Source organism: Schistocerca piceifrons, unplaced genomic scaffold, assembly GCF_021461385.2.
Source record: "Schistocerca piceifrons isolate TAMUIC-IGC-003096 unplaced genomic scaffold, iqSchPice1.1 HiC_scaffold_846, whole genome shotgun sequence".
NCBI lineage: Eukaryota > Metazoa > Arthropoda > Insecta > Orthoptera > Acrididae > Schistocerca > Schistocerca piceifrons.
The window spans coordinates 577,512-721,690 of NW_025729109.1; the positions used below are offsets into that span (position 1 = coordinate 577,512).

At 40.9% G+C, this 144,179-nt stretch overlaps 3 protein-coding genes and 1 non-coding gene across 4 annotated transcripts; 3 read left to right on the plus strand and 1 right to left on the minus strand.

Moving 5' to 3' along the window:
- Positions 1–29,224: 29,224 nt before the first annotated feature.
- On the plus strand, positions 29,225–82,293 carry LOC124770944 (trichohyalin-like). The gene is made up of 7 exons (XM_047249243.1): positions 29,225–29,337; positions 33,219–33,288; positions 60,533–60,624; positions 60,853–62,722; positions 68,095–68,121; positions 68,790–69,033; positions 82,061–82,293. The coding sequence occupies exons 1-7, from the start codon at positions 29,225–29,227 to the stop codon at positions 82,291–82,293; spliced, it is 2,649 nt and encodes an 882-aa protein (XP_047105199.1).
- Trnas-cga lies at positions 37,392–37,466 on the minus strand. Its single transcript has one exon. It is a non-coding gene; the product is annotated as a tRNA-Ser (tRNA).
- Positions 82,294–82,336: 43 nt separating the features above from the next.
- LOC124770945 (E3 SUMO-protein ligase ZBED1-like) lies at positions 82,337–84,758 on the plus strand. Its single transcript, XM_047249244.1, has 4 exons — positions 82,337–83,062; positions 83,173–83,582; positions 83,630–83,811; positions 84,628–84,758. Exons 1-4 carry the CDS (start codon positions 82,337–82,339, stop codon positions 84,756–84,758), a joined length of 1,449 nt encoding a protein of 482 aa, XP_047105200.1.
- A 14,521-nt stretch (positions 84,759–99,279) lies between these two features.
- LOC124770946 lies at positions 99,280–101,013 on the plus strand. The gene is made up of 2 exons (XM_047249245.1): positions 99,280–99,317; positions 99,459–101,013. The coding sequence occupies exons 1-2, from the start codon at positions 99,280–99,282 to the stop codon at positions 101,011–101,013; spliced, it is 1,593 nt and encodes a 530-aa protein (XP_047105201.1).
- The last annotated feature ends 43,166 nt before the right edge of the window (positions 101,014–144,179 follow it).

Here is a 144,179-nt window from a genome sequence, read left to right on the forward strand (position 1 = left end):
ATATGCATTAATCTGAAAGGCTGGGAATCAGCTCCAATTTTTGGATATATAGCCACCCACCCTTTCTTCTTACTTGTTCTACTGCAGTATGACATTAGCTTGTGTCCATCAAGATGAATCTGTTAAATTTCAGTGATTTTCATGTGGTGATGTGCATTAAGCACACTACAGCTGCTGACATATCATCTGAACTTTTATTTTCCTGTACAGATATTAGTCCTTTGCTCTATTTATCTAGGAACAGTCACATAATGGTTGTTGCAGAGAACAACATTATTGACCATACTGCCTTGTAATGAAGTTGCTCATCAGTAATATTGAATAATTACAGTAGTGCATTTTATACCTTAAGTACTTTCACAAGTAATAAAAATTTATATTTCTCAAAATGTTCTGCAGTGAATTATGAAAACTTACCTTGTATTATCAGATGCATATCCTGTTGAGGTTTCCACCTGAAATATTTGAAGAAATGGCCTGTGATTTACAACTGATGAGACAGTAAATAAATATAATTCTATTAATGCCCACCAACATGTGATTGGTCCACAAAATGCTGCGAGTGAGGCTTGAAAATATCATTAAAGAGGACACGATAAACAGTTGCAGTTAATGAAACACAATGTTAGTAAGAATTCACTCTCCATTTTCTCACTTTGTCTTCAGTACTGTAAATATCTACACAAGCCAGTAATTCGGTTGTAGCCATACTTCCTACTAGACACTTCACAAAGAAAATTGACCACAAACATCTTTCATCTGACATGCACCTACTACTTGTGTAAAATTTTCGTTCACTTTTTTTAATTATGAAAAGTGACAGATGAATCTATCATCGCAAGTGACACAATTGGGCCTTTGTGTACTGGGCAGCCCAGACCAACTTGCAGAGATGAGGAGTGACTTCTAAACCCAACCATAAGTTCACACCCAGAACTACATGCACGCTTCGACCATTAAATATACAAACATTAATAAATATTGGCAGACTCAAAATACTTTCAGACATTGTAAATGGACAGCAAGTTAAAATTGGCATTACAAAATAGCATGTTCACAGATGAAAAAATACCACATTCAGAGAACTATAGATTTTTCACAAAGAACACAGGGAAGAAATTCATGAAACTACTCCAGAACTAGGCTCTGCATTCATAAATGGCAAATCTATTTTGCAGTCAGTACCAAATTTTTCATTACGTCCAGAAAGACTCTCTCCCTGCAATATTTCAACATTTAGATGAGAAGTACACAATAATTAATGGTCATGTACCAATAAATCAGGGTAACAAGAACAATGCAGAAAGCAAAACAGTCCTGAGAACAATGTTGAGAAGAATCTGATGAAGTGCTAGAGAAATACATAAAAATTTTATTAAATTTTTATCCTCAGACTGGCACAGGATGGAGATGAGAACATTTTCTGCCTCAAATGCTATTAGCTGTATTTATTCACAACTGGAATTTTGACTTATGCCATTCTCCAGTGACACCTTACTACGAGCTACATCGAAGTTATTAAATGTCATGCCTAGTGCTTGGGGAGTGGATATTCAGACGTGCAGTATGACATGACTGAAATAAATTAGTACATGAAGTACTACCATTGTCTGGACATACAGATTACGAAGACTCCTGTCTTGTAATGAATATGGAATTTGTGAACATGGTTAACACAAGGAAAGTAGTACCTCAAAAGGATTCAGACGTTACACTGGGCTACCACTTGAGAACTGTACAGCTGCCAAATTAATTTTGAATACATACATTCCATAATCGTCCAGGGAGAAAATGTTTCCATTTATGTCTGCCTGACTGGAGATGTAAGAAAAAAGGAAAAATGGTAAGAAAAAGACATTTAGCTAAATTGTTGGCAGATAACACCCCACCCATAAACCCACATACACCAGTATAAAGATATGAGGTCAACAATAATATGATTTGAGAATATCAGATAGCTTATGTTCCAACAACAAAGCACAATTCCAAAAAGGTGATGATTTCCAGAGTTGGACAAAGATACCTGTTGAAATTGACTATTATCACCGAATCACAAAAGTAATTTCCCTGGCCTGCAATAACAGATAGCCATGTTCACAGAAGATTAAAAGAAATTCCACGAAAAGTTTGAGGAGAAAACAACACTAACAATTCCAAAAATAGGAGATTTATCAGAGATAGCTTAGGACAGGATGGTCCTCTGAAGGGCAAATTGATAAAGGACTGAAGGAGCAAAATACTATTGGAATACATCTGTAAACCTTAGAAGGCTTGTGACTATGAAGCAAGACTGCTTTTATTCAAAATTCTTACAGAATCTGAAATACAGAAGACAACACGAGTCATCTTAAAGAACTACAGCCTCATTTGAGACAAGAACAGACTTTAGCCAAGGCAAAGGACTAACGCCATTCTTCTTTCAGACCATACTAGAAAAGTGAACATTCAACAGATGGAGCAGTTGTCAGAATCCAATACCAGAAGTTGAATACTACTTGGTTAGAAAATGGGTGTCAAAATTGTCTGTTCAACTTTTGTACATAATTAAGCAATACTCATGGTGTAGAGAAAGCACAAAACAGAGAGAGAGAGAGAGAGAGAGAGAGAGAGAGAGAGAAAAACAGTACGAGAAGCATGACTACTTGTCTCCTCTGGTAAGAAGCAGTAGTGGGTAACAACAGGACTGCAATATCCCAATCAAATAGTAAGTATGGGAGTATCAGGGGAAGACAAATTTAAGGATCTATGAGAAGGCATGTAGCCAAATGGTGGGGAAAATGCAGCCATAAAGGTAGACAATGAAAGATGATCTTTGCATTTCTGTTAACAGAAGATGTTTACAGTAAAAATTCTTTCTCCAAAATTACAGAACCTCAGACTTGCAAGGCAGTCATTTAGCCAGGATACACATCTGCATCACAAACACTAATTTTAGAATCAACAAACGATAGTGAAAATTATGAAAAAAGGAAAGATATTAGGAAAAAGGACACCAGTACAATCATTTAAATTCAGGAACAACAAAGAAGTATAATTAAATATGTAGGAAAATAACTGGAGACAAAATTTGGCAAAGAGGGCTAATGAATCTTATCATACTAAAAAGAAAAACTGTGCAACAGTACTAAAAACTTTAGAAAAGAACTCATTGGCTTACAGAACTGCACCAAGACCTACCAGAAACCAGTATAAATAAGCAAGAAATTTAAAACCAAATACAGAAACAGAATTGAGTTGATAAATTCTCCACAGCAAAATAGTTCCAAAAAGACAAGGTAGAAATTGGACGTCAGGTGAGTGGAAAGAAAAAAGTGTACAGATGAAGGAGTAGCATAAAGAAATGTAAAACCTTAGCTGGCCTGTAGCTGAGAAGGGAAAAAAAAATTGTTCCACATTTCTAGTACCATCTCAATAAAGCGCAGCAATTGTATATGTACTGCAAACACATTACAGCAAGGAGGTCAAAGAGTCTCTGCAAATATGCAGGGAACAGTATTTGGAGTGTTTCGTTATGCTACAGCAGTGCTCAGAAATGTTTTGCAGTTGTGTTATGCTGTCAGTACTGCTTGCATGCAGTCAAAAGAGAGCAACATGTATGTGTCACTCCATCAAGAGCCTCATGCTGCTGGGGTTACATATCTAGTGAAAGAGCAAGATCATACAACAATGTAAATATGTATTTCTTTAGCTCAAAAGTATGTAGCTTGCCTTGATGGTATGGTATTCATTAACTACTATGACTCATGTATTCATTCAGTGGTCGTTTACTTGTAGAGAACTAAAAGTATAGCAAAACGAAACACTTGCTTGATGTGAGACAAGCTGTTTTGCATGACTTCAAGATTGGGAGGTAGCAATCTAGTATGGCTAGAGACTATGGCATATCACAACCACTAAGAAGTGTGCACAGTCAGCGGCCAGAATATTATTAACTATTATTAACTGGTTGTAATTCAAACTTGGTATGTGCTACATAGTAGCCTAAAGCACCATGTAAATGAGCAGGAAATTACGATCTCACCTGATATGACACATTTGTCTGTATAGAAATATTTCCTTGTATTTACTTACTGTAACAGTCGCACATGATGGCAGTTAATCATGTTTTCACTGATATTTAATGTAATATTTATCTCAGAACATTTCATAAGGTTCTAAAGTGACCAGCATGTGGAGGTGCTTATCTCAAGCCAGGCTTCACAAAATCCTCACTAGAGTACCAAGTAATTCAGAAGGTATATTGAGGAAGGAGGAGGAGGAGGAGAATATACAAAGACAGCACATGAGACACTGGAACTGCTCCGCAAAACTTACTTTCCTCAATATGCTCTGGCCGATAATGTAGATCAGAACATGATCCCTGAAAGACAGTGGTTCTCAGGCACTCAAAGAGAGGATGGGGAACCGGCCAAGGAGTGTGTCAATTTCAGTAAAATCCAATGTGCGGCGGGAACATTCTAAGTGGTCAAGTTACCTGCCCCACATGGAATCTTTCCAGCTCTCTTGAAACAAGCAGGAGAGATTCTTATGAGTCCTCAGAAGGTTATTCAGGGTTAGCCTAGCAGTGGGAGTCATTCCCAATGCCTGGAGGGCAATGAAGGTTGTCTTTATTCCAAATTCAGGGAGAATTGATCATACCAAGGCCAAGGATATGAAACCAATCAGTCTGGTTAATGTACATGTTGGGGAAAGGAGGCTAAATAGGGCTACTCTACATACAAACCAACACACATATCAACCAGGTAAACCATGTGAGACCACTCTCCGTCAATTTTCTGGGAGGGTGGAGAAAGCACTTTGCTTTCAAGAAATAGCCCTCTGCATCTTTCAGGACATCGAGGGGGCTTTTAGTAATTCAACCTTCGATTCCATGGTAAGGGCAGCAGAGGTACATGATCTACTGACCACTATATCTGGGTGAACTAGGGCCACACTTAGTGGAAGGAGGGTAGAGGCCACAATGATGAATGAAATGATGGTAATGAACGCCACTAAAGCTTGTCCACCAGGAGGATTTTTGTCCACTATATTGTGGAATCTAGTCGTGAATGAACTCATTTAGGAACTAAATTCCAGTCAATGTTTTTACCAAGGATAATCAGATGACCTTGTCATTGTAATTCTTGGCACAAGGAGTGCTTGACATTGTGCAAGATTGGTGCATTAAACAGGACCTATGGGTTAATACTAAGAAGACTGTTGTATCAATCACAAAGAATCATATCCAATACTCAAGTCGGAATGTAAAGCTTTTCAATGAAACCCTACCTGTGAAGAGGAAGTGAAATATCTAAGGGTAAGTAACATGAATCCCTCACATTAAGATCATCTGCTCCAAGGCGAATTGTACACTAGTGAGTACCAACAGGGCTTATCGCAAAAACTGCGTCCTAAGACCCTGAGGTATGCACTGGATGTACATCGTGATGGTTTGACTTAGGATCTCCTACGGGGCCGTATTGTTGTGGAAGAAGGTAGAACATCTGGTTGCAGCTAACTATCTTGCAAAGGTGCAGAGACTGGCCTGGTTAGCCATAACAGGGAGAATTAGTAGCACACCAACAGCTGGGATGGAAGCCATGCTGAACATGCCTCCACTACACCTTTGGGTTTAGATGAAAGAAGCAGCTGGTGCATACAGACTCAAAACTGGTTAAAACTGGATCTCGTTAGGATATCCACACACACACACACACACACACACACACACACACACACACACACACACGCACACACACGCACACTGAAATAGTGAGTGAGGCAAATATGGGAATGGCTGGGGAAATGCCGGCCGACTGTAGAACAACTCCTTACTGCTTCAACAAGCCTTACAATATAGTAAATGGAAGTAGGGAGCAGTGGGAATCCAGTTCGACACCATATGGATAGAAATCAGACCAAGGTGCTGGGGTTGTGGTGTATGGGATTCAGCTAAGACTGGAGGGCATCATCTCTCTAGGAAAACTGGCCTTGGTATTCCAAGCTGAAATTGCTGAAATCAGGGTGTGTGTGGAGGAGAATATACATAGGAGCTACAAGGACTGTAGCCACTATATCTATTCAGCCAGGCAGCCTTGAAATCATTGGCAGCTCCTGCAACTAGATCTATGATTATTGTACTATGTCACAGAGCTCTGGTGGAGCTAGGGGAAGCAATAGGGTAAACCTAATGTGGGTCACTGGCCACTCAGGGATTGGTGGCAATGAACAAGCCGAAAGACTGGCCAGGATGGGGGCAAAGACTCCATTCATTGGACCCTAACCTGTCCTTACAGTCACGATGACTATGATCAAACTAGAACTACAGAACTGGCTTTCATGACAGTACATAGAATACTGGACCAAGGTCTATAAGCAAAGCATGGTAAGGTAATGTTGCCAAAGCCATGTTTTAAAAGAAGCTCTATAATCCTAGAGCTTGAATGGGAAAGAGATTAAACTTAAGATTGGGCCGATGACCAGCCATGAGAATTTCAAAAAACACCTACATACCATGGGTACAACAGAAGAAGACCCTAAATGTAGCATCTGTGATGGGAGTGCAGAAACTGCATCAGACCTAATCATCGAATGCATGTCACTGTGCAGCAAGAGAGAGAAATTTTGGGGCAACTAGAAGTGGAGAAATTGTCTCTAACAAAGAACTGGTAAAGGGACTCCTTGCACTATCTAAGGACACTGGTTGGCTTTACTAGATACACAGGGAACAATACCACACAAACTATTTTAGTGCAGGCAGAGTCAGGTTAGATCAAAGCTGATATAGTTTCCCTGCCAAAATCAAAACAAATCAATCATCCTTCGTGAATTTGTGTTTAGGTATTTTTTTTGACAAATTAACTATTATGCAGTGAGATAAAGATGGGCCCAGTTCAACTGGTCGTAATTCAAACTTGGTATGTGCTACATAGTAACCTAAAGCACCATGAACATGAGCATAAAATTATGATCTCATCTGATATGACAAACTTGTCTGTACAGAAATATTTACTTGGATTTGCTTATTTTTAACAGTTGCATATGATGGCAGTGTATCATGTTTTCACTGATATTTAATGCAAAATTAATCTTAGAATGTTTGGTAAGCCTCAAAGTGAACAGCATCGGAAGGTTCTTATTTCAAGTTGTTTAGCTTCAACAAGAACAATGTACTTTTAATCACTGTTATTTCAATTTACTTTTGTAATATGCTTTGAAGCTGACTAGCATTGTATGGTTTCTTGAGGTTTTAAATAAGCAGTGCTACTATGCCTCATGGTTTCTTTGGTAATATATTTGTGTTTCTCACAGTCTGGGCTGGTGAACAGTTTCTGTTAAGTCTGCGTAGGTTTTGACAGCAATTGAACTGAAGCCTCTGGGCAGCCAACCAGTTGTGTCACTTCAGTTCTCTAAAATTGTATGGACGATATGACTTTGAGCAAAACTTGAGGATTTTCACATTTTCTCATCGTTGTATCTTTTTGTGACTGAAGAACTTTCACTTTGCGCAACTGATAGTTCTGTTTTGTGCTGAACTTTGACCAAACAGTGACACAGCATGAAAGATGAACTTATATTGACCCAAAGTTGGAACTTAGATTTTAGTTCTGATTTCAAAGTAGCCTATGTAACTGGGGAATCTGTCAAATATTCTTAATTATTCACATAATGAAACTGCATTATATTCAGTCTGAAGAGTTCAACCTTGCTATGTGAACCTATATAATGCAATTTAATGATTTTAAGTATGGCTATTTCTACTTTTAACTTTGTCACTGTGTTTATATTTCCTTATTATTTAGTTTTCACTGCATTTAAATTCCATTTAAGCTACTTGTTTAAGTATACAACTATTGCAATATATGCCTAACTTCATACTTTTAGGTGTTGCTTGACTGACAAAATATAGTGTAGACAGCTGGTGGTTTTAACAGGGTAGTTACTCAGTGGTGGATGGCCTTGGCCCATGCATGGGACTGTAGAGGTACATTCCAACATCAGATTAGATCACTAGCCTGAAACTCAAGACATCATAGGACCAATTTCAAAACATTAACATTACATATCTTGAATAAAATTTCTCATTAAGGAGTAAGCTCTCAGTCTCAGTAGCTGGACTGAAATCATCAATGACCCTACTGGCACACAAACTGAAGGTAACAGATACAAGGCCAAAAAATTCAATTTGATCTTCCAATGTTATTTTACCATGGAATATTGTAATGGAGTTCCTCCTTTCAGTACCAGCATAAACATCAAAATGACAGATTTTGAGATGATCAACAACTGTTGATTTTCTACTAAGTAACCACTTAATAGAAAAAAGGCTCCTGGACCATATGAAATGGCTGTACAATACCGCTCATATTAAAATGAACTTGTTCCTTCTCTAACAGCAGCATATTGTAAGTCTCTGAGCCCATGAAAGTGTCCTCGTTATTGGAAGAAGGCACCAATCAATCGCATTCTCTATGTGTCACCTGACAGATGCACATAATCATAGCAAAATAAAGCATGTGCACGAATAATGCTCTAGGGCACATTTCGGAGTTTTTAGGAAATCGACAAAAACCATTAATAATAATGTAATAGCAGATATGTGTTGTTTGAAGATGCTGACTGTTGAAAATACCTGCTTGTGCTTTTTAAAATTGCACTAAGGGTAGGTTTTAGAAAATAAATAAATATTGTAACGGAAAAACAGTGTATAGCAACTGATATACAGCATTACTGCAGATCAAACTGATAGTTATTGTAAAATGATTACTTTGGTCTTAAAATAATAGAACACGAGTTTGTTATCAAGTTGAGATCCAAAGCTGGCACATTACCAGATGGTAGACAACGTTTTTATACAATGCCTGTATTTTGATTCCATGTATTTCGTCACGTCCAATAGATCACTTTTCTGCTCCTTACAAGTTTCAGTACCCATTGTAGAGCAACCAAAAAGCAAAACGCAACAGAATTTCTTTTACTTCATGTTCACACCCATGTTTCAAAATGAAATGTCTTCCACATGGATGAAGCATCCTTATGCCTCAAGGCATAACTTCAACCAGAGTACACCATTAATTTTCAAAGCATGTGATGTTTTGATAACCAGCTCCACAGATCCTATGCCCTTGAAGTCTTCCATCATCTCCTGAATGGTCAATTTTGAAGGTTCTACAGAGGCCTAAGCTATGACATGCTTCCATTCTAAAGGAACCATAACTTTTGATGCTTTCTTTTCTCAATCACTGCAAAGTTCCTGTCACAATGTATGAAACTAATCCTCTAACATAAAAACCTTTTGTTTTTCTACATAGTACTTGCAGTTGACCAGATAGAAATGAAGTGCTAAAATTCTCCAGTTATTATTCTGCCCAACATGGTGGTCAGGCCATATAATTAGTTTGCATTCCATATCTTCTTCAAGCATAACAAATTTAATCAGACCAGAAACTATTTTGCTGAACCAAATCTTGCATCAGATCCATTGCCTAAATTTACTGTGTTAGTTAAGTACCAAAGTCACAAACCATGAAATTATACGATGTCAGCTGTCTCTGGCACAATACCATGGAATGTGCCAATGTATGACACAGTAGAACCTGTTGTACGTCAACACATGTAACATACATATTGTTGTTCTTTTGTAGCCATTTCTGTGTTGTTTTTTTAGCAGTCTGTATGCTCAGTCTGCTTTTGCATGACAACTGACCTAAGTTCCATGTTGTGCATTTGTATCTCACCTGAAGCTGCGAGCGTAAACAAGCGACAAATTCTGGACAGATTTAGACTGGTACAGACATTCTTTTGAAGATTTATTCCTACTTTGAGAAACTCAAACTGAGTTCCTGAATCTGAGACGTGTCTTCATTTGTTATGGCATGTGGCCTACACAAATACTTTCCTTAACCACCTTCAGGAGCTGTAATTCCACTTTCCAGTTTATGTTGAAGAGAGAGCTTTCATTTCAGGTGATACAGAATATGCCAAGAAATGTTTTCTGACACACTGCTTTTGACTGGACTTTATATTTGAAAGTAGCTTGTTTCAATGAAGTACTGTCTGTCTTACCTTCCTTTCATCTGCTTGGCACACCTATTTACATGGAGTTTATCAAGTAAATTGACTCCATTGTGCATCAAGGCATGGTATTCTTTGTACAGCTTTAACTTAATTTTCATACTTAAATGTCCTAGAATCCTCCTTTTGTACACACTTCAGTATTGTGTACATGATCCTGAATCATGCTGTCAATATTACTACCCAATTTCAACTGACGTATCATACCCCACATTGTCTTTTAATAATACAGCAGTGTGTATTCAACTTTGTCATCAATGATAAAGACAGAACTGTAGTTAGTTTTATCCATGTTAGTTACTTTTACTATAATATTGTCAGAAGATGCACATAACATATGTTGTTAGAGCCATGTACTCTACAGGGCACATATGCTGTCATTCAGGACATATTCAATAAACATATGTCCTTTTACAAAACCAAAGAAACCAATCCAGCATTATTCCACACACTTGCATTGGTGGCTGTTTCACAGGAACTACCTTACCTTTTGTGATTTCTGTTCCAATCTGCCATCATGTAGTCTTTCTCTCTTAATATCCTGCCAATTACTCGAAGTTAATTTTCCTTTTCTGTGCATTATTTGCCCTTTTTGGACCACTTACTGTAAGCATTACCTTCCGAAACTATGTAATACTTGTAACACCTTGCAAGCAGACAAGATTGTGGTCATCTCACACTGTGGTCACATTGTGTCCTCCAGTATCTAGTCTCCACTGATTCCACATCTGCCTCACTGTTGATGCAGCTTGCCTCATGTGAGCCACAATGTGACAGAATGACCAATAATTCTGCCCCATTTAAACACACACACACACACACACACACACACACACACACACACACACACACACACACAAACACACACACCTATTTCACCTTGTGAAACTGAAAAGAAATAGTGGCACTTGATTACATGTTGCTATTTCATATGACATCTCTGCATCCAGTGCTGTGTAACACTGACCTGTCCTATCACACAAAAGAGGGCAATACTGGGCCTATGTGCACACAACCTCTCTGCCAATTAAATCACATATTATGTTTCAACTGTTCTACAGTCCTCTTATCGTGGCATGGTGCAGACCACTGCTTCTGAATGTGTTACTTTGTAGAAACAGTAGTGTATTACATGGAGTACATAAAGTCCGGGAAAATTTTCAATTATTAATTGCACAAGAACCAAACATTGTACAGATGTCATACATATGTCATTTTGAAGAGAAACCCCAAAATGTTTTTTGATGTATACCAGCACAGTGTAGTTTGATAATTTGCCAATGATAGCACTACTTGCAAACACTGCAAGTTCAGGTGTGGAGCGAGCTTTCTGTGTGTTGAAGTTTGACAAAAACAAGTATGCTACAGCTCTTCAACAGATGTTTAGAACCAAGTACAGTAAGAAGCCACCAACAAGGAAGGCTATTTACCACTGACACAACAAATTCGTTATGACAGGTTGCTTATGCCCAGCAAAGAAAAGTGTACATTCCAGTAAGAGTGGAGTGCATACGAGAGACATGCTGGAATGGATATGGCAAGAATTTGATTACCGCACTGATGTCTGCTGGGTCACTCATGGTTCGCATATTGAGTGTTTGTAAAAAAAAACTTTCAGAGTTTCTTTTCAAACTGCAATATGTATATCTGTACAATGCTTAGTTGCTGTGCAATAAATAACTGAAAGTGTTCTTTGACTTCATGTACACCCTGTATTTTAACAATATTAATGTATCCATATTCTGGAGCTACATATACACACCACAAGATGACAATAAGTAACCTAGCAAACTTCAGAATTATCATGAAATTAAGTTACCTATTTTTGATTTACATTTTGATCATGCCAATTATGTTAAGAACAGTGAACCTCCTACAAAATGTACTTCACTTTAATAACGCCAGCTGTAAATTTGAAAAAAAAACACAGAGTGAGACCTATACTACTACTATAACATGACCTTCATTCATTTACACTGCATTTGTGCATTGCAACATAAGAATATTTGAAGGAGGAGATCTCCATCTCCAGTCACAGGTTAGAAACCACACACTTACACAATGAACGAAACATAAAAGCAACACCAAAACAGTATTTCATAAACACTTTACCTACTCAACAGTGTAGTACTTGTTGCTCTGGCATTATGTGGCTCCAGTGGAGTGGTCAGTTGGTCATAACTGCAAAATGTTAGAATTATGGCCAAAATTTCAATGTCGCATCACCTACAGCACTGATGTCCTGCAAGTATAGAATCAAGTAATGGAAAACCTTGGATGGAATGTAACAATATTATGAAGAGCAAAGTTGATTGGTTGGTTGGGACCAAACTGCAGTCATCAGGCCCCTTCTCCTGACAAGAAAGGCTCAAGGTACAAAAACACCCAACACCACACCTAAAAATAAAACAAATGGAACAAAAAAAATGGGGAAAACATACACCACAAGGAAAAGCAGAAGAAGGTATTAAAACCACAGAGCATATGGTCTGGGTCAGCAGATCACAATAATAAAAGAGGATGAGCCAGCCACTCTGCAACACATTAAAATTTCCACCCCAAAAAGACAAGGCGAGATGAAAACATGTAGGGAAAAGACGACCACAAAGACAAATAAATGCATAGAAAGTGCGACAGAAATAAAAATGGAGGGAGGGTGGTGACCTCAGAGAGAAGGCTAGACACCCACCCTAGATGGTACGATAAAACACCCCTCACGAATAAAAAGAAGAACTAAATCTGCTGTTGAAACACTGTTGCCCAATACTGAAGGTAGGGTGCTGGGAATGTTAAAAGTCCACCGCAGTGCAGCTAGATGTGAGCAGTCCAGCAAGATGTGCATGACAAGTAATATGTGAGCCACAGTGACACCGACGTGGGTCATCGAGACAGAGGTGTTAGCCGCACGCAGTTTGTTGTGCGTACTGAGATTATGCCATTCCATCTCCCAGAATTGATAAACCTTGTGGCGTAATAATGATTGCAGGTCAGTTACAGGGATGCCAATCTCCAGAAGTGGTTTCCATGTAGCCTGTTTGGCCAGCCTGTTGGAAAGTTCATTACCTGGGATTCCAATGTGGCATGAGGTCCACACAAACAACAGGAATCGACTGGATTGTTCCAGGGCACAGATGGACTCCTGGATGGTCGCTACCAAAGGATGGTGAGGGTACGACTGGTCGATAGGTTGTAGGCTGCTCAAGAGAAGAAACAACTCACCAGGGCATGAGTGGATGTGCTCAAGAGCACAAGAAATGGCCGCCAGCTCTGCAGTCCAAACACTGCAGCTGTCTGGCAAGGAGTGCTGTTCAATATGTCCTCCATGAACATATGCGAAGCCAACTTGACCATCAACGATTGAGCTGTCAGTGCCAACCACTTCATGGTTCCGGTGTATGTCAAGAAGTGAGAGGAAGTGACAGCAGAGAGCTGCAGGGTTAACTGAGTCCTTAGGGTCCTGTGAAATGACCAGGCAAAGATTCAGCCTCAGTGTACACCATGGTGGTGTACGTGAATGGACCTACAGCATAGTTGGTAAAAGCAAGAACTCGAGACAGAAGAGATCGGATGTGAACCGCAGTCTTAAGCCCTGACATGGGCTCCCAATGCAGGAGAGAAATGCCGTGGATGGGAAAAGGAGATGGTAATTCGGATGCTCAGGAGAACTGAATGTGTGCAACGTAACTGGAGAGCAATTAGGCACACCTAATCTTCAATGGAGGAACTCTGGCCTGGTCACTGGACTCATCCTGAAACCTCCTGCTGCCAGTCGATCATCAAAGTAGTACACTGGGTCGAGTAAATGTAATGCTGAGGGTGCTGCGAAACAATAAACCAGACTCCCATAGTCAAGACAGGATTGAAAACGGGCTGTGTATAGCTGCAGCAGCATAGAGTGATCTGCACCCCAGTTGGTGTTGCTCAGGCAGCAGAGGGCATTGAGGTGCTGACAGCTCTTCAGCTTCAGCTGACAAAGATGAGGAAGCCACATCAATCGGGCATCGAAATCCAGTTGTAAGAATTGATGTCTCCATTATACTGAGTAGACCATGATTAAGCTGAAGTTCTGGTTCCGGATGAACAGTATGATGCAGACAAAAGTGCATGACACATGACTTTGCAGCAGCTGAAAACTGGAAGCCGGGGGCTAGAGCCCATGACTATGCCTTGTGAATGGTTCCCTGTAGGTGCTGCTCAGCAACACCAGTATTGGAAGATCAGTACGAAATACAGAAGTCGTCTGCATACACAGAAGCTGAGACTAATGGCCTGACAGCTGCTGCAAGACAGTTAATGGCCACTAAAAATACAGATACACACAATACAGAGCCCTGCAGGACACCATTCTCCTGGATATGAGGGAAACTGTGGGAGGCACCAACTTGAACATGGAAAGTATGGAGCGATAGGAAATTTTGGATAAAAATTGGGAGTGGGGCCTGGAGACCCCACTCATATAATGTGACAAGGTTATGATGTCATCAGGCCATGTCTTAACCTCTTCATAAATCAAAAAAGATGGCAACCACGTGTTAGCATCTGGAAAAGGCTGTTTGGATGGCAGACGCGGGAACCTAGATTATCAATGGTACAGTGACCCTGACAGAAACCACTCTCGCATGGAGCCAATAGGCCACATGACTCCAGGACGCAACACAACCGCTGACTTACCATATGTTCTAACAGCTTACAAATAATGTTAGTGGGGCTATTCACAGTATACAAAATGACCTGGTGGATGACATCGGAAGTTCACTGAGGCTTTTTGCAGATGATGCTGTGGTGTATCGAGATGTTGTAACAATCTAAAATTGTACTGAAACACAGGAGGATCTGCAGCAAATTGACGCATGGTACAGGGAATGGCAATTGAATCTCAATGTAGACAAGTGTAATGTGCTGCGAATACATAGAAAGATAGATCCCTTATCATTTAGCTACAAAATAGCAGGTCAGCAAGTGGAAGCAGTTAATTCCATAAATTACCTGGGAGTACACATTAGGAGTGATTTAAAATGGAATGATCATATAAAGTTGATCGTCGGTAAAGCAGATGCCAGACAGATTCATTGGAAGAATCCTAAGGAAATGCAATCCAAAAACAAAGGAAGTAGGTTACAGTAGGCTTGTTCACCCACTGCTTGAATACTGCTCAGTAGTGTGGGATCCGTACCAGACAGGGTTGATAGAAGAGATAGAGAAGATCCAACGGAGAGCAGAGCGCTTCGTTACAGGATCATTTAGTAATCGCAAGAGCGTTACGGAGATGATAGATAAACTCCAGTGGAAGACTCTGCAGGAGAGACGCTCAGTAGCCTGGTATGGGCTTTTGTTGAAGTTCTGAGAACGTACCTTGACCGAAGAGTCAAGCAGTATATTGCTCCCTCCTATGTATATCTCGCGAAGAGACCATGAGGACAAAATCAGAGAGATTAGAGCCCACACAGAAGCATACCGACAATCCTTCTTTCCACGAACAATACGAGACTGGAATAGAAGGGAGAACCGATAGAGGTACTCAGGGTACCCTTAGCCACATACCGTCAGGTGGCTTGCGGAGTATGGATGTAGATGTAGGTTTGTAGGGGCACAGGTTCACTACATACTGAGTTTGGGACAGACACGAACTCTACCTGACACTATTATAGTCACTACAGTTCTTGTAATATCCCCTACAGCCACAAAGCACAGGGGTCCGCATTACCGGGAACCAGGTTTCCTGGAGGGTAATGCAGAAAGCAGATGTAAAGCCAAATAGTTGCTGTAGCTCAGCCAGGTGGTGGAAAAAACCACAGCCGTTCCACTGGAGAGCGACATTATCGTAAGGCTGGGAAGGTATGAAGCATGCAAGAAGGCAGGTTACGCCTCAGGGTCACCTGCTGCCAATGATTGAGCATTTGTACCCATTCCTATTGTGGATGAGGCATCAGTGAGATCTAGGTCCTCAGGAGATGCTGAGATCTTCACCTCATCCACAGGTGTAGACTTGGTACGTAGTGTTGGTGTTGAGGCCACCGGAGGGTTCTTCTTCTTAGCAGTCTTCTTTGTTTGTTTGACCTATCACTCTTCTTTCGGTGTTTGCTGGGAGAACTTCTCGGAAGTAGCTTTAGGCACGGAGGAAGAATGTGAACCTCCTCATCCAGCAGCTTTTGGCTCCTTTAGCCACTGGCGAGTGCCCGCTGTGGCATTAGTGGAGACCTTGGGAGAGAGAGTCCCAAGGGACCTCTTCTGCAGGAGATGAGCGAGAGGAGGCTGTTGCTTCTCCCGCTTGGGGCAGGGGACCGATGTCCCCTGTGTTTGGGTGATCCTTGCTCCCAAAGTAGGTACTTATGATGGCAATGGTAATGTAGCTGCAGCCTATGTTGACATCAACTGAGTGGGGTGTAATCGTTCAAATTTACGTTTAGCCTCTTGATAAGTCAAATGGTTCAGGGTCTTGTACTCCCATGACTTTCCACTCCTTTTAGAGTACTGTGCAGTCTGGCGAGCTGGAGGAGTGCTGCTCACTGCAGTTGATACAAGTGGGAGGAGATGCAGAGAAAGTATTTGGATGCAGTGGACATACGCAGTCTCAACATGTGGCATTGGAAGTCCGACAGGAAGACATATGCCCAAATTTCCAGCACTTAGAGCACCGCATAGGAGGAGGGACGTATGGTTTAACATCACAGCAGTAAACCATCACCTTGACCTTCTAAGGCAATGAATCACCCTCCAAGGCCAAGATGAAGGCACCAGTAGCGACCCTTTTATCTTTGGGTCCCCTGTAAACCTGCCAGATAAAATGAACCACCATTCTAGAGTGGCGTGGAGCTTGTCGGACTGCAAAGAGGTGGTCATGATGGAAAATAATCCCCTGGATCATGTTGAGGCTTTTATGGGGAGTAACGGAAACAGGAATATCACCCAGCTGGTCACAAGCAAGTAATGTCTGGGATTGGGCTGAGGATGCTGTCTGAATCAAGACTGCACCACTTCTCGTCTTTGCCAGTGCTGTCACTTCCTCAAACTTCTCCTCAAGATGTTCAACAAAAAATTGAAGCTTCATAGGTAGAAAGGAGTCCCTGACCATTCTGCTACAGACTAAATACCGAGGTGAATATGGCTCACTTCTTTCTGTAGCACTACATTCATCCTATTGTGTAGCAAGGGAGGGAAATGATTTAGGATCATATCTGTCAGCATTGTACTGGATCTTGCCCTTCTTACAGACTGCTGGTGCCACAGTCACCAGCAAGAGATGACTTAGTCCGCTTCATTGTGGGTTAGCCACCCTGGTACCATCCATGCCAATCGGGCTCCCCCCATGGGCGGCACCCAGCCACAGCAAAAACTACCTAACATGATGGCCATTGCCGGGAGCCCTGATGCCCCAGGAAGACAGGCATCTACTCCTTGGCATATGTGGGCAGTTTACAGCTCAAGCATCAGCCCTGTGTTGTCAGGGGACTACCACTAAATGGGTACATGATGGCCCCACCCCAACGAACTGGCTACCATACCGGATATTGGGCTCACAGAAATCTAATACTGTCATGGGGGCAAAAGAGTACAGGAGACAAAGTAAGAAGATGACATACCCCCAAAAGTGTCCTCGCCCAAATAGTAGAATTGCAGGTGGAGATGCAAAGCCATGACAAGAGGCTCAGGACAGCAAATCAAGGGGCACTATGGATAACTCACGCATCACGTAAGGCGTCATTCCCCATATGACCCGTGCTTCTGTAGAATTTTGGAAGTGGTAGGTCGAACCATAAAACTTATAGGGCTGAAAAGTGAGAGACTTCTTTTAGCCACCTCTTATGACAGGCAGGGATACCTCAAGCATATTCTAATCCCTGGACTAGTAGGAGAAAGAAAAGTTGACACTTTTCATATTGCAGAGATGCCAAGTTGGAGATAGGCACAACAAAGAGAGTCTCACAAATAAAACTCTTCGTCCATAAGTCTTTCGTCCAAAAAAAATCACACACACACACACACACACACACACACACACACACACACACACACACACACGACGAACAACCACACAGTGAGCAGCAGCAGCACTACTGCATGATGGGAGTGGTGACGGGCCAGGGGTAACGAGGAGGCTGGGGTGGGGAGGGATAATAGTGTAGTGGTGATGCACAGTGCAGTGCTGCTGGGGAGGATGCAAGGATGAGGTGCAAAGAAGGTAGGGCAGCTTTCGGGGTTACATGCTGGGCAGGGGAGAGGTGGGGAGGGGGCTACTGGAAAAGAAGAGAAGTAAATATACTGGGTATGATGGTGGAATGAGGGCTGTATGGTGCTGGAATAAAACAGGAGGCTGAATAGGTGAGGACAATGGCTAATGAAGGATGAGGCCAGGAGGGTTACGTCAATGTAGGGAAAGTTCCCACCAGCACAATTCAGAAAAGCTAGTGTTAGTGGGAAGGATCCATATGGCAGAGACTGTGAATCAGTCATTGAAATGTAGGGTCATGTTTGTCAGCATTCTCAGCAACCACGTGGTCCACTTTTTTTGTGGCCATTCATGCGGACAGATGGCTTGTTGGTTGTCATACCCACATAGAATGCAGCACAGTGGCTGCAGCTTAGCTTGTGGATCACATGACTGGTTTCACAGGTAACCTCGTCTTTGATGGGATAGGTGATGCTTGTGATGGTGGTGGAAGAATGTATGGCATAGGTCTTGCATCTACATCTATTACAGGGGTATGAGCCACGAGGTAATTGGTTGGGAGCAGGCGTTGTGTAGGGATGGATGAGTAGATTCTGTAGGTTGGTGGACAGTGGAGTACCACTGTGGGAGGTGTGGGAAGGATAGTGGGCAGAACATTTCTCACTTCAGGGCACGACATGAGGTAGTCAAAATCCTTGTGGAGAATGTAATTCAGTTGTCCCAGACCTCGGTGGTACTGAGTTACAAGAGGAATGCTCCTCTGTGGCCAGACAATGGGAGACTCTAAAGATAAGGCATGCTCTAATGTTTTTGTACTAGATTGGAAGGATAATTATGATCAGTGAAGGCTTCAGTGAGACCCTCAGTATATTTTACAGACTAAGATGCTGCAGGCTATAAAGCATACAATCATTTTTAACCGCTTTTTAAAAAGTAACATTGTTACAATTTTTAATATTAGATTGCAAAGCCAGGCTAAAAAAAAAATTCTTAGTGTATAAAACCGAACTGACCTAAACGCCCCTGAATATAAAAATTTAACTTCTCCTTCTCATTCATGACCACTGTCTTCTTCATATAGGAGATGGTCTTCACTGCCCGCCAGAGAATTATTTGTGCTGTACTTCTTGAAAGATTTGACCATAATGTCTTCTCTTACTCTACACCATAACTGTCTTTTCCACTGACACACTTGTTTGACTGTAGGTCCTTTCAATGCTCTCTGGTGTGAGTATTTGTTGGGTTTTGTCTGTAGCATGTCAACTGAATTTGGTCAGAAAATATGCAAGAGCAGAACTGAGCCACAACAGAGTCAGCCGCAGGTGGGTGGGAGTATCACATGCTGCAAAGCAAAACATGATTGAGTCAGTTGGGCATGGTATAGCAACAGCCAACACTGCAGTACATTAGTGGAAGTTCGGGAGCCTTTCCTCACCTGCCAACAGTCGTGTTAAAATATTTGCCTGAAGCCCTCAATGAACATAGTCATATGTATAAACATTCAGCCATTCGTGTACTAAATGATTTTTCTCTCAACATCAGAGCGAACAACACCCACAAGCCTGTGACACCCAGAGTGACAACCTAGAATGCAGTATGGGGTCTGCCATTTGAACACTACACAGGGTAGCCTGCTATGAGGCACGAGGGAGCTGTCTGCTCACTGGAGGAAATTCACGGCCATCATCAGCTGCACCACTGTGGGGTCATCACTGTCGCAACCAGAGACTGCTGACAGTGGCATTGAGTGACCCCATATTCAGCCTTGCTCCTTGCACTGTCAGCAATGACATGTCTACTATTTCACATGAGAGGCAATTGGAAGCCTCTACCAAGCTGTTCCTGATGTACTATGGCTTAGGGCTCTCCACATGCGACAATCCAAGAGTCATGCAACACTGATGTCAGAACTTTGTCATCTCTTTGTAGGCCTATGTTAGAACCTACACCTTATATTACAGTGAATCAAAAACCAAAAAAAGAAAGAAAATTCTTATATTTTGGTCATGGAAAAGGCATCTGACAGTCGTGAATATTATGAAGTAGATTTTATTGCAAATAGAGAATAAGTGGATATTTCTATGCTTAGAGGTAATGGAAGGCATGATTAGTTTGAGACTGTTAGATGTGCACAGTGTAACCTCAAGGGTCACTTAAGTGCAATGTTTGACATCACTTCTAGGAAAATGTTACACATGCAATCACTTGGGCCAAACAACTAGGCAGTGCTGGAAGTCAATACAGCTCATAATTACACATAAGAACAAAATTAATGTATTTTGTCTTCTTGTCTTGTGAATGTTAGTTCTCGAAGTGAGTGTTGCCAAGGACGAAGCTTCAATAGAACCAGACACATAAGGTGTGCCATAACCAGAAGCAGAATGCATTTTGTCAGAGAAGATAGCACAATTACCAGCAGATAGTAAAGAACTTAGTCGCTTGACATGATCATAATCGTTCAACAGAGTGTAAATTTGTGAGATAAAAGTTTAATTGCTCCTTACCCCTGATAAAAAAAACCAACAATGAACAGGTCTTCACCTTCAATATCTGGCTCAGATGCAAGGTTGGTCTAATGAAGTATTATTTACTGTTCCAAAGAGACTAACAGGGGAAGTATAAACATATTTAGGGTATACAGGAGCTCTGAAGGGAGCCACAACATTCCAAGAATTTAAAGAAGGGTTAATTCAAAGACATATGGAGCAAAATATTGCCAAACACTATAGGGAACAACTAGCGGCAATAATTAAGAAAAATAAAAAAAACTGAAATAATTTGCAGATAGGATGAGGAAAATTAATGCATTAGGGTAGGATGCTGAGGTCAATGACATTTTGCAAGAAGCAGAGCAGAGGGTCTCCAATTCTTTTTTAAGTGGGCTGCATGCGGAAATGTCAGAATGTGTGTGGACAGGGTATCCGAAAGATTTGCGCACAGCAGCGCGGTTAACTACAGAGTGTGAGGAGATCAATTTGTCGACTGGAATGCAGGGCAAATGGACAGTGTTTGCAGCTAACATAAAACATTTCAAGTTTGGGCAAACAGGCCATATAATGACAAAGTGTCCTCAGCCTCATGGTGATGTGAATAAGTAACAGTTTTAAAAGTAGAGGAGCAGGGAGAAGTGTGGTATTTAACACTAGCTGGGACCCCTGGTCCACCTATGGTCTTCTTAGTAAGACTAGATGCTACAAAACTGTATGCAGAAGTGGATGCGATAAGAAGAATAGTAGGGAAAAAGGATTCCATGATATGAGACACAGGAGAACATGTTTCAGTCACCAGTAGTGATCTGGTGGAATGTAAGCAATTGGACCCACCACAGTACAGATTGCAAGGAGTGGGAATAAAGACATCACACCATTAGGACAGTGGACTTAGGCATCCACCTGGATATGGCTTAATTGAAACAATAATTGCAGATTGTGGCACATTAAATTGAGGTGTATGACATGATTCTGGGATTAGATTTCTTTTATCAGCATTGTGCCATAATCAACTTCCAGCTACACAGGGTGGAAAGTGGCAGAAAAATGGTTCAGTTAGGTTAAGTCAAGGTAGAGAGGCGGCAAGGAGAGTGCTGCGAAAGGTGAATGAATTAAACCATGAACACCCATAGAAAGACTTTATTCGCATGATTATGTATCTAAGGGTCCTGGAAATTACTTTGTGTCACTGTTGAGTCTAGCTTGCTGGTACAAATTTTGTGTGTGATGGAACCATTAGAAGAGAATGAAGTATTAGATCAGGTGGGTTGTTCATTTAACAGACATATCATGCACATATCTGTTTCTATGTACCATTTCAGCACCTAGAGCATATGATTAGCAAACCATTTGCTAATTGCTAATATCTTGGAGGAAGAAGGATGGGACATGTGGGGGAGTCAGCCATGGAGAACTGCCAGACATCACTGAAGCTGTATGAGGACCAAAAGTGAAGCATCTAGAGGGAAGCAATAGGGAACAGATGACGTAACTACTTCTGGAATTCAGTGATTTATTTTTTCCAAAAGGACTATTATCAGGTACACTTATTACACAACACTACATACTTATAGGAAATAAATCTTCAGTCTACCACAAGCCATACAGAATAGCTAGGTACTTGCACCCACTTTTGGAGTTATTAATCGATCAACAGCTGAAAGATGGAATAATTGAAGAATGTAATGTCAACAGTGGGCAGGAATGGTTGTGCAAAAAATATAGGTTTTGGTTTGATTACAGACACCTAAATGTGAAAACCGTAATGGATGCCTACTCTTTCCCAAACATCACAGAAATTATGGATAATTTAGAGCTATGCTAATACTTTTAACAACGGATTTGACGAGTGAGTATCACCAGATAGAGCCTGCACCACAGGACTGACACAAAACAGAATTTCAGGCACCCTGGGATGACTACCTAATCAGATGGATGCCATCCTCATTAAAAACGCCCCTGTAACATTTCAGAGATTGTTGGACGCAATACCCAGAAGTCTGAAACAATGGCAAAGCTCTGTGTATCTTGGTGAAATAATTGTCTATGGAAGTGATATCAAATAGCATATGCAGTGATTAAGGGAAGTATTCCTAAGGTTAAAAGCAGTGAAGTGAACACTGAGTACAGAAAAATTTGATTTTTCAATGGGTTAGATAGCATACCGAGGACATACCACAAGATGGAGTTAAGACAGACCCAAGATTAATTAGAGCTGTATGGGAATTTCCTGTACCTTAATCTGTAAAAGAGTTGCAATCATTATCGACTTGTGAACTATTACCAGTGGTTGATAAAAGGATATGCCGATATTGCCAGAAGGTTACACAATTGTTAAAAGAAGGGTACCAAGTTTGTATGGTCAGAACAGTGCCAGCATGCTTTTGAGGAGTTTAAAGAAGCTTTAAAATTGAATCCAATTGTGCCGTTTCCTGATTTTAATAGCGAATTTGTTTTATTATGTGATGCATGATAACCATGCAACCGGCTGTGTCTCATCAGAAGAGGTGGAATGTGCAGAACATTCAGTAGCTTATGCTCAAAGGAGCTGAATTCTGAAGAATGAAATAATTCCACAATGGAGAATGGGATGCTAACCTTATTTGCAGACTCGCATATTTCAAATTTTATCTGTACAGTAAAACATTTAGAGTAATAACAGATCACGTGGCATTAAAATGGTTGTTGGGGTTAAAGAATCATTCCCAATAGGTTGACATGATGAACAGTAAGGCTAAGCGAATAAGATTTTGAACTTATTCATAAAACTGAGAAGAAGCATGGAAATGCAGATAGCTGAAGTAGAAAAGCAGCAGTATTACATATTACTCAGAATATCAGGGAACTAGAAACCCAAGTAGAGGTCTTGAATAGGGAAGTAGTTTTTAAAATGGTTGCAGTCCATAGAAGATAGTGTTCCAGCTAGGGGTAAATTTGTTGCAACAAGGGAAGTATTTAAAGGGTCTAAGGAAAGTACAGAAGGAACTGTTACTGAAGATGAGGTTGGTTTCAGAACCTGAGCACAAAGACTTGCCCTTTAATTTGGAGTAGCTGCAGCATCAGTGAGAACTGATGGAAGAAAAGTTTCCATTTCCATTTCTGTAACAGCAGCAGGGAAACAAGCACATCATGAGTCCTACATAATTTGTGCATAACTCATCACATGGGGAATAATAAAGAAATTTGTATGAGTAAAAACTCAGCGACTGTTATTAACTGCAAAAGACAAAGAAAGATATGTAGAAATGGAGGAAGCAAAGTTACAAAAATGCCACTGAGAGAGAATCATAGTCTGTCCACGTATGGTAATATGAGTGGGGCAGGATTCCTGTGCAGTGAAATTGCTAATGGGACAAAGGAGGAAAGAAAATGCAATTAAAAAGTGGTCCAGCCAGAATTGTACTTGCAGCAGGTCAAGGCACATGGATTGTACCCTAGCTTTGAGAACATGGTAGTATCAGATAGTTGTTGCAAGAAATGGAGTGGTACATCAAGGAGGGTAGAATGAAAGGTGAATGCTTTCTTATTAAATGGATCAGCATTCAACATAATGGCGCCTACTTTCTGCCTGTCCACCGCGGCTGCAGGGATAACTCACTTGAGTATTTCCCAGCCACATTTGCACTGGCCAAAGGAGCCCAAGGAAGTGCCACATGCCACAAATCTGAGCAGCTTATATCAAACTCTAGAGCCAGAACTAATGTGATCTATAAAAACACTTCTGAATCAGCAGGAGGGACCAATCTCCCTGGAAACCTTATGCAGCGTGTAAATTCATATTGTGAAAATCAGCACTGGAAAGAGACAACACTGACTATTGTCATACTAACCACCACAGCAGCACTCGTTCTGCTGAGCCTGGTGGTGTTCTGGTACATAAAAAACAAAGAACACCACCAAGTTCGGACCCAGCCATAGTTCAGATTCCACCTCATTGGATAATCAAATCATAAAAGCAGCAGAATGAAGCAGAATGCACAGTGATATAATATGAAGAATAATTGATTTATTTTCGCTTTTAAGTGAGGAGTAGAGAGTAAGAAAATGCAAGAAGCATAGTAATGAAATTAGTACCATTGTGTTCCAGTTAAGGTTCAGGGCAAGGGGGCCTATGGAAATGTGTAAGATTCAGTGAAAAGGTTCAGGTAACTAATTGTTAGAACGATTCTTAAGAGGGAAAATAACGCTGGAAATAATGGTCGCTAGTAACACTGATGTAATGGGTAGTATAGTTTGGTCAACCTGAGAGTCTTGATTAAAAGGTCAATGTAGTGTATCGAGCATCAATGGTAAAAGAATATGCCAGAGCAGAAGAGAGTTGAAACAGAGCCAGCTGCAGATGGGTGAGGGTGTTATGCATTGCGAAGCAAAACATGGCCAACTTGCTTTGCAAAGCAGAGCCAGCTGTGCATAGTATATCAACAGCCAATGCTGCAACATGCTAGTGGAAAGACAGAAGCTTTTCATCACTCGCCTCCAGAATACTATTTATAACACATGCCTTAAATCCTAAAGAAACAAACTGGAGTGCCAAAGTACTCAGCGGTTTGTATACTACATGATTCTTGTCCCACTATCACAGCCTATGCCACATGCCTGTGACACACAGAGTGACATCCTGGAATGCAACATGGGGTCCAGCAAAAATGAATGCAAGACAGGGCAGCCTGCCCCGAGTCATAAGCAAGCTGTCTGTTCACTCTAGATGTTGACTTCTGTGAAGATGTGTCAGAGCTAGACATACAGCAGGTCTCCAACAATGAAGGCCACTCTGCCAAAGCCATATGCACACAGTTTACCTTGATACAACACATCCAGTGGATGCTGCAGGCTTATTTGCCAGCTACCATGCAGTACAAAGGCAGTCTGTTGTGACCTTGTAGCAAAATAACGGTGCTCTCTTCTGAAGTCGCACATGGTCGGCCCTGCCCTGGACTTTGGGATATAGTTTCAGTCTCTATGAGCTGTCGCCCCATCCAAGAAACACTGGAACAATTCACACAAATCCATCAGCACACATTAATTTTTTACTGTCCTGCTTCCTTTCTTCCTACAGCCCTCCACTGCCGAGTGGTAGGCATTTTCTCTGTGTCATACTGCCCTGTCTGTAGCTGTGTACACAGTTATTGTGGATTTGGGGTTACCCAACAAACACTACCTCATTTCATACATGCCCTGACATCATTGGCATAGTTGTCAGTTGACCGGAATGCCATCTTCCATGCAGAACACGATCATACAGACATCTGGTTGACTGTATGTAGGACTGTATCATGAATTAAACACAGGACAGGGGTGTTGTTTGCTGCTTTAATTTTTGATAACAGTGTAGTTTCGGCCATTTTGCATTCAGTCCTCAATTTGCACATTGAGTCTTCCTCATTATTTTCAGTTCTTCCTCACTATCAAGCCAATCACGAATGGCTCTTTCTGGTGGAGGAGGAGGAAAATGCCACTCAGTTGCTCTGTTTCCATATTGTTCTGCATATGCTATTACCTTCAATTTATAGCCCACATCATATGAAACCTCTCTTTTCTCCATTAGGAAACTACTAAAGAAAATACTCTTCTGTTACCGATAATACAAATGACTTTCAGTTCAAGTTCACTGGCACTGTAGACTGCAGTGACACATCATAGGCTAGACAGTGTTCTGTGTTTGTGATGGTAGGGCAGGAGGGACAGTGTTAGCAAGCTTGTGAAGCTCCACAACTCATGTACATCGCATCGGTGCACTGCTGCTGCCAGTTGAATCCAGTGTTGCCAGATAGATAGGTTCCCAACAGCATTGAATATATGGCCTGTTTTTTAAGCCTGGCAGGAATTTTACATCAAATAATGGGCATTTTTACATTTTGAGTAAAAGACACACCTGAATGTTGTAGGAAATTTTTTGAAGATAAAAGTGTGTCTTACTCCATAAAATATGGAGTGCTTTTGTTGTCTCTAAAATATAAGGCCCAACTGACGATGTTTCCTTGTGAGTGACACTCTGAGTCTCAGTGACCTGCCCTTCTTTCCTAACCTTCCCCTTTCCAGATGAAGGAACTAATCATTCCCAGAGCTAGGGAAGTTGCTTGTACTTTTGTGTGCATGCATTGTCATTACTAGCTATTTCACCTCCTGAAGTTAAGTCGTAGCCAGTCATTTTGTCTGACCAATTTGTAGTTTTGAGCCATTCCAAAATGTAAGCACAAGAGTAAAATATAATTTTCTGAACCTTATCTTTGTTTTTTGCATCATGGTTTAGCTGTAGTATCTATTTTCCTGTCTGGGGAGGAAAAATGTAAATAATTTCTCACATCTATTTTTTTAAAGTTATAAGTAGAGGTTACAATGATATGAAGACTCTGTCATAACATACCATACCTAATTTACTGATCATTATGACACTTCCTGTGTGCTGATTTAAACTGCATACACCATGTTACAAAATACATTTAGTTTGGCTACAGTGTATCAGGCATTTTAAATATAAATTCTTCATGTTTGCTGCCAGATTGCTACTAAAAATATTGATTAAGTTGTGATATTCAAAGAAGAATTTAATGTCAACGATTCTTACTACACAGAAGGTAGGTCAGGAACAAAGTTTACATTTTTTGTTAGTTAAATTCAACCTAAACAATTTTTTAAACAAATGTACTGTAAAGAAAAGAATTTATGGGGGGATTATTTTGTGGATGAAACAATAAAAGTTTCATTTGCTGAATAAGTTACGGAGTAATACATCGGTATATGAAAGCTGGTGCATTGTTACACATTATTAATACTAGCTTTTTGTTAAAAGATAATGGATAGTAAGTTTGAGAGAGAGAGAGAGAGAGAGAGAGAGAGAGAGAGAGAGAGAGAGAGAGAGAGAGAGATTTTGCAAAACTATATTCAAATCAATTACAACTGATTCAATTCAGAGAAAAATATAAGAAAATGTTACAAGACTTTAGAAGAAAGGAAAGAGAGCAACTTAGTAAACGTCTAGTTTTAAAATAAAGGAAAAGAGGACGAAAGAGTTGTGAAGAGTATGTACAAAGAAAGTAAATGCAAAATCACTCTTGTCACTGGAGTGTAACAATGAGAACCCTATTTAGGTTCATACTAATCCGCATAAACTTCATGAAAATCAGTAAAAAGGTAGTTACATCCACGAGCCCAACATGGAAATATGCAGTAACAAACAAATTAATTATTAAAGTGCAACAACTTCCATAATGTTTAAGGAAACATTAACAACACAAACTGAATAACAAGGTTTAAGAAGAAGAGAAGCTAACAGCTGAATTTTTTACAACAGAGATGACAATCTGTCAAGCACCTGGCAGATGGGATACTTAATTATTTAAAGATTCGAAGACTAAGATGCACAAAGTGCTGCAAAAACACTACATAGTATTTTCACCTCAGGGAGCTTATAAACAATGTTATGCAGACAAATAAATGGGGCAAATAAAAAATACTTTCATTCATTACACATTTTGCTGGTTTTGAATACACCTCGATGTATGTATGTAGATGTCATGCCAACTATCTGGTGAATGCACTGGCAAGAGCGTTTTTTCTTGAGGTAAGGAGTTACTGGAACATGTGGTTTACTGTTAATTCATGTATACTATGAACTCGTGTAAAAAGTGTAAAAGCTGTAACTCCTAAACTTCACTTCACATTAAATAATGAAGTTCACTGACAAAAAAGTAAAATGGAAAAAATTGATTGATGTTGACAGGCAACAAAAATATAAAGAAGTTAATGGTACCATCACTGATGTTGTATCAGAAATTGATAAATTTTATATTTAACATTTCACTGCTTCATGAAAAACTCACAATCTGCTGAATTAGGGATATGTGCAAAATCAATCTCTCAAATCTGGAAATCTACAGACAGACTTTGTAGATAATGTTTCTTTGATTAATGAAGACAAAAGTTGAAGTGCTCATTCATCACATGCGCAAGTACAGTCTTCACAGGTTGCACCTGAATGCCGCAGGAATATTTTATCATGCCACCATCACCATTGAGATCTAACACATGAAACAGTTTCTGTTGCTGTGTTGTCACATAAATAATAGCTGATGATGATCTCATGTCTCCAAAAAATTTGACAATTTTTTGAGATGGCTGTACCTACCTATTTGAAAATAAGTACACGATATCCAGTTTGTGTTTGAAAGTATTTTAAGTGGAAATGGACTGCTATTCTTTACTTCATGTAATGGTGAAGTTGTGACAGACGCTATTGGTGGTACAATGAGGAGAGGAGTGTGGAACCAGATTAAACACAGAAAATGGTATGCTGGCTGATTTTTATGAATGTGCACAAACTCAGATTCAAGGTAAAACCATGTTTTATGGTACTGGAAGATGGTTTCTGGACAACAGAGTGAGCATAAATTACATTCAGGTCAAACTTTTTGCTCATATTCAAAACTATTATTATTTTTTACCTTACACTATCATAATACTGTTGACCCAACAACCCTGAAGGTTGGAAAAACCAAACTACTTCTCATATCTAAGGATGCTGGGTATTCCGGTGGAAAGTGGTTCTTGCGGGGATCAAATGCTGCAGATTAAGACAATTGCAACAGATGCTGGCAAAGATGTGCATGTTGATCTGATAAATCCTGGATTGTTTGTCACTGTAGAAATTTTAAATAAGAGAGGTATAAAACAATATCTATGACATCTCTGAAAATGCAGAAGCTATGGAAATGTTTTTGAAACCCATTCCACAGGCTAAAAATTTTTCACACAATACAAAAGTGACAGCACTTTTTGTTAGAACTGAACAAATCTGAACATTAATAAATCAACCAATGATTATTTAAAAGCAACCGATATTTGTTATGTCTTTAGAATTGGGACATACGACTGTGTTGCAACATGAATCTTTTTTTTTTTTTTTTTTTTTTTTTTTTTTTTAAGAAGAATATGTAATATAATGAAAAACTGAAAGACTTGTGTGTTTAAATCATATGATTTATGTATAGTTTTAGTTTCTTAGAGTATCCAAAATTGCACTATGAATGACGCTATTTGTGCGAGCCATGTGTAGAATCTATGGTGTCCAAAATGCAATTAGTTTTTGACTTTCATCTTCAAGATTACAAGTTTTAGATACAATTACTGCATGCCTAATGTAACCCATTCCGTATGTATTTGTATTTTAAAGGAAGGGTGCAATTCAAACAATTTCTGATTGAAATATAATTTTAAAAAATTCTTTCAGGAGCTACCTTTAATTCCACACAGCCAACTGTGTGAACACATCAATCATTTAGAAAAGGAAATGTTACTATAACAATTAATGAAACTCATTTTTCATGTGTGTGATTGTCCAAGAGGAAACTTGGAATCACTCTTTCCTCAGCTGAATTCTACTTTTGATTCAACTGACCATTAATGAGTAAGTATACTGTTGTATTCCATTAAGAAATAATTGTATCTTTATCCACTGCAATTACCAGGCCTACTGATTATACAACAAATTCAAATTATTTACAACATCCAACATCAACTGGTGGATATTTAGTGCTTCAGTCATTTCTACACTGAAGTAAACAAATTTAATGACTAATTTACAGATTCTGTCAATTCTTCATTGAATTTTTTCATATGTAATTAGTATTAGAAGCTATGCTCATTTTTTGATAATATTTCAATGAACCCTTTGGGTTGTTCATTAAAATTATTTAAACCAATACCGCAGAACAAGAGAAATTAGCTTTTATGTTGGATAACTGTCACAACACAACTGACCCTGACATCACTACTCAAATGTCCTGAGAAACAACCGTGCATATGTTACATTAACCTCTCAACAGAGCACATCATTTTGTGACAAGAAATTAAAAATCTTCTGTTATTTACTCAGCCATAACCTTACTGGAGGATCAGAATTATTTTGAGAAAATATTAAATTCTTTATAAACTTGACAACTAAAGGCAATATGATTCATCATTGAAGACTTAGCACACATCCATTGAGTTAACTGTGTTGCAAAAGATATGTATAATACTAACATCTCTATTGAGACACTGGGCTTAACAGACGAAGTATTATTTTAAACATTATACATACTGGTTAGACAGAGATGAAAGGAAACACAGTTTACCAGTAAAATGAAAAAAGATAAGGCATATGTACCCTTTTGCAGCAATTATTTGGTTGGTATACTGTTCATGGCACTTTCCGTAATTTTAATATATAACATATACAAATAAGAGAAACTTAAATAATCAACAAAATATTCTCCTTCACTATTTACAACAGTCTCTGAATGCTGTGATGACTCATTCTGTAACTGTAGAAGTCACCTGGTCTTAAGGCGAAGAACTCATTAAGCAATGCTCTGAGCGCATTTTCATCTGGAAAGGAAGTTCCTTTAAGGCTGTTTGATTGAGAGCAGAAAAGGAGAAAATCTGAGAGTGCAAGATCAGTTGAATAAGGTGGGTGTGCAATGACCAACCCCAACTCCTGTGTACAGTTTTTTGTCAGTCTAGCAGATTGTGGGCAGGCATTTTCCTTTAGTATGTCTTCCTGGTCATTGTTCATGTACAGCATCTGCAACCAGTGTCAGCTGTTGACAGTAAATGTCAGTAGTAATCAGTGGTTACATCTCAAGGATGCAATTCATAGTAAACCACACAGAATGTACAGTATCTTTTGTGGATTCTTTTTGTTGATGCTTTGTTTGGGCTCAACCATTCCTTTCTTTTCCTTATTTTAGCACAAAGCTACCATTTCTGATCAGCATAATGATACAGGGCAGGAATGATTAGTGTTGTTCACATACAACTGATTAAAGGCAAGCAAGACTGCGCATATGGCCTCCATTTTTGTGATTTTGGTTTAGCGCGTGTGGTATCCACACACCCTATTTTTGAGCCTTATCCATTGCACACAAATATCAGAAGGTCATGAAATGATCACAGTTCATCAAATTTGCCAGTTCTCAAGTACAGTGACATGGATCATTGTGAATTAATGCATTTAAATGATCTCCATCAAACCTTGAAGGTAAGTCACTAATGGCAAAACAATTCTCCCTAGAATGAAAAAACAATTTTCTTGAATAGCTCTGTACAATGGTATTAAATACAAACAGGATGCAAATGTTTCTGGCTGCCGCCATTGCTTTTACACCTATATAGAACCCAACAATGCTCCTCTTTCTCCACTTGACACTCCACTATCTAGTGGCCACAGTTCCACTTACTATATTCAAATGACAAAATGACAATATGTAGACTCAAAGAGCAACAGTGAACTACAAATAAAAAATGACAATTGATAAATAAACCCTCGGCAACAGGAAATACCAACATGCAAAATGAAAGTGCTATCAACTTATGCACCAGCCTAATTTTTAGGAAAAACTGAGATAATATCAGGCCATGAAAACAATAATTTCTTAACAGTAGCTGAAAAAACTGGGGGGGGAGGGGAGGTGACCATTGAAATTAGATACATCAGACTCAGTCAGGAAGTGTATACTTGACCAGACATCAGTTTCATCAGATGAATGGTCAAATCAGTCACAAGAATCATCTGCTGATAGAAGCAGGAACTCTTCTTGTTAAGATTGCAACAATCTAATAACTAAAATTTTGTGCTGACTTTACAGCATGACTGAAATATGCAGTAGAAGTGGAGAAACCTTATTGGCATCACATTACAACCTTCATCTCCCTTTAGTCAGGAAACTACAGTGTTATGGTGTTAAAAGAATTACACTTACAAGAACTGAATCTTAGCTTAGCAACAAAAAACTGGGTCGTAGTAGTAAATGATGCCTTGGGAGGAAAACTGAATACACAATGGGGAAACAATACATACAATGTCCCACAGGGCTCAGCATTTGATTTATCCTGACCTACATACATGTTGTGCTAAAACCATTGGAGATGCCTTCTTCAAAATCTGCAATGCTTGCCAATAAGTACACTGATAACCAGAAAACACACTCATACTAAAAACAGCCAGAAGAATAATGGATCATGCTTGCAACTGGTTTACAGGCAACAGAATAAAAATTCAACCTTTAGACTTACATATGCACACATGATGCAACTCCAAACAAGTCCAAATGACTTACAGATACAAGGAGATATCAATTACAGGCACTGGATGAGGATTTATGAGTTATGTTCTTGGGCATTTGGATGGATATTAAATTAAGGAAGCACCAGCATGAGAATTAGTTAACCAAAAAGCACATATCTCTCTGCCTTGCAATTAATGAGTGTTCTTCCAGAGTGTCAACTTGCAGAAATGCTTCCTAGCATGCTTTCACTCAGTACTACCCTATACTATAATCTTATAGGACATGGCAGCTATAAACAAATTAGTATTTATCCTATACAAGCTTGTAGTACGAATGATGCGATGTTGACAACTGAACACCTCGCATAAACCTCTTCACTGACCTAGGGGATCTTGCACCTACGTGTCACTATGGAACTCCCTATTGGCTTTTACATTAAGTAACAAAAATTTTATTTATTTGCAGTTGGATGACCCAGAAGATATTTCCAAAAACAAGTCAAAACTCCAAGAGATGCTATCATAATTGCCTCAAGGTGAGCAATGCTGAGGGGATCAGCTTGAGAAGTTTACCATTTTCTTGACCCCATTTCAATTGAAACCCAAGCAGACACCAAGGAATTGCATGCAGTATGTATCATTTAGTGTGTGTACAGTAATGTCTACTTCTTCCAGTAGCAGGTTGTTTTTAATTACATTACATGTTATAAAATGAGTCTTCAAGGGATGACGAACTGGTAGCTGCAACATTAATAAGGGTAATGTGCTGTGCAACAGGGGACAGGAAGTTTGTTGGTAGTGATCATGATTTATTATCAAACTTATGGGATTGGCACTGAACTGAATCTGAAGAGAAGGGAATTCTGTAACAAACTGAAGAAAGTTGACAATATTAGAAAAAAACATAGATCAACCAAAAACAGAAGAGATGGAAAATTATCAGAAATATAATTGTTCATATGAATTGTGTACCACTGCATTGGAACTTGCACAAAAGAGCACTTTTGAACAGTTAGCTGCCTGAGGGATTCATCAGCTAAAGGTGTTGCAGACCTGAGCTGGCAATTTGCTTCATCTCACAGTATGCTATCTCTTTTACTGTGCCTCCTCTTCCAACATCATTGGATGAACTATGATACTACACGACAACAGCAGTGAGTTTCCTAAACTGACACACTTGCAAATGCATGGATCAAGTCTATAACATGGCTGCTTAAATGTGTTGAAAAGAATTTTGATTTTTGTGATCAGTAAATGATGAATCTGATCCTAAACACAGCTGTGGAAACCACCTAATTTCACATGTGCACACACATGAATTGTAAGCAATGGGAAGATCATATGGTTCCTTTGTAAAGAAAGGATTTGCAGGCATATATAGAAAATCCGACACCAATTCTGTACCTTTATTTATTACAATATTACAGCTTTGTGAAATCTGATGATTTTAAACATCCTGAAGAATTGCTTATCAGGTATAGTTTCTTTCAGTAAAATATGATAATTTGTCTTGATGGGGTTGCATCTTATTGAACATTTCAGAAATTTTTCCATAAAATTAAATTTGCTTTCAACACTGTAACCTCTGCTCTGGCTGGGGTGTGAATGTTATTCATTTGTTCATTCCTTGATTTACACATTGCATTCCATAAATGAAGATGTGGATGGAAGTGGGGTGAGCCAGTCTGCAAATCTTAAGGCAGGAAATTTACCTCTGAAGTATACTGACAACCAGCTGTTTGTGACCAGTGCTAATCTACTGACACTGCTAATTATGGAAACTGCTAATGGATTATTTTGTATGTAAATGTACATTTACTACTATGAAAAATATCACTGTTGCTCCTACTACATTAGTCAGCTACTTATTTTACCTAGTATCTCCACATACATCGATACTCTGCTATCCAGCTAATGGCACACTAGGAAAGGTACACCATAACCCTGCTGGTCATTTTCGTTCCCATTCCACTCGCAAATATGAGGGAAAAAGACTGTATGTGCCTCCATATCAGCCCCGATTTCTCAAACTTTATCATCATAGTCCTTATGTGCAATGTATGTTGGAAACAACAAAATTGTTTAGCAATCAGGTTCAAATGGCAATTCTCTAAATTTTCTCCATAGTGTTCCTCCAAAGAACATTTCTTTCCTTCTGGAAGTTCTCATTTGAGTTTCTGAAGCATCTCCATAACACCTATGTACTGTTTGAACCTACCAATGACAGATGTGGCAGCCTATCACTTAATTGCTTCTCCAGCAAAGTATTACTTTGCTATCTTGCTAGCTTGCTCTAGCTTCTCATGTGATTACCTAAAAAAGTTCCCAATTCCACAATTAATACAGAATATTGCTGGCCATGAGCTAGTATCAAAATGGTCAGCCTAATTTATCTGCATCATTAAGCCCTAGCATTTTATGCTCCTGAGACCACAAACACTGCATGTCACTAGCTGACAGAGCTAAGATGTTCACTGCACAACTTCATGTACTTCTCAGGATCACTGTTATAGTCACACATCCTATTTGTAGATTTGCTCAGGTGTCTACCACTATTTAATCTAAGTTACATATTTTCAAAGCAACAGGGGGGGGGGGGGGGGGGTTGCACATCAGTGATTTCAGTGCCAACCACATGACATGGTTTTCCAGACCACACAACCAGAAACACACTGTTCTACACACTTGCTATGGGAGCAGCACTCCATGCAGTGGACACTATCCCTGAACCTCTGGCCCTGGTGCCATGGAGACATCTTGTTTGACCTGTGATCTCTCTGACTGCACACGAATTTCATGGTAAGTGGTCACCAACTACAATCCAGCCACTTTGACAACTACAGGTATGCCCTAGGACACTGTACAGTTCATTGTTTTGGCCTAGCTCCTCATTTGCACATCCCTGGCTACTATGTGTGGCATTCTCATTTCTGTAAAACCCTTCTTGTGGAACAGCAGTACTACTGTTTCACTTACTGTCCTGTCTACTTGTGATGCCAAAGCATCCCTTTAATTTGTTTAAAATGGCATAACATGAGTCTCTGTGTCAAAGTCTTGGCCTGTTACCTGTGAATCAGCTACACTCCTTTACACAATGTGAGCTGTCCGTAGCATGATCGTTTGGTTCCTTGACCTGTATGCTTGTATCATCACCATACATTTCCGTGTTGAAGAAGCCAACATTTTGTGCCTGAAGAATGCTTTGCAACTGCAACAAGTTTGATTATGAACAATGAGATCAAGAGCGAGCCAGTACCTAACCTTCTGCAATTGTATGTTAAATGTTCCCCAATCATTTTCTAATTTCATTCCTGTGACATATTTATCAAGTTGAGCATCTCTTTACCTCACCAAGGTCATAAATCATATGTAAAAAATGTATCTTTCTTCTTTAGATCTGCCAGGACTCTAATGACAAGATCATACATGGCTTCATCTATGTACTATCATTCACCAAAAGCCATATACAGAGTTATTCTATTACTGAAAATTTCATAACTAATACAACAGGCACCACAGAAGCTGCCACAATATATACTGGTTGTGGCCAAAGTATCAGGGCTGATCTACAACACACAAATTTTATCTCTCTTTTTATAACCCAAAATTTTTTTAGGTCAAATGTAAGAATAATATTCACACAAAAGATAACAACAGCCAATGATCTTTTGAACTGCATTTATCAGAAGTTATTGAAAGGAGGAATATTTCTCAAATGACCTACACTATTAGAACTTACACTTCACCTAAATGTGAATTTTGCGACCATCGCACACAGCCATTATACAATATAGTTGATACGAACAAGGGCTACATAAAACAAGATTATACCAGTCACCAATCCCCTTCCATTTCTATTTCTATTTAAAACAGTCAGCACATAACAGGTGAAATGAAAGTCAAGTGCATAAGTACAAGATTACTCTACAATTATGAACAGCAACAAGTTCCAAAAAACTGACAATCTGTCAATTTCACTGCAATGCATCTTTTACTCTACAAACTTAACAAAAGACTTATTACTTGACTACACGCAATATATCAGACATGTAAATACTTACAATATTCTCAGTTACACTCATTTCCAAATTTAATTCAGGATCCTCCTTGATAAAATGAGTGGACCACGATATTCCCAATGGATCTTCAATGGACTGAAAGAAGGAAACATTCTGTGAATTATAACTGCTTGCTAACTTCTGTGTGTATATGACAGCTCTCCCTATTCCTTTTTCATGAGTATCATCCAACTTTACAGAGATTCTTATCGATTGGGAAGGGTGAGTGTCAGAATGCATCCAAATCAGTTCTATTGTCTCTGATTTTGCTATCAGCCATTGTGTAGTATTTATTTGGCATACTTTCTCTTTCTATTCCTGTCACATAATCCACTCTGATTTCAAAGGCACTATGGCATGCTTTATCGGGTGGTCGTACTCCAACATACGAACTTTATATATGAGTGCGGCAACATTTCTAAATTAAGCTCAGGTAATAAATAGATGCAAATAATCTTCCAGCTGTAAACCCATAAACAAGAGGACTTTTTGTTCATTAATCAAATGAATATGGCATTCCACACATTATCAGCAAAATTTACCAAATTTAATACTGAAACTTCCTGGCAGATTAAAACTGTGTGCCCGACCGAGACTCGAACTCGGGACCTTTGCCTTTCGCGGGCAAGTGCTCTACCAACTGAGCTACCGAAGCACGACTCACGCCCGGTACTCACAGCTTTACTTCTGCCAGTACCTCGTCTCCTACCTTCCAAACTTTACAGAAGCTCTCCTGCGAACCTTGCAGAACTAGCACTCCTGAAAGAAAGGATATAGCGGAGACATGGCTTAACCACAGCCTGGGGGATGTTTCCAGAATGAGATTTTCACTCTGCAGCAGAGTACACAATGTATTTTCAGTGCCTGCTCTTTAGGAAACAATTAAAATTTATGTCATTCGTACTGGATGAAAATCATACAGAATTACATACAGCAAAAGCAGGATGTCAGTAATGATGTAAATACTACAGTGAATAATGACTGGGAACTCTACAAAATACCCATTACATATCATAGTTCCACATCATCTGTTATAGCACTGTGACACAGAAGCATGTAACAAGATTAACAATTACTTCTCCCTGCCGCCGTTGGATAAGCAGCTGCCAGCAGCAAGTCGTATCCTCTTAGCTTACTTATTTGTTACATAATTTAATTCTTAATTTCTTTGCATGTTTTTGGATACTTGCATTGTTTAATTCATAAATTTCGGACGCATTATAGTATTTGAGAGTCGTAGCATCGCGCTTTAGTACCTGAATAGTGTAAATTCGCATAGTCGTCTGTCTTCTGTTTTTGTTTTGAACGGCCAGTGTCGGATGGTCACAGCCAGTGTGCTCCCTGCCACCGTTGGATAAGCAGCTGCCAGCAGCAAGTCGTATACCCCTAGCTTACTTGTTAATTTCTTTGCATTTTTGGGTACTTGCATTGTTTAATTTATAAATTTCGGGCGTATTATAGTATTTGAGAGTTGTAGTATCGCGCTTTAGTGTTTACTTCGTAGATTCTTACTTAAATTGCGTGAGAGTTTCGTGTAGGAGGTGTAATTTCGAGTTTTCGTTACTTTAATCATAAATTCAGGCAGATTGTAGCGCATTCGTTAGGCATTTGTACAGGTTAGTTCATACATTCTTTGCGTGTTTCCCTTGCGTTATCTAGGCACGGACTCGTGTTTCAGTAACTGTTGTTCAACATCAATGAGAATGGACAGGGACTGTGATTGCTGTGTTCGGATGAGGGCTGAGTTGGCATCCCTTCACTCACTGCTGCAAGCGGCGCTGACTACTATCGCGCAGCTTGAGGCTGTTGCCAATGGGCACCATTGTGGGGAGCCGGACTTGGGTATCACGGGGATGTCAACCTCGTCCCGTCTGTCCCCAGATCGGTCTGCCGCTGTGGTTGCCCCGGTTGCTGCCTGCAATGGGGCTGAGCCCTCGCCTGTGGTTGATTGGGAGGTTGTTCCAAGGCGTGGCAGGCAGCGAAAGATGTCCCCAGAGGCTGATCAGAAAGCCTCCCCGGTGCGTCTGACAAACAGGTTTCAGGCACTGGCTCTGGCTGAGCCAGATGCAGCTGCCTGCCCTGTTTCACAGGATGATTCTCGGCCTTCAAGGTCCAGGCAATCGCAGAGGGTGGGCTTATTGGTAGTTGGGAGCTCCAATGGTAGGCACGTAATGGGGCCCCTTAGGGATATGGTGGCTAAGGAGGGGAAGAAATCCAGTGTGCACTCCGTGTGCATTCCAGATGGAGTCCTTCCTGATGTGGAAAGGGTCCTTCCGGATGCCATGAAGAGCACAGGGTGCAGCCAGCTGCAGGTGGTGGCACATGTTGGCACTAATGACGTGTGTCGCTTTGTATCTGCGGAAATTCTCTCTGGATTCCAGCAGCTATCTATTTGGTGAAGGCTGCCGGTCTTGCTTACGAGATGAAGGCAGAGCTCACCATCTGCAGCATCGTTGACAGAACCGACTGCGGACCTTTGGTGCAGAGCCAGGTGGAGGGTCTGAATCAGAGGCTCAGACAGTTTTGTGACCATGTTGGCTGCAGATTCCTTGACTTGCGCCATAGGGTGGTGGGGTTTCGGGTTCCGCTGAATAGGTCAGGAGTTCACTACACTCAGCTGGCAGCTACACGGGTAGCGGAGGCTGTGTGGCTGGGCGGTTTTTTAGGTTAGAAGGCCTCGGGAAAGTACGGGGTGGGCTGCAATCTCAAAGGGTGCATGGCAAATACAGGACATGCTTGGATCAAGGAACAGTCGGAATTGTAGTTGTAAATTGTTGTAGTTGTGCTGGGAAAGTCCCTGAGCTACAAGCGCTAATAGAAAGCACAGAAGCCGAAATCGTTATAGGTGCAGAAAGCTGGCTAAAGCCTGAAATAAGTTTGGCAGAAATTTTTACGAAGTCTCAGACGGTGTTCAGGAAAGATAGATTAGGCAGAATTGGTGGTGGAGTGTTTGTGTCTGTCAGTAGTGGTTTATCTTGTAGTGAAGTCGAAGTAGATACTCCATGCGAATTGCTATGGGTGGAGGTTATACTTAACAGCTGAACTAAGTTAATAATTGGCTCCTTCTACCAACCTCCAGACTCCGATGATATAGTTGCTGAACAGTTCAGAGAAAATTTGAGTCTCGTAACAAATAACTACCCCACTCATATGGCTATAGTTGGTGGGGACTTCAACCTTCCCTTGATATGTTGGCAAAAATACTTGTTCAAAACCAGTGGTACGCAGAAAACATCTTCCGAGATTGTCCTAAATGCTTTCTCTGAAAATTATTTCGAGCAGTTAGTCCACGAACCCACACGAATTGTAAATGGTTGCGAAAACACACTTGACCTCTTAGCCACAAACAATCCAGAGCTAATAGAGAGCATCATGACTGATACAGGGATTAGTGATCACAAGGTGGTCGTTGCTAGGCTCAATACCGTTTCTTCCAAATCCACCAGAAACAAACGCAAAATAATTTTATTTAAAAAAGCAGATAAAGTGTCACTAGAAGCCTTCCTAAAAGACAATCTCCATTCCTTCCAAACTGACTACGCAAATGTAGACGAGATGTGGCTCAAATTCAAAGATATAGTAGCAACAGCAACTGAGAGATTCATACCTCATAAATTTGTAAGAGATGGAACTGATCCCCCATGGTACACAAAACAGGTCTGAACGCTGTTGCAGAGGCAACAGAGAAAGCATGCGAAGTTCAGAAGAACGCGAAATCCTGAAGATTGGCTAAAATTTACAGACGCGCGAAATTTGGCACTGACTTCAATGCGAGATGCCTTTAATAGGTTCCACAACGAAACATTGTCTCGAAATTTGGTAGAAAATTCGAAGAAATTCTGGTCGTATGTAAAGTACACAAGTGGCAAGACGCAATCAATACCTTCATTGCGCAGTGCCGATGGTACTGTTACCGACAACTGTGTCGCTAAAGCGGAGTTATTGAATGCAGTTTTCCAAAATTCCTTCACCAGGGAAGATGAATGGAATATTCTAGAATTTGAAACACGAACAGCTGCTAGCATGAGTTTCTTAAAAGTATATACCTTAGGGGTTGCGAAGCAACTCAAATCGCTTGATACGGGCAAGTCTTCAGGTCCAGATTGTATACTGATTGGGTTCCTTTCAGATTACGCTGATACAATAGCTCCCTACTTAGCAATCATATACAACCGCTCGCTCACTGATAGTTCTGTACCTACAGTTTGGAAAATTGCACAGGTCGCACCAGTGTTTAAGAAGGGTAGTAGGAGTAATCCATCAAACTACAGACCTATATCATTGACGTCGGTTTGCAGTAGGGTTTTGGAGCATATACTGTATTCAAACATTATGAATCACCTTGAAGGGAATGATATATTGATACGTGATCAGCATGGTTTCAGAAAACATCATTCTTCTGCAACGCAGCTAGCTCTTTATTCGCACGAAGTAATGGCCGCTATCGACAGGGGATCTCAAGTTGATTCCGTATTTCTGGATTTCAGGAAAGCTTTTGACACCGTTCCTCACAAGCAACTTCTAATCAAGCTGCAGGCCTATGGGGTATCATCTCAGTTGTGCAACTGGATTCGTGATTTCGTGTCAGGAAGGTCACAGTTCATAGTAATAGACGGCAAATCATCGAGTAAAACTGAAGTGATATCAGGTGTTCCCCAGGGAAGCGTCCTGGGACCTCTGCTGTTCCTGATCTACATAAATGACCTGGGTGACAATCTGAGCAGTTCTCTTAGCTTGTTCGCAGATGATGCTGCAATTTACCGCCTAGTAAGGTCATCCGAAGACCAGTATCAGTTGCAAAGCGATTTAGGAAAGATTGCTGTATGGTGTGGCAGTTGGCAGTTGATGCTAAATAACAAAAAGTGTGAGGTGATCCACATGAGTTCCAAAAGAAATCCGTTGGAATTCGATTACTCGATAAATAATACAATTCTCAAGGCTGTCAATTCAACTAAGTACCTGGGTGTCAAAATCACGAACAACTTCTGTTGGAAGGACCACATAGATAAGATTGTGGGGAAGACGAGCCAAAGGTGGCGTTTCATTGGCAGGACATTTAGAAGATGCTACAAGTCCACTAAAGAGACAGTTTGCACTACACTCATTCGTCCTCTGTTAGAATATTGCTGTGCGGTGTGGGATCCTTACCAGGTGGGATTGACAGAGGACATCGAAAGGCTGCAAAAAAGGGGAGCTCGTTTTGTATTATCACATAATAGGTGAAAGAGTGTGGCAGATATGATACGCGAGTTGGAATGGAAGTCATTAAAGCAAAGACGTTTTTCATCACGGCGAGATCTATTTACGAAATTCCAGTCACCAACCTTCTCTTCCGAATGCAAAAATATTTTGTTGAGCCCAACCTATATAGGAAGGAATGATCATCAAAATAAAAAGAGAAATCAGAGCTCGAACAGAAAGGTTTAGGTGTTTGTTTTTCCTGTGCGCTGTTCGGGAGTGGAATGGTAGAGAGATAGTATGATTGTGGTTCGATGAACCCTCTGCCAAGCACTTAAATGTTAATTGTAGAGTAGTTATGTAGATGTAGAAGGAAGTCTTCCTTGCTCTGTTGGCACCAAATATGTACTTAAGGCATTCATTACATACAATCATAATAAAAAAATTAATGCAAGGGTAATGGTTTGTAAAGATATGCTTGTTACAAGTGCTGTTAAAATACTATTGGTAATAACCTACAAATAACACAGCTAACTAGAGTCAACTGGAAGACCACAAACATTCTTGAAAATAGCTGGTATGATAGGTTACAATTGTTCACCATCCATGGAAATTTAGCTTTAATAACCCATATTTGTGTCATGGCATTCTTACTACACTTCCTGCACAATACAGTGCTTGTGTGAAAACTTACATTATGCTCAGATCCATCAGATCTAGACTAAAATACTAAGAAGGTAAGAAACAGCAACCTCCTATCGAGGTGGGCAGGATGATGTGGAGATAGGAACAGAAGAAAAACAGAGAGAGAGGTGGCAGAAACAGATGGACAGAGAGGGGTAGCAGATGGACAGAGGTGGTTGGCTGATTGAATGATTAAAGGCACCAAACTACTGGGTGATACATCCCTTCTTTCTCAAACAGGCAGGCAGGTCTACATGACTGTTGTAAGAGAAAGCCTACCACACACAATCCAGAGGAAGAAAAACCCGATGTCTATGAAACTGATATAAGGGACAAAAAGAAAAACAGGAGACAGAGGACGAAAGGCAGGCCAAGGTGCCCCATTTAGGGAGCAGCCAGAAGCACCGGAGAGCAGAATGCAATGAGGGGACATATATCCCCCAGTCCCCACCACTTACCAGAGGTACTCCACTCAGAAACTGCCTCGGAAAGACTAGCAACACAGACAGGGCAAGAGAAGTACAGAGACGAAAGATTAATGCGACAGGGGGGAAGAAGAGTAAAAGAGCAGGTAGGGTGAGAACCCAGCTGGTCCACCAAGTCTAGCCAGCCACAGCCTGGTCTGGGCAGAGGGGGCAACAGTGTGTTCCGCCAACCCCTCAATGGGCCGATAAGGTTAAGTTGCCTTCCCTTGAAGAGAGTGGTAAAAGCCCTCCTCATGAATTAAATATAAAACTAAGTCAGCCACTGAGGCATCAGGGGTAGCAAGTCAGGGAGATTAAGATTCTGCCACAGGGAGGTTAGGTTGGACAGTACAGTAAAATGTAGACCACTGTTGAACCAGAATGACGACAGTGGTGTGGTACTGGAGGAGATGACTGAGACCACCAGATACAGCTCATGTGGAGCTGGCAGAGTATGGTAGAATGCTTGTGAGGGGCCTGCATGGAGGACCTCCATAGATTCGTAGTCTCCTTATCACAGGTTGTTTGAAGTCACAGTGATTCATTCCACATTTCAGGTTCCTAAAACTTGATGGTGTGATACTGATCAGATGTCTGTTTCCAGAATACTGATTACCAGAGCCAGTTTACTGGTAGCCCGTTTGGGCAAGCTATCAGTAAGTTTGTTCCCAGGGATCCCAATGCGACCCCGAGTCCAAACAATCATCACTGAGCATCCACAGTGCTGAAGGGCATACTGGGAATACCGGTTAGCAATGACCAAGGTATGCTGAGGGTAATACTGCTTGAAAGCTTTAAAACTGGTCAAGGGGTTGCTGCAGATGAAGGACCCACCAGTGGAGGAAAGCATATACTCAAGAGCATGAGAGATGGCTACAAACTCTACAGCTTCCAGCAGGGAAGACAATTTAGTAGGACACGTGACAGTGTAAATAAAGCCTATGTGATCAGCAACCATTACGCAATCAGTATAGACTACTGCTGAACTCCAGGATGTACCAAGGATGGAGAAATATTGGTGGCAGAGGGCCTCAGGAGGGTCCATGTCTTTTGGACCTCATGATGGGTCAAAATGACCAATGGGTTCCCCACATAGGTGTACATGAGTGGGCCCAGAGGAGAGGTGGAGGAAGAAGTAACTGGAGTTCAGAGGTGAGGGACAGGGTGTGGAATGTGATCAAAATCCCTTATCCAGGCCACCATTATGGAAGATGGGTTTCCATGTTTGGAAAGAGGGGATGATAGTTTGGATGCTTAGGAGAGTTGCAAACATAGGTAGCATAACTGAGAAGCTGCTGTTGGCTCTTGATACACAATGAATGGACCCCAGCCTCCATACATGATCTGTCCACAGGACTAGTTCAAAAGGCTCCTGTTGCAAATCAAACACCACAGTGGTGCATCAGATCCTGTATCCACAATGCTGAGGATGATGCCGAACCATATACCAGACTCCCATAACCAATACAGGGTTGTATCATGGCTTTGTAAAGCTGCAGAAGGGTAGTGCACTATGCACCCCTGCTGGTGTTACTCGCGTGATAAAGTGTACTGAGGTGCAGCAAGCACTTTCACCTACACTGAAAAATACTGGGAACTCATGTCAACTACGAAACAAAGACAAGTCCCAAAAAGCAGTAAGTTCCTGCCACATTGAGTAGTTTGTCAGGAAGATAAAGTTCTGGTTGTGGAAGAACCATACCATGTTGACAGAAAACCATGACATGGGTCTTGGCACCTGAAAACCAAAATCCATGGGTCAGTGCCCATGACAACATCTTTCATATGGTGCCTTGCAGTCTACATTCAATGACACCCACACTAGAGGAGCAATAGTAAGAGGCCCAAATAGTCAGCATGTAAGGTTGGTGATACTGATGACCTCACAGCTGGAGGTGACCACTGATGGCTTGTAGAAAGACAAGGACACTCAGTACAGAGCCCTGCAGGACTTCGTTCTCTTGGATATGTGGAGTTCTGTGGGAAGCACCAACTAGAAGCCAGAACATACACTGTGACAGGAAATTCTACATAAAAATTGGGTGTGGATCCCACAGACCCCACTTGTGTAAGGCAGCAAGGATATAGCATCACCTCCAGCTGTCATACAGCTTTTGCTAGTCAAAGAAGATGGCTATAATGCATTGACATTGGGAAAAAGCTGATTGGCTGGCAGACTGCAGGCAAACCAGATTATCTGTAGTGGAACAGCCTTGGTGAAAACCACACTGGGATGCGGCCAGAAGACCCCGAGACTCAAGGAGCCACACAGCTGCCAGCTCACTTCGCATTCAAGCAATTTACTGAGAACATTGGTGACACTTACTGGGTGATAACTGCTCATCTCTAAAGGAGCTTACCCAATTTCAGCACTGTGACAACGATACTTTCTAATTGTTACGATGGGAACTGGCCCTCGCTCCAGATCTTGTTACAGATGGCAAGGATATGATGCTGACAATCCACTGGTAGGTGCTTGATCATTTGGTTGTGGATGTGACCTGGCCCTGGTGCTGTATCAGCACAGAGGACTAGGACACTGATGAATCCCCACTCAATGAATGGAGCTTTATACAGCTCCAGGTGGCATGTAGTAAAAGATAATTGCTTTTGCTCTACCCATTGCTTGATAATATGAAGAGAAGAGGTACGTGGTCTGATGGTTGAAACATGCTGCTCCCAGCATTCTTCTTTTTATTATTTCATCAGGTGGCAGAACTAGGCATGAAGCCACTTAAAGTAAATAAGATGCTCCACCAATTGGTGCCACTTATGGTACTGGAGAGCCTGCCTACTATCACTAATGGCCTCTGCACTCTCTGATGACTGCCAAGGTAATCTCTTGTCAGAGCAGGCCCAAGGAACAGAGGATTGCTAAATCAGCTGCCAAATGAATGGCTGTAATTATATTCTGGGCTGCCTTGTTGATGCCTCCATGCGGCGGGGAGTCAAGGCTGACAGCAAAGGCAAAAGCACTCGAGTCAGCAATGTTGAGACCCCATCTGGTCATGCATCCAGGGCACTGATGCTGGGGGAGGGACAGGAAGAATGTGCAATGGTCCCTACCTACACAGGTCATCATGAACTCCCCAGTGGATGGATGGGAGGAGCCAAGGGCTGTATATGAAAAGGTTAATGACCAAGAACACTCGGTGTGCCATGCCAAAACGTGAGGGGGTATTAGTATTTAAGAGGCAAATCAAGTTGTGCCAGTCAGACTCCGAGGTCCTAATGATGGCTAGTGATCATGGTTAAAGCTCACAAAGGGTTATATGTATTGAAATTACCCAAGATTAGGAAAGATGGGAGATGGGGGCCAGGGGGGGGGGGGGGGGGAGCTCAGAAATCAATGCAAACAACATCTCATGAGATACTTTATCATCAGGAGGGAGGTAAACACTGCAGATAGTACTATGCCGAAATGCACTTACCTGAACAGCCGCAGCCTCCAAAGGTGTATCAAGGGGCAAAAGTTTGATATACAGAGTATCCAGAACATATGTGTGAACTCCTTTCCGGGTACCATTGTGTGGTTCAAACTAGGGCCTCAGGGGTTGCTGGAATCTCTGCCTTGGCCACAGGACTTGAACAGGTGGATCTGCTAGTATGGGGGACCACTGGAAGGTCGTCCTCCTCCTTAAAACACTTTTCATGTCTTCTCTCCTTACAGGATTTTGATTATGCCAAGGGCTTCTCTGAATCAGTTTCAGGTAAAGATGATGATCATGAAGCTGTGTGACCAACAGTTTGTGGTTCCTTTTGCACTTGCTGGTGTCCAGTTGTAGACCAGTACAACCCAGGGAAGGAAATGACCCCAAGGACCTCTTCCTTGCAAGAGAAGCCAGAAGAAGCTTATTCATCTCAGGCTGGGAGGTGGGGACAAGTGTCCCTGGTGTATGGGAAGCTATCGATCCCAAAGCAGGTGTGGAAAAAGCAGCAAAAGGGGATCCCCAAACCAACAGGGGTGCAAGGATGGTTCAGTGGCCCTGAGCGCCCACTACAGAAAGAGTAACAGGCCAGAGTACCATCAGCAAAGGGGAAATGTCTTTGTAGCTGTAGCATATGACATTGTGTACATGCTGGGGGCAAATGCTTGCACTTCCTTTCGGCCTCTTTGTCAGTAGGTTTGTCCTGAGTCTTGTATTCTTGTACCTTCTTCACTCTCTAGAGAACAGTGTAATCTGGCGAGCAGGGAGTGTGGTGCTTTCCACAGTCAACACAGATGTGGAGAGAGGCACACTGAGCATTTTCAGGCGATACTCATCCACAGTCTCTACAGATGAAATTAGTGCTGCAATGCAAACATGAGCCCAAATTCCAGACACTAAGCACCACAGGGAGAGGGGTGGGGTGGGGGTGGGGGGGTGGGGGGGGGGAAGAGATCTACGATTTCACATCACATCAGTATACCACCACCTTGACCTTTTCAGCCAATGAATCACCCTAAAAGGCCCCTGGGGCGGAGGGGTGGGACATGGACAGAGAATGGAGTGAAAGGTAATGGCGGTCGATGAGGTTAGAACTGGAGTAAATGCATACCCAGCTGAAGCCAAGAAGTCCACTAATTTTCCTTAAATAAAACTTCTTTCCTTCTGAAAATCAATGCCATATTATTATACAAAATATAAAACATGTAAGATATCATGACAACTTTCTGCTTCTCTCCAGTGTCACAGTCACGGTAGTGATGTGAATTATGGATGCTATGTCAGTTACAAATTTAATTATCTTACAATTGAATGTAATTGTGAATTTGTCCTAAATCTTTACAAATAAAAATAAATATAATCGTTTGGCTTGCACCACTAACAATCCTTCAGAAGTCACAGAGAACAACTCATGTATATGCCCTTTGGACACCTATGGTCTTTGTGCTAGTACCTCAAAACTAAAGATAAATTTTCCACTATAATGAACAGGCACAAGGAATAGCCCTTGATTTAAAAAGCAGTGACCACTTGTTTTATGTGCAGTAGAGTACAAATTCACAGCTGGTTTCTCAGTCAAATGGCGTAATTATGCAGTCACACTCTTGGTACAATTATAGCTGTCAGTGAACATCCATGAAAGCCACCAAAGTGAAGTTTACAGCAATTTCCCTCTCGTTACATCCGTATTTGTTCTTCCATGATTTTTGTGAAATCTCCTATCCCATGGGTGGACTTTCTCTGCATCCACAATATCCAGTATCTCAAATGTATCCCTATAAAAGCAGTGGCATAAGAAATTTTGTTTTTGGGCCACTCAACTGAAAGGTTCTCATGGCACGTGTGTGAAAAAAGCTAACTGAGTGGTACAATGTGTGCAGAACAAATACAGCACTTCTGCAGTAGCAATATTAGCAGGTGCATAAATATATTTGTGTTAATTTCCTTTTACTCTGTCTTTCTGTGTGGAAACCAATATTGTAAGCTTTTCTCTATCTGCATTTAACTTTTCCTTGTTTGTGGTAATGTGAGAGCCTTGCCCTCATTTACTAATTATTTCATTAATCTTAACCCTGCTGTAGCTGCCACTGCCATGTGACAGACAAGCATCTGTTGAAAACCTAGCTCAGAGGGCAACATCATCAGTGTGACTTAGAAGTGGCCAAAAGTACATTTGACATTCTGGCAGTGAATGTTCTCAAAACAACTGAGCCACATATGAGAAGCAGGTAGTCAGTTTGAAAGCTACAATCTTCGCGATAACTTTGAAGTGATAAAAAGTGAACAACTGCATTATTGGCTATCACCACAGACTGAAGTGAGTATTGTGCTTAGTGATATTAGAAATATGAGGAGCGTGACTGAGTGTGTTTCAGTGCTAAGTGTACCAGTGTTGCAATATACAGTGCGAATAAAGTGTTTATTCGTGAATAATTTGCATGTAATTTACCTACATCATAACAATATAATAAAATGGATTGGTATGTAATAAAGAAAAAAAAGTAGACACATCTGATGATTCCGGTCACCATTCAGCTGCAAAAACACCACCAGATGTAAAGGCACAACCCAGCATTTCGTTGAAACTTCCACAACGAAGTTCATCAACCAATTCCTTTAAACACACAGATATTGGCAATTAATAGGATGTCTTACAATCCGTATATTACTGATGATATAAAACACTAGCTTCTCACAGCTCCAAGGAAACCTGGAAAAGGTAGTCTTTCGTACTTCTGAGCACAACAATGAAGGGCGGGTTGAACATAAGGAAGTGCAAGATAATCATTTTAAACAGTACCCATCCACAACTGGTGTTCTCACAAGTTAAAAAGGGACTTCTTTGCACTAACTGTTCACTTTTTGTGAATAATAAAATGGCTGGAGGAAAGAAATCCATTATCGCCAAGAAACTTGTGACTGAACCACTAACAAAGTTTGCCAAACTTACTGATAAATATGGTGACCTTGAGACTCATTCTCAGCTCAAGTACCACATTAAAGCACCAACAGATGCAAAATTAAATCGCTACACTAGGAATGCAAACCTGATGTCATAAATCAATTAGAGAAAACAGAGACCATCTTGTACCTATAATAAAAACAATCATATTTCATGGAAAGCAAAATATTCCCCTGCATGGTCATACAGATGATGGGAGTCTATTAGAAAACGATAATGATCGTGAAAGTATAGTGAGTAACATGGGAAACTTTAGAGCTCTTGTAAGATTTAGAATTGACGCTGGAGACTTGCAACTAAACCATCACCTTGAGACCGCTAAAGTAAATGCCACTTACATATGTAAAACAATGTGTAAGGAACTTAATTCATGCTGTGAAACAGTGATGTTATCGAGATTACTGGAGGAAATCAAAGATTCTCATTATAACAGGATACTCTTCGTTGAGGCTATGGACATAGCACACACTGCCCAACTGAGTTTAGCTGCAAGATATGTTGATGGTGATGGCTACTTACACGAAAGATTCTTTGAGTTTCATTGATATCAATAAAGACAAGGATTGTAGTGGAAGATGAACCTCAAGTGTGTTAAGATGAAGAGCGTAGCATTACCGGTGAAGTATAGGTACTACAATTCTAAGGAGAATGGAAAGCCTTTCTCTGTCCCTGGAGAACTGTGTGGGTATAGGCTGTGACAGTTGCTCAGTTAAGTTACAGGTGTGAGAAACTCACCTGCTGCTATTGAAGTAGTAGCATCGTCCTTTACAGTGTCTAACAACACTCCCCATTTATGTAAATTGATGCCGACAGATAACCCATGTCTCTACTTTGTCCCCTGAGTCATTGTGGTTGCAGGATCAAAATACTGTCTGTCCCCTTGGACATGTCCAAAACAATGGACAACACAAGCATATTTGAGATGTTGAGATTTGATATGAATAAAAATTTATTTTGCAGTGATAGTGACTCCTTCCATTTATCTTTAACCAAAAATATGTAACTTTACTTCAGGCTAACTTTCATGACCTTGTTTAGTCAAAAATCTCTGCTCCTCGAATGTAGCATTATTGAGCAGCCAAATTCTGGCTGAAACAACACCCATAGCAATCAAAACCAACTAGCATGTACGCATTACGTTACCGTTACTTGAAACAAAGATTAAGCCTGAACTTTATTCGACTGCTAACAATACCGTAATTTAATTGGGGTTTTTCAGAATCAAGTTACATATGTAGCACTCCTCTCGCCCTCCTCCTCCCCCTCCCCCTCTCTATTTCTTGATTACATTCCTTCCATGTTGTTCTAGTCAAAAGGTGCAATCCCATATTTTAGTAACTTTAAAGTGTATACGTTGTCTGTTACACAGCTTAATTCTTTTGAATGAACAGCTACACAACACAGTAATGCATTAGCCTCCACTGGTGAAACATCAGAACAATAGCAAGTTAGATATATTGCTTTCTCTGTGTGTTTTATAGTTAATTCTTGAATAGTAGTGCTGGAATGGACATAACATGTGCACGCTGTGTGGAGAGTCACTGCAGAGAAACAGAAATCGGACTGAATAAAATGTAAAGACCATACTACCATCAAACTGTTGAATAGTAAATTCTTGATGTATTTGTAGTTCCTGAATGTAATGCCCTCCAAGAAAGTTGTCATGTTCAAAATACTCTTGGACCAAAGCTGGCTGAAACCTTGAGCAGAAACCCTCGAAATATCTAGCAAGCCATGGAATGTAGACTGAAGAGAGAAATGATACACCTCTGGGATGGTAGCATCAGAAGAGTGGAGGGGAGACGAAGGGCAAGAATGAATATGGATGAAATTTGTGCAATAAATGAAAGTGCATGCTATTGGTGGTAACCCCCAAACAGTAGTGAAAGTAGGATTCTCAGACTCAATAATATTCTTATATTGCCAACATATAACTATACTTAAAATACTTGTTGTGACAAATAGGTAGGCAGTTATGGAAAGATTCATTTTCATTCCACAGGTTGTGTGTGTTAGCTATGACTGACACCATCACAAGAAAAGGTACTTGTATAGTTTACAATGTGGTAATGGCAAGTACATCACACCTATCCATTTGTACCATTCAGTTCTAATGTATCTTACTGCTTGCATGTAATTTAAGGCATAAGGTAATGACTAACTGCACGGCAGAAGTGCTGAGTCATTGAAAGGCTCATCAACTTAGCTAGCTTTCCCCACAAATACTACTTCAGAACTATGGTCTCATTTTACAGGCTGACTACATTACAGCAGCACTGTGAATAAGCACACTAAAATGTTTCACATGGCCAGTAATTATGAGATCCATTTCCATTCTTGCAGATGAATTTATTTTTTTCAAGAGCCATCATACAGAATCACAAAATCATTCAAGAAGATTTTTACACCAACTAGATATGTCTGTAGTTTTGCACATATTTCCTGTGACTTTTCAGAAAACTGCTCAATAGTACTTCACAAGACTGCCTGTCCATAACACCTACAGTGTCTCTACTCAGTAGGTTAGGATCACCTGTTTTTTCTGCACAACTTTTTGTAGGTTTTCCTTGAATGTAATTGTCACAGCAGTATCACATGGCAAATAAAAACATACAATGCTGGCATTCACATACATGGAACCATTAAGGGAACTACTCATTACAACAGGAAATCATAGCTTGAGTCTTGGGACTTGGTACGAATTTTAATATAACTTCATCACTGCAATCTTACGTAATTCTTATTTGTGCTTATAACATAAAGAAGCAATTCTATGAACTCACAAGCTAAATTACTTCACCTGCTCAAAGGCAATGTTTAAATCCATATGGGTATACTATAACAAAATGTTCTATTTTACCTGTTTCCTCGTTTCCAACCTGTGTCATACTATAATACTTTAACTTAAAGTAAACACAGGACTGATAAAGTGAATACACACACAATTGATAACCATCTCATTTTTTCACGACAACTCAGCAATGATTAATTCCATGTGGTCATATAAATTCTATAATTACCTCTTTATTCACACCCTCCTCCGACTCTTCTTTTATATTCATGTTGAGTGGGTAAACTTGGGCCTGTGGTAAAAATAACAAACTGTAATAAATACACTTAAGCAGTCACAGTCCTCCCTTATTATATAAAATGTATCACATATATAAAGCCCAATTGTCATACTTTTTAATAACTAAATAGCATTTCTGGTTAAGTGTTCTCTTTTGAGTTCGAAATTCTGAGTGACGAGTTCACCATGGTATATTTCAATGGGAGGCAGAAAAAATTTTAAGACTAATTAATGACGACACCTTTGAAAATCCATTATGACCTTCAACTTAAGCCTTCATTATGACCTTCAACTTAAGCCTTCTCCCTATGCTATGGTTTTCAATCATATTTTCTAACTTCATTATCTTCATATGCATATAATGGTAGTGTAATCAAATAAAATGACACAGCTACTACCTCAAACAATGAAATCAATGTTGTTCATATCAAATGACACAATACAGTGTACATCAACTGTGTGGGGAAGCAGGAACTGGACTGTCAAGTGGCACACCACTCATACTACTATTACGATCAGAATCATAAAATGTCTAGAACAGTTACATCAAAACCTTTCACTTCAGTAAATGCTTATTTGTGATAAAATTATTTAAAAAACACCTACCTTGGCACACTACTTACTACTTTTCTAACATCATTAGCTCCTTTTGGTGGGGCAAGCATGTTTCTAACAGTACAAAAAGAGTATGAGCTACAGGCTGAATCAGTCCTATTCTTTGGATTTGAACTATGGGTTTTACTTGCTGGTCTCAAAAGAAAGTTCTGGAAAGATTATTTACGAAACAGCACCAGCATATCAAGACTGAAAAACCCATAATGTTGAAGTAAGTGCTGGAATGAGAACAAATGAAACAGTGATAGAATAGAATGAAATTCATTAAACTGATATTGAAATCTGTTGAGAATGTTAGATAATTAGCAGCCAAAGAATTTGATTGGAAATCACCTTACTGACAGAAACATAGTAGACCATTTAACTTTAAGAAAAGGCATATCGACAAAATAACGAAGCAACATGGTGTACACAAAGAGGATGCCTTGAAGAGAGATGCTGGGCAGGAGATAGAAAGAATACAGCAACATCATGTTATTAATTGATCTTTGTATTAATTAACTGCCTACAGTAATACTAATATACTAGTACAAATAATGATAACAATGATTATTATTATTACTACCTGAGCCATGGCAGGCTTCCTCTTTGAATTCATGCCCCACACCTGGCGTATGTCATTTCTTTTCCTTGGAGCTTGTGGCACCATGGTACAGCCACACAGGGTACGTAAACAGTATTTGTAATTCAACCGAAATGAACAGATTGAAGAGACTGGTAGCCCTTTAAAAGTTATGTCAATTTAATAGTTGCAGGCAGAACTGTTAACAAAAGACGGAACATTGGTGTGGTCTTGGCTGTCTGTATCTGCTGTTGATTCTTCTCTGTGGAAGTCACATTATGCAAGGAGCTTTACCATCCAAACAACTGCCTGATTTGGATTGTGCTGCACGACTTAATACTTCGTGGCGTTGCTGTGGAAGGGGTTGGGGTAATGTCTAGCAACCAGACAAGCTTCTTATTGTTAGTCAATTCCCATGTTCATGTTTGGTAAACCTGAACACTGTTTTAAGAGTGACCAAGTTTTTGAAGAGAATCATCTGACGAGTCCTTTGATCTGTACAATTACTGTGGTCATGTGGCTGTATTAAGTGAGAATGACAGTGGAATTTAGATGCTCCCGGTCTGCTACAGTTTTCTACTGTTGTGGCCCACTGTTTTGGACCTCTACTTTTTTTTTCTTTTTTTAGTCATCAGTCTACTGACTGGTTTGATGCGGCCCGCCACGAATTCCTTTCCTGTGCTAACCTCTTCATCTCAGAGTAGCACTTGCAACCTACATCCTCAATTGTTTGCTTGACGTATTCCAATCTCTGTCTTCCTCTACAGTTTTTGCCCTCTACAGCTCCCTCTAGTACCATGGAAGTCATTCCCTCATGTCTTAGCAGATGTCCTATCATCCTGTCCCTTCTCCTTATCAGTGTTTTCCACATATTTCTTTCCTCTCTGATTCTGCGTAGAACCTCCTCATTCCTTGCCTGATCAGTCCACCTAATTTCCAACATTCGTCTACAGCACCACATCTCAAATGCTTCGATTCTCTTCTGTTCCAGTTTTCCCACAGTCCATGTTTCACTACCATACAATGCTGTACTCCAGACATACATCCTCAGAAATTTCTTCCTCAAATTAAGGCCGGTATTTGATATTAGTAGACTCCTCTTAGCCAGAAATGCCTTTTTTGCCATAGCGAGTCTGCTTTTGATGTCCTCCTTGCTCCGTCCGTCATTGGTTATTTTACTGCCTAGGTAGCGGAATTCCTTAACTTCATTGACTTCGTGACCATCAATCCTGATGTTAAGTTTCTCGCTGTTCTCATTTCTACAGCTTCTCATTACTTTCGTCTTTCTCCGATTTACTCTCAAACCATACTGTGTACTCATTAGACTGTTCATTCCGTTCAGCAGATCATTTAATTCTTCTTCACTTTCACTCAGGATAGCAATGTCATCAGCAAATCTTATCATTGATATCCTTTCACCTTTTATTTTAATCCCACTCCTGAACCTTTCTTTTATTTCCATCACTGCTTCCTCGATGTACAGATTGAAGAGTAGGGGCGAAAGGCTACAGCCTTGTCTTCCACCCTTCTTAATACGAGCACTTCGTTCTTGATCGTCCACTCTTATTATTCCCTCTTGGTTGTTGTACATATTGTATATGACCCGTCTCTCCCTATAGCTTACCCCTACTTTTTTCAGAATCTCGAACAGCTTGCACCATTTTATATTGTCGAACGCTGTTTACAGGTTGACAAATCCTATGAAAGTGTCTTGATTTTTCTTTAGCCTTGCTTCCATTATTAGCTGTAACGTCAGAATTGCCTCTCTCGTCCCTTTACTTTTCCTAAAGCCAAACTGATCGTCACCTAGCACATTCTCAATTTTCTTTTCCATTCTTCTGTATATTATTCTTGTAAGCAGCTTCAATGCATGAGCTGTTAAGCTGATTGTGCGATAATTCTCGCACTTGTCAGCTCTTGCCGTCTTCGGAACTGTGTGGATGATGCTTTTCCGATAGTAAGATGGTATATCGCCAGACTCATGTATTCTACACACCAACGTGAATAGTCGTTTTGTTGCCACTTCCCCAAATGATTTTAGAAATTCTGATGGAATGTTATCTATCCCTTCTGCCTTATTTGACCATAAGTCCTCCAAAGTTCTTTTAAATTCCGATTCTAATACTGGATCCCCTATCTCTTCTAAATCGACTCCTGTTTCTACTTCTATCACATCAGACAAAACTTCACCCTCATAGAGGCTTTCAATGTATTCTTTCCACCTATCTGCTCTCTCCTCTGCATTTAAACAGTGGAATACCCGTTGCACTCTTAATGTTACCACCATTGCTTTTAATGTCACCAAAGGTTGTTTTGACTTTCCTGTATGATGAGTCTGTCCTTCCGACAATCATATCTTTTTCGATGTCTTCACCTTTTTCCTGCAGCCATTTCGTCTTAGCTTCCCTGCACTTCCTATTTATTTCATTCCTCAGCGACTTGTATTTCTGTATTCCTGATTTTCCCGGAACATGTTTGTACTTCCTCCTTTCATCAATCAACTGAAGTATTTCTTCTGTTACCCATGGTTTCTTCGCAGCTACCTTCTTTGTACCTATGTTTTCCTTCCCAACTTCTGTGATGGCCCTTTTTAGAGATGTCCATTCCTCTTCAACTGTACTGCCTACTGCGCTATTCCTTATTGCTGTATCTATAATGTTAGGGAACTTCAAACGTATCTTGTCATTCCTTAGTACTTCCGTATCCCACTTCTTTGCGTATTGATTCTTCCTGACTAATGTTTTGAACTTCAGCCTACTCTTCATCACTACTATATTGTGATCTGAGTCTATACCTGCTCCTGGGTATGCCTTACAATCCAGCATCTGATTTCAGAATCTCTGTCTGACCATGATGTAATCTAATTGAAATCTTCCCGTATCTCCCGGCCTTTTCCAAGTATACCTCCTCCTCTTGTGATTCTTGAACAGGGTATTCGCTATTACTAGCTGAAACTTGTTACAGAACTCAATTAGTCTTTCTCTTCTTTCATTCCTTGTCCCAAGCCCATATTCTCCTGTAACCTTTTCTTCTACTCCTTCCCCTACAACTGCATTCCAGATGCCCATGGCTATTAGATTTTCGTCCCCCTTTACATACTGCATTACCCTTTCAATATTCTCATACACTTTCTCTATCTGTTCATCTTCAGCTTGCGATGTCAGCATGTATACCTGAACTATCATTGTCGATGTTGGTCTGCTGTCGATTCTGATTAGAACAACCCGGTCACTGAACTGTTCACAGTAACACACCCTCTGCCCTGCCTTCCTATTCATAACGAATCCTACACCTGTTAAACCATTTTCTGCTGCTGTTGCTATTACCCAATACTCATCTGACCAGAAATCCTTGTCTTCCTTCCACTTCACTTCACTGGCCCCTACTGTATCTAGATGGAGCATTTGCATTTCCCTTTTCAGATTTTCTCGTTTCCCTACCACGTTCAAGCTTGACATTCCACGCCCCGACTCATAGAACATTATCCTTTCGTTGATTATTCAATCTTTTTCTCGTGGTAACCTCCCCTTGGCAGTCCCCTCTCGGAGATCCGAATGGGGGACTATTCCGGAATCTTTTGCCAATGGAGAGATCATCATGACACTTCTTCAATCACAGGCCTCATGTCCTAAGGATACACGTTACGTGTCTTTAATGCAGTGGTTTCCATTGCCTTCTGCATCCTCATGTCATTGATCATTGCTGATTCTTCTGCCTTTAGGGGCAATTTCCCACCCCTAGGACAAGAGAGTGCCCTGAACCTCTATCTGCTCCACCGCCCTCTTTGACAAGGCCGTTGGCAGAATGAGGTTGACTTCTTATGCAGGAAGTCTTCGGCCGCCAATGCTGATAATTTATCAAAATTTAGGCAGTGGCGGGGATCGAACTCAGGACCCAAGACATTTTGATTATGAATCGAAGACGCTACCCCTAGACCACCCTCCTCGACTCTTAGGGCGTGCTCATCATACTGTGGCTATTAACATTGCCTCTGTACATCAGCTTCAGCTTCATGGAATGCACCACTGCCAGCTATGGATGGGCTGCCTTCACTCAAGTTATGTAAATTACTATTTGAAATGTGTACAAAAATTTTGTACATTTTGATGTTTGGGGGTTTGATGGGATGAGTGCTTTTCTTGTACATACCACTGCGCACTGTTAGAATGGCCACATGCTGATCAGCTCTATGTGAATCATTCACATCATATTTAGATGTCATCCAGACTTGTGAAAATATAGCCTGTTGGTAAGTAACTGGCACATTAGAGGCTCACTGGCTGGAAGAAGCAAAAGTGTGTAGAACTGTAAAGTCTTACTGAGCCCTGAACGTTTGTGTTTGTTCACTGGCCATTTGTGAGTTGAAGAGTGAAAGAAATTTATTCCATCTCAGGGCTAGTTACTGCTTACTAGATTTAATTGTCCAACTGTTTGTTATTTTAAAGTTGTCATGGGGTGACCTTTCCTCACCTTTTATTTATGTACTGCTAAAAGTCTGTTCTGAGTACTAATTACTGGTTTTCCTTTTTAAATGGCATTCTTGAGCTCCTATACATGCACATTCACTTACTGAAGCACTTACGCATCTGCTACAGTATAACTTAATAGAATTTTTACCGTGTCTGAAGCCAGTTATATCAATCTGTGCACACTAACTCAATTACTTAACTGCTCATTGGGGCAAGATTTAAAGCAACTTGCCCTGTCTGCTGAGCGCTGCTTTAGAAATCAGTGCACCTCTTTACTTTATTAAACTATCTAGATGCACTTTGAGGTGTATTTTAATAATTTCCTTTTTCTAGTGGTCTCGAGGCAGATATAAATTGCTCTGTCTTCCAATATAGCTATTCAGTTTTAACCTTTGAGATGAGTTATGCTTCTGTCATCTTAAAGAGCTATCTGTTTCCAAACAATTATTTGTTCATTTGTTGAAGCATTTTCTGAGCTGCAGTTTGTGAAGCTGAATATTTTGAATGTAAAATCTAAGGACTGATGTCAGACACAGCTTTTCTCTTTCGCTATTGCCTCAATTGCATTGTCACTAAACTAGGGTGGGTAACGTCATAAATTTCAAAAGTTCAGAGTGTCAATCTTAAAAAATGTATTGGCTCAACCACTTGTTTATAGTGTAAAACACTAAGATTGATGCGTTTCGGAAGTCAAGCTTCCATCATCAGAATAATAAAAAGTAAAAGAACCTGTTAAAACTCGCTAAAATGGAACATGCACCAGGCACAATAAATTGATGATAAAATTAAAACATCGTGGCTACTTCCCTAGTTGCAGCCGTGTCTTCCGAGGTGCATCTCCACATAGTCGTCAAAATATAAAAAAAACTCTAAAATGGTGTCGCCTATGGTGTTCAACATCTAACCACATGGCTGTCTCCTCTATCATCGTAAATCGCCCATGCGTCTTCATTGATACCACACACCACGTAGCCAAACACGACACAAATGCGATTGAGCTCGCGCGCAAGTTAACAAGGAAGTCACAGATGTCTATACAAACATAATGTATACATGTTCCAAGGACCTCATGAATGATGGTATCCTGCCAATTGCTAAAAATGTAGTTACTAAAAGAAACCAGTGAAATGTTTCAAAAAGTTATTTGTATCACCAGTTAGCTGTTCATTCAGTGTGTTCTGATTATCCATGCTATGTATCAATTTCCAGCTGTCAATCTTAGTGTTTTCCACTATAAAGAAGTAGTTGAGCTGATATATTTTTTAACTTTGACAATCACAACCACGACCTCTCATCCAGTATGGATAAAATCAAAGCTCAGAGTGTCGTTTGTAATCCTGCTAATGTATCTGATTTTAGTTATTTTTTCCTAAATAAATACATTTCAATAAACAATGGTGTCACATGTGAACCCCAATCCATCCAGTGCTTCCACTTCATTTCCCTTTCTCCTGCTGGATGTTTGGTTGGTAAGAGAGGATGGTTACTTTCCTGGAAGTAAAGGAGAGGTATCCTCATACTGTTCAATTCACCATGAGCTTGTGTGTGTGTGTGTGTGTGTGTGTGTGTGTGTGTGTGTGTAGGTATCCACTGCTGAACATGGGGTCCCATGATCACCCAGTTTGTCCTTATTGCAGAAGCAACAGTTAATCTACGAATTGAAAGTGTGTCAGCTTCCATGTAGTAAGGGCGGTGTTGCCGAACTTGTGGCTCGTCTGCATGCCGGTGTGGACAACCCCTTGGTGATTAGTACCAACTGCACCGATGAGGTATATGTTGTACTAGCTGACTGAGCTCTGATCATGAGACCCTTGTGTCAGAACAGAGTGTTTAGAAAGTTGTCAGCCCCACCATAAGCAAATACATACAATCCAGGCACAATTGATCCAATGGGATAATCACTTGTGGGATATTCCACAATGTAATCTCTATTCTGAGCAGATTACATTAGCTCTGCAATTACAGGGACAGCTGCCTTTATTTAGACAAATTAGGAGCAATAGGTGGTGATCAAGATCCTCCCACTAAAAGATAACTGCTGCAATTAGTAGTAATGCTATAGGACACCTTCAAAGATGAGAAGGGAATTCATTTGGGAAATTACCTTACTAAATATGTTACTGCTTCAAGCTATAATTGAACTTTCAATTTAGAATTTAAAAACAGGTGAAATCCATCCTGTGGATCACCAAATTTATGATTCATGCTGACACTTTGGCTATCTCCAATAATGCTGTTGTTCAGGCATTGTGCCCCTGTGTTACGTCATGTTTTCAGTTGAGTTTTACAGGCCAAGGCCGAGAAGGAAGAGGCCGAGAAGGAAAATGGCAGTGCCAGCGGCCGAGGCAGAGAAGGTAAAGGGCAGTACCAGCGGCCGAGAAGGTAAAGGGCAAGGAAGGAGGCGAGGCAGAGGGGGAAGAGGCGAGGCAGAGGGGGAAGAGGCGAGGCAGAGGGGGAAGAGGCGAGGCAGAGGGGGAAGAGGCGAGGCAGAGGGGGAAGAGGCGAGGCAGAGGGGGAAGAGGCGAGGCAGAGGGGGAAGAGGCGAGGCAGACGGGGAAGAGGCGAGGCAGACGGGGAAGAGGCGAGGCAGACGGGGAAGAGGCGAGGCAGACGGGGAAGAGGCGAGGCAGACGGGGAAGAGGCGAGGCAGACGGGGAAGAGGCGAGGCAGACGGGGAAGAGGCGAGGCAGACGGGGAAGAGGCGAGGCAGACGGGGAAGAGGCGAGGCAGACGGGGAAGAGGCGAGGCAGACGGGGAAGAGGCGAGGCAGAGGGGGAAGAGGCGAGGCAGAGGGGGAAGAGGCGAGGCAGAGGGGGAAGAGGCAGAGGCAGAGGGGGAAGAGGCAGAGGCAGAGGGGGAAGAGGCAGAGGCAGAGGGGGAAGAGGCAGAGGCAGAGGGGGAAGAGGCAGAGGCAGAGGGGGAAGAGGAAGAGGCAGAGGGGGAAGAGGAAGAGGCAGAGGGGGAAGAGGAAGAGGCAGAGGGGGAAGAGGAAGAGGCAGAGGCAGAGGGGGAAGAGGAAGAGGCAGAGGGGGAAGAGGAAGAGGCAGAGGGGGAAGAGGAAGAGGCAGAGGGGGAAGAGGAAGAGGCAGAGGGGGAAGAGGAAGAGGCAGAGGGGGAAGAGGAAGAGGCAGAGGGGGAAGAGGAAGAGGCAGAGGGGGAAGAGGAAGAGGCAGAGGGGGAAGAGGAAGAAGAAGAGGGGGAAGAGGAAGAAGAAGAGGGGGAAGAGGAAGAAGAAGAGGGGGAAGAGGAAGAGGAAGAGGAAGAGGAAGAGGAAGAGGCAGAGGAAGAGGAAGAGGAAGAGGAAGAGGAAGAGGAAGAGGCGAGGAAGAGGAAGAGGAAGAGGCGAGGCAGAGGAGGAAGAGGAAGAGGCGAGGCAGAGGAGGAAGAGGAAGAGGAAGAGGCGAGGCAGAGGAGGAAGAGGAAGAGGAAGAGGCGAGGCAGAGGAGGAAGAGGAAGAGGAAGAGGCGAGGCAGAGGAGGAAGAGGAAGAGGAAGAGGCGAGGCAGAGGAGGAAGAGGAAGAGGCAAAGGCAGAGGAAGAGGCGAGGCAGAGGAAGAAGAGGCGAGGCAGAGGAGGAAGAGGCGAGGCAGAGGAGGAAGAGGCGAGGCAGAGGAGGAAGAGGCGAGGCAGAGGAGGAAGAGGCGAGGCAGAGGAGGAAGAGGCGAGGCAGAGGAGGAAGAGGCGAGGCAGAGGAGGAAGAGGCGAGGCAGAGGAGGAAGAGGCGAGGCAGAGGAGGAAGAGGCGAGGCAGAGGAGGAAGAGGCGAGGCAGAGGAGGAAGAGGCGAGGCAGAGGAGGAAGAGGCGAGGCAGAGGAGGAAGAGGCGAGGCAGAGGAGGAAGAGGCGAGGCAGAGGAGGAAGAGGCGAGGCAGAGGAGGAAGAGGCGAGGCAGAGGAGGAAGAGGCGAGGCAGAGGAGGAAGAGGCGAGGCAGAGGAGGAAGAGGCGAGGCAGAGGAGGAAGAGGCGAGGCAGAGGAGGAAGAGGCGAGGCAGAGGAGGAAGAGGCGAGGCAGAGGAGGAAGAGGCGAGGCAGAGGAGGAAGAGGCGAGGCAGAGGAGGAAGAGGCGAGGCAGAGGAGGAAGAGGCGAGGCAGAGGAGGAAGAGGCGAGGCAGAGGAGGAAGAGGCGAGGCAGAGGAGGAAGAGGCGAGGCAGAGGAGGAAGAGGCGAGGCAGAGGAGGAAGAGGCGAGGCAGAGGAGGAAGAGGCGAGGCAGAGGAGGAAGAGGCGAGGCTGAGGAGGAAGAGGCGAGGCAGAGGAGGAAGAGGCGAGGCAGAGGAGGAAGAGGCGAGGCAGAGGAGGAAGAGGCGAGGCAGAGGAGGAAGAGGCGAGGCAGAGGAGGAAGAGGCGAGGCAGAGGAGGAAGAGGCGAGGCAGAGGAGGAAGAGGCGAGGCAGAGGAGGAAGAGGCGAGGCAGAGGAGGAAGAGGCGAGGCAGAGGAGGAAGAGGCGAGGCAGAGGAGGAAGAGGCGAGGCAGAGGAGGAAGAGGCGAGGCAGAGGAGGAAGAGGCGAGGCAGAGGAGGAAGAGGCGAGGCAGAGGATTTTTTTTTTTGGGTAGGGTTTAAGGGCGCTCAACTACTGAGGTCATTAGCGCCCAGTCACTGGTGTTAGAGCACATGGAATCTGCTAAAACTCAAGGGGATGGGGGGACATCAGAAGGACCTGACAAAGATGCAGATAAAATAAGTAAAAAGGTTAAATGTCTTTGGACAAGCCAGTTAAAGTTATAAAACGCAGAATACGAGCAGCTTCTCGAGCGTCATCAGCTAAAACATCCGGTAAAGTAGATGGCAGGGACAGGATAACACGAAATTGACTAAAACGGGGACACGACAATAAAACATGGCGCACTGTTAATGCCTGACCACAAGGGCACTGCGGGGCTGGGTCACCGGAGAGCAGGTAGCGGTGGCTAAACCGGCAATGCCCAATCCGCAACCTGGTCAGAAGGACCTCCTCGCGCCGAGATGGTCGGGAGGATGTTGTCCAAGCAGTTGGGAGCGGTTTTACTGCCCGGAGCTTGTTTCCTTGGAGGGATGACCAAGCATCCCACCACAACGACACAAGCCTCTTACATACATCCCCACGAACGTCAGATGATGGGACACAATGGGAGGCTGGCCGAGGCAGGACGACTGCAGCCTTGGCTGCAGCATCCGCAGCCTCATTCCCAGGCACTCCTACATGTCCGGGAACCCACAGAAAGCTGACAGAACCACAATTATCAGCGAAAGAATGGAGGGACTGCTGTATCCGTTGAATCAAGGGATGGACCGGATTGGCAGCTCCAAGGTTCTGAAGAGCACTGAGTGAGTCAGAGCAGAGTACATACGATGAATGGCGGTGGCGGCGGGCATACTGAACGGCCTGATGGAGAGCAAAAAGCTCGGCCGTAAAGCTGGAACATTGGTCGAGGAGCTGGTATTTAAAGGTGGCGGCCCCGACGACAAAGGCACAGCCGACACCGTCGTCAGTTTTGGAGCCATTGGTGTAAATAAAGGTGTGACCGGCAAGTCGAGCATGAAGTTCGACAAACCATGAGCAATACACTGCAGCCGGAGTACCCTCCTTCGGGAGTGAGCTGAGGTCGAGATAAATAGGAGCCAAGGTGGTGTCGGGCTCTCACCCTCTCTGAAGGTGGTAGGGAGGGCAAAATCCAATTGTTGAAGCAGGCGATGGAAGCGGACTCCAGGGGGCAGCAGGGCAGACACATACAACCCGTACTGACGGTCGAGAGAATCGGCGAAGAAGGACTCGTAAGAGGGGTGGTCGGGCATAGACAACAGCCGGCAGGCATACCGACACAGCAGTACGTCGCGCCGGTAGGTCAATGGTAACTCGGCAGCTTCAGCATAAAGACTCTCGACAGGACTAGTGTAGAAGGCTCCGGTCGCAAGACGTATCCCCCGATGGTGGATGGAGTTGAGCCGGCGTAAGAGGGAGGGCCGAGCGGACGAGTAGACGAAGCTCCCATAATCCAGCTTCGATCGGACTATGGACCGATACAAGCGAAGCAGGACAGTGCGATCCGCTCCCCAAGATGAACCGCTAAGAACTCTGAGGACATTAAGGGAACGTATACAACGGGCCGCCAAATAAGAGACATGTGGATACCAACAAAGTTTCCTGTCCAACGTGAGCTCTAGAAACTTAGTTGTGTCCACGAATGGGAGAACAACGGGACCGAGATGTAAGGATGGCGGAAGGAATGCTTTATATCGCCAAAAGTTGATACAAACCGTCTTCTCTTCAGAGAACCGGAAGCCATTTGCCACGCTCCAAGAGTAGAGGCTGTCTAGACAACGCTGAAGGCAGCGCTCCAGGAGGCATGTTCTCTGGGCACTGCAGTAGATCGCGAAGTCATCGACAAAGAGAGAGCCTGAGACATTAGGTGGAATGCAATCTATAATTGGATTGATCGCGATGGCAAAAAGGGCTACGCTCAAGACGGAGCCCTGAGGCACTCCTTTCTCCTGGAGGAAGACGTCGGACAATACGGAACCCACACGTACCCTAAACTTTCGTTCCGTTAAAAAGGAATCAATAAAAAGGGGCAGGCGACCGCGTAGGCCCCACCTGTGCATAGTGCGGAGGATACCTCCTCTCCAACAGGTATCATAAGCCTTCTCCAAGTCGAAGAACACGGCTACCGTATGGCGCCTTCGCAAAAAGTTGTTCATGATGAATGTCGACAAGGTCACAAGGTGGTCAACAGCGGAGCGGCGGCGACGAAAGCCGCATTGGACATTAGTAAGTAGTCATCGAGATTCAAGAATCCAGACTAACCGAGCATTAACCATGCGCTCCATCACCTTACAGACACAGCTTGTAAGAGAAATGGGGCGGTAACTAGAAGGAAGGTGTCTATCCTTCCCGGGTTTGGGTATAGGAACAACAACGGCGTCACGCCAACGCATGGGGACTTGACCTTCGGTCCAGACGCGACTGTAGGTACGAAGAAGGAAGCTTTTGCCCGCCGGAGAAAGGTGTGCCAGCATCTGAACGTGAATGGCATCTGGCCCCGGAGCAGAGGACCGGGACAGTGCAAGCGCACGTTCGAGTTCCCGCATAATAAAAGGGTTTTATAAGTTTCCAGATTCAGCGAGTGGAAGGAAGGTCGCCGAGCCTCTTCTGCCTCTTTCCTGGGAAGGAAGGCAGGATGGTAACGGGCGGAGCTTGAAACCTCCGCGAAAAAGCGGCCAAAGGCGTTGGAGACAGCCACAGGATCAACAAGGACCTCATTACCCGAGGTCAGGCCAGGTACTGAGGAGTGGGCCTTAATGCCCGACAGCCGGCGCAGGCTACCCCAAACGACGGAAGAGGGAGTAAAACTGTTAAAGGAGCTGGTGAAAGAGGCCCAACAAGCTTATTTGCTGTCTTTGATGACTCTACGGCTTTGCGCTCGGAGTCGTTTGTATTCAATAGAATTCGCCAACGTAGGATGGCGGCGAAAGGTGCGTAAAGCACGTCGTCGAGCACGGATAGCGTCCCTACAAGCCTCGTTCCACCAGGGGACGGAAACGCGACGTGAAGAAGAAGTAGTACGAGGAATGGAACGTTCGGCAGCATTGATTATAACAGCCGTGAGGTATTCGACCTGACTGTCACAAATGGGAAAATCGTGGTCCGGAAAGGTCGCCAGGGAGGAGTAAAGTCCCCAGTCAGCTTTCGGTATGTTCCAGCACGAAGGACGTGGGGATGGGGTGTGGTGCAGGAGACGAACGACACAGGGGAAGGGTCGTTCGAATAGGTGTCAGAAAGGACATACCACTCGAACCGACGGGCAAGAGTGGTAGAACAGATCGAGAGGTCCAAGTGGGAGTAGGTATGAGTAGAGTCCGAGAGGAAAGTCGGGGCGCCGGTATTGAGGCAGACAAGATTGAGATGGTTGAAGACATCCGCCAAGAGTGAGCCTCTTGGACAGGATGCAGGAGAGCCCCAAAGGGGATGATGGGCATTGAAGTCGCCAAACAATAAGAACGGCGGGGGAAGCTGAACGATCAGGTGCATCATGTCAGCCCGACTAACAGCAGATGACGGTGGAGTGTAGATGGTACAAACAGAAAAAGTAAATGCAGAAAGGGTAATGCGGACAGCTATTGCTTGGAGTGGGGTGGTCAATGGGATGGGATGGTAATAAACATCGTCCCGAACGAGCAACATGACCCCACCATGAGCTGGGATACGGTCCACAGGGGTGAGGCCATACCGCTCCGAGGTATAGTGAGTAAAGGCAATACGGTCAGTCGGGCGCAACTTGGTTTCCTGGAGACCAAGGACGAGCGGACAGTGCAGGCGGAGGAGCAGTTGTAATTCCTCCCGATTAGATCGAATACCTCTTATGTTCCAATGAAACAACGCCATCGCTAGTCAAAAGGTTGGGGGAACGAGACGAGGGAAGAGCTGGTCACCTCGACGGCCGCGGAGGGCCAGGTTGCGAGGGAACAACGCTACAACCGACGGGAGGCGGATCCGGTTCCATCGACTCGTCACCAGCCGCGGCCGCTGTCCCTGGTTGTGTAGGAGGGGCCGCATCATTTGCCGACGAAAGGCCGGCGGAGCGCCTGGCAGCAGAGCGTCCCGGCGAAACTAAGGACGGCCGGGAGCAGCGACTCACGGATGGAGCGTCAGACGAAATGCGCCGGGGTGGAGAGGGGGATAGAGACTTCTTCTTGGAGGCCTTCTTGGAAGGCCGAGGAGGCACAGGGATGGTGGGCTGGACCCGAAGAAGGTCCTCACGCGTGGGGTCCGTTTTGGAACGCCGGACCTCGGAAGCTGGGGTCCGGAACGTTGCCCCGATGGACGCCTGAGAAGAGGATCGCTTCTCAGGTGGCGTGGGGGGAGGAGGAGGAGGAGGAGGAGGAGGAGGAGGAGGAGGAGGAGGAGGAGGAGGAGGAAGGGTGGCCCCTGGGGCAGAGGGGGTGGGGGCCACGGGGGAGGAGGATTTGGAAGGGAGGGATTTGGGAGGCGGAGGCAGAGCCCCCTGATGGGCGGAGGAGGCGGAGGGGGGACAGGATAGGGGTGAGGATACCGCAGAAGGAGTGGACACAACTGAGGCGAACGAAGTGGTCAATGACACGGGATGGAGGCGGTCGTACTTCTTCCGGGCCTCAGAACAAGAGAGCCGATCCAAAGTTTTGATTTCTTGTATCTTCTTCTCCTTCTGATATGCGGGGCAGTCTGAGGATCTAGGCGAGTGGACGCCAGGACAATTAACACACCGAGGTGGTGGGGTGCATGTATGTTCCTCACGAAGAGGACGTCCACAATCGCCACAAAGGGGCTCAGCCTCACACCGTGATGACATGTGCCCAAAGCGCAAACACCTAAAACAGCGCATAGGAGGCGGGACGTAAGGGCGCACGTCACACCGGTAGCACATCACCTTTACCTTCTCCGGGAGAACGTCCCCCTCGAAGGCGAGGATAAAGGCCCCGGTGTCGATGCGACGGTCGTTGGGGCCGCGCTGGACTCGCCGGACGAAATGCACGCCTCGGCGCTCCAGGTTGGCCCTGAGCTCCTCATCAGATTGTAGCAGGTCACGATGAAAAATAACCCCCTGCGTCCTATTTAGTGCCAGATGTGGGACAATGGATACTGGGATGTCCCCTAGGCGGTCGCACGCCTGGAGTGCCGCCGACTGTGTGGCGGAGGTGGTCTTGAGAAGAACGGACCCTGAACGCATCTTGCTGAGAGCCTCGATTTCCCCGAAGACGTCCTCAATGTGGTGAACAAAGAACATGGGCTTGGAGGTGGCGAACGTCCCCCCATCGGTTCGAGAACAGACCAAATAGCGGGGGAAGTACTTCGCCCCAAGCCGGCGGCTCTGTCCCTCCTCCCATGGAGTGGCCAAGGGGGAAAGGGCAGGAGAACCAGAACTAGAAACGGTACCTTTTCTTTTGAAAGACTTGGCCGCAGAGCGACCTGATACATGTTGATGTTTCATCTGCGAAACGTCCGCCCCGATACCACCCACTCCGACCAGGGGCTCTCCCCACGGGCGCCACCCAGCCGCAGCAAGGGCCACCTGGCAGGATGACCATTGCTGGGAGTCCTGATGCCCCAAGGAGACGAGCATCTACTCCTTGGCCGACGTGGGGAGGGTGCAGCTCAGGTATCGGCAGTACGATCCCTGTGTTGTCAGGGGGCTACAACCTAGAGGGTACATGACGACCCCACCACAACGGGCTGGCTACCGTGCTGGATTTCTGGTGCCATGGAAAGTCCATCATGATCGCTGGTGCAGATGGAGATGCACGATGGGCGTAACTTGGACAACCCATCACGCGTTGAGACCCAATTTGAGGAATAGTGGGTATGGTTACAACGCCAGTGCAATGCTGAGTGCCAAGGTCTTAGTGCACTTAGGACTAGTGGTACACCATGTAAGGTGTCCTTCCCCAAAAGGCTCATACTTCTGTAGAATTTTGAAAAATGGAGGTGAAACCCCAAGGGGGACCATCAAATGGAAGGCCGAAACGGTTGAAACTCCTTTTAGTCGCCTCGTACGACAGGCAGGAATACCGCGGGCCTATTCTAATCCCCGGACCCGCAGGGGGGCGAGGCAGAGGAGGAAGAGGCGAGGCAGAGGAGGAAGAGGCGAGGCAGAGGAGGAAGAGGCGAGGCAGAGGAGGAAGAGGCGAGGCAGAGGAGGAAGAGGCGAGGCAGAGGAGGAAGAGGCGAGGCAGAGGAGGAAGAGGCGAGGCAGAGGAGGAAGAGGCGAGGCAGAGGAGGAAGAGGCGAGGCAGAGGAGGAAGAGGCGAGGCAGAGGAGGAAGAGGCGAGGCAGAGGAGGAAGAGGCGAGGCAGAGGAGGAAGAGGCGAGGCAGAGGAGGAAGAGGCGAGGCAGAGGAGGAAAATTAGTGGGTGGATATGGAATGTGGACAAGGAATGTAAGAGAATGCCATCTGTTAGAATTTTGGACAGGGCATATCTTCATCATACACTATGTGCTCAAAAGTATCCGGTCACCGCCAGAAACACACTTTTTCATATTAGGTGCAATATGCTGCTACATACTGCCTGGCACTCCATATCTGCGACCTGAGCAGCCATTAGACAACACGAGAGAGCACAATGGGGTGTTCTGCGGAATTCGTTGACATCAAATGCGCTCAGTGATTGGGTGTCACTTGTGTGCATCTGTATATGATTTCCTTAGTCCTGAGCGTCCCTAGGTCCACTGTTTTCGATGTGATAGTGAAGTGGAAATGTGAAGTGACACATGCAGTACAAAAGCATGCACGCCAATCTAGTCTCTTGACTGACAGATACGGCTGACAGTTGAAGATGGTTTTAATGTGTAATAGGCAGACATCTATGCAGACCTGAATGAACTGCAAAAATGTAGGAATTTTAAGAATGTGATCGGGATAAACTGAAAGAATCAGAGGCTATAGAGAATTTCAGAGAGCACTATGGAACCATTTGCAAAAACATGGGAAAGAGACACAGTAGAAAATGAAAGGGTAGCTTCGAGAGATGAAATAGTGACGGCAGCAGAGGATCAAGTAGGTAAAAAAATGAAGGTAGTAGAAATCCTTGGGTAATGGAGGAGATATTGAATTTAATAGATGAAAGGAGAAAATATAAAAATGCAGTAAATGAATCAGGCAAGAAGGAACACAAACGTCTCAAAAATGAAATCGACAGGAAGTGCAGAATGGCTAAGCAGGGATGGCTACAGGACAAATTTAAGGATGTAGAGACATATATGATGAGGTGTAAGATAGATACTGCCTATTGGCATTCTGAAGAGACCTTTGGAGAAAAGAGGACCACCTGTAATAATATCAAGAGCTCAGATGGAAAACCAGTTACAAGCAAAGGGAAGGCATAGGTGAAAGGAGTACACAGAGTGTCTATGCAAGGGCAATGTACTTGTGGGCAATATTACAGAAATGGAAGAGGATGTAGATGAGGATGAAATGGGAGATATGATACTGCATTTGACAGAGCACTGAAAGACCTAAGTTGAAACAGGGCCCTGGGAGTAGAAACATCCAATAAGACTACTGATATACTTGGGAGAGCCAGCCCTGACAAAACTCTGCCATCTGGTGAGCAAGATGTATGAGACAGGTGAAATACCCTCAGACTTCAAGAAGAATATAATTGCAATAAAAAAAAAGTGTGAAAATTACCGAACTATCAGTTTAATAAGTCACAGCTACAGAATACTAACACGCATTCTTTACAGATGAATGGAAAAGATGGTGGATGCCAACCTCAGGGAAGATTAGTTTGGATTCCATAGAAATGCTGGTATACATGAGGCAATACTGACCCTACGACTTACCTTCGAAGATAGATTAAGGAAAGGCAAACCTACATTTCCAGCATTTGTAGACTTAAAGAAAGCTTTTGACAATGTTGACTGGAATACTCTTTCAAATTCTGAAGATGGCAGTCATCAAACACGGGGAGCAAAAGGCTATTTACAATTTGTACAGAAACCAGATGGCAGTTATGAAAGTCGAGGAGCATGGAAGGGAAGCAGTGGTTGGGAACGGAGTGAGACAGGGTTTTAGCCCAACCCCAGTGTTGTTCACTCTGTATATTGAGCAAGCAATAAATGAAACAAAAGAAGAATTTTCAGAAGGCATTATAATCCACGAAGATCAAATAAAAACTTTGAGGTTTGCTGACAACATTGTAATTCTAACAGACAGCAGAGGACCTGGAAGAGCAGTTCAACAGAATGAACAGTGCCTTCAAAGGGGATATAAGATGAGCATCAAGAAAAGCAAAACAAGGATAATGGAATGTAGTCTAATTAAATTGTGTGATGATGATGGAATTAGTTTAGGAAATAAGACACTTAAGGTAGTAGATGAGTTTTGCTATTTGGGTAGAAAAATAACTGATGATGGTCGAAGTAGAGAGGATATAAAATGTAGACTGGCAATGGCAAGGAAAGCATTCCTGAATAAGAGATATTTGTTAAAGTATACATTTAAGAGTCAGGAAGTCTTTTCTAAAAGTATTGGTATGGAGTGTACCCATGTATGGAAGTGAAACGTGGACAATAAATAACTTAGATGAGAAGAGAACAGAAGCTTTTGAAATGTAGGAGAATGCTGAAGATTAGATGGCTGTATCACATAACTAATAAGGAGATACTGAATAGAATTGGGGGGGGGGGGGGAAGAGGTATTTGTGGCAGAACTTGACTAGAAGAAGGAATCGATTGGCAGGAAACATTCTGAGTCATCAGGGGATCACTGATTTAGTACTAGAGGAAAGGGCAGAGCATAAAAATCAGAGGGATACCAAGGCATGAATACACTAAACAGATTTAGGAGGATGTGGGTTGCAGTAGTTACTCAGAGATGAAGCAGCTTGCACAGGATAGAGTAGCATGGAGAGCTGCAGCAATCCATTCTCAGGACTGAAGATCACAACAAGAAACACATCCTCCCAAAGGCATGATGAAGGTATCAGGCTTCATCAGACCATGCAGTGCTCTCCCATTGCGCCAACATCCAACGCCAATAGTTACATGCCTATTTCAGTTGTAGTTGTCGATGTCATGACGTTAACAATGGCACATTCATGGGTCATCAGCTGCACAGACTCATCATTAGGAGTGTTTGGAGCATTGTGCATGCAGACACACTTTTACTCTGCCCAGCATCAATGCTGCATGTTAGTTATGCCACAATTTTCTGCCTGTCTATTTTTACCAGTCTGCCTAGCCTATGATGTGTACCACCTCTCATGAGTGGTACTTGCCCAACCCCCATAATGTCTGGACATGGTTTCACCTGTGTTTTGCCATGTGTTGAAGAAAACTGCCACAGCACTCCTCAAACGCTCAGCAAGCTGTGCAGCTTCCAAAATGCTCATTCGCAGCCTTCAGGCCATCAAAATCTGCTCTCAGTCGAACTCAAATTGTGTGCATTCCCTATTTTACACCCAGACAGCATGCTCACTGATACTCCATGCACCGTGTGTGTGTGACTAGAAGACAAGGTGAGGTGCTATTCCCTGGATAAGTTTATACTGACAGCAGATCAGTAGTTATAATGTTTTGGCTGATGTTATGGATATAGTATTATGGCTTCCAAATGGATGCTGGGCAATGCCAAGAGAACCATTCTGCAACATTTGAGGCAATTGTCAATTGCATCAAATTACTACAAGGGTGTACCAGAAAATAATTCCTCCTAAGCTTTGATTCTGTTCTTCATGTCAGTTGTCATACATATTACTCTGTTGATGTTACAACTTCGCTGACACAATATGTAGCGCCCTCCTGCTGGAGAGTTCTGAACTGCAGTGTGTAACGTGTGTGTTATTTAACCGTGTCAGCACGTCAGAAAACCCTCAGAAAACAGAACACAAATTCAAATAGTTCATCCACATGTGGAGCACCCTCTCCTTCAGCATGACAATGATAGACCACACACAACTTTTTTTGCACCTGCAACAGGCTGACACCTTTGATTCATTGCTATTGATCATCCTCCATACTGTCCCAGTTTGACTGAATTTTCAACTATTCCCAAAACCTAAAGAACACCTTCAAGGACTTCAGTTTGATAGTGGTGAATTGGTGTGAGCAGAGGTGAAGCTGTGGGTCTGCCAACAAAGTCAAACATTCTACAGTGATGACACCAACAACCTGGTGTCTCATTGGGAGAAAGGTGGTCAGTGCCATGTTGACTATGTTTGAAATAAATATTTAAACACTAAGAATGAAGATGTAAAATGTTAATAAAGTTTATTTTAATTAAAATGCTTTGATAATTTTCAAATAAATATTGTGTACCATTACTTTCCAGCACGTGATCATGCCAAAATATACACCATTTAGAAACTAAGCTTTATTAATTTGGTAAAGAAGGTGGCTTTCAACTAATATAATCTCTACATGCATCTCTTAAGGTCATAGGGAAGTTCAGTCCCACTAACACAGCACACAATGTCAGAGGTAGAAGTTACATTCTGGGCACAATTTGGATTTTTTTTGTAGACATTAGGCTGTGCTACTGGTCAATTTGTTACCACATCCTTTACTTGGCTTTGTCAGCTCACAATCACACTGCCACCTTTCAACCACACTGCCACCTTTCAACCTAGGCTAGGCCTTGAGCTACACTATGGATCAGTCTCTCACCACAACATATATTTCAAGGAGGGACGGGAGTGGGGGGAGGGGGGGGGTCTAGCACAACATTTTGACCTTCCAGTCTTTGAATAGTTCTCAGGTTCAGGTCCAAGGTCAATTACTCTTCAAATTGCTTTTCATTCACATGATGTGTGTTGTGCATACATATCATTCTGTATGCCAAACCATCATTACATCAGGGGTGAAGGCAAAGGCTTTAAGTATGTTGGGTCCAACCACTCTTTTACTGTATTTAATAAAATGTAGTATATTTACTTTCCTATAATTTCCTCACAGTGATGGTTTAGGATTACTGTTGTGATACTGCTCGTCAAATGAATTGCAAGCTGATCACGTAGTTCATACGAACTATAATGAAGTACTCACATATATTCAAATGCAAATGCTGCATTAATGCTATCACAGTACTTCTGCAGTTGCACCCAAGATGGGCGTTGAAGCAGACTTATTCAGCACAGATAGTACACAAGTAGTTGTGATTGTGTCAGGAACCTCAATTCTGGATGGCAGAATAAAAATACTAGTGGCACCAAGTGAATTTGTTTTCCTGCTGATAGCTGAATACCCTACAAATGGCTGCACTGCATCATATTTCAAGTGACATGTATATGTAAGATTATTTACACCAGTAACTGTAACATTCTGGCAGTTTCACAAAAGTATGTGTAACAACGTGCAGCAAACACAGAAAGTGGTTATGAACAAACCTGTCAATATTTAATGTGTAACACCATTGCTTCATGAAAACTTCGCTGCCAACATACAAATTCATTCTGCAGATACGGGCTGCACACACACACACACCTTACATGAAGCACTGCCAAATTACAGCTTCATAAGTAGTATGGTGGGGCCACCAGCCACCTCTCCATAAAGGCTCGTTTTTGACATTGCAACTGAAATGAATAAATGATAAACTTTGTTTTACCACTGTTCAGGATCTAAGATACCTGTTGCGCTCAAACTTTGTGATCCTGTTCAACTTTTTGGGTACAATAGCTTCGTTTTAGTACAAAAGGTCAAACTATGGTAAATTCATCATAGTGTGCTATCAAAGTGGTTCATAAATCTTGTCATATCATATAAACTTACATTTATATTACATTGAAAAATACATGTCCTCTTTATGGTTGCCAAGCCAAATATTTCAGTTCTTATTAATTCATTTGCTGAAATTTGTTATTAATAGAAATTACAGTTGATTCTAACAAGCTTTCTTGCTGATGGAGCTGGAATGACAGAAATAATGTGTTGGTTTGGAATCCAACAAGCATCCTGCCTAGCTGGCCAATAGAATAAATGTGCATGTCCATTGGGGTGCATGAAAATGAAACATTTTCTTCTTCTGAAACTTCAGACACAGTACCAATCAACCATTTCTGATCATATATACAGGCAATTTATGGGCCCAGTTGTAAGGCTTTAATATTTCTGAATGAAACGCTTGACGTTGGTCAACATTTGCCACAAAGAAGTTTGTATCATTGAATACTCTTCTGACTTGCTCTTCATTTAATGGCACAAAATGTTGATTCTCTTGTTCCTGATACTGTGCAGCCATTTTTTAACCTTGCTTCCTGCTCAGTTTTTAATGTTTCAATTTGTTATTTTGAAACAAAAATGAATTGGATTCCTCTGTTATTTTCTGTACAGTATTTCAACAAGTCAGTTGGTGTCAAATCTGGTCCTCAGTTGGTCTTTGAAGGCTTGCTCTTGCTGCCAGGCACTTTAGAGTTCCTCCAATTCCATCACATGGAGATTTTCCATGGCTTGTAGCAGAAAAGTTCCATTCAGCTGAGATTCCAGTCATTTTGATGGTGGCAGAGATTCAGAGAATGTTTGAAGTTTTTGCACTGCACTGCTCACCCATCACTGAAGTAGTAAATGTGTGTCATTTTTCCAAGGAGACACTTTAGATCTTCTATTAATTTCACTATAAAAGCATTTACAGCAATTGCATCATGTTTCAGGCTGTCGCTTATTATACAGTAGCTGATGCTGCTGATGTCCAAGTTATTTCTGAAGTACACAACAAATGGGTGTAAAGTTGCTTGGCTGTTGTTCCAGTGAAAGCCTTTAACTGCATCCTGCACAATGAAGGAATAATTTTCAGCAAAGTCCATTAATATGATCATTTCAGGTGGCTTACAGTTTTCTTTTATACATTTTAGGTGCTTGCTCTGGTGCTTTGCAACAGAATGAGTGGAAAGTTTGTCAATTTTTGAAATCAGATCTTCAATAAAATCCTCAGTGGTCATCTGCTTTGTTTCTAATGTATCTATCAGTGTGCACCCACTGTTTAAACTCAATGGTATCATCTGGATCACTGTCTTCTAAACTACAGTCTAAAAACTGTTGAAGTAGTTCTTTTCCCGGACAGATTTCAGCAATGAAGCATGCAGTCTGGATTCCAAATTACACACTGTTTTAGCAATCAGACTCTTATAATCTTCTTTAATTGGAGTGCTTGCAAGCATCAGTTTCACAGTTTGGTTTAAAGTGCAGACAGAAACTGAGTGGGTTCTACAGCACCCACAGCGATGCACCATTTTGGCCTCAATTCACAAAATTTGCCAAATCCAATTTCAGGCCCATGCCGAAGTTGATATGCAGCAAACATGTCTTCCAAATTATTCAGGAGAAGGTATTTTTGCATCAAAACTATCTTTCTATCTATTCTAATTGATACATGGTCTTTTTACCTGGATTAATTCGACTAATTCTTCATTCTGAAATAATGTTACCACTCTTTCTTTTACAGCATCTGGAATCTTCTTGCCACACTTGTTCTTTGGCAGAGTTAGTATACCATTTTCTACCTGTAACTTCCTAGCTGCTTTTACCATCCTCTCTGAAACACCAAATTCTTGCATTGCCTCTTTTATAGTACAGCTTTGTGGTACTAATGTCAGTATCTGCAATTTTTCAGGCTGCCTTGACAATTGCAACTTCTCTTTCAATTCCTTAATCAGCTGCTTATAATCTTCACAATCTGGACATGTCTTGCTTGTACTAGGTGTTTGAAGATCTTTTGGGGGGAATCCTCCAGCAGCAGCAATGTTATTCACAATTTCCTGTTGAGCTATGCTTATTTTTTGTTTTGCGTGACCTTTCACATCCCTTTTGGATATTCTCTGAAATTTTGGTGGGGAGACCCCAAAAGCAGTTAGAATTGAATCAATTGATACCTCTGAATATGCTTCATCTTCTGACTGGTTTGAAGTTGAAGTTGACTGATTTTTCTGCTTTCTTTGCTAAAAATTGTTTCTGCAAGCTGGACATATCTTCCGACCAGGTTTCACATTGCTCTTAGTCACTGCTTGCAATTGTTTTGCTGTTTCCACATTGACAATCTGTAAACCCTTTTTAACAGAATGGTTCTTTGCACCAAAAGGGTTACAACAATATCATGGTAGAAAGTCATATTTTTCCACAAGTATTGCTTTGTGATGAAAGCATATTTATGCATTTTCAGTAAGACATACCTCACTTCTTTGGTTTATTAATTCCTATCACTCTACTTAAAAATCTTTTGATTGGAATGGAGTCTCACTGATGTGTGTATATTTTCAGCTGATATGCATAATTATCTGCAGGACCAATGACACTTCACTGAAACCTCATTGATATCCATTACACTACAATTAAATTTATGCTTCTAGTTGCTGTTTGTTTCAATATTAGATAAAGTAAAAGTGGTGTATATTTCCAACTGAAAAATATTAAACAATCATAGGTAATGGGAACTTCATTGAGAATACAACAGAAAAATTAAACAACCTGAAACACTTCTAAAAAGTCACCCCATACCTTGAAATAATTTTCACTTACCGATAAACGATGTTTATTCAGTGATGGCAACACACTTTACATCATTTAAAAAGGCACACACAACATCTGAACACTCTTCACTACACAACAATGTGGTTCAGACTGATTGCTGAAGCATGTTATTAAACTCAACTGTTGACACTAAACTGGTCTGTCTCTAAAATAAAAACTTTTCTGATCGGACAAGGTGAGCTCAGATAACTCAGTTATTATTTGAGCAATCTGGATGCCACTGGCAGTGCTTTATGACATGCTGACAGGCTGCAGATAACTAAAGTACCAGCTTCAGAATGTTATTCTTTCAGTAGATACAAGGCAATGAAGTACAGTCAAAATTTGGCTTGAAAAGATTTATGAGCCACTTTGATAGCACACTATGATGAATTTACTATAGTTTGACCTTTTCTTTTACAGCTAAGAAATTGTACCCAAAAAGTTGAACAGGATCACAAAGTTCCAGAACGACATGTCTCTCAGATCCTGAACAATGGTAAAACAAAGTTGATCATTTATTCAGGTCAATCGCAATGTCAAAAATTGAGCCTTTACGAAAAGGTGGCTAGTAGCCCCACCATACTACTTACAAAGCTGTAATTTGGCAGTGCTATATGTAAGGTCTCTATGTAAGGTCTATATGTACAACCTCTAAAAATTTAATGGAAATTGGAGATGGTTGAGTGGGGATCCTTAGGTCACTTGACATGGAATGACTCTGCTGACAGTTCTTCTTACACTTTGTTCACATATTCAAGGTCAACACCTAATGTTAATAGCACTACAAAATTTACTTCTTGGATTAGTGTCGTGCAAATGTCACTTCAACATCATCCATAAATTACATTTCTTATTCAATACCACGATACACTGCAATAATGCATTAACTGCAGCCATACCATTTATAAATTTAATGGCACTGTTAAGACTCACTATGGTCATAGTCATTCTTAAGTTGCACATTAAGGTTGTCATTTAAAAGAACCGTATCGGAGCAGCATGTACCCACTTTATGGCAACCATGTTATCAGTATAATTGAATTGTGCTGAATTCTATGTGAGGTTTAATAACAGGCTTATTTCAATGCACTGTGCAAAATGTCATTTAAGAGTGAAAGTTCATCAGTTGTTTAGTAAATAGAATTACCCATGTTTCCAGCAGTATGACATTAATTTTATGTATTCACACACCATACTGTACACATTAATGAAACACTGTTAAGAAATACAAGTAAGCCACTTACCATGAAGTATAACTCTGTTTTTACTTCGGCCGTTCCCTCTTTTTTTATCCACATAGCTGGCTCCTGGTCCATTGCTTTAGTTCTACAGTCTGAAAAAAAAAGCAATCAGATAAGAACAGTGGTACTCAGTTTCCGTTGTTACCATGAGGTATAGTTCAAAGGCAGTATTTTCACTCATCTAATGGGTGCACCAAATGGGTGATTACACAGGAAACAGAATCAGAAAGGATGAGGGAATAGTAAGTTCAGTGATACAAACTCATTTACATTTCTCAGGTCATGAAGAGTGAGAACACTCAAAGTAACATGCACTGGAAACTAAGTATTTATAGATGCTACTGCTCGTTTTTAACACTGGCTCATGGATACTTTTCTACTGTGACAATTATGGAAGATGTGTATTTTTTGTGCATGCACTAACTTCAGCATTACAATCAAAGTGGGCAAGAGATTGCAGCGAAATTTCTGAATAACATCAAATATTTCATTCTGCACTTTGTTCATTGGGTCAATTTCAGTCTGATAGGGACATGATGAGAATCTAGACGTACAGATTGTTTATCAGTGAATATGCATTTTCAACATAGGTATTACCTTGAAACTTCCTTCATCTGTATTCATTCATGGATGTGTATTCAGTTTATAGTAAGCATCATCATTTTGGAATCTCTACCTGCAATTAAAGATTGCTCACTGCAGTGCGAAAGTTCTCATTTTTCATTACGGTGGTGGTGGTTAGTGTTTAACGTCCCGTCGACAACGAGGTCATTAGAGACGGAGCGCAAGCTCAGGTTAGGGAAGGATTGGGAAGGAAATCGGCCGTGCCCTTTCAAAGGAACCATCTCGGCATTCACCTGAAACGATTTAGGGAAATCACGGAAAACCTAAATCAGGATGGTCGGAGACGGGATTGAACCGTCGTCCTCCCGAATGCGAGTCCAGTGTGCTAACCACTGCGCCACCTCGCTCGGTTTCTTCATTACCATCAAGATTAAACAGTGGTTCGTTTTTTCTTACAAAACTGATTTAATAAAACGACTTCCTACTAACTGTAACTATGATGAATGATCTATTAAGTTCTGATGGCATGTAATGCTTTATGTTAGACGAATTACAGTTAATTTGTACTTTGTATTTCGCCAGCTCCTAAATTACAGTATTCTTATACAGAACTCCATTAAAACTCACACTACAACAAACTGGTATTTACACATGATTAGATGAATACTAACGACACGAGTAATCAAAGCACAGGGAAAACTAGCAAAATGCAACAGAATCACAGCATTTCCTTTCATGCGAACATACTCAAAGCATGAAATGATCTAACTGTGGGCACTTGTAAACATGCTTACGTTAGCTCTAAAATCTGGAGCCGCTATATGTCTACATCACAGCAAATTATCATCACAATCATTATTATATCTAAGTAAGTCAATATAACCGTACTAACATAGTAAATGTGTTGAATTTCACTGTCCGCCTTTTCTCGTCAGTCACGAAGTACATGACAGAGATCATTGAATGGGCAAACTGCTCCTGACAACACGTCACAATCTAAGCCATTTCTCTTACTAAGATACACGTAGCGATTTTACCGGGCAGGCCAAAAACAAGATCTAATAACTCGGGTATTTAGTTGTTATGAACATAACCTGAAAATTTATAACACTCGTACACCTTCACCAAACACACTATAGGTGATGTAATCATAAATACAGAACAAAATCTCATCCTTATGTACCCATTAAAGATTAAAAGAGAACAGCCTCAAACATAGCTACCACAGCGTCATCACAAGATATTCGCGAACTATTACACTCGTCAAACTCAACTGTTATTGTGATAAAAATGAAGTAGCGCACTAATTTACTTACGAAACAGTTTTCTTCACTTACTCTTGTTTGCAGTTTATAAACGCTTAAAATTTACCTGGAGAATGTCACACAAATTCCGCTAAACTATGAGGTTGCACCTGCCTACACACACTAGAGGTGGCAAAAAATAACGTAACTGATAGAAATAACCGGTTACTGAGAAGTATCGGTTACTGCGATAACCGTTCCTCTGATTCTGACAGTTATTTCAATAACTGTTTAGTGTCAACAGTGCCTCGCGCCATCTGTTGACCGAAGATCGTACTGCGCATTTGGAAGGCGTTCTATAGACCATGGGAATAACTGTGAGATTGCGCGTCATCTGTTGATAAGAACTGTGTACTATTTCGTGGGCCTTCATTACTTTTAGCATAAACAATTAAATAAAGTTAATATTTCCAGAGAGGGTAGTAACTGGAGCGAACAAATATTTTCGTATTGCGACGGGCCATCGGGGAGAGGGGATGGCAAATAACGGGAATCTATTGTCTCATTTCTCTGCAATTCTTGGTGTTCTGGAATAGGTATCACACTCTTTCCGGCCTTTGGTTGCGTTAGAGGGTATTGACTTTCGTTCCGCGTTCTTGTTTTTCTTTGTGTTGTTACTATTACTACCAATAGTTGCCAACATGAAGAGGTCGAGGACAAGCGAAATGTGGTCATATTTCGAAATTCTTGATCGAGAGTTTGCGAAATGTACTTTGTGCGGTAAGAAATTATCGTACAAATCGACGACGACGAATTTAAAGAAACATCTCCAGAAATCACATTTAATTTTGAATTTCTCTTCACAAAGACCTTCGGAGCTAGATTTGGGTGAGTAATGAAAAAAATATATTTATTGCAATTACGGTTATTTCAGTGCATGCATAATCATTTATTTTTTAATTTTCTTGATTTTTTAAAGATAAGAGCATGCTATACAGTGTGGTGCTTTGTGCATTTTTACAGGCAAGTTTTCATTTGTCGTGACTACTTAAGCTGTCGATACCACCGCACCTGTTTGCCTTGACATTTTCAAACATTAAATTATGTTGCATATGGTGCCGGAATACTTAATTATTTAATTCGAAGTTATTGTTGCAGGTGTAATAACGATAGTGCTAATAAAATGCCACTGTGTGATATATGAACTGTCGTCTCGCAATTATTAGTAACTAATCGGATAGCAGATTGTATCAGTGCTCATTCCTGTGTATCATTTGTTTGTAGCCCTGACGATGCCGGGTGGGGGGGGGGGGGGGGGTCGGAGGGAATTAGATACTGTTTCATATTTTAAAATTTTGAAAAGGATAATTGTTTTTAATGGAGTCTTTAACTGAATTCCATAAATGTTTTAAATTTTGTGGTTAAACTTAACCCAAAAATTTGACACGTTAATAGTACATGTGACTTTCCAGAGTGACAGTCATATTGAATATTTTGAAGTTCAGGGCCCTACTTATACATCAGTATTTGTTTAAAATATGTCAACAACAATTAAGATATTTTTTTAGGGTGGAAATACAGTACTGTCCCTTCCCCCCAATACACATTATTGAAAATGTGTTGGTGTTGCTAGGATTAAAGAAGAAACTTGAAGCTATAGTCATTACTAAAACTGAGTCAATTGTCAACTTGTATGAAGTAAATATTGAAACTGCAAGTACCATGTGGAATACTGTACGCAAACAATGTAATATATATCACCAAAAATATGGCATCATTTCTATTGTGCTTATGCTGATATGAAACCTATTTTTCTGTAGGTGAAACCCTTCCTGTAGAGGTGATCCTTGGCACTAGCAGTGTGGAAGAGGAGCGAGCTGCTCCAGCCCCCTCAATGCAGCAAGGTGTTCAAAGTTCTATGACATCGTACCTCTCCAAAAGGATCGGAGTGAATCAGAAAAAGAAGATAGATGGGCAACTTCTTCAGCTGTTCACTAAAGACTTCCAACCATTTTCAGTCGTTGAAGATTCGGGGTTTTGTGTGGGCCCTTAATCCTGGATATGAGTTACCAAGGAGGAAGCATATTTCAGATGTAATGCTGCAAGCAGCATACACAGCAGCAAAGGAGAAAGTGGTAGACAAACTGTCAGCTGTGAAGACAGTTTGTTTGACCACAGATTGCTGGACATCGGCAGCAAATGAAGGTTACATGGCGATGACAGGGCATTTTGTGTCTGAAGATTTCACCTTGCAATCTGTGTTGTTAGGATGTTCCCAATTGTCTGGTGCACATACTGCTCCGAATCTGTCGGCATCTCTAATAGGCACGACAGATAACTTCAGGCTGACAGACAAAGTTTTGCTGGTTGTGATGGATAATGCACCAAATATTAAAAATGCAGTATCAATTTTACAGTGGAAACACTTTGCGTGCTATGCACATACACTAAATCTTATTGTGCAGAATGCACTAAAACATTTTGTGTCAATTCAGCAGAAAGTCAAAACTATTGTAGCATTCTTCAAGAGAAGCTGCAAGGCAACAGAAAGACTGCTGACATACCAACAAAATAATGGGGCAGGTCACGTTAAAAAACTGGTGCAGGAGGCGCCAACAAGGTGGAACTCTACTCTGTGTATGTTGGAGCGAATAGTTGAAATTAAAGATGCAGTGAAGACTTCACTTGTTCTATTCACAGTTGATTTTGAACAACTGACAGACGAGGAATGGAACATCTGCTCAGAACTCTGCTCTGTGTTGAAGCCATTTGCACAAGTTTCAACACAGCTTAGTGCTGAGTCATATCCTACTGGCAGCCAAGTGAGTTAAGCAGCTTTTTTCTTGCTAAAATGTTAGCTGTGGTATTATGGCATAATCATTTCTGAGATATTGTACTGTTTGTGTTATATTGAACTTATTCCAATTTTCAGGTTATTGTTCTGACAAGGGGATTATTATCAGTGTGTGCAGAACTTTTGAAAAGGCCATTTAACAGTGTGACAAGGACTGTCATTGAAGAATTAATAAAAGGCCTGAAGGACCGTTTCCACAATGTAGAGATGAGCAAATCTATAGGAGTAGCCACTCTACTAGATCCACGCTTTAAATCTCTTGTGTTTGAAAGTCGATTTGCAGCAGATAATGCAAAGAAACAGCTTATTGAACTAGTAGCACAAAAGATGGGTGACAGAAGACTGACAAACACAGGCCAGAGCCATGAAACTGTGTCAACTTCAACCACCACTGATCCCTTGTCAGTATGGGGTGTCTATGATGCAATTGTAAAATCAACACAGCCCCAGGGCACTCCTCAGTCAACTGCTATTGCGGAAGTACAAAGGTACATGGACATCCCAGTTATTAGTAGAAGTGAGGATTCTTGGCATGTTGGCGTGAAAATCAATATATTTTCCCAAATATTGCTAAAGTGGTGAGGGAAAAATTCAATATAGTGGCCACTTCTGTGCCATGCGAAAGAATATTTTCTAAAACTGGTATCATTATAAATGAAAGGCGAACACGGCTGAAGGCGTCCAAAGTTGAAAAACTTATATTTCTAAATACGAACAGTACTAACTCCTGAATTTCCTGTTACGGCGTACGTGTTATTTATTGTATTTAATGAGAGATTACTGGTCCAAAATATGCTTCTCTTATCTTAGATGTTTGTTTCAGTAGTGGATTCGAGAGGCACACCAACACCAGCAGATGAGTCTCTGTTTAATACTTGGGATATTATAACAGTAAGGTAATCCTAGTTTGGGTACATTTTTGGCAGATTTGATCTCTCCCTTAAAATGGAGATATAACTGTAGGGCATAGCATATATTTGTTATCCTACATTAAAAGAGTACTAGTGGTTTTGTGTTGAAGTGTTTAATGTATATTGTCAGTCAGTAAGTCAGAGCACTTTGTTCCAGTTATAGCTCCAGAAGTCAGTCACCAGCAGCAGATGTCACACAGTTATAAAATGGGAAACTTGAAGAATAAGGTACTAGTGGTTTGGATACACATTTGGCAAATTTCACCTTTCACTGAAAATGAAGGTACAGTTACAGTCCTGAAGAGTAAACTGGCAAATGGTAACTCAAAGCTCTTTGTTCCTGTTACAGCTCCAGAAGTCAGTCACCAGCAGCAAATGTCACATAGTTATAAAATGGGAAACTTGAAGAATAAGGTACTAGTGGCTTGGATACATGCGTGGGAAATTTCACCTTTCACTTAAAATGAAGGTACAGTTACAGTCCTTAAGAGTAAACTGGCAAATGGTAACTCAAAGTTCTTTGTTCCTGTTACAGCTCCAGAGAAGAATAATGTGGTAGTGGTTTGAATACATATGACATATTTCACCTTCAGTTTAAATTGAAGTTTGTTTATATTGGCAGGTGGTAACTCGGAGCTCTTTGTTCCAGTTATGGCTCTGATAGTCTTCCAGCAGCAGCAAATGTTACACAGTCCTATAGAGGCAAACTTGAAGTATGAGGTAATAGTGTTTTGCATAGAATGGCAAACTTGACCTTTCACTTAAAATGGAGGGACATTTGCACTGAGTTTAATGTTATGACACGTGAATGGATTACCAGTGATGTATATGTAAATACTGGAATTTGTAACTTAGAACTTAATTTCAGTATCGGCTTTGAAATTTGGTCACTGGATACAACTATATTATCTTTCATGTTGATAGCAGCAATCATCAGATTGCAATCCAGTTAAGTACCTGTGAGGCATGAGATGTCAAAAATACTTGTGGGTTATTGGTAGCGTGTGTCGAGGCATGTGGCACCTCAAAGTTTGTAAGTACAGTAGCATTTTGTTTTCTGCTTTACTTAAAAATTGTTAGCTGTAGCACCCATTCTGACATTCAATTATTTTGAATTCCAAGTTTCTTAAAATGATACTGACATCAGTTTCATGTGTGTTAACACTAATCCGTATATTATTGTTAATATATGCTGCTATTTTCCTCAGATGTTAACTGAAATTGTTTTATTGTAATAATAACAACACTTCAGCCTTTGCAGACTTGCAGTATAGGTTACCTGCTGAGAAATATTTAGTGGAAGAAATGGTTTCTTTGAACAGGACCGAAAGGAATACCACTGAAAATACCAAACGTGAATTGGTGAAACCCCTTGTGCTCAATACTAAATTTCATTTGCAAAACACGCAAGTTTTCCTATCTTTGTGGTGGAACACAACAAATTCTCATAATTTTGCTAGTTTGTATTCTAGAAAGGATGCCAGAAATGGAAGAGTATAATTTTTATTAAATCTGGCATTAAATGTAAGTAGGTTGGAGTACAGAAAGGGTGCAACTGGCCTTTCCCACTGTAGCCTGATGTGCTCCAACATGCATTTGTACTGATGTGCAGGTGGTTATGACACTAGTATCAAACTGCATGGTACCCACTTACTAATGTGACCTACCCTTGCATGATCTGCTGCAGACAGCAAGATATCCGCTACTGCTCTTACTACCTGTCCAACAGTTGTGGAGGATTTTTTTACCCTTGGTGCTTGCCATGAAATCTCAATTCTTGTTACATTTTTCATCCATTTTCTATCTCCTGATGGACCTGTATTGATTAAAAAACTAATCAATGCAGAGGTGATTGTAGAACTTTTGCTAGTGGCAGTGTGGAGGGGCTCCACTCTTTAAAAAATGAAATTACATTGTGGGACATGGAATTATTATTAGAGGCTATCATGGACATTTTGTTTACTGAAAAAGTCAGTCATTATCTGAGGTATTTAAATGTTAACTTCAAATATAAAACTGCATCAAAAGATAAATTTCAGTAAGTCTTCAACAAGTTTCAGTATCTTGCTTCACATGCTGGGCCCTCCAACTATAAAAAAGTGTTTTGCAGAGAACAGCTATTCAGATGTTAACATCCCAGAATTTGTGTAAAAGATATCCCTTACATTGTTAGTTTCATTGTGGTCACACTCTACAGTGTAGTTTTATCAGCATACATATAGAAGTTTGAAGAACATATTAAATTAATTGCTAGACATGCCTTAAGTGAATATGTTTACTACTAATGTGAGTCAGCTAAGTAGTTGCTGCAAGTTTTTATGTTGTTTCTAAAGTGTCTTTAGACAAGGATACTTCTGCTGTTTGTTTCCTGCTCTTCTGTTTCAGATAACTTCTCATATATGCAGCAACTGCTGAAGCAGCCTCTGGCAGTTTATTGAAGTTCCGTGAACAAAGTGTTGTGTGGTCTGTTTGTGTAAAGTGATAAAGAAAAATGTTAAAGTGTAATTGCATATATATTTAATCATTATTTTTGCTTGTGGTAAGATCTATTTTCATGTAAATCAGAACATTGTATAATAGGTAACAACCGAATGAGGCAGTGTAGCTATTAACAGCACTGACCTCATATTCGGGAGGATGGGGTTCGCTCTGTCTGGCCATCCTGATTCGGGTTTTCCGTGGTTTTCCTGGATCGCTAAGGCAAATGCCGGGATGGTTCCTTCATCAAGGCCACGGCTGACCACCTGTCCCAACCTTAAAGAGATCCTTTAAACATTGTGTGTACGAGGTGCGGCTAGAAAAAAACCGGACTTATGCTGGAAACACATTTATTTACAATTATTTACAATTTCATGTTATCTCCTTCAATGTACTCTCCTCCTCGGTCTCTACACCGCTCCATACGAATTTTCCACTGTTCATAGCAATGCTGCAGATCATTTTCGGTAAGTCCATACATTACCTCCGTCGCTTTTTCTTTTACTGCTTCAACAGTCTCAAATCTAGTTCCTTTCAAAGCTGACTTGACTTTAGGAAAAGAAAAAAGTCACAGGGGGCCAAATCAGGTGAGTAGGTGGATGATTTAAGATGTTTTGCCAAAAACATCTTCACTGACAACGCACTGTGAGCTGGGGCATTGTCTTGGTGAACGATCCATGACTTTTTTCTCCACAAATCGTTCTGTTTTCTCCGTACTCGCTCACGTAGGGTAGCCAGGACGCCAATGTAGTAATGCTGATTCACTGTTTGTCCCTCTGGTACCCAATCAATGTGCACAATCCCTTTGATGTCAAAAAATGGTCTGCCAGTGCCACTGTCATCACTGGTGTCTTCGCGGCCATCTTTAAATCGTTTAAACCACTCAAACACTTGTGTTCGCGATAAACAATCATCGCCGTACACTTGTTGTAACATTACAAACGTTTCACTTGCAGATTTTCCTAGTTTGAAACAAAATTTGATGTTAACACGTTGTTCTTTTTGTACACTCAACATTTTCCGACGCACAGACAAAACGTCAACTACTTAAAACAGACGCCACGGGCAGACTGAGTGCAGGAGGCAGATGAAACTCGAGCAGTAGGCGGAGCGAGAGTCACGTGACAGGCCACGCGACTTTCAGCCTTATTGCATTTGTTTTATTGTTTACCAGTACTAGTCCGGTTTTTTCCAGCCACACCTCGTATATCCAAATTTTGAATTATTGATGTTTGTTGTATTATGTTGAGATATTCTTGGATGAAATAAAGTTTATACATTTGTATTTGTGGTCACATGTTAAATTACTGAGAAAATTGCAGTGTGGGTATGGCACCGAATTTGCATTCAGGTGCATTGGGATCCTTCGCCTGTTTGAACATCCAGATTTACATTTTATGTGGGTTCCCTAAATTCCTTTAGACAAATACTTTTGTTGGTTCCGCTGAATAGGCCATGGCAGATTACCTGCCATTTCCAATCTGAGTTTCTGCTCAGTCTCTGACATGTTAACTATTTATTCATTCTCTTTATAATGCTGCAATGTTTTAAGTGTTCCATATCATTGTGGAAAAGTCAGAATAAAATTGATCTCGCATGTACATACATTTGTGTTGGTTACAATTTTTTGTTATAACTTATCTTCCTTCCTTTTGTTCCCTGTACTCTTTAAGTAATTTGTTGAAAACCCATGAGCTCAAAGACGAGCACTTATTACCATTTTAGGATATATTTTATGTACAAATATGGTAATCTCTCATGTGACATGGTAATGTCTTTGTTGAGGTAATATTACTGTCTCATGAACATGGGTGTCTTACATAGAACATACAGAAATTAAACAGCTGTGCAGTAATCTTGTAAGAATATATTTTAATTTTGGGGCAGGATAGGAAACTCATCTCAAGTGATACATGTATCACATCTCCTACCTTCTCAAGAAATGTCAATCTGTGGCACTACTGTGAGCACAAATACTTGCTGTCTCATACTTAGTATGGAAAGCTATGAAGTGAAGTGTAGTAGTGTGTATGCAACATGTTAATACTTTCTAGGGATTTTAAACTTACTGAAATGCCTTGAGTATTGGCGGTGATCTAAAAATGGAACATAGTTGAGTATCTTCTCCAAGTATACCCCATCACTAATGCTTGGTAGCATCATGATGAAAAAGTGCCAGTGCTGTATCAGGTCAACTTGAATACAAAGAAACTCAAGTAATTTGGTGAGACTTAGCTTTGTGGCATTAGTGAGAGAAAAATGAGTTTCCTCAATTTGTACACATCCATTGCAAATAGGATTTTTTCATTTAATTAGTTTTTGGCCATTGACTTTGAAACATTTTATACATGGTTTGGAGCATATCACTTTTATGCAGGAACATTGTCCAGTGTACACTTCAAACGTATGTATTGCAATCGAAGCATTTCACGGAGGTATATTTGGCATGAATACAATATGCTTACAATAATCACGTCAGTGTATTTAAATAAAAGTATAGATTTACTTACATTTGGGCCTATTAGCACTTGTGCATACTACATGAACATTTTTGAATAAAATATGCTTTTTTGTTTCCAAAGAGCTCAAGTCAGTTTATTTTCTATTATGTTAAGCAACACTGAAAAACTCTGTTAGGTGCACTCATTGCTACGTTGAGGTTGTTATATGCAAGACTTAGCCCTTCATTTTGAGTGCTCATCTTGTCTTGTTCATGAATTAGTCTTACCAATTCAGACAGTTAACTGTCATGATATTAAACTGCAAAAAGATCAAAGCAGGCAGCTGGCATTGACAGATGAAGTATTTCGAAAGGATTCGTGTTATTGCCTCATGTGAGACAGAAAAAAAGCAAAACGTGGAATCCACAGGTAAAGCATTCCCCAGGAAAGAAAATTTTGTATTTCCTGTAGATCAATATTTTAACAGGGTCTGGTAGAGTAACTTAAGTAAAGAGTATTATTTCAGTTTTGACAGCACTTTACTGCAACAGTCAAGATCAGATTTCTGAAAACTTACTGCAAATTTGTATTACCTACACAATACCATTAATTCATACTCTCACAATCTGGATATCCAAAGAAGAATTGTATAAAAGAGTGAAAATGTATTGTAATGACATCTGATACATTAAGCCTTATGAGATGTTAATCATTCAGAACTGGAATTCTGTATACAATAATGCCAAACATGAGATATACACAACAAACTGAAGGCCCACCACAAAATCAAAACCCTCACTGTAGATTAGATTAACTTGTTTTTGTCCCAGGGACCCAAAAACGAGATGATTCTCATGGATGTGCAACATGTCAAAGTATAACATAAAGCATTTGAATATAATACCACCATCATCATCTGTCACGAGATTGTCAAAATATGTGAATATATTGCAGTAAACTGGAGTTGCTAATATGTACAGTATTAATACACTGCCAGAACAAAACATAGTTATGCACATTTAATAAATTTATCACACACAGAATACCTGATCTTGACTGTTGTGACCAAGTGCTGTCAAAACTGAAATATGCTGGTAACAGAATTTTTACTTAAGCTGGTCTAACAGTCCCTGTTAAGATATTCATCTATAGAGTAGGAGTTGCCTATCAAAAAGTCTTTCAAACTCTCAGTAAACCGTGCTTTATCTGAAACCAAGTTTTTAATGGTTGCTGGCAGTTTATTGAAAATGTGTTCTTGAATATTGAACCCCTTTCTGGTCCAAGGTAAGTGATTTTAGATCTTTATGTAGATAGCTGTTCTTATTCCTAGTATTGATACTATGTATTGTGCTATTGGTTGGAAATACTTGCAACAAATTTTATTAAAGAATAAATATACTATAAAGCAGTGGTTAGAATATGAAGTTCCTTGAACAGAACATGGTGTTCTTTTATTTATACCACAAATGATTTTTATTAGGCCTACACGCTTTTACATGCTAAAAACTTTTGCTCCGTTGATGAGTTACCCCAGAATATGATCCCTTATGACATAACAGAATAAAAGTATGTTAACTTTTTTACATTTGTGTCTCCTACATCTGACACCATTCTAACTGCAAATACAGATTTGTTTAGGAGCTTTAGCAATTCTGTGGTAAGCCCTTCCCAACTGAATTTATTATCGAGTTATAATCCCAGAAATTTAACACTGTAAATCTTTTCGATCTGCATGTCTTTATATGTTATGGGATTACAGAACCTTACGTCACAGGTCAAAGCAGACGGGTGGGATCGGACGCTTCCATTCATCCTATGTTATACACATGCTGTAGCTGGAGAAATCGAGCAGTTTTCCAAATAGCGTACTCACACTTTCAACCATATGACTATCTTTTAGAGGAGTAAACGAATCTTTCACATTACGTATATTTTTGTGTTGAATTACAAGGCAGTACACTTATTCTATTAAGTAAACAACACAAGAAATTAAGCTCCGAATTTAACCTAAAGTATTCAGTTTACATATTTCTTCAAACTTAAAAACTCACGTTGTTAACATTTTACTTAAACAGTGCTGTGGCGAAGTGCCGCGTACTTTCTGTTGCAGCTGCGAGGATAATATTTCTTATAGCGACCGATAACCTACATACATATAATATGAAACACTATTAATCGTTCTAACATCAACTAAAATGTACCCGGAGTTAATAAGCTGAGGTTACGACATTCCTGCTATTTCACACTACTCGCAGTTATACTGATAACTAAACTGATGGATCCCAACTATGTCGTTATTTAACTGTCGGAGTTATCGGTATTCGCTAGCGAAAAATAACTTGGCAGTTATTAATAACCATTAACGATAACGGTTATCAAAGAATAACTGGAACTGTGATAACGGTTACTCCAGAATAACCGTCACACACACACACACACACACACACACACACACACACACACACACACACACACACAAGAAAGAAACCACCTAAACCAAAGATCTTATAAAACGACAAAGCACTCTGCCGTGGGCTGTGAGATAACCAGTACGGAAAAACCGGAAAGATAAAACGCGAAAATTAAATTAGATAGGATACTTCGACCATATATACTAGTAGACTGGTCTTGCAGTGCAGAAGCTATATGGCTGGTGTGGCTCCAACATAAACCACGTGACTGTTGGCAAAACGTGGCGGGATTTCAAATCAGCAGTCTGCCGTCCAATGTTTGTATCGTATTTTCCCCACAGTTCTCAATTGACTGCCAAACGCTTCCAACAAAAATTACTTTTTATTTGCGAAACATTATGCCAGAACTAAATTTGACCTGGATTTGTTCACAGTACCATTTATAAAATCTAACAAATACATCGAACGCCACTCTGGTGCGCAGCAGGACGAAATATCTATCGATTAAAGTAAAATTTCGTTAAAATTCTTTTAAAGAGTAACAGTGGGCTCGTGTCAAAACTTTAAACATTGGATTCGCCGCGTTTTGAGCTCTAGTCACTTATAAAAGAAAATGGGATATGGGAATTATGTCAACTATAGGTGCCTAAATTTTCAGTATCAATTTTAGGTGTACTTCAAAGGTTCATTTCCCAATATTTTTACAAAAGTTTAAACTATCAGTTAAAAAAAAATTATATTTTAGATGAAAGGTGAGACTTTGAAGTTTCAGAAAATAATTTAGGAGCCTACATTTATTTAATAGTATTAGAAGGTAGAAAAAATTCTCTTAATGTGTCGACTATAGGTGCTCTTACTTTATTATAATCTCACTTGAATATACAAATTCTTGCTACCTGTGGGCTATTAAGTGCCTCAAAATGAATAATGCATATACCAAAGTGAACGTTGAGCACTGTAGTAAAAGATGTAAATTATGACTCGTGAAACACCTATAAAATTTCAACTGAAACAGTCGTTACAGCTCTCAATTAACCAGGGCAGGCCATAAATTAAAAGTTCCAAGAGACTATGCTATGATTTTAATTTTTTAACAGGTATTTCTTCACAGTTGATGAAAACAATCTCAAGGAAAACTCTTTTCAAGGTTAAAACACAGTTGTCAACTTCTGTGGTATGATAGTCATTCTGTGGGGAAATAAACTGCAAAATAATTCCCACAATGAACTGTGACAGTATATAATTTTTTAAGAAAACTATCTAAGGTACACTTTTTACTCCTAATATTGCAAAACTGTACTGACCCTCATCCAGATTAAGAGCTGTTTTCCAGGGCACAAACAGGTTAGAGCTCATCTGCCAAAACAAAAACATTTGGCAGTCTCTCAGTACAATAAGAATAGGGGCTCTTATTTTAGAAAAATAATGCCTGTACAGTGATCTGATTTTGTTCTTACACTATACGATCATGAGGAAATTTTTCCTTGCCTCAACATAATAATCATGTGGGCATAAATCGTATAAAACTCCCCTTTAATTACATATTAATGATTATCATTGCAGTTTGTGAACAATTTGAATAGCTTACTACAAATGCAGCAGAAGACAATTAGTCAACATAGAGCTTAAAAACTCACTTTTTTAACAGAAATTTCTGGCTTACCTTAGGACTAACCTTTACAGATAGGAAAAGTTGTTCTTACACTGAAAAGTGAGGTCTGTTTTCTGCAGAGTTCACAAACTGCCAATACCATGCACAATGTCACATTTTCATGACCTTTGGTACCAAATCTTGGAAATTGTTGCATATGAATGAAATATATATACCTGTACTTGCTTCACTCAAACAGCATTCCGAATTTCTTACTGCAAGCTTATGCGACAAATCCTTAGTACCTGGTGTCTGTAGTGGATGCATATTGCCAGAGGTGAACACTATCCATTGCAGTAACAACTGAGGTAATAGAAATACTTTTGCGCTTGACACTCCAATGATATTTACAAACATGCACTGCCAACACCATGCACAATCTCACATTTCCACTAAGTTCCTTAGCAAATTTTGAAAGCTGTTGCATATGAATGAAATATATGTACCTGTACATGCTTCACTCAGAGCCTACTGAATTTTGTATTACAATCTCATCTGACAAATCCTTACCACCTGGTGGTTATTATGTATCTATAGCAGACACAATTTACCGAAGTGAACACAATCCATTGCACCAACTACAGTTGACTAAGAATCAAGAAACTGGTTTATACTTATACGTGAAACAACTTTTGGGCTTTTGAGTTTCCATAGATAACATGAAAAGAAATACATGTGGATTCTTTCAAGTGCTTTTCTCATTTTAAATTTATTACACTTTTTTCTCAGTTGCTGCAAGTATTCAAAGAAAACTAACATCTCTTGGGAAAAAATAGATATTGAGAAAAAATTAACTCAGTATTATTTTATTTCTTACAAAATTTTATTTCACATTTTCTTTCTTACAACACAATATTTTCCAACAGATTTATTTCTTAAGCCCATATTCTAAGAGGGCAGAACAATGTTTAACAGATAAAAAGATATAGAAGACACTGACAAGAGAATAAATCTAGTAAAAATATAAGGGCCCTAACAAATTAACAACACAACATACAGACCTAGTAGGAACAAAAATATAAAAAAAGACAGTGCATAAATATATATTCTGTTAAGAGCAAAAGTATATCTAGGTTTACATAAAACAAATGAATCCAATTGGTCTGAAAACAGAAGTAAAGTCCAAACATATATTGAAAAAGCCTTTGTGGATGCAGTACGGGCACTTAAAAAGGCTAAGAACTCCACATACCTCTGTCTGTACTTTGTGTACACATCAAGGTTCAAACATTAATAATAATAAACAACATAACCTTGGCAATTATTAACTCTAATGTAATAGGGATCAGGCATAGAATATTTAATGTCCCTTAAACAGCACAGTTTTTGTGTATAAACTCCTCACACAACCTTTCTGGAATGTTTCTGTCAGAGATTTTCCAAAATGGTGATTTCTAATTTTAAAATACTCAAATAAAATTGATTTAATTATAGCATTTCTGTGATTTTCTGTGGGCTCGAAGTCCATAATATGTTCGTTTATGAATTGAAAAACACTACAATCAACATCTGCCATAGCACATGAAACAAGAAGAAGCATAACATTTTTCTTTTGCAACATTCCCTTCGCCTGTTGCAACCGATAACCTTGCTCTGCTGCTTTGCAAATTTTAATAATTTCAGCAGAAGGTGTAACTAAACCTCCCACATTCTTTCTTCTGATTAGTCCAATGTCACCGTCCACTGCCTCACGCAAGGAATTTGCACATTCTACACAATGTACTGACTTAGTCAATTTACGCACAATGAATCTTGCTATGTATGCAACAACATTCCGTACATAATTTGACAGCTGTTCAAATGAGACAGCAGGAATGCTGTATGAGTGATCATGAGAGACTGATGCAACATCTAGGCCTAATTTCTCTGAATTAAAATTGATAGCTGATGTAAATGGGTTAGATTGCATCACATCCAGTCCAGAAGATACACTGAGAATGGAACAATCTGCAGCATCCAAAGTAGATCCAAATTCTGACCCTCTTACCTGCTGATGGATAAGCAATCGTTTGTAGGCTGCTTTGAATTGAGCTGCTGTGGGAGTGTTGTTATCACCACCATATCTTCTGATTGAGCTGAAAAATGTCTCTATGTGGTCCTGTAGCAATTTATATGTAAGCAAGAAATTTAGTTTTGGTTGAGAGCTGTCTATGAGGGAAACATATAATTTTCTTAGGCTCTGTATACATACAAAAAAGCCAAGGAAACCAGTCTTTCTGCTAGTATACAAAATAGATGGCCCATTAGCCTCAAGTCTCAGCTCCTTAATATATTTTTCCACTTCATGAAGAAATGGTAAAATATGGCCAGCTGTCTGCATTGACAGAGGTGATTTATACCCTTTGGACAGGAGATTCCTACTATTGAAACAATGAAAAAGGTTGTTCATTGTCCTTAATAATTTAACTGTATGTTCACATCGTTTAAAGTCAACTAGCTGCAAATCTTTGTCAAGGAATTCTAGAGCATTAGCTACACTACCACTAAATGTTTGCACAGCAATCCTTACATTCATTTTATGACGTGTTTTGTTCTTACTTTTGTAGCAGCCAGATGTTTCTCCACTTTTTGCAGCTCATGTAATCTTAATACATAATCCCATTTTATTGGATTTCTGTTTCCATCGAAAATGACACCTTTACCAGCTAATGTATTGAGTATTAACTTGAAGATGTGACATGGATCAGGGAATATGCAAACATCATCCTTACATAGAGGGTGTTTAAAAAAAGATTTCATTCTGCACGTTGAAAGACAGGCCCCTAGCTTGTCTACCATTGCAGTGTTTACGTGAGCACCATCAAAAGTAACAGAAATTACTTCTACTCCAGCATCATATGTAAATTTAAATGCCTCCTTAAGTAGGTTTGGTTTTTCAACAGCACGCAGGCCATTGACTAAAAAGTAGCCAATTGGAATTTTCCATGAACCATTAACAGCAGTCAACATGAATGTTAATGCCTCATTTGCAACAGGCAGATTGTCATTGTCAAGATATGTACCATAATCTATGTAACCAATAAACTTATTTCCACAAAATTCAACATGCTTCCTTATGGCAATCTCATCAAATGACATGGCACAAACCAATTTCTTACCTTTGCTAATGAGTTCCTGACTCTTTATTCTAAGCGCTATTGCTGCTTCTTTACTGAAACCAGGATCCCCATCAACAACACTGTACCATTTTCTTAATGTTCGTGGATGTGGCAGTGATGTTTTAAACTTTTTCCTTACATAGCTATATGCCTTGCTACTGTAAAAATTTAGTGTTAGAGCAAAGGTCCGAAGAGCTGCTGGATACATATTTGCTTCTTTACCTTTACTGACACGTTGGAGCAACTCCAAAGTACCAGGTGGCAGCATCTGATAGCAAAAAGCCACATCATTTAAGCATAAGTATTCCAACCTGCAATCAGTCATACATTTTAAAAATGACAGGCATTGTAAATATACTTGCCTTTAGTAAATTAGCCAGGGATTCATTTATAACACGATTATTTTCACGATTATTTATCAAAGATTTCAAAGACAAGACTTTCTTCTTCATCCCACTAGATGACCGCTGCAAATTCTTTAACTTTCTGACTTTGATGCTAATCTGCCGTCTTGCCACATCTTTCACATTTCCTGCTATGCCAGGAGTACACAAATCGCTATTCGAAAAGTCCCCAATATACCTGAAACTTTTGTTTTTCGGGGTGTTCGTTTCCATATCGCATCACGTCACTATAAACAAAACAAAAATGCATGTTTTGAGGTATAATTTGTGGGCGAAGCATGTCTGAAATGGCACTTAACGTAATGTGCTACAGTTCTATTCCAATACAATATTTTACTAACTCGCAGTTGTTACAAACATTCTAACAACATTCAGACTTACAGGCATTGGAAGCACAGATTTCAGAAGACGAGGCATCATCTGACGAACGCCTTCTAGTGTGTGATTTACGGAGCTTAGGCCTCTTCGATTTCCTATGCTCTGGAAAATCGAAACGTGTCGGGATAGAATCACTACTTAGCCAATTCCCTCCAGTCTTAGCCCTATAAAAATCATCAGGTTTAAAAATGACAGACATCGTAAATATAAATTATAAATATACATTGTAATTAATAACTAACCTATCAAAACATTTCTCCTCAAAGTGCTTCAAGCAAGCGCGTATGTGCAGATGGCTTAAAGTTTTTCCGCTTCAGGGCCTGTATCCAAAGCTGCCTTCGGTTTTCATCCTTAGGGAACCTATGAGTAGGAACGAGAAACAGTTATACTTACTTCTGTAACCGAATTATCACGGATACTTTCCAAAATGTAGTCTGAGTCTGACTTTACAGGCACCACTTTCAACACTTTAATTTACGTGATACCCTATTTCAAGTGTAAAAAACATATAAAAGTCACTTCAGCAGATTTCAATAAACGCATCTGCACTATCATAGAAACACTTACATGTGAAATGTAATGCCATTTCCCCCGACAAAATGCTGAGTACAGCCATAAGCGCAACACGAAACAACCATGTTTTGTCAACATCCACGTGACTTCAGCCTAGAGATGTTGGAGCCACGAAAATGATGTCAGGGACAGTCTATTATATTTATGGTCGAAGATAGGCTACCTACTCTATCCCTTTGGTAAATCCTTATCGCTATTTTAGTATAACAACTACATAACTTAAAATAGCTGTCATTGAAGAAATGCGTTTGAAAATTTCTCGGAATTTTAAATCTTCACTGTACCGTATGGGAAGCACTGATCAGCACATGGGCAACACATCGTTGTAATTTTCCTTTGTTACAGGCAGAACGGGCATGTACAGGGCGTTTGACAGTGAGATTTCGTTGATTTCTCTTGTTTTCTTGTTAGAGTTATGACTAATTCGTCAAAGTTTTCTTTAAATCGCTTAAAAAATGGACGCTGTTTTATGACATTCCCATCCGAAGAGGGAAAGATGATTAGATTTAACGTTCCATAGACACCAAGGTCATTGGAGACAATGCAAAGCTCGGACTGTGTTAAGCATGGGGAAGGAACACAGGAAAGATGGCGTCAGTTGCGGAAGTATTGAATATAGAAGTTCGCGAAAATAGTGTTATACAGTGTCAATCTTGCAAAAAGTGCACGAAATCTGTTAAAAGTGGCTTCGTCTGCGTCCAGTGTAACCATAAATTTCATTTTCGTTGCGGAAAGCTTGATCCTTCCCTGAGAAGCGACGATAATTGTGCGACTATGTGGAACTGTGCGGAATGTAAACAAAAGGCTACATCCCTTAATGATCAAAAAACGTGTATGTGTGATGCAACAAGGAAGACCGACAGTATCAAAAAGGAAAACCTATCATATTTACAATTATTGGACTCTTACAGGACGAATTAAAAAAACTGTACGAGAAATATGAATTAAATCCACACAAGTTGGAGCAATGGCGTAGTAAAACAAAAACCAAAGATGTGAAAATCGGCGCTTCATCCTCCGAAAATGATCTGTTGTTAATTATTGCTTAGCTACGAGAGGACACAAAAATTCTGAGTGACGAAAACAGAAGACTCAAGCTTAAACTGGAAGAGAGTGGTCATCAGGTATGTCTTAATATCCCCAAACCTATGGAAGAATTGCCAGAAAGTGAAGCTACGACTAAAACGGCTCACAACAGGCCTAGCAGTAGATAGGTAACTGTAAAATCGAAGGAGAGCGCTTACAAACATATTAACAATAAACATAGGCCGGACTTTGTGTTACCATTAAATAACAAATATAATTCGCTTCAAAATACAGATGACTTTGAAACTGTATCAGCACACTCATCTGATAAGGTGGTGCAGGACTCTCAAAACTTAGCGAACAGCCAAGTAAGGTATAAGAAAAAACGTAAAATCAAGATTTATTCAGACAGTTACGCCAGAGGATTAGCAGCTATGTTAACGGAAAGCGGACCTCGTGTGATTAACGAGTTTGAAATAGAAGGTACCGTTAAATCAGGAGCTGGTTTACGAGATGTTTCAACACCAATCAAAAAAGAAAGCACAGTCCTCGCGGATAGAGACTTTGTAGTGGTAATGACTGGAGCAAACGACGTCAGCAGAAACGAAAGGAAGATTGCTACTTCGACACTGAAGCAGACTCTCGGAATGTTAACCCACACCAACGTGATTGTTGTTAATGTGCCACATCAACATGATTTGCCCCAGTGGTCATGTGTGAATAAGGAAGTGGAGCAGACAAACAAGGAGTACAAAGCTATCTGTAAGCACTTTAAGAATGTTTCCTTAATTAACACCTGTAGTTGTAGCAGAGAATGGCATACCAAGCATGGTCAACATTTCGGTTATCTAGGTAAACGTGTTTTAAGTGATACAATTATCGGAATAGTATTGGATAAGCTAGAGAAGGAAAAAAGACCAGTAATGTGTTTGGATTATGTTTCAACTGAGATGACAAAAAACTTGTGTGCATAGACCAGGTTGGGTGTTCTAGCAACATAAGGACACAACCTGGTCAAGGCCGCAAGAGAAACAGAGATTTGACCTTATTTAAGTCAGTAAAGAAGAGAAATCTACAACAAGGTATTTGCAACTTTAAAATAATCCACCAGAATGTACAGGGCTTGAGGAAGAAATATGAACAATTAGACGTGTTTGTAAATGAAACTATGCCTGATGTGCTTGGTATTAGTGAACACTGGCTATCTGATGCCAAATTAGAACTTTTTAAACCTCTAAACATGGTACTAGCTAATAAGTTTTGCAGATCTACTATCAGAGGTGGGGGTGTATCAATGTATGTAAAGAGCACATTTGATTTTAATCCTGTAAATGTAAGTAAATATTCGTTAGAAGGAACAATTGAATTATGTGCAGCACGTATAAAGATACCAAATGATGAAATTTATGTTATATGTTTATATAGACCGCCAGGTGGAAACTTCGAAGTTTTCTTAACAAAGTTTTGTGACATGATAGAGAATGTTTTTATATCACACCTAAGCAAGTTAGTAATTATAGGACATTTCAACATAAATGTATTAGCAGATAAGTTACACACTAGACTATTCAAGAATACTCTGCTTGAATATAATGTAAGATACCTGATAAACACTGCAACCAGGGAGACTGAAACATGCCAGTCTGCAATAGATAACATAATCACTAGTATTCGTCTTTACCATCTTACATCTTCCGTTATTATAAGTGCTTTGTCAGACCACCATGCAGTAGAACTAAGTGTGCACGTAAAAAAGGTTCATACACACAGTTGCTATAGATATATTAGGATGAATACAGACCAAAATATAACACAGTTGAATAATATGCTAAGGAATGTGGATTGGAACAGTGTTCTAACTACACTTCATAGCTATGGCAAATTCTCAAGTGAACTATTCTACATTCTTAATCAAGCCCGTCCATTAATAAAAAAGAGAGTTCAGTCACATGCTGTAACCCGAAACTGGATATCAAGTTCAGTCACTGAAGCTAGAGAAAAACTAAGATGGTATGAGTATGCTATGTTAAATGACTTGAGCAATAAAAAATTAAAAGAAGAGTTCAAAAAGTATCAGAAATACTATGTAGACCTCCTAATTTCAGAAAAACAGAAACATTTTGAAAGTGTCAGTCAGAACTCAAATAATATCTCCAAAACATCATGGTCACTAGTAAATAGAGAAATTGGTAAATCTGGGAAACATACAACTGAAAATCACTTGATGATAAATGATCAGAATAAGATAGCAGATCTATTTAACAATTACTTTGCTTCTGTTGGCTCCAGCATAAACAATCAGCTTAAAAATCATAAATACAAATTCAGAGGAACACCAGTGTCAGGAAGTATATTTTTGATGCCAACAAGTAAAGAAGAAATAATTAAAATAGTGAGTAGCTTAAAGAATTTCCATGAAGCAGGATATGATGGTCTTAGTCTGGACGCTCTTAAGAAATGTATACATAAAATTGCATCACCTATATCAACAGTTATCAATTCTCATATGGAAGATAGTCTATTTCCAGATGAGTTGAAAATTGCCTGAGTTGTGCCTATTTTTAAAAAAGGAAACAGGAATTTAGTAGAAAACTTTCGACCCATTTCTGTTCTTCAAATAATATCCAAAATCTTTGAGAAAGTAATATACATAAGAATCTGGAACTTCCTGGTATGCAAAAAAGTGATTTCTAAGGGGCAGTATGGGTTTGTCAAGGGGTTATCCACAATTACAGCAGCATCCAACTTAATCGAAGGTGTCACTCAAGCAATAGATAATAAAGAACATGTATGTGGCATCTTTTTAGACTTACAAAAAGCATTTGACTGTGTTGATACGACCATATTGCTGGACAAACTGTGGAACTATGGCATTCGAGGAACAGCCCATAATCTGATGAGATCCTACTTGACAAATAGGAAGCAGTTTGTGTCCATTAGCACTACAGAGGGAGGATGCAAATCAAACACCACTGACAAATTTTGGTATTCCACAGGGGTCTATATTAGGACCACTTCTTTCTATTATCTATGTAAATGATATTGAGTCTATAACAAACCATGCAACAGCTATCTTATATGCAGATGATACCACGTTAATATGCAGCAATTCAAGCTATTCACAGCTCGAAGTGGAATCCAATACTGCAGCAGGCTTCATTCTGCAGTATTTAAATGAAAACAAACTAATATTAAACACAAATAAATCTGTCTATATTGAATTTGATCTTGGGAGGCAAAAAACTCATGAAAACAAAATCTTAATGGGTGACGAATACATTAAAAAACAATACTCGACCAAATTTCTTGGCCTGACACTAGATGCAGAGTTAAACTGGTCTCATCATGTGAATGATATTTGCAAAAAGCTATGTACTGCCATATATGTCCTAAGAAAACTGACACCTTTTTGTAACATCACCACTCTGAGGCAAATATATTTTGCACTATTTGAATCCCACCTAAGTTATGGGATAGAGGTATGGGGATCCAGCAGTAAAGGTAGTATGAAAAGGGTACTTACCTTACAAAAGAAGGCACTTAGAATTATGGGAAAGAAATGTGCCAGGGAGTCCTGTAGAAATTTGTTTAAAGAATTTAAAATACTAACTGCTCATAACCTGTATGTGCTGAAGATAATCATTATGGCAGTAAATAGTAACAAAACACTTAATAAAGAAATACACGATCACAACACTAGAGGTAGAGAGAGACCCCACATCATCTCTCATAGAACAACACTTTATGAGAAAAGCCCTCACTACGCAGGCATAAAACTACTGAATTGCTTCCATCCTAATATCTCCAAATTGCCCATTACAAAACTAAAAATGAAATTAAGATTATGGCTCCTAAACAATCCTGTATATTCAATAGAGGAGTTTTTAGATTTAGTACACTCGTATGATGGAAGACCATTTATCTAAAAATATATGTAATCTCAGATCTTAGACTGTGTCACAAACTGTAAATATTTGAATGTCAGATATGAATAATGTGTTACAAGCTGTAGTTCCTTATTCTAAGTATGGCAATAATAATTTTCTTTATGTATAGTCCATATATGTAACTCTCTTCTCTCAACTAAATTTAGAAAAAGTTGTGTAGATAAAAGTGCCAGCCAATAATATGTAACCCTAGTAAGTAAGGCTCTGACTTATCCAGAAGACTGGAAAAAAAACCTTTTTTTGTAATCAGTTGATGTTGGATCAAAATAAATAAATAAATAAATAAGGAAATCGGCCGTGCCGTTTCAAATGAAACATCCCAATTTTTGCTTGGAGCGATTTAGGCAAGTCACGGAAAACCTAAAACTCTATGGTCAGATATTGGTTTGAAACATAGTTCCCCCAATTGTGAGTCCAGTGTATTAACCACTGCACCACCTTACTCGGTCTTAGTCATCCAACTGGTTTCCTGATCACATCTTCTTTCGTATCAGCAACATTAAAATCACATGATAGTGTCAACTGATAATCTCATGCGTTGTTTCACCAACAGTATATGGTTTGTCACCCCCTTCTTCTCACATATTCAGCAATAGTATTCCAGTCAGTAGGCCAGTCCACTTTTACCAACTTTTTTAAAATTCTGTAGCGACTGCCAAATGCAATGAGATACATTCCATTTCACTGTGATGAATAAACATGAATTTTAAATCAATGACTTCTAGGTTAGATTTTCCAGTGTTTGATTAATTCTAGGTTAGAGACTTCCAGTGTTTGATTAATTATAGGTTAGATATTTCCTGAATAGCAGGCGAGCACATCAGCAAATTTGTTGGGATTCTGTCTTCCATCTTCCACAACAATCACTAAAATGAGCTTTACCATTGCAGGTAGAGACTTCAACATCCATAAAAATAGCTTGCTATCTCATATCTTCTTCGTTTTCCCTGTATTTCCAGACACATGAAACACTCTTCTTGTTTTGACTTTATGTCATTGTCTATAAAATTTTAAAAAATTCAGTCGCTGCTTATAAAACAACCCATTGTTAATGGGATCAGTTGCTGTCAACAAAACTTGCTGGAAACAGAAGTTGCAGCTTACAGAAGTCCTATATAAGTTTTGAGCTCACTCCATCTCTTGTTCTTTCTTCTCACAAACACTGTCTGTTCCTAAAAATTAGCATTATAATCAGGTGTCAGTGCTCCTTTATTGACCCCAGCGGTACTCTAGGCCATGTATAGACATCACTGATCTTTTTTTTTAGGATGATGAAAACAGAGACTATAATCTTCTGAAATGTCTTTCTGTAAATATCGTCCATATGCACAAATTTATACAGGGATCACACAAGTGTGATGTTAAGTGACAATCTAAGGTATTTTATTATTTTTCCAGTGTGAAAGTAGTAAGACTGAGCCACTGAAAAACTTTCAGCATGATTCCTCACACCATCACAAATTTCTGGTGAATTAAATTTCCTTAGATGATGGTTCTTCTGCATTCTTCACTTGTGTTTTCGACTGCTGTTTTCTTCATCACTGTTATTACAACACCTTAACGGATTCCAAGTTTATTCAGAAACATGGTCTTGCAGTCTTGGATTCATTCTGTTCTTCATAGGAAGTAGAACATAACAGTGAAGTTCCTTTTTGAGTTCACTCATGTGCTAGCTTTTTTTAAAGCAAATAAAGTCTGTTTTTTAATACATTTCTAATTTGCAATATCTTTAAAAATGTTCAGCCTTTCTGCATGGACAAACTTTTTATGACATTTACTTCTGCAGTTGTCTCAACATGGATCTTTCATGTAAGCTCCTGGAACATAGAGTTCCCTGAATGAAATATAGGATTCTTTGCACTGGTATCTGATTTTGAAATCTAAATATCCCTGTGTTATCAATGTTTTTATATTTTTTATTGGGTTGCTTGTCCTTGAAAGTGTTTCTCCTATGTCTCTAAATTCTGTTCTTTAAAGGGGTGAACATCAGTAATGTCACCTTCATTGGCTGTCTACAATAGCTCTGAACTTTGTTACCATCAGTTGGCTTTAATTGCTTCAAATTAACATTTGCTCATTTTTGTGGCTCTTCGTCTGATTCATCACCAGATGCTAGTTGATATTCCAAAATAGAAGGAGAGATATCTGATGGTCGGCTAAATGTGTGGAATATGTAGACTATGCAAATGACCGGGTTATTGGTGTAAGGCTGAAAGGAGCACAAAAAGATTTACTGATTGTCGAGGTGTATATGCCAACTTAAGAACATGATGATCAAATTGTAGAGGAAACGTATAATGTAATAGAGAGAATAATGGATGAAAATAAAAAATGGTGCAAAATAGTAATGGGAGACTGGAACGCCATTGTGGGAAAAGGGAAAGAGGGAGACATAGTATGCAGTCATGGTCTCAGAAAGAGAAATGATAGAGGTGAATGGCTAATTGACTTCTACAGGGAAAGGCAGCTGATAGCGGCAAACACATGGTTCAAGAACCACAAGAGGAGGCTCTACACATGGATATCACCAGGGGATAACTATAGAAACCAAATCGATTTTATACTGGTAGAAGAAAGATACAGGAATTGAACCAAGTGCAGATATTAATAGTGACCACAACTTACTTATGGCAGAAATAGAAATAAGAATGAAAGAACTGAAGAAGGCGATCATGGGGAAGAAGTGGGATCTAGAGAAGACAAGATCCAACAAAGAACAAATTACAGAGCTGCTGTCTAGGGAGTTTCTCAACACATTATGAGACAAAGAACCACCACATAATGCCAACGAGTACTGGAATATGCTGAAAGAAGGAATCATTAAAGCAGAAAAGCAAAATATAGGATATGTAGAAGGGAAAAGGCCAAAAAACCATGGATCACACAGGAAATGACTTCCAAGATGGAGGAGAGAAGAAAATTGAAAAGCAAGAGCACTGAAGATGCAAGAAAGAGATACCGAAGGTTAAATAATGAACTGCGAAGAGAAACAGAGCAGGCTAGGAAAAAATGGCTAAAAGTGGAAAGTGATGAAATTGATGAACTGGACAGGAAGGGAAGATACAACCTACTATACAACAGAGTAAAGACTATGACATGGGAACAAAAAAGAGCAGGGAGTGCTACTATGGAAATTTTGAGTAAAGAGGAAGAGGTAGTGTACAAAGATCGTGACGATGTCCTTCAGAGATGGGAAGAATATCTAAAAGAGCTACATGACTCAAATAGCAAAACAGAAACTCTGGAACTTGAATCACACAACAGTGTAATTGACGACAAGAGAGGACCAATCATCATAATGGAAGAAGTAAAGTCTGCCACAGCTGCAATGAAAAATGTAAAGCAGTAGGTATAGATACGATACCGGGAGAAATATTAAAATGCTTAAACCAAGACGGAATAAGAGAAATATTGAGATTATGTAATAAAATATATGACAGTGGTGAATGACCTGAGGACTTTCTGACAGCAGTAATGATTCCATTACCGAAAAATCAAGGAACCAAGAAATGCAATGAGCACAGGACAATCAGCCTCATTTCACATGCAGCCAAAGTGATGTTAAGAATAATTAATAAAGACTTGAAAAAGTAATGGAGGAGAACATTGGCGAGGAGCAGTTTGGTTATAGATGGAATATGGGCACCAGAGATGCAATAGGGCTCGTACGAATCTTGGGAGAAAGGTTTATTGAAAAAGGAAGAGACCTATATATGTGCTTCATCGATCTAGAAAAGGCATTTGACAATGTGGTTTGGGACAAGCTGGCAACTATAATGAGGGAAAAGAGAGTGGTCTGGAAAACCAGAAGACTTGTAAACTCATTATATCTTAATCAAAAAGTTGCAATTAAAATGAGAGGAGAAAGTACAAACTGGATCGGACTAGGAAAAGGAGTAAGACAAGGATGCTGTCTATCACCTACTCTTTTCAACCTCTACTTGGAAAATATGATTGACCCATGCTCAATAGATGACAAAGGCATAGAAATTGGAGGAAGTAGAGTAGGGTGTTTGAGGTTTGCTGATGATATGGTCCTTCTAGCCACAGGGGAAAAAGAATTACAGGATTTGATGGACACCATTGAAACTAATGGAAAAAAATATGGAATGAAAATTAACACAAATCAAACAAAAGTATTGGCACTAGGAGAAAATAAGGAAATAAAAATTATGCTGAATGGAGAAATACTAGAACAGGTGCTAAATTTTAAGTATCTTGGAAGCAGGATAGACACCGACTGGAAGTGCATCACAGAAATTAAAACAAGGATAGCAATGGCAAAAGAGGCGTTTTATAAGAAAAGGAGAATTTTCTGCAGCGGTCTGGACAGAGAACCCAGAAAGAGACTCATGAAATGTCTTGTGTGGAGTGTTATTCTATATGTCGCTGAAACAACATGGACTATGAGGAAGAAAGACAGAGAAACGCTGGAGGCTATTGAGATCTGGACATGGTGGAGGCTGGAAAGAATAAGTTGGATGGACAGAGTAAAAAATGAAGAGGTATTGAGAAGAGTGGGAGTGAAAAGACAGTTACTAGATGTAATAAAGAGAAGAAAAAGAAATTGGATATATTAAGAAAGATTGATGGACTGATCAAAACAGTTTCAGAAGGTTATATAGAAGGGAAAAGGAAGTGAGGGAGGAAGAGATTCCAGATACTGGATGACATGATGGACGGTACAACATACAGCAGCCCTAAGAAGGAAGCAATGGATCGCAGAAAATGGAGAGGCAAAGGACCTGCTAATATAGCAGATAACTTCTGATGATGATCTGATGGCGAATATGAATCATGATTGTTGTCACTGGCAAGGAAAGTACAGGGAAAGTGACTGATATGAGTGGTTTCTCACTCAGGAAACATGAAGAATCAAGAGTACTTACAGAAGAACAGAAACATATTCTAGTATATTGTGCATTCTATATTTCAAACTTTCCTTACTCTTCAGCTTGACAAAAATTAAACAAAAAATATTTCCACTTTACATCCATAGAAAATGAAGGATACTGAAAATAGAAATGAAGTGTTGAAATTTGATTTCAAAGCTACAGTATTTCAGAAGAATATTGTTATACTTACAAGCAAGAGACTGCAAATTCTATACAACAAATTCAATCATATTTTCCCTCTGGAACTCATTACTAACAAATTAGTACTACAAGAGAGCTCTGAAACCAAACAAACACCCCAGATTTTTTCAGTCTTTATGACATTAACAGGACAAAACCATAAAAAATGGGGAAAAATACTCACCAAACTTTGTTGCCAATATAAACTGTGCTACCATCAGACACAGACAACAAATATTTCCCTGTATGAAGTTCAGGTGTTGCAGTTGTGTAGTTCAAGATATCTGCCTCTGGCATTACAGTTATCATATCATTCACAGTTCTTATTAAGGAACACCTGGGCAATCCAAGATAGCTATTTGTAGCAGAGAAATGCTCCCTGATATAATATTTGCATATTTGTTGAAGTAAGTATTGTGATCTAACAGTAAATCCTGAGAGATACCTAGTTATGGCAGAAGGAAGAGTAATAGTGAAGACTTAAAGTTTTGCAGTTGTAGAGATTGGTTGAAATACTATGCATAACTGTACAGCAGCTAAAGACACAATGACCACAATAGAAAAAATAACCTTATTCAAAGCAGCCAGCAATATTTGAAAATGTCGATAGAAAACATATTACAAAAAATACTAAGTTACAAAATATATTATGAACAAATTAAAGGCCATAAGCTCCACATAGTTTAATGTGTAATAAGGAATGGTATCTCAGCTTAATATTTTATCTGGAAGCATCTATCAGATTTTAAAGAAATGGAAGTAAAGCAAGCTTGACCCCATTTTAACAATGTCATCCTCGTTCAAAAAGTCTTTCACCCAGAATTTAAATGTATTTCAACTTGAAACAAAATGCAGTTTCGAGAATTTTCGGAAGTTGCAAATGCTATGCGTAGGATATTTCGTAGTAAATCGGCGTTTTTGTTTATAAGAACAGTTTCTCGTTCTGATGGGATCTGATGTCAATTCAAATTCAGCTTTAAACATCTGAAAGCACTAATAAATTTCATGTTGCCATTTCATTGCAACATTTGTGACCGAAAAACGAAAATGAATTTATTATGCTGGAATTAAGAAATCGCAAATACTAATAGTTTTGCAGTAATGTAAATATCTATGTGCCTATAGTTATTGTTCTCTAAAATTATTGGCATTCCTGGGTAAGGAAAGTAATTGCTGAAGTATATAATCAGATTCATTTCAGAAAGTTAAAGTATATTTTGTCACTTAAAAATTTTTTGTTTACATTTCATACTTGCAAAATGATTGCTCAGAGAACATGTTAAAAGAGTGTCTATTCATTAAATATTTAGTATGAAAATCCAATAATAGAAAGTTGCACATTAGCTACATTTACTGTGACTTACCTAATTTCTTTTTCTTGTCAAGGCTATAGGTTTCCTTCTTCTGTAGTGTTTAAAAAAGTACTCATATTCAAGCTCATTACAAAATACATACCACAAAGCTACTCATACTAGGTTCAATAGAGTTTACATATCAAATGAGGTTTCATTTTTTGAGAGATGTATGTGCCAATTATGCACCAAATTGAAGTTGACTGTGGTGTCTACTATATTAGTGGCAAAACTTAACTGCTGATACAAGACACAGTAAAACAAAAATCACTGTTTAGATGGCATATGTCTTTTTTTTATTGCATGACAGCAGACAGGCAAATACATAAAACACTGGATGAAAGTGCACTTACAAAGCCAGCTGTCAACTGCAAATCTAGAAGCTCATTCGGAATTTTCTATGGCCCCTAAAGAAAGTTAGCTGGTATTTTATTCAGTTAGGTGACAATTTAATCAACTACTCATAGTTTTTGTCCAAATCGCAAATACAGCACACAAGTAGATTACAGCAATGTTGAACATATATCTCAGGCTACAGTACACATCAGTTTTTTATTTCAGTCATACTTCTGTCTTGAGCTTCATTGGCTTTGTAGCTCACAACTGCACTATCAAATTCCAATGTTTGAAGGTCTTGCATTACTAGTACTCTGCAGATGAGTCCCGTCAGCACACCTACGTTTTCTTCCATCCACATTTGTTGGCTTCACCAACTCACAGTAAAGTGATCAGACTCCATCCCTAACTTAGGCCTCAGGCTTCACTACAGGTCATTGTGGCACTACATCTAGTTTTTTCTATTCATCAGACAACTATGAAAATCAGTAACATGCCCTAAAATTCATAATAACCAGAAATGTATAAGTTATTTTGGCGCTCTGCATATTAAAACTAAAACAATCAATTCATTTCACCTACTGAAAGGAATAATTATGTTAAGTGAATCTTATTGGCTTTCATATACAGCCATGCAAATGCCTGTGACCAGTAACAACAAACTTCCATCAGCACACAATGCAAGAGCCACCAACCCCGTATGTGTACTCCAGCCAAATTCTGTAATGAAATATTAATCTTAATCACCTGCTACACAACAAGTGCATGTTAGGTAATGGTTCAAAATGGCTCTGAGCAGTATGGGACTTAACATCTATGGTCATCAGTCCCCTAGAACTTAGAACTACTTAAACCTAACTAACCTAAGGACATCACACAACACCCAGTTATCATGAGGCAGATAAAATCCCTGTTAGGTAATGGTAACAAATGATTAAACTCGCCAGACTGTTATGACATGTAATTTACTTATTGGTTCCACGTATCATTATTCATACTTGTAGATATTTTAACCATAATGAACATCACACATATAAAAATGCTAAACAAAAACCAAAATTTGTTCACATCCTGCAGATACACATCCATCATTAACATGTACCAACGAGATCTGATAGTTTGCTGCACACACAACAGAGATGCAACATGCCCAAAAATACTGGATGTCAACCTCGAGACACATCTAGTCCCACAAGTCGCCCCCCTCTCCCCCCTTCTGTAGCAGATCCGATCTTCTAAAAGTATGGAAATTTGTGGGCAGCTTGATGACCTATGCCTTTGCAAATAATTGTCAGAGATTGTGTAACATGAAGGGTGTCCTCAGTAGAGTATGTTGGCGTAGGTGTGCTGCCATCTGTGGTTTGATGAAATTGCTTGTGACTTTTTATGACGAATGAGATTGGTGCTAAATTGGTAGCTGGTCCCTGGGTAACAGGTAAGCTGTTTTTACGCTTTCAAGTGATGCTGTTTTTGGGTTATCATTGTATACTGTATACAGTTAATGCAGACAACAAGCCCACCACTTTTGCTTTTACATAGCCTAAGAAAGCCTTTCCCTGAGGTAGTTTTGGCAGTTAGAATTATTAGTCAATTTCCCACAAATGTGAGACATGTTATAGGGACTGAAAAGATGGTGGCCAACTATCTTTCGAGGTCAAAGAAATTTGCTATATCATTGATTGGCCAAATACGTGTCAGACTAAGCAGCCAACATGCAGACAGAGGAGCTTATGTAAGTGGAGACATGGCAATTCAGCTCAGAAAAGCTGTATTTTAAGGGAGTAAAAAACTTCATTGTGGTGCAGTACATCTCAACTACCTCCCACACCTTATCATGTCTGCTGCTGTTTTTCGCAAGGAAGTGTTCATCAAGATGTACAAGAACAGTCACTCTGGAGCTAATACCACAATAAATGTTGTCAAGGTCAGCTACATTTGGCCAAGTACTAGGAAAGGCTGCTGAGCATGCACTAGACCATGTGTTTCCCTTCAGACAGCAAAAGCTACCACTATATACATTGGCCAGTATGTCATTTTTATGATTCCACACTGCGTTTTTTCCTATGTAAACATTGAATCTATGTGCCTACTGCCTCCAGCAGAAGAGCTCTGGTAAGTCCTCAAGGCAACTGAGAGATACACCTGTTGGGCTGATATGACTCCAATTATGTAGATTTGTGTAGAAAAATCAGCCAAGACTTTTCTTTCTACATGACCCACTTGGTTTGACTGCCTGGTACACCTTACAATGGACCACAGATAACAGTTCATGTCACCATCATTCCACAAACTGGATACGTTGTCAGGTTTCCAACACCATCACCCCACTTGTTATGAAAGTCTTGTACAACACTGTGGCACAGACTATATTTCTCCTAAGTATGCTCTCATCAGGTAGAAACATACGTTATTATCAGATTAATATCTGCCATGTCCTGATTCACAAGACTAGAATATTAAGCTCGTTTTTGGTTCATGATCCATAACCTAACCCCCTCTCCCCCAGAAAAATGGTGGGTAGTTCAAACTCCAACAGGATAATGTACCACACCACGGTTATCTCTACTAAGCAAAGAAAATCGTGGGAAGATAGCTCACTTGGGCTACCTCCACTAACCTAAGTCCTCCTATGAACTGGCGCCAAGTTTGAATTTTGGGGGTAAACAAAGGTCGCTTGGTGTTTCTCTACTAAGCTAAGAAAATGGTGCGAAAGAAAGGTCACCTGTACTAAGCTCAATCACCCGACAGCCACCTCCTCCTGATACTCGCGGGAGAAGGACTTGGACATAAGTCTATATGTAAACAATTTCATTCAGGTGTGTTCGCCATAAGGTCCAGTGCCCAACTGACTTAGTACACAGCACCACCACCAGAGGGCTCTCTCATCTATTATGTAATCCAAGATGGCCGTGGCAAACACTGTGTTCACCACAAGGTCCAGAGCCCAACTGACTTAGTACACAGCACCACTGCCAGAGAGCACTATCATGACATCAGCAGATGATGCAAGTACCGTTATCCAAGATGCTGCAAACAGTGTTTTCACCATGAGGCCTAGTACATATTGGCACCACCAGAGGGCGCTGTCATCCAAGATGGCTACCATGACGTCAGATGATGACACAAGTACCATTATCCAAAATGGTGGCAAACAGTGTGTTCACCACAAGGTCTAGTACATATTACCACAACCAGAGAGCGCTACTGTGACATCAGCTGATGATGCAAGTGCCACGCCCACCTGGACTCAGAAAGAAATTGTTAAAGTCTCCACCATGCTACTCAACCGACCACCACATCCCCCTCACTACCAACTGATGTTGTCAGGCTAATGTGTACTAATGTACACTAACATGTACTAACGTGTACTAACATGCACTAATGTGCACAGCGCATGACCTCATCCAAGATGCCCCCCCTCCCCAATGGTCTGAAGTTTGAATTCTGGCTGGAAGATACGTACAAATGTTCAGATGTGTGTGAAATCATATGTGACTTAACTGCTAAGGGCATCAGTCCCTAAGCTTACACTCCACTTAACCTAAATTATCCTGTGGGCAAACACACACACCCATGCCCGAGGGAGGACTCCATTCTCTGCCGGGACCAGCTGCACAGTCCATGACTGCAGCGCCTTAGACTGCTTGGCTAATCCTGTGTTGCAGAAGGTAGGTCAACTGGGCTACCTCCACTAACCTAACTCGCCTCCCCTCCCCCAGAAAATGGTGGGAAGTTCAAATTCCAACAGGATAATGCTACCTCTACTATCCTAAGAAAATCGTGGAAAGATAGGTCACTTGGGCTACCTCTTCCTAGGGATTGGTGAGAAAAGGACTCAGCCTGCACTGGGCTGGTGGAGGGAGTGAGGACTGTACTTTATTTATTTTGGACCAATTTATTTAGGGATGGAGTATATTTATCACAGAACACACGGTCTGGCAAGCTTGGGACCACGCCACACAGCCTACAGACATGTAAACCACTAAAAGACTCTGCAAACATGCCTGCTAATCCTCAATTGTCAAAATCATGCAGCAGTCTTTATTTAAACAATTTCAGCCACTGAATCCACCACAAGATCTAGAGTTCAACTGACCTAGTACACAATACTGCCACCAGAGGGTGATGTCATTCCTCCTGTGACGTAATCCAAGATGGTGGGGGATAATGGCAGGAAAACGACTCTGGACGCAAATCTTTATTTTGCAGGCAGTTTCACGACCACGAGATCCAGAGTCCAACCGACGTAGTACAAAGTACTGCCACCAGATGGTGCTGTCCTCCATCCTGTGATGAAATCCAAGATGATGGTCTGTAGGGGAAAATGGCGCGGAAATGACTCAGCCTGCACTGGACTGTTGGGTGGAGGGGGGAGTAAGGAAGGAGTGCACTCTATTTATTTTGGAACATTTTATTTAGGGATAAAGAATATATACCACACTGACACAAAACACTAGCCCTGATGTGCTTGGGGTCGCAATACACAGTCTGAGACACGCAAAAAACTCCTAATTTTCCGAAACAATTTCAGTACAGACCTGCAAACTGCTCCTAAATAATGCAATACATAGATGTATAGACACAGTCAGTATTTGTAAACTGTCCAAATAACCCATAGCACTGCCTACAGGACCACTCGCAAAATAATGCAACAGACACGCAAGCACCCTCCGCCACCCCCCATCCCGTGGAGCACACAGGAAGTTAGAGGTAACCACCATGAAGTGATGCGGCTGTCAGCTGTCAAACCATGTACAGATGCCCTCAAGCATGAGATGGCGACATCCCATTCATACTTTATACCTGAGAAATTCCTATCTAAATATGTGCTCACCTAGCTGCTGATGATGCGACGAGACGTGTGAACCGCCACAAATGCGAGCCGCCACCGGATGCAGATGAAAGTTGTTTGTATTTCTGAGTATACAGTCACAGTTATACCGATGTCACAGAACCAAGACGCATCCCCTATATGTGAGATACCTCAGGGCAGCACTTATCTTTACTGCTGATAGCAGAATAGCACAGGCTGCTTTCTCCCTAACCAAACATATGAGCTGCGTACCCACCCCAGTGCCACTGACACCTCGCTCAGAAACGTCCACGAGGCGACTCACCATCTAAAAGGTTCTCAATGTTATTCTTACGTCACATGGCTTTGTAAAAAATAACAGACAAGTTGACCTCTCGGGAATTGTATAGTGTCCCAGAAATAGTTATCGCTCGCTTTCTTGACGTTTCAGCTTGTATGCACGAAAATTATTGCCCTCACAGAAACTGTTTACGAAAATAGCGCAGAATAACATCGAATGCACTCTTCCCAGCGCTCCTAAACGTGATAGTCTTCCTGCTCCCAACATATGCAAATGTTCTCACCACTTTGAAGAGGCTCCTATATCCAAGACAAAGGATGTGAATGAATCGAGCATTATGATTGGCTCTTATCGAATTTACCCACCGAATTACTGATGCTGCCGGTATCGAAGCACCATCAGCCTTTTTTTCCTTCTGCAGACGAGACTTTCAGCAGTTATTTTACACTGACCACCATATTGCACCCACAACTAAACCTCGCAAAGTGCCATGCATATCGTCGTGTACGGAAAGACTTATTCAATTACACTGCTCCCCCACCGATGACAGGAGTTTGAATATTGAGCTACAATGACTACACGATAGGATGAACTCTAAGTGGTATATATCAGGCGAAGAGTGTCACATATATTAACGTACATAAACGTGTAATAACGAACATTAGCGTGTACTAATGTTCCCTAATGTGTACTAACGTGCACTCGTTTCCCCTCAGCACAAACGCGTTACTGTTTGTGCCTCCTTGCTTGTTCGCTTTTCTGCGTACGTCTCCAGACTCAGTGATTACAAGAACACACTTATTTTCGCATGGATCACCATAATATTATACCATTTTCGCGGTACCTCTCGATATCAAGCTCTAGGCAGCATCCTGCCGATCGCTCGCGCAGTATAGTTCCGAAGATATAGTCTGGGAATTATTTCTATACAAAACCGCCCTCGGAACAAACACGTTGATGTTTCTGCTTCGAACTTGCTTCCTTGCCTGCTCCCTTTTCTACACAAATCTCCAGACTCGGGGACTACAAGAACACACGTATTTCCGCATGGTTTGCCATAATACAGGTATTGTACCTTTTTCGCGGTGCTTCTCGATATCAAGCACTAGGCATCATCCTACCGATCGCTAGCGCAACATAATTCCCAAGACAGAGACTGGAAAGTATTTCTCCACAAACCCCAAACTTTAGCGAGGTCCAGCGTGCTGTATACCACTGAGTAACTAGAAACAAATAGAGGATATTTCCACTCTAGAATACCGATGTCGGTGATGTAACAGATTCGAAATCATTCCTATAATTTACAGGTCAACTAATGTCTTTCCGATGTCTAGAGAACCGGCAAACGTGTCTTCCACACACCACAGTCCATCTTCTCTCAGCTAAATAAAGGCACGAAATGTGCAGAAGCAGTCAACCGAACAATTTACATGAGAGGGAATAACAGTCCAGCGCAAACGTACCTCCATACGCAATCTTCTCAAATTTCCACTTGATCACAAAAGCCGCCCAACACATACTAAGTATTAGTTCACTACTCTGTCGTCTAGAGGACGGCGAAGTTAACTCAGATACATTTCTACACTCCAAAATGCCTCTGCATTCGGACGCCTGCTGCCGTTAACGAGAAACGTGAATCATTCCCGCACAGGTCACTGGCACTGCAGGTCGAGCATGCACAGGTACAATCAATCATCCTAAGAAATCGGTGACATATATATTTTATCCCTGTACTTACAACTAAATGTTGCGATAGTGGTCCCAATTGAACAGCATTCGGCAATGAGCGAAGTATCGGAAATACACCCTGCTGAAGGCCGTGGCTCTGGAAATGGAAATATCTGTACCTTCCTTACGACTGGACATAGTCATTTCCTTTCCACGAACACACAGTTTATAAGTCTGATGCTCAAATGCGAACATGTCCCACACCCCCCAGTACTACTAAATATAATACTTCGTCAATGACTGATTGCCTATGATACGAAATATTACTGGGACAAAATTAGCGATGGGTGGACATGTCTCATACGTTTTTTCTTGCGGGTCCTACCACTGTGTCTTGGAGAGAGAGACGTAATCGGCCAGATCGCAACAACTACTGTATGTTATTGTCACAAGCAGTATTGGTTCTACAGGTGTACACAAGTATCCATGTTAAAAGCTATACCTGCTTTACAAATCTAGGTACGACATTACCTCTGAATGAAATGGTTTTCTTCCAGACAAATACCGTGACAGTAATAGTAGGAATGCGTACTGTCAACCACGATGCAACCTCGTGATAAAATCACTGAACTTTGAAAGTGAATTGGCCAAGGAACGTGGTATGTAAGCGGTATTTGCGACTCCCTCACTCTGCCCCAGTTAGATAATTCTATACTATTTGTAGCGCATTCTGTCTCGAGGCAATATCAGAGGTTCTGCGACATATCCACTGGGTTATAGGCGATGACTGATTGAGAAGGAACCCAAACAGTAGTAGCAGATGATGTGCCGATTGAGGCCATAAGAAAATGTACACTGGCTTCCCATATCTCTAGTGTTACGCTATCTGCTAGAAATGATAGCCATGATTTGGAATTGAGTCTTTCCATTCAGGCACATACCTGCGTTGGATCCTATTGACAACTCCTTTAATGATCACAACCACTACTCAATCATATTTCTGGCACTTCCATATCTCGAAACGAGTCACCTGAGCCTAGCTGATACAGTAAAATTCCAGCGTGGTTTTAGTCACCCCCTACGCATCTTGCAACTGCTCCCATTTCTACAGCTTCCCATATGTGAACGTTCTAATTTAAGTCGGAACTGAGCAGAAGTCGGAGATAGACATATCCACCATCTTCTGCAACCCATGTAGAAACAGAACGACCTGAGTTACTGCAACAGGACCCTGTTTTGACCATTCGGTGGAAATGCACGCAATGGGGTACATCCCCAAACTAGATACAAGTACTACTGATCCACACCCATTCAAATCAATCAGCCCAACAGATAAAAATTACGAACTATAAAAGCTGATACGATTTAGAAGTCATCAAGGCACTGATGCGGGCGCAATGACGCATACCTGCAGTCCGGTCCAGCGCCGAGAAAGAGACTTCGCAATACTCCACAGAATAGCACAGCATGCAACCATCCAAGCATTCCTAACGGTGTACCCGGTCCCTCAAACGGCTGCTGCTACTGCCGTCTATTAAATATACAGGCACTGTATAGGCCACTTTAAAGTTTGATCACCTATGCTCTGGGTGAATGATCATATCCCACAGATTATACTAAATCGCATGAGACGCTCCCTCTGGTCCTGTTTAGTTCTTTCAAACACTGTTTTCTAACGCGCTTTTGTGCAATGCCAAACATCTCGTTTTTTCTGTCACGATATAGAGGCCTGTGCCACATTCTAAACTGACATTAAGATGTTCTGATCCATGGCCTTTGACAGGAAACTAGACATTGTATGGTGTAAATCATATTCTTACGGTGGATAGCATAACATGCCACACATCAACTGATTATAATTGAAAGACAGTTATAACACAAGAAAACAGGAAGAGTTTTATGGCTTTGGCATGGGTTTCCAAACTACAGTCCGAAGGTCATTCATGAGGTCTACATTTAGACTCGTCTCTCACACTGACAGAATAGATGATGTCTCTGCATTCTCTTCCACTATTTCCTCATATTGCACTCATGCACGTGATCAGCGTTTCGGTGCTTTCCACCCCAGAAGATGCTATCCATCCACCAAAACTTTTTCCCCAACTGAAACAATAGGTATCACTCAATCATTATGTGGTAACGAACAGCATGCCAGTACACAGATGGGATGGAAAAAAACACCATCTATGTGCTCTAATAATGAGCATCACAGTTCATAGTGCGAACAAGTTTAGCAATTTTACAGTAACTCCAACACCAGCCAACGATGTGACAGCACGTCTCCCCCAGTTTCAGTATCATAGCTAAACCACCCCTTCTCTACTTTGCGAGTATCATTGCGAATGTATATAGATGACTGCTCAGTACGTCCATTCAGTGTTAATTCTCGAACACATAAATCATCAAAGTATACCAGAAGGCACTCTACATATTTCTAACATCTAGAGCATAGTGCTTAATTTACGATCTACCTCTCTTCGTATGAGAGTCAGAGCATTCTCACTGTCTTAGGGTAAAGTTAGAGAGTCAAAGACCCTCCTCACACTGTCATTGACCGAGCCGCCCTGCAGCACCATTACTGAATTAACCTGCAACCGATCACAAGAAGACCGGTACACTCCACGTCTCGTGAGTGAGTGGAGCTTTCCAAGTCCTAATCCCTCCAAGTGCACAAGATTTCTTGACATGCGACCATGTCGAGGAGCTTAGCACTCCTTGTCGATGTATAGTAGGTGAAAGTGCCATGGTGTAATAGCAGACAGTTAAGAAGATCAAGAAACGATTATCAACTATAGAGTATTGTTATAGTCTAGGATCGGTACCTGGAAGGTATTGGTAAGAGAGAGAACATAAACACATGCGTTCCTAAGGCTACAACATTCTGCCCTTAAAATGGGCCATTATCAAGTGAGATGTTATGGCTTTAAGCCATGTCAACCTAACATGAGCTGACACATTTATATGCCATTGTCATTACAATTAAATACATTTGTGATGCTGTTACATAGTGTGAGCACACATTCCCATATGCCATGAAACAACATAGTCTGTAGATACACTTGTTCATTAGTCCATCAGGCTACCAGTAGCCTGTAAACAGTAATCTGCTGCTGCAGTTTGTTGCATAAGTGACTAGTGATGGGCTAATGAACATGTGTATCTACAGACCACGTTGTTTCATGGCATATGGGAGTGTGTGCTCACACTATGTAACAAAGTCACGAGTGCATTTAACTGTAATGACAATGGCATATAAATGTGTCAGCTCATTTTAGGTTGACAGGGCTTAAAGCCATAACATCTCACTTGATAATGGCCTGAGGCCGAAATTGCAACCGTGAAATAAAAAAAAGTGTTACAGTCACTGGCGCAAATATTATGTCTACTCAGGCTGGCTTATTGTTGTCGATGATCACTGTTTCCCTGGGCCACAGTGCTTCCATTTCGAGTTTTTGCTCATATCTCTTTTGCTGTCACACACTCGTTTCCATGAACAAGAACTTGCCAGCAGTAAACAGACACATAAGTACTCTCTCATTCTCCCTTAATTTTCCCGAATTTTGTCGTATCTCTCCTGAGTTTATATGTACTTTCCCTCTATTTTCGTACTTTTTTACCGTTTTTAGGTCATATTCTCCACATTTCTTCTATATGAATATGCTCATATTGCTAAGATAACCAGGTGTGCTTTGATTTTATACATGTAATATACATCAACGTACTAAAAAATTCATACGAATATCCCTCTTTCTGATGATTTACTGCACCCATTTCCGATGGGATGAGCATGAAAGTAATCGAACTACATAGCTGAAAGTATAGTGATAGTCGTTTTGTAGCTCTGTGAGACTACGAGTGCAGAATGTGAAGGATATAGTGAAAACTCGAAGCCTGGAAACATTTCAATGTCAGACACCGACACATCATAGAATGTATCAGCAGACTCGTGTAGTGCTGCAGTTGACAGGAACTCAAAAGTCTGGAAAAGTTATGCATGCTGACTTGATCCCCACTGCAACTTGCAGGGAGGTACAACAAGGATATAAGTAGTGTACACAGGTCCATGGGAGCGACTTCGATCACTGATGGCCTGCTCCAGTGCACAAATACAAATATATTTAATGAGATCAGCACTGTGGTCGATGGTAATACGCAAATGCTATTTGTTTCCCATATATCGGGAGAAAGAGATGCAGTAAAATGTTGTTGAGCTGTCTTGCAGGTTACGTTCGTGTAGTTTTCATATTTTGTAGTCTTCCTCCACTGGACATTACAAAAATAAGGAGGAAAGAGAGAGACAGAGAGAGAGAGAGAAAGGCGATGGGAGACACTGTGCTGTCAACATTACACTGTCGTATTTCTAGCGTGATAAACACTGTTTTACCACACCTTACAGCTACGACTTCTTATCGTGCTTTTACTTTTGTTATTCCTTTTCTTGGTTCACTCTGCTTATGCTTCTCAATTGCAGACATTAGTTATGTGTTTCATAGATGGAACAGAAAATACACGTAATTACAAACATGAAATTGTAAGAATTATATACACTATATGAAAGACAACTTCAGGTTGTGAACTACTTTTATATTAAAATGAGAAGCAATGGCGGCTACGTTAAAATAAACAGGAGCTTCTTTCATTAAATGATTAACTTAATTCAGAAATTTTACAAAAGTTAATGCAAAGTAGCAAATGGCCCACAGCTTGGTAAAATTTGTTACTGACTGTGAACTGAAATATGTGTTCTTGCGGAAGCTAGTATTAAACTGATTATCGGACTTTGTGATACTAAAATAACTGCAGGTTCTATCGTATTTCCCAAACAAAATACTATGGCGCATGAAATATAATAACCAAAAGAACAGCTTCCAAGAAAACACACAAAATTGAGAATCTGTAAAGGGAGGACAGGTTTATAAATGAAATATGATTAAACTTTAACAGTATATTTTAAGGAAATAAAAGTCAATTTACACTATTTCACACAGCATAATACTGAAAACTAAACATCCTCTAAATGAAATGAGAGACATTCAAAAGTACGCACTTGGTTTTCTGATTCCTAATAACAGTTGCAAATAAGTGAGTAATAATCTAAGAAAGATCTTCAGATTCTTCAAATCCATAGAATTAACTGCGTAATGCGAATCAAGCCAACCGAGAGAGACAAACACAATGGCAGAAAGAAAAGAGCAAAGGAGCAGAGTAAACAACGAAAGAGAATGGCACCCTTGTTTGAGGACTGTTTATACTACTTACGCGTTATGATCTTCGTATGATTATCGATGTATTATCTAGAGGTGTCTGGCATAGTTACATTACGTTGGGTAAATTTCGTGTAAAAGTTGGGGACGTTATAAAATACCCCATAAATGTTGAGATGATACTGCTTTGACTCTTGGAGATCAGCATTTAACTAACGTCACTTTATTTGTTGTTTTCATAGTACATGGGCACAAATTCACTTTTACATGTTACACGGATACCACTTCTTTCATTTCAGAAAAAGGGCGATAATTTGAGTACATTTACACTTTACTGTTACCCATGTTATTTGACTGAAGCCTGTGTTCCAACTTGTACCCAACTGTAATTACTACTCCACCTATTCAGATGCGGTCCCAAGGAAAACAAGGTAAAAAAACCAAGGGATGGTCTTACATTCCTCAGTGTACTTTTTAACTGAAAATCATTTGAAATTAGGATAGCAAAGTACAATAATATGTAACATGTTACAAGACAGTATGAATATTATAGAAATTCATCGGTATTTTGTCATGTCATTTTGAAAACACATTAGATTCTGAAATCAATAAAACGTTCATGATAATTCATGTCTAGCAGAATTATTACATAAACATTCAGTTTTTAAACAGTTCTTTTGTGCAAGAGCCTGTTACTCATCTTGTTCATGTAAAGGTCACATTATGTGATTTCGTAATAAACGTTCCTTCTCTCAAATCAAAATCTTAAATCTTGACAAAACTGAGTAGGATTAAGAATTATCACATTTTTACAACATCTAATACAATTGTGTGTTGTTGCGATGATAGACGTTCCAACAGATTGCCGGATTGTTCTTGCTGGTAGACAGTAGTTGGTGCCATGACTCTCAGGTACAGACGGGAACATTGGAAGACATGCCAGGATTTGTGGCTGGTTACTGGATACAGTCCACAGCTCGTGGTCTCGCTGTAGCGTTCTGGCTTTCCGAGCACGGGGTCCCGGGTTCGATTCCCGGCGGCGTCAGTGATTTTCACCTGCCTTGAGATGACTGGGTGTTGTTGTGTTGTCTTCATCATCATCATTCATCCCCATTACGGTCGGAGGAAAGCAATGGGAAACCACCTCCCCTAGGACCTTGCCTAGTCCGACACTGTGGGTCTCCTACATCGTTCCCCTATGTTCTGTCAAGGAGTCTGGTGGGACTTCATCATCAGCAGCAATGGATACAGGTGGCTAGGTCTTGCTCTTTCGCAGGACAGGCATCTCAGGTATGGCGTACATGGAATACAATAGATTAAGCATTAATATACATGCATATAATTGTGCAGTTTGGCTGAAAGAGGATGTATTAGTACATATATTGTCTTATGGATGGACATAATGATTGTATATTCTGTTTGTGATGATAGTTTACAGTTCGATCTGTCCATCTATTTCTTTTGTTTGCGTTTTGCTTGCTGCAGTGAGGTTTTGCTATCTGTACTGTTGTCCACGTTGTCGCTTCTTTTCGACTGCATCATGATTGTTATTTGTTTGCAATGAGCATTGCAGTTTATTTATTAACATATAATGCTATCACTATTTGCACTAAAAAAGCGTTCATAGCTTAGCAGAAACAAGTCTATGTTTTGAATTGCTGCGTGTACTGAGCGATCACGTAGCTCGCATTCCACATCAACAATCCAGAGCTTCATATGGAACATTGTTGAGGTATGCACTCTGTGTACACTCGGTTCGTAGCAGTGTGAGTTCCCTAGAACAGCTACTTGTGCTTTACCTGAGAGTTTTTTATTATTATTTATTTACACGTCAAGTTACGTAGAACCAAACTGAGGAGCTGTAGGGAGTATCTAAATAAGTACAAAAGTTTTATTAAAAAGCATTTATTTATAGCTTAACCTTTGTAATAGTATTTGTACCTATCTGCAACACAAGTAAACCCGATTTTCTTTCCACCACCATACATTTGCTTGAGATGTCGGATTGATGGACAGTGGTATGATTCCAAATTCAGGATGGCAGTGTCCTTGAAAATTTCCCACATTCATACCACCTCCTCACAACTTTTGACGTGCACGACGCTGTCTCTATGATCAAACTTTCGGAGTAATGTCAGCATATCCTCATAGATCATTCCTGTATCGTCCCAGCTTCTCCGTTGATGGAGTCGTGTCAACCACGCTACTGTTTTCCAAGTCATGTCACATTTCATTGTTCTGAATAGCTGGAGCGAAGTGAAAACTATGTAGAAACTTGTCAAAACACCGACTGAGCCGGTGCTTATGACAAAAGCTTGCACGGTAGCAACAATGTTGTACCGGAAGACAGGCAACTTGGACTCTGGCAAGCAGGTGTTCAGCTGTATCAACGGGTGTTTCATACACCAACAACATCTTGACATAACCCCAGAGAAAGAGGTCCAGGGTTGTAAGATCTAGCTATCCTGCTGGCTGTCGCACAGGATCTCCCCTTTCCAATCCAACAATGAGGGTGGGTATTGTTTAGGTGTTTGCAAACATTAACATCAAAGTGGGCTGCTGAACTAACGTGTTGAAACGACACAATTCTGTGGACAACAAAAGGTACATTCTCCAAGAAATGTGGTAACATATCTCGCAGAAACGCCGAGTTATGTGGGCAAATCAGATGGGGAGGCAGCAAAAAAGGTCGTACGAGTGATATTGGCTAACAACCAGAAATACCTTGACAGAGAATGTTTGCTGATGACCACCGATATGAGTAGTCTGGGGTCTGTCCTCTTTCCAGATCTGGCTGTTCGGCTGTCCATCGTCATAGGTAAACGAGGCCTCATCAGTAAACAATACAAACTGTATGAAGTTTGATCGTACAGCACTGTGGAGGATAATGGATTGATAGAAGCGGAGGCAGGGTTCAAAATCCTTTTGTCCCAGTGCTTGCACACGTTCCTTTTGATAGGAATGTAATACCTACTACATCAGTACTCTACACACTCTGCCCTTTGAAGCGTGTATTTCTCTGATAAATTGACAGTTGCTTAATGCTTGGTAATCGGCCACATGATCTAACAGCATCTCTTCAAAGTCTGTTTCTCAGATAAGTCTTTGGCGGGTACTTTGGCTGGCTCTCCGTGGCGTGAATGGACATCTCTCTCTCAAGTTGGTACCCACAGAGGTAAACTTCTGCAAATTAGGATAATGTCTGTTGGAAAAGTATTCTCTGTACACTCATGTTGCTTTACAGCCACTACATCCTACTGGACCGCACATTAAATACATGTCTGCAAACTTTTGCGACAAGTAAGGTTCCATCTATAACTAATTGTGCACTGTACGCAGCAACACACCTCACCATGACACGTCACAAGCTGTCTGGTGCAATGGACAGCTGACAGCAGGGACAGTGGTGTGCTTGCAGCGCAGATTATTGCTCCACTGCGATGCTTGCAGTCGTCACATGACACACGTGCTACGAGCCAAGTTTTGTACAGTATGTATGTTTGGTAGTCAGGGGTGTACACTGTTTATCACTGCTACTGTTCGACTGCACAACGGACACACGAGATCTTTGCAAGAGTATGAATAACTGCAGTTATCATTGCAATACATGCATTGAGACCGACAGTCGTTGCTTGCAACAGTTACTATGAGCTACATTGTTGTTAAGTGGTGCATGCTGTGTATGTCCTTAACACAATAAATATGCATTTTCGAGCATTGGTTCCCTATCTCAATATACTCTGTTGTGGAACCACTGTCACCTGTTCCAATATGACCAAAAAGTATTGGCACACCACGTATAGAGAACAAGAGTAGTTCTGTCACTGTTCCCTCGGCCACTACTGATGGCACCCTTGTCTGTGATGAGCACTCGCCTACCAGGACAACATACTGCGTGCTCTTAATGTAAGCAAAAAAACTGCACCTGTGGGAGACGGGCTCGCAGACTAAGGGTTCAGCACAAACTCCCCGTCGAGAATCAAGAATACGAACCATTTTTTGGCAGCTGTCGATATGATACTGGCAACATATTGGTCCTGGCAATACCAAACCGCTTCAGAATTTCTACAGTAGTTCTTCAGCCTAGCCCGAACAAACAAGACCAAGTGAGCAGGGGACCTCAGTTTATGTATGCAGGGAGAGAAGATTTAATAACGCATTTCTCTTTACGTACTAAAAAATGACTACATCATACATTTTATGTTTGGATTAACGAATGTTCGTATGTTATGCTTTTAACAGATGATCAATGCAATGCATGTCCAAATGGCAAAAAAAATTTTTTCATGTGATCTATTTACAACTTAACAAGTTTCAGATTTTTTTTCCTTTACTTGTACTGGAAATCTTAGTTGTTGCCAAATCTCATGACTTTAAGTCAATGGGGAGCACCCTATAGGTTTCGCTGAGTGAGTTTTCGATTATCAAAATATGTGACATAAATGGCCGTATCTGTTGACTGGAGTGATTTATAAGCTTACAATTTTTACGCCGCCAAGGGCCCATAGACTTATATATCTGACATAAATTTGAACTTGATACCCAGAACTGATTCAGTTAAAAAGAGTCCTAACAGACGGACAGACAAATACACAGACTGATAAAAAATAATTCGAAAAGTATTTTCTAAAATTATAACATTCTGACAGGCAAACAGACAGATTGTTAAAAACATGAGAAGGAAGTATTTTTTTGTCTTATGTAATTAATTACAGACTAATTATATAAATTTATAATTCAATATAATTAAATACAGATTAATAATTTTCTGATTCTTTTCCTTTACTTGTACTGTGAAACATCGCTTCTTGCCAAATTTCACGATTCCAGATCAACGGAAAGAACCTTTCAGGGTTTAACGAGTGAGTTTTCGAGTGTGGATATATGACATAAATGGCCGTATCTCTTGATTGGAGTTACTTGTAAGCGTAAAATTTTGATACCTCTCTGGGACCACAGACATTAATACATGACATGAATTTGAACTTGACACGTAGCGAAAAGGGTTCTCAACAGTCGGACCGACAGGCGGACAAAAAAGCGATTCTATGACGCTTCCATTTTTAACGGATTGAAACATCGAACCCTAATGATTCATTCACCGGGTCCATTTCGAGACATCTCTGATCTGGTTTCTCTGTTAACATCAACTAGAACAACTGGGACAGGCTCATTTTTTCCTCTCTGAAACTCGCAAGGTCAATAAACCGTGCTACATTCCTTCAAATCTGCAATATTCTAGACGTGATCAGATATAGACGACATCGTTTTAGAAATTTTCGGCAAAAGCGAGCAGCCAGGCAATGGAGCAACGCTACAGAATGCTGAGTCAAACTGGCATTTCACATGTCACAATTAATTCAAATAATTTTTCTGATATGGAAAGGATGATGTATATCATTGTGTTTGTAAACGGTCGAAACGTGTCTTCAGGTTTCTCATAGCATTGGTAACGAGTAAAATTTTGACGGAATAGTCGGCGATCTCACCATTCCATTTTCGAAAATCGCTCAAAAGTTTGAATAGAATCTCTTCATAGCCACAGCCTCGCCATGTGGCTCTACACGTAGGAACTCGACGCTGCTGGCAGCCTCAGAACATTTCAGTCGGACACGTCGTCACGACAGTCTGTATTCATACATTCAGCAGTCTGTAATGTCAACTACCAAGAAATATCTGTGCCTCTCTTACCTGATGTCATAGTTTGAGAAATGTGTGTATTTAATAAAACCCCACTAGGCGTCTGCTGTTCGTTAATGTTTTAATGACTGTACAAAACTGAACGTACTACACTCATGCGTTGGCAGTAATTTCAGTGTAGTGTAATAGTGGTGCATGTAACTGTAAATTAAGACAGACTGCTGCTTGTGAATGTTATGCGAGTAATTAGAACTCTTTTATGCGTGTCTCAAGGTAACCACACAAGTGATCAGCATCTCCACGGTTGGACTAAGGACGTGGAACGTGTGAAGAACATGCTGCACACGAAAGTAACCGGATTGGTACACGACGCGCAATGCGTCAGCAAACAGGTAGAGCACTACAAGATGGAAGCAGACAAGGGCAGGCCAGGCCACTTGATATTCAGGTATGAACCAGTGTGCATTCAAATCTTTGCCGTACTCACTGTGATTCATTAGACTTTATTTCACTTTTTTCCGTGGAAGTATTCATTACTGTTATAGAATATACTGGGATCATTTAATTCAGGGTGGAATGAGGAACTAGGGTGAGAGACTGTAGTGAAACAGATGGTTACAGAAACTAGTCATTTGCAAAGTTTTTTGATTCCATTTAGCCTTTGGTTTTTTGGTTCGAATTTTGTATTAAAATGTGCCACGAGTTACGTAACAGACGCGCGAAAAGAGATGTTACTGCTTTGACTAGAAAAAGTATTGATGGTTGCAGATACGTCCGAAGTTTTCATAATTTGTGGATACAATGACGTGGAACCTGACACAAAAACTGAGCGTGTCCTCATCTTATGCGGAGCAACAAGAAAGTCACCTGCGGGATAAATTACGCAAATACCGTGTAGTAGGGACTCTAGCCCATATATTGGCATCTAGTCGGTGAGGAAAAGAGGCCACAAGTCATGTTCATCTCAATAGACGAAGAAAAAATCCAAGCACCCGTCAGGGAAGATGTCAGCAGAGGGAAGGAAATGGATAGCCATGGTTCTTATACTTTGTCCTGTGGTTGCTGTGTTCAAATCACTCTGTAGCATAGAGCGTAAATACCGGAAGTTGCGAGTGAGAGGGAAGCGGAATGGTCTTTCGAGTGGTTTACATGTGGGGCCGTGGAACGGAGTAGTGTAGGAGATATGGTGGCTGTTTGGAGTGTGACCAGGTGGCTTCCTATGTGGAAATGGGTAAGCTCCCAGTAGGCTTCCCACATCTTCTGGCGGTGTTCTTGGATTATAATCCACCTATAATAATTATTATAGGTGGCTTATTGTGGGATAGCTATGTAGGTGGAAAACATGGATTAGGATCGACAGTTAGACTCAGTCGTGATTGCTTCCAATTGGATGACAGACCTCTGCAGTTACGTCTGAAGAGCTTGGTATGCGAGTCACTCTAGGATGAGTGTGTCTGGGAAATGGGCTAGGTCTTCTGAAACGAAGGTGGTCAACTGACATCCACAATTAAGTTCATCATGGGAACTAATGTGGATGTAAAGCATGAGCACTATGGTCAGTGTGAGCATGGAAATTATGTGGTATGGGATGGCTCGGACAAAGACAGTAGGGTGCTAAAATACACACTCAGGATAAAGTATTATACAGAGTGATTGAACATGATTTGTAGCCAACTGATGCTGTTTTTGAGGAACAATATTGTTACTCCATATTGGTTATTATGTGGGGATTTTTGGTTCGCTACTCCACATCTGTCATCGGCGCTGTGAGTGGGTTACTGATTCACTGTATATGGAGACCTGCACATGGTGCGATGGGATAATATTATGGATAATCCGTCAGGCAGTGGTCACGAGGGTACGAGTGGCTGGGGAGGTGCCTTGAAAAGTGTAGATGAGTATATTGTTACACAGGGACAAAGGAAGCTGCAACTCGAGTAGCAGAGTACTTGCAAAGTGCACTTTGGGGGGGGGGGGGCGCTACTGTCTAGGCGATAGTTTGAGGTACTCTCATGAAGACTCGCCAGTTGGTTCACCTTTAGAGAAATCAGACCGCTTTCAAAGTAAAGACAGATGTAAAAATTTTATCAGTAAGTTGTCGAAGTATTGGTAACAAAGCTCACGAATTTACCAACCTCCAGACAAGTTCTCAGCCTCTAATTATTCTAGGAACTGAGAGCTGTCTAAAAAAGTGGTTCAAATGGCTCTGAGCACTATGAATAAACATCGGAGGTCATCAGTCCCCTAGAAATTAGAACTACTTAAACCTAACTAACCTAAGGACATCATACACATCCATGCCCGAGGCAGGAATCGAACCTGCGACCGTAGCGGTCGCGCGGTCCCAGACTGAAGCTCCTAGAACCGCTCGGCCACACCAGCCGGCAGCCGTCTAAAACCCGAAGTAAAAAACTCTGAGACATTTAGCGAGTCTTGGCATGTTTATCGTAAAGACAGATTAGACGCCATAAGATTGGAAATGTTCATTGCAGTCGACAAAAAATATTCTCTCTACTGAGGTTGAAAATTGTGTGTGATAGTGACGTTATCTGGTAGCGCAAATAGGTCTAGGTGAAACCATGTTAATTGTCGGATGTTTTTACCACCCACCCGACTCGCTGAGCCCGATGCAGAATCATTCAAAGAAGGTTTATAGTCAGCAGTGCATAAATACAGAGATGATTCAGCACTAGTTTGTGGCGACTTACCAAGTGTATATACTTACCAAGTATAGACTGGGACGATATGGATTCATTGCAGGTGGTACAGGTAGTCTTGTGAAGTATTTTTGAACACGTTTTCCGAAGACTGTGGTGAGCACATACTTCTGCAGTCAGCATGTAGTGCAACTATCTTAGGCCTTGTAGCTACAAACAGGCTGGACCTTATCGATGTTATCAGTATTGGGATGGGGATTAGTGGTCGTGATGTTATCATAGCGACACTGGATACGAAAGTCAATATATCAGTCAAGAAGGCTAGGAGAGTGTTTCTGCTAGAAAGAGCAGATAAACTGTTGTTAGCATCTCACTTGGACAATGAACTTAAATCATTTAGTTCCTGAATTATGGCCATAGAGGAATTGTGGGCAAAGTTTAAACATACTGTAAATCGGGCTCCGGAAAAGTATGTGCCTACTAAGTGGATTAATGGCGGAAAAGACTCACCGTGGTTTAATAACGAAATTCGGAAAATGCTGAGGAAGCGAAGGCTGTAGCATTCTGGGATCAAAACAGGACGCAGAAATGACGACAGGCAAAGATTAGTAGAGAGACGTGCGTCTGTGAAAAAAGCCATGCGCAAAGCATACAATGGCTACCACCGTCGTACCTTGACAAAAGATCTCGCGGAGAATCCGAAAAGTTCTTGTCCTTTGGAAAATCGCTAAGCGAGTCTAAGGCCTCCATTCAGTCACACGTTAACCAGTCTACTTTGGCGCTAGAATATACCAAAAGGAAGGCCGAAGTTAAGAATTCCTCGTTTAAGAAATCGTTCACGCAGGAGAATAGCACAAACGTACCGTCGTTTGACCATCTCACAGAGTACCGTATTGACGACATAGTATTAAGCACTCTTGCCATACGGAAACAACTGAAAGAGTTGAAAATAAATAAGTGGCCATGTCTGGACAGAATCCCAGTCTGTTTTTACAGAGTACTTTACGTCATTGGTCCCTTACTTAGCTTGCATTTACTGCGAATCCTTCGATCAGCGCTAAGAACCAAGTGACTGGCAGAAAGCGCAGGTGACCTCTGTATATAAGAAATGTAAAAGAACGAAGTCGCAAAATTACAGAACGATACCCATAACATCATTTTGCTACAGAGTTATAGAACATAAGCTTAGTTCGAAGATAAAAAAAAATTCCTAGAGACGGAAAAGCTCATGTCAACGAATCAGGACGGCTTTGGAACACATCGCTCTTGCGAAACGAAACTTGCTCTTTGTCACACGATATACTGCGAACTGTGGATGAAGGGCAACAGGCTGATCCCATATTTCTAGATTTCCTAAGAGCAATCGACACGGCACCCCGCTGCAGACTGTGAACGGAGCAGGTTCCCAGTGAGGCCGCTGCTGTCAGCCGGTACACGTCTACAGAGCAGCAAGTTGAGCATTTATGTTTTTCTGTGTTCACCACGTAGTGTATTTATATTTCTCTATTTATATTTTCTATACTTTTATTTCTCTATTTAGAAGGTTTGATCTCGGATTTTTGTAAGTGTAAGTTCATTCAGTCGGTAATGCTGCAGTCACTCATTGAACACTCACGTAGCTCGCTGACGCATCAAGCTCCATTGGTGACACTTCAGGTGGGTAGCACGTTGCTTATCTAGGACTGTCTGCTTTTATAGTTCACTCCAGTTAGCCTCGCTAGGATGGCTAGCACGTGTGCACGCTGTGTGTAGACGCAGGAGGAGCTGGCTGCGTGGCTACGGTCAGCCACCTTCACGCTGCTGCTACCCCGGGGTGTGGCGGTGACGGAGGCACTGGCGCGTCGCACGGGACACCTCAGGCGTCGCTTGTTTCGCCCACAGGCTCTGCTTCCGAGGCACCTCCTGGTGCACCTGATGCGCTGGATCCGCCCTCACAGCAGTGAGTGGCGGGTGGTAACGCTTTCACGCCGCTTGAGGTGGAGGTCCAATGTGGAGGCTGGCCTCCTGGCCCTGCCCATTCACCCTGTGAGTGGACAGGTGGCAGCTCCTTCAGCAGGGTCCGACGAGACACACAGCGGGAGAGGTTTGCCAGTTGTTGGCAACTCCAGTGTTAGGCGCATTATGGAGCCCCTTAGGCATATAGCATTCAAGACTGGAAAGAAAGCCAACGTCCACTCGGTATGTCTGCTGGGAAGCCTCATCCGAGATGTGGAGGTGGCTAAGCTAAGCGCTAAGAACCAAGTGACTGTCAAAAAATGCAGGTGAATCCAGAGTGTAATAAAGGTAAAAGAACGGACCCAAAAAATTACTGATCACTATCCCTAACTTCTGTTTAGCCCAGAATCCTTGAACACATTCTCAATTCCAATATAATCAACTTTCTCGAGACTGAGGAACGTATGTGCACGAATGAGCACGGTCTTAGAAAGCATCACTCGTGCGAAACTCAGCTTGTCCTTTTCTCAGATGTTGTTGTTGTTGTTGTTGTTGTTGTTGTTGTGGTCTTCAGTCCAGAGACTGGCCTGATGCAGCTCTCCACGCTACTCTATCCTGTGCAAGCTTCTTCATCTCCCAGTACCTACTGCAACCTACATACTTCTGAATCTGCATAGTGTTTTCTTCTGTTGGTCTCCCTCTACTATTTTCACCCTCCTCCCTGTCCTCTAATAGTAAATTGGTGACCCCTTGATGCCTCAGAACATGTCCTACCAACTGATCCCTTCTTCTAGTCAAGTTGTGCCACAAATACCTCTTCTTCCCAATTCTATTCGTTTCCTCCTCATTAGTTATGTGATATATACATCTAATCTTCAGCATTCTTCTGTTGTACCACATTTCTAAAGCTTCTATTTTCTTCTTGTCTAAACTATTTATCGTCCATATTTCACTTCCATACGTGGCTACACTCCATACAAATACTTTCAGAAACGACTTCCTGACACTTAAATCTACACTCGATGTTAACAAATTTCTCTTCTTCAGAAACGCTTTCCTTCCAATTGCCGGTCTACATTCTTTATCCTCTCTACTTCGACCACCATCAGTTAGTTTGCTCCCCAAATAGCAAAATTCATTTACTATTTTAAGTGTCTCATGTCCTAATCTAATTCCCTCAGCATCACCAAATCTAATTCGACTACATTTCATTACACTCGTTTTGCTTTTTTGATGTTCATCTTGTATCCTCCTTTCAAGACACTGTCCATTCCGTTAAAATGCTCTTCCAGGTCCTTTGCTGTCTCTGTTTGAATTACAATGTCATCGGCAAATTTCAAAGTTTTTATTTCTTCTCCATGGATTTTAATCGCTACTCCGAATTTTTCTTTTGTTTCCTTTAGTACTTGCTCAATATACAGATTGAGTAACATCGGCGATATGCTACAACCCTGTCTCACTCCCATCCCAACCACTGCTTCCCTTTCATGCCCCTCGACTCTTATAACTGCCATATTGCAAATAGTCTTTCGCTCCCTGTATTTTACCCCTGCAACCTTCAGAATTTGAAACAGAGTATTCCAGTCAACATTTTCAAGGACTTTCTCTAAGTCTAGAAATGCTAGAAACTTAGATTTGCCTTTCCTTAATCTATCTTCTAAGATAAGTCGTAGGGTCAGTATGGCCTCACGTGTTCCAACATTTCTACAGAATCCAAACTGGTCTTCCCCGAGGTTGGTTTCTACCAGTTTTTCCATTCGTCTGTAAATAATTCGTATTAGTATTTTGCAGCCGTGACTTATTAACGTGATAGTTCGGTAATTTTCACATCTGTCAACACCTGGTTTCATTGTGATTGCAATTATTATATTCTTCTTGAAGTCTGTGGGTATTTCGCCTGTCTCATACATCTTGCTCACCAGATGGTAGAGTTTTATCAGGGCTGACTCTCTCAAGGCTATCAGTAGTTATAATGGAATGTTGTCTACTCGCAGTGCTTTATCAACTTGTTCAGGCAGTATTCGATCTCCCATTTAATCTTCATCTACATCCTCATCCAATTCCATAATGTTGTCCTCAAGTACACCGCCCTTGTATAGACCCTCTATATACCCCATCCATCTTTCTGCTTTCCCTTCTTTGCTTGGAAGTGGAGTTTCATCTGAGCTCTTGGTATTCGTACAAGTGGTTCTCTTTTCTCCAAAAGTCTCTTTAATTTTCCTGTAGGCAGTATCTATCTTACCCCTATTGATATATGCCTCTACATCCTTGCATTTGTCCTCTAGCCATTTTGCACTTCCTGTCGATCTCATTTTTCAGACGTTTGTATTCCTTTTTGCCTGCTTCATTTGTTGCATTGTTATGTTTTCGCCTTTCATATATTAAATTCAATGTCTCTTCTGTTACCCAAGGATTTCTACTAAACCTCGTCTTTTTACCTACTTGATCCTCTGCTGCCTTCACTATTTCATCTCTCAAAGCTACCCATTCTTCTTCTACTGTACTTCTCTCCCCCATTCATCGTTACCTAATGCTCTCCCTGAAACTCTCTGCAACCTCTGGTTCTGTCAATTTATCCAGACGATATACTTAGTGCTATGGATGAAGTGCAACAGACAGATTCCATATTCTTAGATTTGTGGAAATTATTTGACACGTCGCCCCATTGTGCACAGTTAACGAAAGTGCGAGCATATGGAAAAAGTTCCCAGATAAACGATTGAATCGAAGACTTCTTAAGTAATAGAACCCAGTACGTTGTCCTCAATGGCGAGTGTTCATCAAAGGCAAGGGTATGGCGAGGAGTGTCCCAGGGAATTGTGATAGCACCGCTGTTGTTCTCTGTATACATAAACGATTTGGCAGACAGAGTGGGCAGAAGTTTGCAATTGTTTGCTGATGATGTCCTCGTGTATGGTAATGTGTCAAAGATCAGTGAGTGTATGGTGATACAAGACGGATTAGAGAAAATTTCTAGTTGGTGTGATGAATGGCACCTGACCCTTACTGTAGGAAAACGTAATTTAAAGTTGATGAATAGCAAAAACAAACCCGTAACGTTCGGGTACAGCATTCGTAGTGTCTAGCTTGCCACAGGCACGGCGTTTAAATATCTGGGCATAACCTAAGTGAAATAAGCATGTGAGGATTCTGGTGGTAGGGAAGGCGAATGGTCGACTTCGGCCTATTGGAAGAATATTAGGAAAGTGTGGTTCATCTGTAAAGAAGACCCTGTGTAGGACTCTAGTGCTACTTGTCCTTAAGTATGGCTCGAGTGTTTGGGATCCGCACCAGGACGCATTGAAATAATATATCGGAGCAGTTCAGAGGCAAGTAGGTAGATTCGTTAGCAGTGGGTGTGAGTGTTACGGATATGCTTTGGGAGCTCAGGAAGGGATCCCTGGAGGGAAGAAGACATTCATTTCGAAGAATACTACTGAGAAAGTTTAGAGAACCGGCGTTTGAAGCTGACTGCAGAACGATCGTTCTGACGCCAACATACATTTCTGGCAGGCATCACGAAGATGAGATACGAGAAATTAGAGCTCATTCTCCGTGGTTCTATCAGCAAGTGGAACAGGAAAGGAAACGACAGGTTGTGGAACCCTCCGCCACGCACCGCACGGTGGCTTGCGGATTATGTATGTAGATGTAGATGCAGAAGGCGATAGTTGAGAGGAAATATTGGTTTCATGTCCATAAATTTAGTGAAATCATTTTTGGTTTGGTTTTATTTGGAATGGTGAGGTTTCATCTGCTTTGATTCATTTGTTTGGTCTTATGACTGCATGCGTGAGGTTTGTGGAGTAATACGTGGCCCCAGTTGGGTCAAGATAAGGGCCACTAACAGAAGTTTATGACGCTGGTGATGACGCTACAGTGGTGGCGGATGTGGTTGGATCTCCTGCCACTGGCAATGGTGCGGGCGGTGGGGCGGGCCGCGGTTTTGGGGCTGCGACGTTGCTGGCGAGAGAGTCGACGATGGCGTAGGTGACAGTGATGGTGATGGAGCATTTGACGGTGGAAATGGCGAAGATGCTTCTTCGTGAGTGGTAAAACAATGAAGATGAGGAGGAAGGGTCGGAGATTATCGGCGAAAAACCACTAAGACGGTGGAGGTAAAAGAGCTGAGGTGGTGTCTTCGTATAGTGGGTCGTACCAGTAAAATGGAGAGTTTTCTTCATGCTAGAAACGTTGGGAGATCATTTTCAGGTTGGCATGAGTAAAACGAGTCAGAGAATATACTCGACCCGAGAATGTGCTCAACGTCAGTGAAAGGGTGAGGGATGTTGCTCAAAACAAAGAACGGTCTCCGATTTGGTATGAATAAAACTACAGGAGCTTCTCACAACCGGAAAACGTCGAAGGGAGCTCTGTAGCAATCTTCGAGATTGGTAAGTTCTGTTGGGGTTACGTTTTACCGACTATTTGGCAGTAACTGCAGAATTCATGTTTCTTAGAAGGCAAAAAAAGATATATGTATCCCAACGAAATGCTGAAGAGGGGAACTGTAGATGTTTATATCGGTCTGACAATAAGAACATTACGAGTATCTGCCAGGTAAACTTCCCTCTAGAAAATCACAAAAGAAGAGAGGGCGACCTTCCAGATGAAGTGAAAATTAAAACATTTTAATTGCTATTTAGTTACCCAAGTTTTCAGACTGATGTACGAGAACATTTAGGTGTTGGCCTACACCAAACAACCGTGTCACATACATTTCCAGATGTTCACCATCACGTCTTCTCACAGGATAAGTTCTATATTGTGTGATGTTAGAAATAACTACGCGTGTCAGAAAAATTGATAATTAGTTTATTACAAATCTAGGGATCTGTTCCTCGTAACGAACCACACGGGCGACCGCTTACGTGCTTCAACACGCTGGCAGACCGTTGTGCGCCGTATTTAACCAAAATTATCTTATCGACCTCATTTTAGAGACCTTTGTATTCCTTTTTGCCTGCTTCATTTATTGCATTGTTATATTTTCGCCTTTCATCCATTAAATTCAATATCTCTTCTGTTACCCAAGGATTTCTAATAGCTCTCGTCTTTTTACCTACTTGATCCTCTGCTGCCTTCACTATTTTATCTCTCAAAGCTACCCATTCTTCTTCTACTGTATTTCTCTGTCTGACAGAGTTTCAGTTTGGGGTGGATAAAAAGTCATGTAATCTTAAGGTTTCGTTTGCATAATGTGTTCACCTGACTACTATAATAGAAAAGATTAGCTCATGTTGAACTATCGGTAACATCGCTAGAAGACGCATTTTCGTAAACTGTATGTAATCGTTTTAATAATTTGTTGCCGCACATAAAATAAGTAAATTGAAACGTAGTGAAACTCTGGGAGAACACACTGATGCCGGTCCCATACACGTCGCCTGTTTGAGCGAGCTGAATGAAATGTAACATGGCGCGTGCTTTCTGTGCCGGACACGGCAGACCACACCCACCGAGAACTCAGAAGGGAGCAGAGGTGGTGAGATGGAACACTCTCGTCAGAGAATATGGCTGCGAATGTTTTACTCATAAGAGCTTTCTCAGTAAATGTTCTTTTGCTCTGAGAATCCTCTACAGAGAATGTCCTCTCGTTTATTAATACGCTACGGTGTGTTTATTGTCTGTTGGATGTCAGTACGAAGTCGAATACCGGAGATGCATGAGGGAGCTCAGAGTTCCAACGGCAGTGGTGGAGCTTTGGTACCGCCTTTCTAGTTCAGGCAGGGTACCATTTCGTGTATCTTCTATAGTACACGTATCACCATTTATAGTAGGTCACCTCTAAATTCCTCCACTCCACTTCATTACTGGACTCGCATGATACCTTTAGTAATGGCTCCAGCACTACTAGCCAAAACCGTGGACCGCACACTGACCCCTGCCTCTGTACGCAAATTGACGATTGTCTTCCGTGGTGGTGGTCTGCCTCGCTCGCCGACACTCCAGGTCCCTGTGGCGAGTATTTATTGCGTCTTCTGTTGATCTGCCACTTTGTGTACCAATGCACGTGCTCCTGAACTGAATATGGCAGTCAGTATTGTATCACTACTGCTGTGTAGTACATTGCAAATTGTCCAGAAGTTTCGAGATTTTCTTTACTCTGTGTTTTAACCCTAGCATTACCAACGGGGGGGGGGGGGGGGGGGGGCTCGTAGGCCCACTGACTCAGTTTTTCTATGTTGTATCCACACCCTTTGATATATGAACTTGAAAGCAAAGGTAATTGTTCGTTATTGAATGTACTATTGAGTCATTACAGAATTTCGGAATAAAAATGTAATTAAAATTCATTTACTTGATTTAATTCTCTGTGGGCCTTAGAAGCCCACCCGTTAGTAATAGCAAGGAAAAATTTACGAGGTTGAGTCTCTCGTTTCAAATTCTTACCATGAAACGAATTTTGGCATTATTGCCTTCAGACATATTATTATGAAGCGGACCATTGTTATTTTCAGTGTTTCTGCTGCTGTTGAAACAGCAACTTGAGTAGACATCGTTTACGTGATAGTTCCATTGAAAGAGTGCTAGAAGAAGTTTTGAACGAATCAGATTTAGAGGAAAGTGAAGTGGATGATGATGTGGAAGAAATTAGAACTGATTCATCGTCTGAGAATGAAGATGAGGTTGAAGCCAATCCACCAGATGATAATGATACGGAATGTGATAAATTCATTGCAAAAAGTGGACGAGAGTATATTACGAAGCCATCTCGACAATATCGGCGTTCTGTACAAAATATAGTGCGAGAAAGAATGGGGCTAGGACAACAAGGAAGAATTGCGTCTCCGAAAGAGGCTATAGAGCTCTTTTTTACACCTCAAATTATGAATCTAATAAAACTACACTCAAATGAAGAGGCTTCTCGACTAGGTATTCAGCACACAGATGAAGATGAGTTATTTTGTTATATAGGACTCTTGCTAATCATGGGTTCAAATCATGACAATAAGATACCTGTCCAAGATTTATGGTCTTTGCTTCAGGGCCGACAAGTGTACTATGGATCAATGAGTCGGACCCGATTTTTCGAATTGACTAAAATATTGAGGTTTGATGATAAGAACACAAGAGAAATTCGTCGCCAGACTGACAAGTTTGCTCCAATGAGGGAAATTTTTGAACGCTTCAATTCTTCACTTCCATTGTATTTCATTCCTGGTCTACATACAACAGTGGATGAGATGTTGTCTTTGTTCCGTGGTCGCTGTCCATTCAAGGTGTTTCTAAAAGAAAAACCTGGAAAATACGGCATTCTAATTCGAATGATGTCTGATTCTGAGACTAGATATGTGATCAGCATGGACATCTATACAGGCAAGTCAGGAAATACACAGCATTCAAATGGACCGATGGAAATTGTAAAGAGACTAACAAAACCTATTGAAAAATCAGGCCATAATGTTACCACAGATCGGTACTATACTTCAGTGGAGCTTGCTGAGACTCTATGGAATGATTTTCACCTCACACTTGTTGGCACCCTACAGTCTAACAGACGACACATACCTGAAGAGCTGAAGACTACAACTGGCCGCAGTTTACACTCTTCCATCTTTGCTTATACTGACCCTCAGACACAGAGGCCACCAGTTACTCTTGCATCAACGCTAGTCCGCGAGAAGCCAAAACGACTGCTGTTGATGCTTTCAACTTATCACTCAGAAGGGGTGTTGAATGAAGACTCAAAAAAGACTAACATAAATCTTTTTTATAATTCTACAAAGGGAGGCGTGGACACCATAGACCAGATGGCAAGACACTACAGCACAAAGAGAGGAACAAGAAGATGGCCTTTGTCCCTCTTCTACACACTCATTGACATAGCAGCAATAAATGCATATTCACTCTTCCTCCTCAACTTTCCGAATTGGAAAAAGAATTTGCTAAACCGCAGAAGAGTTTTTATCACTAACTTAGGTCTCGAACTAATAAGATCTCAAGTAGATAAATGGGCACAAAATTTGTATGGACTTCAGAAGCCAGTAATAATGGCAATGGAAAGCATCACACAACGGAAGCTCAGCTGCTCTGTAGAACCATCATCCTCAACAGCAGAACCAGGAACACGTGGACGGTGCCACCTATGCTGCCAAGAAGCTGCATCTAAAAAGATCAAGTACAACAAGCTGGGAAAGTCAACTGTTACCTGCTCTCAGTGCCACAAACACGTCTGTGGGAAACACTGCAGGAAGACAGTGTTGTGTGAAAAATGCGTTGCAGAATGAGACAGTAAATTTTGTTTGCTTCATGTAGTGTATCGAATTAAAAAAGTCGTTTTTATAAGAAAACGCTATTTTGAAACATTATTCCAAAAAATATATAAACTGAATCTCGTGATTTGCTCATTTTATTCCTATTATAATAACATCTTTTATTATCCAGTATACAAAAACAATGTCTAAGCATTTTGAATTGTTATTAGAGGTATCAGAAGTAAATAAACTTGATTTATGATAAAATAAATTGTGGTATTCTTTATGGGCCATTGAGGCCCCCTCGTTGGTATTACATGTAACAAAAAATACGTTGGTAATGCTAGGGTTAATGGAGGCTGTGTGTTCACCACCTTAATCCGTTTCCTGGTTGCTTTATGGAATGAACGGTTCCATTACGTTGAAAACAGCCCTTTCTCGAAATGCTTCCCCAACCAAATCTCCGTATAATGATTATTCAGATCATTGTCAATATGCACGTACTTCCTCCCCCTGGGGCGTGCAAATGATGAATTTAATCACGGCACGGATTCTGAGACCATGTGGAGTAGGTGTGGTGCTGTACATCAAAGCAGAACACCGTGCGGGGACACGTCGCATGGAAACGATTTGAGAGTCTTAGCACTATGGCACCGACGACACCTCTTGGGAGGGATTGCTTTCTGGTGAAACTGGGGACCCAGATATCACACGGAACTCATTACCATGCAGCTTCATGCTTTAATTGACAACGTTGTTCTCAAGTAACAGTGATAACCAAGGACCATGCTACAACGAGTACAGGTTGTTGCGCATTGTCTCAGGCAGTTTGTAAGCTTTCCATCGTTGATGGGCTATAGTGAATGCAGTCGTAGATTAATTAGGAAAAAATTGCCTCATATATTATTCTGAGGGTTCCATTCTCGTCATAAGATGTACCTGATACACATGCATCGAATAAGTCTACAGAACACTGACCTTAGGACCAAGTTTTACGGCCAAAAATGCCACAGGATAACTTGCACTGTTAAACGAGAGACCCACACCAACAATTCACGAAGCGAGACCCAGCGAATGGTTCAGAACCAGGTAAACAAACATTTGTATGCAATAGTGGTGCGTTATTTTGTCAAGTCTTACGTCAGCAGACATGTGCTTTTGGACGTCAAGCTCCAAATATATCATACATAGCAGTGTCAGACGCTGGGAAGCGCAATTCCGGATGTAAGCGGAAACATTATAAAAAAGCCACAACTGATAATGGTTTAAATGAGTAAAACAAAACACGTATTGTGGAATAAACACGCACTTTTGGTAGTTGTAAAGATGGATTTCAAATACCTTGAGTCATCATAATGCACTGTCCTTAACCATTGGATTAGCTGAAAGGGACTGGAGAAGTGGAATGCATGCGAAATTCTTCTTTAAAAAAAAGACGTATTCTGCAGAAAGCGCTTCAGTTCTGCAGTTTAATGTGTCTAATTTACATCTAAAATCAGTTCAAACGATGTAGCAACAGAGAACGCAGCGGATATTCTGCAAGAAATAGTCAAAATCAGTATCTCTCTTGAGTGCTCTGAAATGGGAAATCTCAAAGTGCAAGAATACTAAAAAACGAATAGCTTTGCGATTGTTTGCTGTGTTTCCATGCTTCCTTTAAAGAATGCAAAAGTTCCAGGTTTGAGTCCCAGTCTGCCACACTGTTTTAATCTGTGAGGAAGGTTATCATCCACCGCTGAGTGGAAATCGATTCTGGATACATTTACATCCTTGCATACACTGTACACGGTTGGTTTTTAACTTTTAACCCCTTCGGCTTGTGTGTTGCAGGCGGCCGCTGTTGAGTGAACGCCTACTGCCCTACCAGCCGTGGAACCTTTCCCCTCACGACGACTTCGGTGCTCTGTGCAAGGAGCAGCAGCCAGAGGCACCAGAAATGTTCAGCCTCGCTGACACACTGTACGCCTACTATCGTTTCAACTGGTACACTGTAGCTGTGTACGTCGATATGCTCTACGAAGATGATTTCAAGGCTGTAGGTAAGTTTAACAGTGGGACCCGTCCACTTTATGGTTATGCGCTGACGGCTGTCCAATTATTTGAGGAATGAGGTTCAAGTACCCTTCTGATTATCTACTTTTGGATCTTACGTGATTTTACATGCACGCAAGATAATCACTGGTGCTCTCACCAAAGTCAGTTTCTCGACTGCTTGGCAACTCTCCATCTGGACCTGTTACAATCTAACTGCTTCATTTCGATGTACTATTGTCTCCTTCATTATACAGGCAGTAAAAAAGACTATGTTCAGAAAATTTTGCTGTGTTTAGAGAACTCTGAAAAAGAACATAACTTCATGTGACACAAACGTCGCAGGTGGACCCAGCTCGTCGTCCATGAAGGTTTAGACGCTAGTGATGTTCAGAGACTGTGTGATGTTTTAGTGATGTTACACTAGTGGCAGCTGGGTGCTAGTGATTGTATAACACATTCGAAACAAGTGGGTGTTTCACAAATAATGGTTGCAGCCTCAGCCTGACAGGCAACCAGCCCACCTAGAGTGTCTGCCAGTTCTCGCACACCGAACAACTCGACTCCCTGCCGTAGGAGGCCCGCAACGTGTCTAAAAGGGTGTTCATCGTACAGCAGGTTGAACACCGTCGCTGAACGTCAGTGGAGGTGCGACATTTGCGTCACATAAAAAAGTGTTCCTTTTTATATTCTCTAAACATTCTAAAACTCTGTACGCGTAGTTTTTTTCAGACCCAGTATAAGGCTTGTTTTAAAAACGGCTGTTGGTTTCTGTAACATAACGGCTACAGACAAACAAACTTTTTGTTAATACTGTAACTGGTGTAGTGTTCTAAATTTCTCTCTGGTATGATATTGTTCGATTTAAAAATTTTCTTTACGTATAATATTTTGATTTGTAACTGAACAGTTAATTGGACAAGCTAAACTGTTAATATTATTCTTACAAATGTTAATACTATGGACTGTATTGGGACTGAAGAAAAACTGTATTTTCAGCAACGGCACCTGTCTGCTAAACAATTCTATTTCATCGAGATCACTATATTTTTTTGGCTTATTATTTTATTCTCGTTGCTGGACTTATCTCTTACTCGATCATTCGACCTGTCTATCGTGCACCAGATATGAAAGGAGTTGTAATCGTTCGTTTCTCTCCTTGCAACTGCCAGACAGCTTCTTGCTCGGTAGGGAGTAACTCCATTTAAATGAGAGGAGGGGAGGACAGCGACCTCCACGGGAAAATTGATTATGCCTGCCGGTGTCGCTCTTGACCGCTTCAGGCAATCGAACTTGCAGGGTTTTAATTGGTAGTTAAGTGACTAATTAACAAACTAAGATGGTCTACAAGGGTTACGACAGATAAAGAAGTAAGTTTTCATATTAGAACCAGGAACTCTAATACTGCAAAGACCTACCTTTAAAAAATTTCGGCTACGCCAATAAATTACTGCAGACAGTCATAAGAATAATACTGGCGCATAAACGGAAATACGCATTGTTAGCAAATTAGTAAACAAGTAGACGTGTTGGGGAATGAGAGACTCTTATGCCAACTGTATGTAGACTGTGCTGCTCCATGCAACGTGTCTATAATTATGACTGAAACTGTAATGGACCCTGAGAATAAATGTGTGAGCTGAAGTGGATGTTTCAATTCCTTAAAATGCGAGCGAGTGCTGAGAAGATTTTAGAGATCGTGCAGCGACAAGAGCTGACAGATTTGCGGACAACTAGCCGTTTGTCTGGATGCTAACTTTAAGCCTGACATCGAACATACTGTCAGGGGAAAGCTGTAATGAGAATCCAGAGAGATCGTGGCAGTTCGGACGTGATAACAAATTAGGGGGAAGGAGGAACGGTTGCGAATCTCTTCTGAGCACGTGGCGATGTTGCAGATGGCTTACGACATCCAGCAGGCTACCCTAGCCACTTTAAAACCGTGGCGCTTTACTGCCTGCTTTTTACGCATCACTACCCAGCAGAACTGTAACGAAAGGAGGCGGCCATTCCCTGAGCCAAATGCGGAAGCCTCTAATCACATCCGAATGACCGTCCCCACTGACCATCTGACGTCAAGAATTAGGACTCACTTGAACCGCTGACTATGGGAGTGGCCACGATCTACCTGCTGGTACACAGAGAGCTGATAACGCCTTCATTCCTCAGACGTTTCCCGCCCTGCCTAGGTGGCAGGTGGCGCCGGCAATGACGCTTTCTGCATCGGGGAGCCTCTTTGAGAATTATAAACCTTTCACATTTTCAGCGAATTGTACATTACTCAAGGGCAGAAAATGTATTATGCGGTGGTAAATCTGTAGCATCCAGTCTCGAATACTATAGTTGACTGGACAAACATTTGTGAAAGTATAAGTATATTCAGTTTCATCACGCATCACTTTAGTTTACTAATTGTTAGTTTAGTTCATACACAGACAGAAAGATTTTTTTGAATATTGTGGAATCATTAAGAGAGTATATATTGTACATGTTGGTTACTGACAAAAATGCTTACTTCTAGCAACAAACCTGGTAATCACTCTCTCCCCCAAATTATCCTACGAACTACCTCACATGA

What these genes read in the sequence shown, in the direction of transcription:
- LOC124770944 (XM_047249243.1), top strand. Translation starts at nt 29,225, where the DNA reads ATGCTGGGTATTCCGGTGGAAAGTGGTTCTTGCGGGGATCAAATGCTG. An exon ending in CAGTACCAGCGGCCGAGAAG is followed by an intron (nt 60,625 to 60,852) that starts GTAAAGGGCAAG and finishes GAGGCGAGGCAG; the next exon opens with ACGGGGAAGAGGCGAGGCAG. An exon ending in GAGAACCAGAACTAGAAACG is followed by an intron (nt 68,122 to 68,789) that starts GTACCTTTTCTT and finishes CCGGACCCGCAG; the next exon opens with GGGGGCGAGGCAGAGGAGGA.
- LOC124770945 (XM_047249244.1), top strand. Translation starts at nt 82,337, where the DNA reads ATGCTGCAAGCAGCATACACAGCAGCAAAGGAGAAAGTGGTAGACAAA. An exon ending in CATATCCTACTGGCAGCCAA is followed by an intron (nt 83,063 to 83,172) that starts GTGAGTTAAGCA and finishes TCCAATTTTCAG; the next exon opens with GTTATTGTTCTGACAAGGGG. An exon ending in TATATTTCTAAATACGAACA is followed by an intron (nt 83,812 to 84,627) that starts GTACTAACTCCT and finishes TTATATTGGCAG; the next exon opens with GTGGTAACTCGGAGCTCTTT.
- LOC124770946 (XM_047249245.1), top strand. Translation starts at nt 99,280, where the DNA reads ATGGCATACCAAGCATGGTCAACATTTCGGTTATCTAG. An exon ending in TCAACATTTCGGTTATCTAG is followed by an intron (nt 99,318 to 99,458) that starts GTAAACGTGTTT and finishes TGGGTGTTCTAG; the next exon opens with CAACATAAGGACACAACCTG.